Source organism: Mobula hypostoma, chromosome 3, assembly GCF_963921235.1.
Source record: "Mobula hypostoma chromosome 3, sMobHyp1.1, whole genome shotgun sequence".
In the NCBI taxonomy this organism is placed as follows: domain Eukaryota; kingdom Metazoa; phylum Chordata; class Chondrichthyes; order Myliobatiformes; family Myliobatidae; genus Mobula; species Mobula hypostoma.
The window spans coordinates 15,367,662-15,511,840 of record NC_086099.1 but is presented as its reverse complement, the minus strand read 5'-3'; the positions used below and the strand labels follow the sequence as shown (position 1 = coordinate 15,511,840).

Sequence of the window (144,179 nt, the reverse complement as noted above, 5' to 3'; positions counted from 1 at the left end):
TTACAGCACTCCTCAGTGCCCTATCGTTCACTGTGTAAGATCTACCCTGGTCAGTCCAGCCGAAGTACAACACCTTGCACTTGTCTACATTAAATTACATCTGACATCTTTCTGCCCGTTTTTCCAGCTGTAAACTCTGATAGGCTCCCTCACTGTCCACTGCACCCACAATCTTGGTGTCATCTGCATATCTCCTGTTAACCATATTATCATCCAGATCATTGATACAGATGACAAATAATAACGGACCTAGCACTGATCCTTGCTGTACTCCATTAGTCATAGATCTCCCGTCAGAAAGGCAACCCTTTACTACCACTCTCTGGCTTCTCCCACAAAGCCGATGTCTAATCCAATTTGCTACCTCATCTTGAATGCTGAGTCACTGAACCTTTTTGATTAACCTTCCATGCGGGACCTTGTCAAATTCCTTTCTAAAGTCCATATAGGCAACATCCACTGCCTTGCCTTCATCAACTTTCCTAGTCAGTCAGTCAGTCAGTGGGTGCCGTCCCGAATCCAGGGTTGGCGGCTATGCACCTCCATCTTCTTCGATCTTGCGGCAGCACCGAGTACAGCCTCTCCTCCTGTTTGTTCTCGCTGGCCACCTTGGCACTGCCCACCACCACCCCCGCCGAACTCGAGCCCGAGGCCGTGTCGGCCTCCAGCCGCGGCCGCTTCTTCAAGCTCGGCCCTTCCTCGGGCGGTGGCCTTGGGCAGGTCCAGGCACACGGTGCAGCGCCCAAGTTCATCATATCTCTTCTAACTAGGTGCATAGCATATGATTTGTAGATATGTGGTGAGGCTTTAATCTCTTCCACAGAAGATGGCCGCTGGCTCACAAGGAGCTCATCCACCCCTTGTCAGGTCTTGTTATTTTCGGTCCTGCTGGGTGTCCTCATACACTCCTCACCAGACTAAGTCCGGTGAGGGAGCCGGCCCAAGTTGCCGACCACTCAACCACGGCCCCCAGCCGAGTGCCGGGCACCCCCCCCCAACTTTCCTAGTAACTTCCTCAAAAAACTCTGTAAGATTGGTTAGACATGACCAACCTCACATGAAGCCATGTTGTAAATCCCTAATCAGTCCATGTCTATCCAAATGCTCATATATCCGGTTCCTTAGAATGCCTTCCAGTAACTTTCCCACTACTGATGTCAGGCTCACCAGTCTATAATTTCCTGGTTTATTTTTAGAGCCTTTCTTAAACAGCAGAACAACATTAGCTATCCTCCCATCCTCCAGTACTTTGCCTGTTGCTAAGGATGACTTAGATATCTCTGCTAGGGCCTCTGCATTTTCTGTCCTTGTCTCCCAGAGGGTCTGAGGGAACACCTTGTCAGGCCCTGGGGATTTATCCACCCTAATTTGCCTCAGCGCAGCAAATCCCCCCTCCTCTGTAATCTTTAGAGAGTTCATGAAGTCAATGCTGCTTTGCCTCACTCCTATAGACTTTGTCTGTCTCCTGAGCAAAAAAAAATCTATTTCAGAACTCCCCCATCTCTTTTGGCTCTTTGCATGGATTACCATTCTGATCTTCTGCAGCTTCTTTCGATCCTATGCAATAGCGCCCCCACCCCACCCCCATACCGCATGGTGATACAGCCAGTTTGAATGCTCTCTAAGATACATCTGTAAAAAGTTGTGTGTGTCTTTGGTGACATACTAAATAAAGAAGGATTTGAAAAAGCCAAATTATGCCCAGCAAACTTCCATAATCCGTGGTGAAAATTACTAATCAAAACATTGAGAAAAACTACCCTTCACTTCTTCTAGACCATTCCTTCAAATGTGTTATATCGGTCTTCTCCAAGGATGGCCACCTTCTCGTAGTGGAGAGGCTTGTGAGTTCCTGAGGTCCTGGGAGTGATTCCGTCTGGATTTTAGCCATCTAATGCTTAGCTCCTGAGAGGGTCACCCAAGGTGCAAAGGTCAAGAGGTAGGTTCCAGACAAAGAGCGATCCAGCCAGGATATCAACAGTGGAGCTGTTGGAAGATGATGACGCATCAGAACGGCAGTGAAGGTGAAGGAAGGCTGCAGTGGTGAAGGGTCCCCGGTCATCTTCCGCTCCACACCACTGGACCCTGACCCCGATTTCTCAATGACCCTATGGAGGCTGCCCATCAATCTGCCTCCCCACATTAAACAATGTCACTCACAGGCATTCTCCATCGAGGAAATCCATCCTCTTATATGTACACAAGAGGACACATTCAAAGCCTTATTGGAAAGCTTATGTCTCTAAAAATGAAGAACTTCCTTAGTGTTTAGATATCTGCTTATACCTCTGGTTCAATATGATTTCAATCCCCAAACTGTAGGCAACATTTTGTTTTATTTATTGATTTTTTTAAAATGGAAAATGACTTCTCTTGAAATTGCTGTAGCAATGTGGCATAATGTTATTCAATTCCTGAATGGTTTGATCAGACTAAGTAAATTTGAATTATGTGTTCCTTTGGCCTTAAACAGCAATCCCTTCTGTTAAAGCTTTTTGAGAAATTAATCTTTCTAAAAAAGATGCATTAAAATCAGCCTTTTATTTTTTTAGAAGAATCTAGTAGCTGATTTCAGACGGTATTTTGCATTTTGAGGAAATGGTCTGTAATCTGTACTCACTGTGAGAATTATGTTCAGGAACTCAACGTCCAGATTGCAACAGTGAACTCAACGACACAATCACATAGATGTACAGTCACACAGACAAAATGTCTTGGATTCGATTTATGCATAGACAATAAATAATGAGTTCAATAGATTAATAATGAAGATGGCCTCAGAATAAAAATGGAAGGGTTAATGTATGAGGAGTGTTTCATAGCTCTGGGCCAATACTCTGTAGTTTTAAAGAGTAGGGGGGGAGGATCTCATTGTACCCTACTGCATTTTGAAAGCTGAGATCAGGTGTTCTCAACCTGAGTTCCATGGACTCCTTGTGTCACAGATGCCTGTACAGGGCAAGTCATCGGGCATATTTAAAGCAAAAGCTGATGTGTACTTAATTAGTAAGGGCATCAAAGTTACGGGGAAAGGCTGAGAGTGTGGTTAAGAGGGAAAATAAATAAGCCAATGTTGATTAGCAGAGCAGACTCGATGGGCCAAATGGGATGATCTGCTCCTATGCCTCATGGTCTAAATTAATTGGAAATAATCAAAAACAGCAGCTTTTATTGTTGAGTTTTGTTGGTCATTATGAGCTTTGTAACTTATAGTTCATTACATCATATGAATGTATGTTGGATCCTGATGCTTTTGTGATCCAGAGGTTCTCTGGATGTCAAGTGCCTTAAGACCTCTCTTTGTACAGTAACTGAATCCTGGACTTCTTGACAGAAAGGCCACAGTTAGTCCATGTTTACAGAAACATCTCTAGCTCCATCGTCAGACATCCAACCCTGCAAAAACTCATTTCAGGAAGGTAGCACCATCAATTTGCCGGAGACTCCCGGAACTTCCGGGAGAGGTGGGATGTCTGCAATAGAGTAGCTCCTTAGCAGCTGGCCAGCTAGTTTAAATAACGTTAGCTATGCTAATGAACGAATGACACCTGTTAAACTCACCTCAACATGTTTTTTTCAGTCTTAACCCACCATGGGCAATAGAAAAGTCACTGTTGCAAACAGTGCAGTGAGCAACACTGTCATTATTTTGACCCCTCTTAGGCAGGGGTACACTTTAGTGTAGTCTGGGGTGACGTACATTTTATATTTTTTTTTTGGCACGCTCTGCCATGGCACTCTCTCTCTCTCGCTTGCTCTCAAAAAATCGGTTTCAGGGATATTGTATATAATTTGCAGGCATCAGGGTGTCACTATCAATATGCGGGAGACTCCCAGAACTACCGGGAGAGGTGGGATGTCTGTATCACACTGAGCACCGGTGCACCCTAGGGCTGTGTGCTCAGCTTTCTGCTGTCCTCACTGTTGACGTATCACTGTACTACGAGATCCAGTTCAAACCGAATCATCAGGTTTGAATGTGACCCAACAATGGTTGGCCTCATCAACAATGACAACGAGATGGTGTAGAGAGGAGGGAGAGCAGCTGGTAGAATGGTGCAAGAACAACAGCTTGAGTCTTAACATCTACAAGACCGAGGAGGTGATGTTGGACTTTAGGACAGTGCAGACTGACCACTCCTCATTGCACAGAGAGGAGAGAGTTAAGAGCACAGAAGGCAAAGAGTGGTTGTAGATAAGTCATATTCTGCATGGAGGTCGGTGACCAGTGGTGTGCCTCAGGGATCCGTTCTGGGATCCCTACACCTTGTGATTTTTATAAATGACCTGGATGAGTAAGTGGAGGGATGGGTTAGTAAATTTGCTGATGACACAAAGGTTGGAGGTGTTGTGGATTGTGTGGAGGGCTGTCAGAGGTTACAGCGGGACATCGATAGGATGCAAATCTGGGCTCAGAAGTGGCAGATGGAGTTTAACCCAGATAAGTGGGAGGTGATTCATTTTGGTAGGTCAAATATGATGGCAGAATATAACATTAATGGTAAGACTCTTGGCAGTGTGGAGGATCAGAGGGATCTTGGGGTCCCAAGTACATAGGACACTCAAAGCTGCCATGCAGGTCGACTCTGTGGTTAAGAAGGCATACGGTGCATTGGCCTTCATCTATCATGGGATTGAGTTTAAGAGCCTAGAGGTAATGTTGCAGTTATATAGAACTCTGGTCAGACCCCACTTGGAGTACTGTGCTCAATTCTGTTTGCCTCACTACTGGAAGGACATGGAAACCATAGAAAGGGTGCAGAGGAGATTTACAAGGATTTTTCCAGGACTGGGGAGCATGCCTTATGAGAATAGTTTGAGTGAACTTGACCTTTTCTCCTTGGAGCGACGGAGGATGAGAGGTAACCTGATAGAGGTATACAAGATGATGAGAGGCATTGATCGTGTGGAAAGTCGGAGGCTTTTTCCCAGGGCTGAAATGGCTAGCATGAGAGGGCATAGTTTTAAGTAGGTACGGAGGAGATGTCAGGGGTAAGTTTTTTTACGCAGAGAGTGGTGAGTGTGTGGAATAGGATACCGGCGGTGGTGGTGGAGGCGGAAACGATAGGGTCTATTAAGAGGCTCCTGGATGGTTACATGGAGCTTAGAAAAATTGAGGGCTATGGGTAAAGCTTAGGTAGTTCCAAGGTAGGAACATGTTCAACACAGCTTTGTGGGCCGAAGGGCCTGTATTGTGCTGTATGTTTTCTATGTTTTTATGTTTCGAAGTTAGCACTAAGTTCCTAGGAGTGCACATAATGGACAACCTCAACACCACCTCTTTGGCCAAAAAAGCACAGCAGTGTCTGCACTTCCGGAGCAGACTGAAGCGAGTGAGGCTTCTCCCCCGCCCCACCATTTTAACCAATTTTTACAGGAGCCCCATCGAGAGTCCGGACCAGCTGTACCACCATCTGGTACTAGAATTGTGAGGCATCAGGTCACATGTCCCTACAATGGATTACAGGACTGCCGAGAGGATCATTGGGGTCTCTCTTCCACCCATTAGGATAAAGAATGAGATTAACTTTATTTGTCACAAATACATTGTTTGCATCAAATCAAATCAGCAAGGATTGATCTGAGGGCAGCCAGCAAGAATTTCCATGCTTTCAGAGCCAACATAGCTCCTTCAAGTTTTAGATGGAAGGGCTGGATTTCTTTCCAGAAATGCTGCCTGACCCATTGAATGTTTCCAGCACTTTCAGTCTTTATTTCAGATCTCCAGCATCTGTTTTTTTTTGTATTTTCGTATAAACTCTATCTTTTAAGAAATATCAATCAAGCAAGCCCAAGGCATAGCTGTGTGAAAAGGAAATGTGACAGTGGCCAGGAAAGCAATAAAATTACTATTTTATTAGAAACCAGAGGGATCCTGAAATTCAGGTAATCTGCATATTTTCGCAATGATCAGACATGTTGTACACATGCCAAATTCTCATATAGCCAAACAGATCCTTTGTTACCAGTTCACCCACACTCATGGTGGTCAGAGGTATGTATAGAAAGCATATTTCAGGAAAAACCATAAGACCATAAGACATAGGAGCAGCATTAGGCCATTCCACCTATTGTGTCTTCTCCGCTATTTCATCATGGGTGAATTATTATCCCACTCAACCCCATTCTCCTGCCTTCTCTCTGTAACCTTTGATCCCCTTACTAATGAAGAACCTATCGATCTCTGCTTTAAATGTACCCAATGACTTGGCCTCCACAGCTGCCTGTGGCAAAAAATTCCTCCTCATCTCCGTTCTAAAGGGACATCCTTCTCTTCTGAGGCTGTCCCCTCTGATTCTAGACACTCCCACTACTGGAAACATCCTCCTCATATCCACTCTATCTAGGCCTTTCAATATTCAATAAGTTTCAGTGAGATTCCCTTTCATTCTTCTAAGCTACAGTGAGTACAGGCCCAGGGCCATCAAATGCTCATCATACATGAACCTTTTCATTCCTGGTATCATTCTCATGAAGCTCCTCTGGACCCTCTCCACATACAGGCATCACAAGAGGAGAGCCACAAGCCATTAATCAGCCTCAGTGGTGTCGCATTCTCCATCTACCAATAGCCTGGGTTGAAGAGAAAGGCTTTGCCCTTGAAGTTGATAAGGGAGAGCAAGATACCAAAGAGAAAGCTGTCCCTCCTAGCTGGCGGCTGACCAGCAAGGAAAAGTTCATATGTTCTGTGGAAGGCTTTCTGAATGATTGGTATTGGAATTGGAATTGCTTTATTATTGTCACATGTACAAAGATAGAGTGAAGTTTGTCTGGCATACTGTTCATACAGATCAAATCATTGCACAGTACATTGAGCTAGAATAAGGTAAACAATAACAATGCAGATTAAAGCGTAAACGCTACCGAAAGAGTGCAGAGGAGGTAGAGGATGAAGTCCAAGGTCATAATGAGGTAGATTGTGAATGTCCATCTTACCGTATGAGGTCCAATCAAGGGTCTGATAACAATGGGATAGAACCTGTCCTTCAGCCTGAGATGCGTGCTTTTGGCACCCTTCTGCCCGATGGGAGAGGGGAGAAGAGAGAATGGCCAGGGTGGGTGTCCTTAAGTAAAGATACAAGAGTGAACTTGTGGTAAAAATCAACTTTGAATGAAGAAGTCACTTGCAAAAATGATTTTGAATGGTTCTTTTCAAGGACCTTCAGATATCATGACTGATATCTGCACATAATCCTAGCAATATATCATGACAACAATAAAAACACCTTTCTGTGTGCAATTCAAAGTTCTAAGTGCATATATGCTACCATATACAAACCTTTTCTTGTGGGCATACTCACCAGATCTATGGGGATGAGTGAGTCCTGGGCTGGACGTCTTGCCCACTTAAGGAGGGTGAAACATCTCCCATAGACTCTCCTTTCCAGGTGTAGTGATGGCTGCAGGACCTCTGTTTGGCTGGCCATGCAGGTCACTTACATATGGCCCCTCCTACACTTCTGTGCCCATATCAACGCCTTCACATGGTGACCCTGTTCTTACTGAGTTTGCTATGTTATGGCGCGACCAAGTGTCCAGCGATATAACTGGGTGGACAGGCTGGGCTCATCAGCCTCAGCTGGCAGCCAGCCGAGGAGAAGGAAAACTCCGATATTCAACCTACAACCCTGAGGTCACAGCCGCTGTCGCAGCCCACTGTGCCATTGTGGAATATCCCCTGGCCTAGAGAGTGGAATCAGTCCATCTGCACTGACCCTCACTACAAACCTACGCAGCGCAGGTAGGAAGAAAAGTCCTACAGCAATGGAGAAGTGGTGAAATGCCAGGTGTTAGATGGCACTGGAAGTGGCAGTCTCAACTCTGTGTGTATTCGGCTTGGACACATGGGTCATCTGACTGTCGACCTGAGGCAATAACAACATAAGGCAGCCCTCTGAGTGGCCAAGCAGCCCACATCAGGGGTAGCACTGCTTACTCCGGACGGAGGCGGACCTAGAAAAAGTGGTCCAGAGGAAGCTTGCTTCACCACAACCTGGTTGGCTCTCTGTGGCAGACGGGTAACTCACCCAAGTGGTAAGAAAAAAGAAGATAAATTAAAGTAGTGAACACAACTCAAAATGGCATGCTGGAATGTATGCACAACGCAGGACTCCACAGAAGGTATCCGATCCCAAAGGCGCTCAGCGCTCGTGGCACAAGAACTAGTTCGGCTGGACATTGACATTGTTGTTATAAGCAAACTATGATTTGCAGGTCAAGGATCTTTGGTAGACCACGGCGTAGGCTACACTCCCTTCTGGTCAGGTAGAAGCAGCAACGAGAACAAACTCTTGGGGGTGGGCTTCACGATCAAAAACACCATCATCAATAAGCTTCAAAGCCTACCGGTCGGGTGCTCAGATCGACTTATGTCCCTGTGGCTCCCATTGCAAAACAACCAATTTGTCACCCTTGTAAGCACACTGCAGGCAGACCCTGCTGTCAAAGAGGCCTTCTATGGGGAGCTGAAGTCCCTCCTGTTGGAAACAAATAAGGCAGACAAGAACATCGTCCTTGGCGAATTCAATGCCAGAAGGGGTAGAGATGTCAAGGTATGGCCGGGAGTCTTATGTCATCATGGTGTCGGAAACCGCAGCGACAATGGGAGAATGCTCCTGGAGCTCTGCACAGAATTAGGCCAGGTTATAACAAATACACTGTTTCAACAGAAAGCCAGTTCAAGATGACCTGGAGACACCCCCGATCCAAACACTAGCACCTCCTGGTGAACCAAAAAGATGTGTCAGATGTTCAACACACCTGGGTCATGCTGAGCACAGTCTGTTATATGGATCACAGACTGGTCAGGACCACAGTCAGACTGGTTATCAAGCCAGCAATAAGGAAGAGAGATCAGGGTTGAAGAGACGCCGGGTGGATGCACTCTTTGGCCTCCGAGATGTATTCCAGATCAAGCTAAGGGAGAAACTGGACAGGAAAGGCTCCCCAAGTGCAGACTTCGACACCAGAAAGAAATGGGAGCACCTGAAGACGGCCATCCAAGATTCGGCTGTCGAGGTAGTTGGGTACTCCTCAAGAGGAAACAAGGACTGGTTTGATGAAAACAATGTTGAATTCTGCTCCAGAAGAAATGCTCCTCCCATCAAGTGGTGCTGTCTAGACCTGATGACCAAGCAGCCAAGGTAGAATACAGAGCCTTCACGAATCGTTGCACATAGTGCATGGTCCGACTTGTCAGATTCAAGCCCCCCTTCACTCATCCGACGGCTCCAGCCTACCAACAGACAGGAAGCCATCAAGAGGCGATAGGCAGAGAACTACGAGAGCCTTTTCGGGAACAATAATTACGTAAAAGAGGCATCCATTGAAATGATCCCCCAGCATGAGGTCAGGCTTCAGCTTGAGGGCCTGCCAACTCTGGACGAGGTCAAAGCCACTACCTCCAAGCTGAAATGCCATAAAGCCCCAGGCATTGATGGGATCCCAGCAGAAGCCTACTAAATGGTGGAGATATTCTCCAGAGCGAACTCACAAACCTGTTTCCACTCTTTTGGGGGAAAGACTCAGTCCCAAATGACCTAGGGGATGCTGTACTTGTCTCCTTGTACGAGAACAATGGGGAGAAGCTGTATTGCTCAAACTAGAGGCATTACCCTGCTGTCCACTACCAGGAAGATCCTCACCAGAATTCTCTCGGACAGAATTATCCCTACCATTGCCAAAGAGAGTCAGTGAGGATTCAGAGTGAACAGATGCACATCCGACAGGATCTTCGTCCTGTGCCAGATACAGGAGAAATGTCACGAACAGAATGTGGGACTGTATGCAGTATTCATTGACCTAACCAAGGCCTTTGATACGGCCAGTCACAATGGCCTCTGGAAGATTCTGTCGAAGCTCAGCTGTTCCCTGAAAATCCTCATCAACTTGCAGCAGCTCCATGAAGGCCAAAGCGGTCAGGTTAAGCACAACGGTGACCTGTCTGACCCATTCCCTATCAGTATTGGCGTAAAAAAAGGCTGTGTTCTGGCATCAATGCTCTTTGCCATCTTTTTCAGCATGATACTACAGGAAGCGAATGAGGCCACCTTGGAGAGCATCTACATTCAGTTCCGCACTGACAGAAATATCTTCAACCTCCACCACCTTCTCGCCCGAACAAAAACCATGCAAGAGCCCATTCTTGAGCTACTATATGCGAACGTCTGTGCTTCTGTCACACACACAGAGGCTGCAGTCACTTTGTTTGCCAAGGCTGCAAGGGCTTGTCGAGTTAACGATCAGTCTGAAGAAAACAATGATCCTCCACCAGAAGCCCCCTCATGGTGTTCACAAACAAACCTCAGATCACCATTGACGACCTCCCTCTCACCATGTTGAGTAGTTCACCTACCTGGGCAGTGTCATCTCCAATCACACTACGATAGTAAGGGATGTAGACAATCGACTCGTAGAACCAGCAGTGCCTTCGGATGCCTCCAGAAACACATGTGGAAAAACCACTGGCTGCATCTGTCCACAAAAATCTAGGTGTACTGGGCTGTTGTCGTCACAGAACTGCTATAAGGCTTCAAAGCCTGGGTCTTGTACCACAAGCAAATCCTGTTGTTCAAGCACTTCCGTCAGCACTGCCTCCACTCCATCATGGGTATCAGCTGGCAGGATCTTGTCTCCAACGATGAGGTCCTGGAGAAGGCTCAGCTTCCAAGCATTGAAGCCACTTTGCTGCTCCAGCAGCTCTGCTGGTCAGGCCACGTGTCTCGCATGGACATCTCCAGGTTACCGAAAGCCATGCTCTATGAAGAACTCTCTCAGGGCAAGAGGGATCGTGGTGCCCTGCAGAAGAGGTATAAAGACCAACTTAAGCAGCAGCTCTCTCAGGCAAATATCGAGGTCCATGAGTGGCAGCCACTGGCTTGTGACAGAGACTGCTGGAGAACGCTGATCCACAGAGCAGCCAAGGATTTTGAGGAATCCAGAAGAGTGACTGGTGTAGAGAAAAGGAGACACAGGAAGGATCCTACTACCCAGTGCCTGCATCCCAGCTGTTCCCGTGTCCCTACTGCACTAGACATTGCAGATCCAGAATTGGCCTCTACAGTCACCAACGACCGTGCCGTCGCTCCTGAGGACTCCTCTTCCCTCCTGATCTTCGCAAAGAAAGAACAGCCATCTGCACTCAACAAATCTATAGAATAATAAGGCATCCGTTAGTCTTGAGAGACCTTGGATCTGTGCCTGGAAGGTCTTCACTCGCCAGGGCGCAGGCCTGGGCAAGATTGTATGGAAGACCAGCAGTTGCCCATGCAGCAAGTCTCCCCTCTCCATGACACCAATGTTGTCCAAGGGAAGGGCATTAGGACCCATACAGCTTAGCACCAGTGTCATTGCAGAGCACTGTGTGATTAAGTGCCTTGCTCAAGGACACAACACGTTGCCTCGGCTGGGGCTCGAACTCACAACCTTCAGATCGCTAGTCAAACGCCTTAACCACTTGGCCACGTGCCCACACATAGAATAATAACTATAACAGAATCAATGAAAGACTGCCCAACTAGGGTGTTCAATCAGAGTGCAGGAGACAACAAACTGTGCAAATAATAATAAATAAATAAACAATAAATATGGAGAACATGAGATGGAGGATCCTAGAAAATGAGTCCATTGATTGTGGGAACAGTTCAATGATGGGGCAAGTGAAGTTGAGTGAAGTTATCCTCTCTGGATCAAGAGCCTGATAGTTGCGGGGTAATAATTGTTCCTGAACCTAGTGGTGTGAGTCCTGAGGCTTCTGTAGCTTCGCGGGATCGAGAAGCGAACATGTCCTTTTTAGTTTGTTCAGATTCAGAATTGGGTTTAATATCACCATCATATATTGTGAAATTTGTTAACTTTATGGCAGCAGTACAATGAAATACATGCATAAATAAAAATAGAAAAATTGAATTACAGTAAGTATATATATGTCTAATAAATAGTTAAGATAAGTAGTGCAAAAAAAAAGAAATTTTAAAAATGTATTGAGGTAGTGTTCATGGGTTCAATGTCCATTTAGGAATCAGATGGCAGAGGGGAAGAATCACTGAGTTTGTTCCTTTAGGCTTCCGTAACTCCTTCCCAATGTTAACAATGAGAAGAAGGCATGCCCTGGGTGGTGGGGGTCCTTAGTGATGGACACCACCTTCCTAAGACACCAGTTCCTTGGGGATGTCTTGGATGCTATGGAGGCTACTGCCCATGATGGAGCTGACTAATTTTACAAGTTTCTGCAACTTATTTCGATCTTGTACAGTAGCGCGCCACCCTTCCCCCCCCCCCATACCAGATGGTGATGCAACCAGTCAGAGTGGTCTCCAAGGTACATTTGTAGAAGATTGTGAGTGTTTTAGTTGACAAGCCAAATCTCCTCTAACTCCAAATGAAATATAGCCACAGTCTTGCGAGGATCACCTTTTGTTAAAACATACAGTAAAAAAGTCTGGGGCACATGTAAAAAAAATTCATAGAGCGAAATGAAATCAAAAATTTCTAAATATCAAAAAAAATTATAAAGAGCAGTAAACGGTAAAAAACTAAATCGAATCAATATTTGGTGTGACCACATTTTGCCTTTAAAACTGCATCAATTCTCCTTGGTACACTGTCGTGCAGTTTTATAAGAAAATCAGCTGGTAGATTGTTTCAAGCATCTTGGAGAAGTTATCACAATTCTTCTGCAGGCTTTGGCTATCTCGCTTGTTTCTGTCTCTCCAGGTGATCCTAGACAACTTTGATGATGCTGAGATCATAGCTCTGTCAAGGCAATAACATTTGAAACCATATAAAAATCTAGTGTGCCTAAGGCTTTTACAAAGTACTGTACAGTCACAGCAAATATACTGTAGATACAATAGTACAAACGATCACAAAAATATAACATTAGCACAAGTCCCTGAGTGGCATGGCCTGAAGCCTGATGTTGCATGGCATATTGTCCTGGAGCCACTTTTCTGCAAGAACAAGCACACAGCAGTTCCTCATCTCCCACAGCCAGAGGTGAAAGCAACCCAGCTTGTTTTCCAGCAGCAAACACTAGAGGGCAGCACTGATGGGAGGAGCCAGCTCTCAACCCAGTACAGATCCCAACGTGCCTGCCATTCTCTCCCAAACTGCTCCAGCCCCTCAACATGCAGTTTGACAGGATTATGCAGCAACAAGTCTCAAATGGTCTGGTTTTATTTATTTATATAGAGATTCCGTGTGGAACAGACCACTCACTAGCCTAATCACAGGACAATTTACAATGGCCAATTAACCGCTATGCTACTGTGAGGTTCTTACCCCATGACAGAGATTCCATCTTCACTTGGAGATTTTAACAGAAAAAGGCCATAGTCATGTCACGGTTACCGCGACGCTATTACAGCTCAGGGCGTCAGAGTTCAGAGTTCAATCCCAGTATCCTTTGTAAAGAGTTTGTATATCCTCCCCATGGAACATATGGGTTTTCTCTGGGTGCTCCGGTTTCCTCCCACAGTCCAAAGACATACTGGTCAAGTAGGTTAATTGATCAATGTAAATTGTCCAGTGATTGGGCTGGGGTTAAATCGGGAGGCAGGAAGGATTGCTGGGTGATGCAGCTCAAAGGGCCAGAGGAGCCTAATCTGCACTGTATCTCGAAATTAACAAAATATATAAATCTTTGCTGGCCCTCGAGTCGTTTGCAGAACGACCAAATTATAAATGGAAAAGAATATGCTCAGGAAGCAGATTGTTTTGAGGTAAAATAAGTTAACTGTGATTTATTTAAGAAGTGAAAGAAAGCCTGAAGTTATAATGGTAGTGAAATTACAACTTCCAAAGCAGAAAATTGATTAACTGTGGCATTATGAATTGGAGTTAAAATTAGTAGCCAGCAGGATTGCTTGCAGTTTAAATACAGATTCCAATTAATATTTTAGGAAATCAAAGACTGACATGGACTAGGCTAAGCTAAGCAGAAACAAAATAACTTTAAGCAGTTTACAAAAAGGATTAGTGATCTATTAAGGGAAAAGGAAATGGGATTTATAAACTATTTTATCAGGACTCTGCAAAACAAGGTAAATAAAGAGAAAAATGGCAATTGTTTTGACCCAAAACTGCTATAAACAAATCTACTAATTATTTTTTCAGTTTGTCGAATACAAGTTAGTGATACAAGTTGCATACTCTCAGACACAGCGGAATTAACATTCCAAACCTCAATGATATAATATGAGCAACATAACCACATTCCGCCAGGGTTACTATGAAATCTTATCCGCTTTAAGTGGCTCCCCCACTGTTTATTTAGAGAATCCCATAGAAATAGATATTAAGCTCTTCCACCGATTATGCTTTCAGCCTCTTTTCGCTCATAGCTGGAAAAATAAGACATAAGAGATAGACCATAAGACATAGGAGCAGAATTAGGCCATTCGGCCCATTGAGTATGCTCACCATTCTGTCATGGCTGATTGATTATGCCCCTCAACCCCATTCTCATGTCTTCTCCCCATTACCTTTCACACCCTGATTAATCCAGAACCTATCAACCTCTGCTCTAAATGTACCCTATGACTTGGCCTAAGAACCTGTGACAATTAATTCCACAGATTCACCACTCTCTAGCTAAAGAAATTCTTCTCATCTCTCTTCTAAAGGGTGTCCTTCTATTCTGAGGCTATGACCTCTGGTCCCAGATTCTCCCACTACAGGAAGCACCCTCTTCGCACCCACTCATTCTAGATAACAGTAAGGATAAAATCAAAATTCATCAGGTTCCAATGAAGGCTCCTGGTCCAAAGCAATGACTCTTTATTCCTCTCCATAGATATTGCCTGAACTGCTGAGCTCCCCCAGCATTTTGTACATGTTATATTATCTCTGCCTCTCATAGTTTTATATGCTTCTATCAGGCCACCACTCAGCTAATATCTCTAATCTAGGCATCACCTTGCTGAATTCCTCAGCAGCTCTCAAAAGCCTCCACATCTTTCTTGTTATGTAATGACCAGAATGTTATACTCCAAATATGGTCTAGTCAAAGTTTAATATAATTGCAATATAACTTCCCAAATGTTATGCTCAGCACCCTAACCATTGAAAATAAGTATGCCATAACTCTTCATCAATACAATACTTTGGATACTACAAACAACTTGGACTGAACTTACAACTTTTCTAAATGATAATTTTTGGATTATAACTTTTTTTCTGGAAGTATGTTTGCTCAGAAAATCTCTTTACAGTTTTGCTCTGATTGAAAAGACTAGCTTTGTTTATTACACATATATATCGAAACATACAGTGAAATGCATCGTTTCGGTTGAAACAAACCAGTAATGATTGTGTTGGGTGGGCCACCAGTGTTGCCACACTACTTGTGCCCAAAACCTACCAGTTCTAACTGTAAGAATGTAGGAGGAAACAAGAGCACCCAGAGGAGTGCATGCAGTCACAGGGAGAGTGTACGAACTCCTTACTGACAGCTGCAGGAATTGAACACTGATCTTACGGCTGGGACTGTAAAGCATAATGCTAAGCGCTATGCTTTCTTTCTTTTTCAATCTTTTTATTAATTTCATAGAATGAAAACATAACATAGCAATATTACAAATAGTAGGAGATACATTGTTACAGTTAAAATAAATAATTGTAAAACCAAATAGTGTAAATTGACAAAACTCCCAATCGTGTAGAATAGGAATGAATAATACAAAGCAAAAAAAAACTGAAAAAAACATGAAAAAAAAAAGAAAAAAAAAACCCTATCCCAAAAAAGACTAAACAGGATTTGTCAACTAAACAAAAGACTTGGGCAGTACTAACAACTTAAAAATGGGAAAGAAGAAAACCTTAGTGTCGATGACTCCGCTCCTCTCAACCAGCAGTACAGAGAGATAAAACAAGTTTGGAAATGGTCAACTTACATCAAATGAAAATGCTGAATGAATGGCCTCCAAGTTTTTTCAAATTTATTGGAAGGGTCATAAACCGCACTTCTAATTTTTTCCAAATTCAAATGCAGTTGTACAAGGCCTTGGTGAGACCACACCTGGAGTATTGTGTGCAGTTTTGGTCCCCTAATCTGAGGACAGACATTTGTGCCATAGAGGGAGTACAAAGAAGGTTCACCAGATTGATTCCTGGGATGGCAGGACTTTCATATGATGAAAGACTAGATCGACTAGGCTTATACTCATTGGAATTTAGAAGATTGAGGGGGGATCTTATTGAAACGTATAAAATTCTAAAGGGATTGGACAGGCTAGATGCAGGAAGATTGTTCCCGATGTTGGGGAAGTCCAGAACGAGGGGTCACAGTTTAAGGATAGAGGAGAAGCCTTTTAGGACCGAGATGAGGAAAAACTTCTTCACACAGAGAGTGGTGAATCTGTGGAATTCTCCGCCACAGGAAACAGTTGAGGCCAGTTCATTGGCTATATTTAAGAGGGAGTTAGATAAGGCCCTTGTGGCTAAAGGGATCAGGGGGTACGGAGAGAAGGCAGGTACAGGGTTCTAAATTGGATGATCAGCCATGATCATACTGAGTGGCGGTGCAGGCTCGAAGGGCCGAATGGCCTACTCCTGCACCTATTTTCTATGTTCCTATGTTTCTAACCGTCAAACTCCTGAACCAGTGTGGATAACTTCACTCACCTCAGCACTGAACGGACTCCACACCTATCAACTCATTTTCAAGGATTCTACAGCTCACGTTCTCAATATTATTTATTGACTTTTTAAAATGTACTATTTGCATGATTTGCCCTCTTTTGCACGTTTCATGTTTGTCAGTCTCTGTTACGTATGGTTCCTCCTAAATTCCATTGTATTTCTTTTATTCCCGGTCCCCATAGAATCTACTGTATTTCTTTAGCTCCCGGTAAGCGCCTGCAAGAACTCTCAAGGTAGCATATGGTGACATATACATACTTTGATATTAAATTTACTTTGAATTTTGGACAGAAAGAAGTATCTACAAAATTAAAAAATAGTTGAGTCCTTTAAAAGCCATGAGATTATTCCAGAACTAATATATTTATCTGTGTTGCTTCATTTCTTTGGCTTCAGCCTTCAGACATTGAGTCCAGGTAAATTCGCTGTCATTAAGTGACTATTTTGAGCCATGCTCATAACAGATTGGTCCCTTTCATTTATACTCTGTCAAGTGGCACTTTCCTTTGTTGCCAGATGAAAATTGATTCATATTGAGTTCTTAACCAAATGAAATACTGAATTGCTCCTTTGAGCAACAAGAAATAACCTTGAATTTGGAAGCTTTTAGCATTAATGCTGAATTGCAAATGTTCATTTCTATCAATGGAATCATTGCCTCGGACCATTTCTTTCTTTCTTTTTCCAATATTTTTATTAAATTCCATGTGCACAAATACAGAATCAAAAGGATACTTATTATAAATCAAAATAAGGTAGCACAAAATGCACTATATATAAATCACACTGATACAATCACAGTATCCCATGTTCATGATCAATCAAGTAAAATAAATTGAATTTTGAAATACAATAATATGGTTAATTATATTAAAAAATCTACACCCACTACCAAGACAAAGCTGGTTGGTAAAAAAAGAACAAAATAAAAGAAAGAGTACTTTATCATATAGTGTTTTATAATAATAGCGCAGATCTATATTTTAATAACAATAACAATTCAAGGATTTTCAAAATAGTTCAGAAAGGGTCCCCATAACGTTTGAAAATCCTGATTAGAATCAGAAATCGAACAACGAATCTTCTCTAAATTCAAACATGACATAACCATTGAGCATGTGTGTGTGTGGGGGGGCAACCTCCTTCCATTTAAGCAAGATCGCCCTCCGAGCCGTAAGCGAAATAAAAGCCAGTACCTGCAAATGAGAAGGCTCCAAAATTATAGCTCTTTCCTCAACAATACCAAATAAGGCAGTCAAAGTATTGGGCTTAAAATTAACTTTAAAAAATACAGAAAAAGTTTGGAATATATCTTTCCAATATTTTTCAAGGCTCCAACATGACCAAAACATATGAATTAATGAAGCCTCTCCATTATTACATCTGACACAATAAGGAGATATATCTGCAAAAAAATGAGAGAGCTTGTCTTTAGACATATGAGCCCTCTGTACCACTTTAAATTGCAGGAGGGAATGACGAGCACATAATGATGAAGAAATAACCATTTTGAAAATAGCCCTCCAGGTCTCATCAGATAATGAAATCTGTAAATCCTTCTCTCAATCTTTTTAAATTTTGTCTAAAGGAGCCATTCTCAGTCCCAACAACAGACCATAAATATAAGATATTGAGCCATTATCAAAAGGTTTCAAATTAAAAATTACATCTATTATGTTCTTATCCGGGCTGGTAGGAAATATATATAGTTTAGATCTTAAAAAATCTCTAATCTGTAGGTATCGAAAAAAGTGGGTATTTGATAAATTATATTTCACTGACAGCTGCTCAAACAGATCCTGAAATTGTTTAATGCCTAATATATCCCATTCTCTAAAAAACAGATCAGTCATAGATGGTTTAAAAAAAATTTAAAAATAGGACTAGAAAGAGAAAATCTCAATAAACCAAAATTTTTTCCAAACTATAGCCAGATCCTCAAAGTGTGTTTAACCACCAAACTGTCAGTTAATTTATTTAAAGACAAAGGAAGAGAGGATCCGAGAAGAGAAATAATAGAAAATTTCCTAACAGAGTTGGCTTCCAAAAAGACCCATATTGGACAATCCTCACGATTAATATAATATAACCAGAACGTAAGATTTCGTATGTTAATTGCCCAATAATATAACCTAAAATTGGGTAGAGCAAGGCCTCCATTCTTTTTAATTTTTTGAAGGTGGGCTTTATTTAATCAGGGTTTACTGTTCTTCCGTATATAGGAAAAAAGAATCAAATCTAAAGAATCAAAAAAAGACTTAGGAATAAAAACAGGTATCGCTTGAAAAAGGTATATAAATTTAGGTAAAATATTTATTTTAATAGAATTAATTCGACCAATCAATGATAAAGAGAGAGGTCACCAATTGGAAAGTGCCTTTTTCACATTCTTCATTAAGGTTAGAAAATTTTCTTTGACTGGATCTTTATAACTCTTAGTGATTGTTACACCCAAGTATGTAAATTGTTTTCTTACAATTTTAAAAGGAAGGTTAATATCAGTTGGTATTAAATTATTTAAAGGAAACAATTCACGCTTATGTAAATTCAATTTATATCCTGAAAATGGACTAAAATTAGTCAGTAAAAGAAACAGAGGGTAAAGAAGTTGTAACATTAGATATAAAAAGCAATAGGTCATCAGCATAAAGCGAAACTTCATGAATATTACCTTTCCTTAAGATACCGGTGATATCTTTAGACTCTCGAAAGGCAATTGCTAAAGGTTCTAATACCAAGTCAAAAAGCAAAGGGCCCAATGGACAATCTTGTCTGTTTCCATGTTGGAGTTTAATTGGTTTAGAATTCTGAAAATTAGTAAGGACCCGAGCGGAGGGAGATAAGTAAAGTAATTTAATCCAAAGAATAAAATTGGGCCCAAAACTAAGTTTTTTTAAGGTTTTAAATAGGTAATTCCATTCAACTCGGTCAAAAGCCTTCTCTGCATCCAGAGAAATCACACATTCCGATATTTCCTCGGATGGCAAATGCATAACATTTAACAATCGCCTTATATTAAAATGGGAATATCAATTTTTAATAAATCCTGTCTGATCATCAGATATTATAGAAGGTATAATATTCTCGAGTCTATGGGCCAAAAATTTAGATAGGATCTTAGCATCAGCATTGAGTAAAGAGATAGGTCTAAATGAAGAGCATTCAGTGGGATTCTTATTCTTTTTAAGAATAAGCGAAATGGAAGGTTAATAAAAAGGCTGTGGCAAGCTACCCACCTTGAAGGAATCAGTAAGGGTAGAACATAAATAAGGTATAAGCAATGAAGAAAAAGCCTTATAAAATTCTCCAGAGAATCCGTCAGGTCCTGGAGATTTCCCAGAATGCAATGAAAGACTAACCTCAGTGATTTTCTCCTGAGAAATAGGTTGATCCAACTGCTTTCGATTATCAACCGAAAATCCAGGAATATTTAATTGTTCATTGCAGTATTATCTTTAACAAAATCAGAACTATACAGTTTAGAATAAAATTCTCTAAAAGTATCATTTATTTCAAAATGGACAGTTGTCAAAATACCATTTTGTGAATTTCTTTATTTGCCGTTTAGCTATGAAGTTCTTCAATTGATTAGCCAATAGTTTACTAGTTTTTTTCCATGTATATAGAATTGGCTTCTGTCTTTTAAAATTTGGCATTCAATTGGATACGTTATAAAAAGATCATATTTAGTTTTAATTTCAATACGTCTTTTGTATAGTTCAGGGTCTGGTGCCAAAGTATATTTCTGGTCTAATTGTTTTAATTGATTAGCTAAGTCAGTTCTCTCTTTATTAGCTTTTTTCTTAATATGTGCAGTATAGGAGATAATTTGCCCTCTAATATATGCCTTAAAAGTGTCCTAAATGATAAGACTAGAAGTCTCTTCCAATGCATTTTCTTCAAAAAGAAGAGCAATTTGATTCTCCAGAAATTTTAGAAAGTCCTTATCAGATAACAAAGTTAAATTAAAACGCCAGGATCTGTTCATATGAGTGAAACCAAGAAGATTTAAAGATAGAAATACAGGAGAAAGGTCAGATACAGCTATTTCTTTATATTCAATGGATTGAACTAATGGAACCATTTGACTATCAATAAAAAAAATCAATCCTTGTATAGGAATGATGGACATGAGAGAAGAATAAATACACCCTTTCTGTCGGGTGAAAAAAACGCCAGGCATCAACAATATCACATTTCATTAGAAAGGATTTATTAGGTGTGGCTGATTTAGGAGAAGAATGATCTAATACTGGGTCTATACAACAATTAAAATCTCCTCCCATCACTAAAGAATAAAGACTCAAATCTGGCAGGAATGAAAAGAAACGCTCAAAAAATCTTGGGTCATCCACATTACACATTAGCAAATACGATTAATTTATTATCTAGTTTCCCTGACACTATGACAAATTGCCCATAAGGGTCAGGGACAGCTTTATGTTAAACAAAAGAAATTGTATTGTCTTTAAAAATAGAATCCCCTTGTGATTTTGCTCTGAATGAAGAATGAAATTGTAAACCCCTCCACCGATTAAAAAGGCGTGCATCATCACAACTACGTATATGTGTTTCTTGTAGAAAAATAATGGGGGCCCTTAACTTTTTAATATATACAAAAATCTTATTCCGTTTCACAGGATGATTTAACCCTTTCACATTAAAACTATGTAAATTAATATTTCGATCCATTTTAAATTGGTCGGTCATGGCTATCCCTCGAGGGCGAGGATAATGGTCTTCGTTCTCAAGAAGTGGCCCACAGAATGAAGGCACCTGTGCATGGATTTGTTTAACGTGTACTTGATGTTGCACTCCAAGAACCACACGATACTTCACAAATCAATCAACTGACTCCAATGGCATTGAAACGACGACGATTGGAGCTGATGGATTTGTTGCAGCCTTCAGCTGCCTTCACAGCCATTGGATTCGAAGTAACTCTGTCCGCCTGTTCCACCGTTGAGGTCTTGGTTGGGTTGTTCTTTGTCAGGGACCTCACCCTCGACCTTACCGCCATGGGTGACCCTACCAGAAGAATAGCTCCAGACGGCATTTTTCTCAGGATCGCAGGACCACACAAGCTTCTCCACCACGACAAGGTGACAATCCATGAAGAAGAATATTTTAAATACTAATTAACAGAAGAGTTAAAAGATCTGACCATAAATTATTAGAACCAGAGAACGAACCATAAAATAAGGTACTCAAACAGAAAATTTGGAAGATAGCCCAACCCAGCTTCCAGAGAAAAAAAATTCCACTCCTCTCCCCCGCCCAAAGCCAAAAAGCTGGTCAAAGGACAGTCAGCATGCTAACCCCTAAACAAAACCCTCCCAAAGAAATCCTGCTGGCAAAACTCCACATTCAAGGTTATTATGTTCCTACCAAGAGAAAACAGACAAAATAAACTTAGATCAGAAATCCAAAACAGAAAAGGATTCATTTTAACAATTTCAAAAAAAATATATATAGAAAAACCTCAAAAAAAGAGTAAAGCAATAAAAATTATCAAAGAAAATATCAAAAAGCAAGATATATAAACAGTCAAAACGCAAGTTTATTAAAACCTTATCCTTTCCAACATTAAAAAGATAATTGCTCTTGTTAGAGATATAACGCAATTAATCTCCTGTTTTCAAAAACTTCTGTGCGTGTTCAACCGAACCCAACCATTTCTGCACACTATTCTTCTGAACAATTCTAAGATGTGCGGGGAAGCAAAGGGAGGGCTTAAATCCTTTGTTTTAAAGCAGCGACATAACCTCTTTATACTTGGCACGTTCAGCCATAGCTTCCAATGTATAATCTTCCACAAATCTGATCATCTTCCCATTGTAATCGATCATTCCTACTCGACGGGTATGACGGAATAAAAGCTCCTTAGTATGAAATTCATGAAAACATAAAATAACCGACCTAGATCACTCCCCTGACTTTGGTTTCGGGGCCAGTGACTGGTGGGCGTGGTCCAACTTAGGCACAGACGGCAATAAATCAGGGAATAGCTGCTTCAGAAAGCTTGCAAAGAACTCCATGGGGTGGGCACCCTCAATCGATTCTTCAAGACCCAGAATACGTAGATTGTTCCTTCTGCTTCTGCTTTCCAGGTTGGTAATCTTCTTTGTTAATTTTTCATTAGATAATGATAATTTTTTGCAGAGCTTACTCATCTTCTAAGTCCGCTTCCAGTATCGACAAAGTTTCTTTATTCTCCTTAATTCGGTTATCATGTTCAATTAGAGTTTGTTGAATAGTGTCCAACTTGACGTTAAGATGAAATTCCTCAGAAAGTTCTGTTCTTTGCTTTTTAAGGAAATCTCCAATTGATTCCAAAGTGGTTGGAGAATCATCTTCTTTTTTCTTTTCCGGAGGCTTTAGTCTTTTTCAAAGACATAGTAGAGCAATATTGAGATTTATAATAAGGTTTCAAAAAACAGGTAGGAAACAAAAAGGATAGATAAGGTAGAAGCAAGTTCAAAACGATGTGACCCCATTGGCTGGCAGCAGGGCTCTGACTTCATTTCAAAGGAAGGATTGCATTTCATATATTCTTCTCTTGGGGTTTCTGCACATTTTATGGACTGTGTTTCACTGTGCGGCTGCCATTTTTTGGGCTGTTACTCTGCAAGTCTCTCCATTCTTTCTAGTTGGAATGTTTAGTATTTGTGCTGGCAGAGTCTGATTTCAGTTCAGTCCAGTTAAGTTCAAAGAATGTCTTTCATATACATTAAGTGGCTGTGTTACTAGCTTCCTTCTGTACCTAGCGAGGTGGACACTGAGTGTATGCTCCTGATCATCTGCTCTGGTAGCCCATCCACTTCAAGGTTCGATGTGTTTTGCATTCAGTGATGCTCTTCCATACACCACTGTTCTAATACATAGTTATTTGAGCGAGAGGAGAGAGAGCAGTGCACCGGTGAAAAATGATATCGTATCTGTTAAATAGGGGCCGTGGACAATTCTGATTTGATGGAGGATGGACGTGAAAGCACAGAGGAACATCTGGAGAAATTTCTGAAATGCTCGTTCACTGCTGTCGTTACTGCGTGGTCGGGAATCTTTCGGAGGGTAGGCCTCAAAATCCCCGGCCTTGCCTGCTTTTGGCGACCGAGAAGGAGGTCGAATCGTTCAGACAGAGATGGTGCTCAGTACTCGGTGTCGGAGAGCTGATCAGAGCTCAAAGTTTTCGGATGACTCAGGGTCGGACTGTGATCAGCACGGCAGGGAGAGTTTTTCTTCCTTCTCCCGTCTGCGTGAGATGTGGGACATTTGAGAGACTTTGAACTTTTACTGTGCTCATGGACTTCTTCATCAAGTTATGGTATTGTTGCACTGTTGTAACTATATGTTATAATTATGTGGTTTTGTCAGTTTTTTCAGTCTTGGTCTGTCCTGTGTTTTGTGATATCACACCGGAGGAAATATTGTATCATTTCTTAATGCATGCATTACTAAATAACAATAAAAGAGGACTACGTGTCTTCATAATCTAATATTGTTTTCCTGTAGCTTGAATGAATCCAAAACCGGCATATGTTGTGAAATTTGTTAACTTAGCAGCAGCAGTACAATGCAATACATGATAATATAGAAATAAGTAAATGAATTACAAAAGGAGGTGTAAGGCGCTCCTTCTGTCCTATAGCCTACAGGTCACCCTTGGGCAAGGTGTCGTACCTGTTTATGTGAAGCCATGCTTTGCAGGTGGTGGATGGTTTTACAAGCAGATTCTACAATTGGAATTTATGCTTGTAAAACTAAAAATGCTGGGCAGATGAATCTGCTGATCAATGGCCAGGGTTGCCCGTCCAGTATGGACACTGCAGCTGAAGAAGGCTACGGGAAACCACTTCAGTATTCCTCCCTTGTACAATCATGAACTCAAATCAACTACGGTCTCAGCTCAAAGATGTGAATGGAGCCTTCACCGAAGAAGCCTCATCCAGTAGAGGATCTCATCCGCCACAGGCCAACCTCGACCGTTATCCAGCGACTGTCGGCAGATTAAAAGCAAAGAAGATCAGACTAGCAACCTGGAACGTAAGAACCCTTAACCAACCTGGTAAGCTAGACAACATCAAACAGGAAATGGAAAGATTAAAAATCAACATCTTGGAAATGTGCGAGATAAGGTGGAAAGGAGCTGGTAAAACAAGCTCAGAGGGATATACCATCATTTACTCAGGAGGAGAAATACATGAAAAGGTGTTGGAATTATTTTAGATGAAGAACATGAAAAATCAATAAAAGGCTATTGGACACTATCAGATTGAATATTGCTTGTGAAACTACATGCAAAACCTTTTGACATTAACATCGTTCAAGTTTATGCCCCAACAGTAGAGAGCAGAAAGCATTGATCAATTTTATGACGAACTAGAAACAGCATTAAGACAATGTAAAAGCTCAGAAAATACCATTATTCAAGGTGACTTCAACGCAAAAGTAGGCAAGACCAGGGACGAGGACAATATTGGGCATTACGGCATAGGTGAGAGAAATGAGAGAGGTAAACGACTAGCTACATGTGTCACAGAAAAAGATTACATAGTCGGTAATACCGTCTTCAAGCAACATCCGAGAAAACTATGGACATGGAAGAGCCCAAGGGATAACACCTAAGAACAGATTAATTATGTGCTTATAAGGAGAAGGTATAGAAATGCTCTGAAATCAGGCAAAACATATCCATGTGCAGACTGCTACAGTGATCACGTACCAATAATCAGCGTGATGTACCTGAGACTCAGAAAGCTTAAAAGACCAAGAGTAGAACCAAAGCTGAATTTGGGACTTTTGAGAAAAAACAGTGACATCAAAAATGAATTCCAAATAGCAGTGAAGAACAAATTCGAGGCTCTGCAAAACATCACTATTCTAAAACCGCAATGGGAAAACCTTAGAGACAGCATAACACAAGCAGCACAAGAGGAGATTCCCAAACAACAGAAAAAAGCTAAGAAGAAATGGATGACAGAAGAAATTCTGAATCTTATGGAACAAAGAAGAAAATGTAAGGAAAATGAAAAAGCCTACGTATCCTTGCATGCACAGATAACAACCCAGTGCAGGGAAGCAAAAGAAAAGTGGCTTAAGGCCAAATGTGAGTTAATAGAACAATTGCAGAAGACCAACAACAGCAATAGTATGCACGACGAGATCAAAGAGGTCACAAATCGGAAGAAAAGCGGGGCAACAACAGGATGTATAAAAGCAAAAGGATGCTCTACAATTATGGAAAAAGGAAAAATAGTGCAAAGATGGTCAGAATACATCAAAGACCCATACAACGACAAAGGCCAAGGGGACAACTTTGATATTGGCAACAACAACGAGGGCCCAGCAATACTGAAAGAAGAAGTGGGACATGCTATGAAGAAAATGCGAAAGGGGGAACCATCAAGACCAGATAACATTCCGGTTGAACTGTATGAAGCGCTAGAAGATTTTGGTGTAGAGAAATTAACAATCTTATTGAATAGAATATACAACAGTGGCAAAGTACCAGAAGATGTTTTAAAGACAGTATTCATTGCACTGCCAAAGAAACCAGGTGCAACAGAGTGTGGACAACACAGAGCAATTAGTTTAATAAGCCACGTCACAAAAATTCTACTTAGAATCATCATGCTCAGAATAAGAAACAAAATTAAACCAGAGATCAGTGAAGAACAGTGCGGCTTTGTCGAAGGCAAGGGAACATCACACTCCACTTATATTCTCAGGAGTATTATCAAAAGGCCAATAGAAGTACAACAAGACCTATACTTCTGTTTCATTGACTATACAAAAGCCTTTGACACAGTGAAACACCAATTCATCATGAAAATGCTTAAAGATATTAATATCGATGGAAAAGATCTAAGAATAATCAGGAATCTCTACTGGCAACGAAGTGCAGCCATACGGATAGACAACGAGATTGGTGAATATCAGCCAATAAAGCGAGGAGTCAGACAGGGTTGTGTTCTATCACCAGACCTGTTCTCCCTGTACACTGAAAACATCATGAGAATCATACAAGACCTACCTGGAATAAGTATAGGAGGATACAATATCAACAACCCCAGTTATGTGGATGATACAGTACTGATAGCAAAATTTACAGAAACTAGTATCTGCCATCAACACAGAGAGCAAAAGACTTGGCCTAACCTTAAACAAAAAGAAAACTGAAGTAATGGTAATATCAAAGAAACCTGATATCTCAAACTGTAGGATCGTATTGGGAAATGAAATCCTGAAACAAGTTCACAACTTCAAATACCTTGGATCATGGGTAACATCTGATGGCAAATGTGAAACAGACATAAAAGCAAGAATAGCCATGGCAAGAACAGCATTTACAGAAATGAGAAACATCCTAACGAACAAGAGAATAGCAATTGACATCCGCCTTAGAACTCTCGGCTGCTACATTCTTCCTATATTGATGTATGGCTGCGAGTAATGGACCATCACAAATGCAATGGAAAAAAGAATCAATGCAGCAGAGATGTGGCTCCTCAGAAGAATGCCTTGCATATCATATACAGACAGGAGAACCAACAAAGAAGTTCTACAGTGAACGAAAACAAAACGTACATTACTTTAAAAAAAATCAGAAAACAGCAATCAAAATTCTTTGGACACATCATGTGAAGAGAGACATTAGAACATTTAGTTACAACTGGAAAGCTGAAAGGAAAAAGAAGCAGAGGCAGACAGAGAATGAAAACGATCGATGGAATAACATCCTGGTTAGAAACAGGGGAGGCAACAACTACAATTTGGAGGGTCAGGGACCGTGATGGATGGAGAGACATGATCGCCCATGCCGAACGGCAAGGTCCCTGAATGATGACGATATATGTACATCAAATAGTTAAATTAAAAATAGCGCAAAAACAGAAATAATTAATAAAACAAGTGAGGTAGTGTTCATGGGTTCAATGTCCATTTAGGAATCAGATGGCAGAGGACAAGAAGCTGTTTCTGGATTGCTGAGTGTGTGCCTTCAGGCTTCTGTACCTCCTTCCTAGCAGTAACAATGAGAAGAGGGCAAGTCCTGGGTGATGGGGGTCCTTAATAATGGACACTGCCTTTCTGAAGCACCCTGCCTTGAAGATATCTAGGATACTATGGAGTGTCTGTGATGGCCAGTGCTATTATGTTTGCTGTTGTGTGCTGGGGCAGCAGGCTGAGGGCAGCAGACACCAACAGAATCAACAAACTCATTCGTAAGGCCAGGGATGTTGTAGGGATGGAACTGGACTCTCTGACGGTAGTGTCTGAAAAGAGGATGCTGGCCAAGTTGCATGCCATCTTGGACAATGTCTCCCATCCACTACATAATGTACTGGTTGGGCACAGGAGTACATCCAGCCAGAGACTCGTTCCACCGAGATGCAGCACAGAGCGTCATAGGAAGTCATTCCTGCCTGTGGCCATCAAACTTTACAACTCCTCCCTTGGAGGGTCAGACACCCTAAGCCAATAGGCTGGTCATAATTTACTGGCATAATTTACATATTACTATTTAACTATTTATGGTTTTATTACTATTTATTATTTATGGTGCAACTGTAATGAAAACCAGTTTCCCCCGGGATCAATAAAGTATGACTATGACTATGACTATGACTGTGTACAAGATGGAGCTGACTAATTTTACATCTTTCTGTAGCTTCTTTCAACCCTGTGCAGTAGCCTCCTCCCTGCCATACCAGACAGTGATGCAGCCTATCAGAACGCTCTCCACAGTACACCTGTAGATATTTTCAAGTGTTTTAGGTGAGAAACCAAATCTCCTCAAACTCCTAGTGGAATATTGCCGTTCTCCCCTGAAATCTCTCATTAACAAGGTGTTTTTGCCTGCAGAACTGCTGCTCATTGGATGTTTTTTTTTTGTTTTCGCTCCATTCTCTGCAAACTCTAGAGACTATTGTGCATGAAAATGTTCTAGTCTCGAATAATCCAGCACTTGGGCCCAAACCATCCTCACCTATGTCTCTTGTCAGGATATTCAGGAAAGTCCCAGGATATTACTTAGATCACGTTTCTTCCCCATTCTGTTGTTTGGTCTGAACAACAACTGAACCTCTCGACCAGGTCTGCACACTTTTATGTAGACATGGTCAAGAGACCATGAATGTAAACTCAGTATCCGCTTTATTTGGTACAGAGATACTCAATAAAGTGGCCAATGAGTGTATATGTAGGTTTTATTTCCTGAAGACTGATTCTCATTTTAATTAATGCATAATTATGCTATCCATAATTTCATAGCCCTTGAATAATCCCTAACCAATATCTAACCCCATGGCCTGTGACCATGACCCCTGGTACATATTTCATCCCCCCCCCTCCCCAACTAACCAGACAAAACAACCTCCTTGCATTCAGCCTATCAGAATTAGATACATATCAATGACATCTCCTTTCATCAATCTAAACTATTGAATACAACACAAATCACCTGAATGTCTTTTGCTGCTGGTAACTACTTCATGGACACTAGCCTCTGTAGTATCCAAGACACTTTCAAGGAGTGGCGTCATCCATCATTAAGGACTCCCACCACCCAGGACATGCCCTTTTCTTATTGCTACCATCAAGAAGGAGGTACAGAAGCCTGAAGGCACACACTCAGTGATTCAGGAACAGCTTCTTCCCCTTTGCCATACCATTTCAGAATGGACATTGAACCCATGAACATTACCACAATACTTTTAAAATTCTGTTTTTGCACTACTTATTTAATTTAACTATTATATATAACATACTTGCTGTAATTCACAGTTTTTTTCTATATTTTCATGTATTGCAATGTTCTGCTGCCATAAAGATAACAAATTTCATGACATATGCCGATGATATTAAACCTGATACTGATTCTGACCCAGCATTCCTAGAATCAGCCAAGTAAACATTTATTGCCCTTCCCTCTATAACAGTATATCCAGAGGACTCTCTGTTCCCAGGGCCAGACACAGTGATGGACATAAAGTGCTGGCCCATCTTCAACTCAGTGGCAGATCAAAAACACCCTTTGATCTGCCCAAATCTTGTTGATCTGCCAGCACGTTGCGATATCAGTGCAGGAATGTTGCCAGCTGGTGCATTCCAGGCTGCAGAAGGATGCGCTGAAGCGTGGTATAGTCATTGCAAGGTGTTTTGGGGGAAGGATCAGAGTATGGGGTTCTTCAGCTACTGGGCAGGGAGGGGCCAGGTTGGGTGAGGAAGCCCCTCAATTATTGTAGTGCTGTATCGCCCCAGGGGCCACATGAGTGGCGTGCTGTTGTTTTTAATTCTTGTAATAAAACACTACTAATAAATTGACTATGAATGTAAGGATGAAAAGGCATTGTGCGGTTTATTCTTATATTTTTTTATTATTAATATAGTTTACAGGTACTTTGATATGTGTTGGGCACATGGCCAAGTGGTTAGGACGTTCATCTAGTGATCTGAAGGTCGCTAGTTCGAGCCTCAGCTGTGGCAGCGTGATTGTGTCCTTCAGCAAGGCACTTAACCATACATTGCTCTAGTGTCTGTGTGAGGAGTGGCGCCCCACACAGACTTCCAATCTGCACCTTGTAAGGCATGAAAATGCCCGACGCAGGCCTCTCATGGTCTGAGTCGACATTCCCTCCCCTCCCCTTGATATCAAAAAGTACACAGGCCATAACTACACAAGAATACTCCAGGTACAACTCAAACTTCAAAGTTCAAAATACACTTATTATCAAAGTTTGTATAAAATATACAACATTGAGAATTATCTTCTTGCAGGCAAACCAAACTCTAAATAGATGTCAAGGTCTTTGTGGGGTCCTTATCTAAATCACTGCAATATATTTTGAATAACAGTCCCTTGGATAAGGAAATCCGGACAATACATAACCTCAAACTTCTGACCCTCGGAAAAAAGACACTTAGCTCAAGTGCAGGATTAAGCATGCAGCTCCAGCTTTGCTAGCAATGCCCACATCCCCAGAACGAATTAAATTATTTCACAAGTCAATAGCTTTATTTAAAATCTGATGAGGTGAAAAAGGTTTAATAAAGTTCAAAAGGATTGAAAATATGCAAAAGCTTCAGTCAGTTAATTAAGTGAAACCTCAGACTAGCTTGAAATAGAAATTTAAATCTTTGAAACATTACAATCTATTTAGAATGGCAAATTGTAAAGAGTCTAAATAGTTGGTTAGAAAGCACTTATTGGAAATTATGGGTAGGTGATGCACAATGCACCCCATGTGCCAATGGTGTGGCCTCATTATTGGGCTGTGAATCAGACTTTCAGAGAACGTACAACATTACAATACAGTACAGAGCCTTAAGCCTGTGATATTGTGCTAACCTTTTAACCTATGTGAATATCAATCTAAACCTTCCCTCCCACATAACCCTCCATTTTTGCTTATCTAAGAGCCATTTGAATGCCCCTAATGTATCAGCCTTTACTTTCACCCCTTGCAGTGCATCGCAGTCACCCACCATTCCTGCGTAAGAAACCTACCTCTGATATCCCCCTTATACTTCCCACCAATCACCTTAAAATGAAACCCCTTCAATATAGCCATTTCCACCCTGAGATCAAGTCTTTGGCTAGCCGCCCGATTTATGCCTTATGATTTTGTACATAGTCATAGTCATAGTCATACTTTATTGATCCCGGGGGAAGTTGGTTTTCATTACAGTTGCACCATAAATAATAAATAGTAATAAAACCATAAATAGTTAAATAGTGATATGTAAATTATGCCAGGAAATAAGTCCAGGACCAGCCTATTGGCTCAGGGTGTCTGACCCTCCAAGGGAGGAATTGTAAAGTTTGATGGCCACAGGCCATCTTTGTCAAGTCACCTCTCGTCCTCCTTCATTCCAAACAGAAAAGCGCCAGCTCGCTCAATCTATTAACTTTCGATACGACAAAATGGAAATCGGATATTGAGAGCCTAATTTTGTACATAATAAATTTGTAAAAGTAAGTACAATACAAACCCTGGGTCAGACAGATCAGGAATTATTTTTGATTCAGTTTTTGTTTCAATGTGTTTAATGTGTGTATCAATGGCAATTCATTAATATGGCATTAATCACTATATTGATCACCGGAGGAGATTGCTTTCCAGTCCTTTTCACTCAGGTAAATCCACCAAAACTTCTGTGTGTCAACTTTTTCTTTTAACATTTAGACCAGTTGTGTTTAAAGAGCCACATGAGAAAAAACATCTCTGATCCCTGAAGTGAAAATTAAGGACTCTTCGTCCAGTTGTAATTTAATTACATTTAGACATAAATTTAGCCTCTGGGGAAGATCTGGCCCACAATTATTCCTTCCTGTTTCACAATCTAGTTCAAACATTTGCATCCTACAAATGTAAATTTTGCATCTAATCTCTTAAATTTCCTTAAGAAGCACCTGAGTTGCAGAAAATGGTTGAATAGGTTAGGACATTATTCCCTGGAGCATAGGAGAATGAGGAGAAATTTGATAGAGGCATACAAAATTATGAGGGGTATAGATAGTGTAATAGCAAACAGGATTTTTCCACTGAGGTTGAATGGGACTAGAACCAGAGGTCATGGGTTGTTAAGGGTGAAAAGTAAGGTTTTTAAGGGGAACATGAGGGGGATATTATTCACTCAGAGAGTGGTGAGCCCTCCCCACCATTGAACACATCTACAAGGAGCACTGAAAGCAGCATCCTTCATTAGGTACCCACACCATCCGGTCCATGCTCTCTTCTTGCTGTTGCCGTCAGGCAGGAGGTATAGGAGCCTCAGGACCCACGCCACCAGGTTCAGGAACAGTTTTTACCTTACAATCATTAAGCTCCTGTCCAAGACCAGCACAGATAACTTTACTCACCTCAACACTGGCAACCTGCAACTCAAGGACTCTGCAAATCATATTTCACTACTTACTTATTTATTCGTATTTATATAAATTGTCTTCCTTTGTACATTAGTTGTTTGTCAGTCTTCCTTTATGTGTCATTTTTCATCGATTCTATTGCATTTCTTTGTTCCGCTGTGAACGCATCGAAATGTTCCCACAACCTATGGATTCACTTTTCAAGGACTCTTCATCTCATATACTTGATATGTATTGCTTATTTATTTATTACTATTATCATATTATTATATTTTTCTGTTTGCATGTGCACAATTTGTTTTTTTTGCACACTGGTTGAATGCCCCAATTTGGTGCAGTCTTTCATTGGTTATTATTCTATGGATTTACTGAGTATGCCTGCAAGAAAATGAATCTCAGGTTTATATATAGTGACATATATGTACTTTGATACTACATTTACATTGAACTTTGAATGCCCACAAAAAAACTGAACCTCAGGTTTGTATCTGGTGACATCAACGTACTTTAATAGTACATTTACTTTGAGCTTCAAGAATTCAAATTGGGCAATGGGCTGTGAGAGACTAGGGAGGAGAAAAATGGTTTGTGACTATTTACTGAAGCTGAAGACAGTACTCCCTTTTTAGCCTTTGTCTTTATCATGGTTCTTCTGCTGAAAACCTCTATACCCAAAACCTACAAAGAACTAATCATCAAGGTCAGTTCAACACAGTTAGCAGTCAAAGTGTCTGTTAAGACAGTCTTACTTGCCATTGAAAAGATATGTTTGCTCTTGTTTTCAGAATGGAACGGGATGGTATCTTTGCGCAGAAGAAAGCAGAAAGAGCAACTCTCAGAGTCCACTTACGGGAAAAGTACAGGCTTCCAAAGGTGAAAGAGACATTATCAGCTCAGAAAAGCTAAATGATTGTGACAAAGCACTGATGCAATTATATCAAAGAATTGTTTTCTAAATACATTCAGTGGCAACTTTATTAGATACCTCCTGTACCAAATCAAGTGGCCACTGAGTATGTTCATGCTCTTCTGCTGCTATAGCCCATCCATGTCATGATTCAGTGTGTTTTGCATTTAGAGATGCTCTTCTGCAGACCACTGTTGTAGCATGTGGTTATTTGAATTCCTGTTGCCTTCCTGACAGCTTGAACCAGTCTGACCATTCTCCTCTGACGTCTCTCATTAACAAAGTGTTTTCACCCACAGATGTGTCGGTCACTGTATGTTTTACATTTTTCACACCATTCTCTGTAAATTCTAGAGACTGCTGTGCATAAAAATCCCAGGAAATCAACAGTCTCTGAGGTACTCAAACCACCCTATCTGGTACTAACAATCATTCCACAGTCAGTCACTTAGATCACATTTCTTCCCCATTCTGATGTTTGGTCTGAACTACAAATGAACCTCTTGACCATTCTGCAAGCATTGAGTTGCTGCCAAATGACTGGTTGAATACATATTTGCATTAATGAGCAGATGTGCAGGTGTACCTAATAAAGTGTCCACTGAGTGCATGTCAATCATGTAGCAATCTTCTGTGATGTTCCTGTTGTAATTGGCCAAGGTTGATGTCACTGGCCCAGTTTTAATGGGCCTTGCACCAGGCAATCTGACATGGAGTTGAGATCAGTAGAGATCTCACCTTGACCTGGACCTCTCCTTTGGAGGTAATCTGTAAAAATGCCCTTTTTTTAATTTATTAACAGCAGGGCTTCCCCATCTAGGGTCTATGGCCCCCTTGCTTAATGGTATTGGTCCAGGCATGAAAAGGTTGGGAATCCTTGATTTAGTGATGCAACACGGTAACAGGCCAATTACACCCAATGCTTCCAACTAACCTACTAACCTGTAAATCTTTGAAAGGGGTGAGGAAACCAGAGCACCTGGAGGAAACCCACATGGTCACGGGGAGAATGTACAAAAACCTTACAGTCTGCTGCGGGAATTGAACCCAGGTTGCAGGCATTGTAAAGCAATTGCACTAACCACTATGCTACTGCGCCATCCCATTTACGACCCTGTCAGGGGTTTCTGCCAACTTCTTTGCACGAGTCCCTACTGTTAATTATGGGGTCCCATGGCTTAGTGATTAAATTATTGAATTGGTATGCTTAGGTTCAAATATGAGTTTGCATTTATTATGGCAATTTAAATTCGGAAAATGAAAACAAATCTGAAATAAACCCGTAATGATGGCAATGAAATGTTATTTATTTATTGGCATGCAGTGTGGAATAGGCCCTTCTGGCCCTTTGGAGCCGCGCTGCCCAGCAACTCCTGACTTAATCCAAGCCTGATCATGGGACAATTTACCATTACTAACTAACATATAGACCAGTACATCTTTGGAATGCAGGAGGAAACCAGAGCACCCGGAGGAAATCCACACAGTCACGGGGAGAACGTACAAACTCCTTACAGGCTGCGGTGGGAAATGAACCTGGGTCATTGGTACTGTAATGTGTTGCTCTAACCACTATCCCACCGTGCCGTGGGGTCCTTCAGGGAAGTTTAGTCTGGCTTATACATGACTGCCATCCTTGCACTTTATGCTTTGACCAGTACAATCTATAGGAAGAGCCAAGAACACAAGTTCAAGTTGTTTGAAGCCAAAGGGGCGGCTGTGACCATACGCAGCACCATCTCAGAATCTGCAAATGAGCAAACCTGAATTGATAGAAAGAACATGGGTAGGAGGGGATTAGGAATTGTCATTGCACACTGGGAAATGGTACAGTGCCTTAAGAGAGAAACTGTCTCAGTTCTAGAACATTTTTTGAACCCTCCAACGGTAACAAGACGTATAGCTAATTAACTTCTTTAACACAAGTACTTGGAGCTCCACAAGGCTAAAGATCATCCTTAACAATACACAACGTGCTGGAGGACTAAGCAGGTCAGGCAGCATCTATGGAGGGGAATAAATAGTTGACGTTTCAGGCCAAGACCTTTCATTAGAACTGGAGAGGAAGGGGGAAGAAGCCAGAACAAGATGGTGGGGGTAGGAGAAGGAGTACAAACTTGGAGGTGATAGGTGAGAACAGATGAGGGGCAAGGTGACTTGGGTGGAAGAGGCATGATGTTTAACCAATCTTACAGAGTTTCTGAGGAAGTTGCCAGGAAAGCAGATGTTGTTTACATGGACTTTAGCAAGGCATTTGATAAGGTCCGCATGGGAGGTTAGTAAAGAAGTTTCAGTTGCTCAGCATTCAAGGTGAAGTAGTAAATTGGAATAGACATTGGCTTCATGGGAGAAGCTAGAAAGTAGTAGATGGTTGCTTCTCCTACTGGAGGTCTGTGTCTAGTGGAGATTGGTGCTCGGTCTGTTGTTGTTTTTCAACTATATTGATGATCTGGATGATAATATGGTTAACTGGATCAGCAGATTTGCAGATGACACCAAGACTGAGGGTGTACTGGACAGTGAGGAAGGCTTGCAAAGGGATCTGGAGCAGCTGGAAAAATGGCAGATGAAACTTAATGCAGACAAGTGTGAGGGATTGCACTTTGGTAGGATCAACCAAGTGGGTTTTACACAGTGAGCAATAGGGCACGGAGTGCAGCAGGACAAGGGGAGCTGGGAATGCAGCTCCATATTTCATTGAAAGTGGCGTCACAGGTGGATAGGGTTGTAAAGAAAGCTTTTGGCACATTGGCCTTCATAAATCAAAGTACTGAGTACAGGAGATGGGATATTATGTTGAAGTTGTATGAGATGTTGGTGAGGCCTAATTTGGAGCATTGTGTGCAGTTTTCACCTACCTACAGGAAGGATATTAATAAGGTTGAAAGAGTGCAGAGAAGGTTTACAAGGATGTTGCTGGGACTTGAGAAACTCAGTTACAGAGAAAGGTTGAATAGGTTAGGACTTTATTACCTGGAGCGTAGAAGAATGAGGGGAGATTTGATAGAGGTATATAAAATTATGATGGGTATAAGATAGAGTGAATGCAAGCAGGCTTTTTCCACTGAGGCAAGGGGAGAAAAAAAACCAGAGGACATGGATTAAGGGTGAAGGGGGAAAAGTTTAAAGGGAACATTAGGAGGGGGCTTCTACACACAGAGAGTGGTGGGAGTATGGAATGAGCTGCCAGATGAGGTGGTAAATGCGGGTTCTTTATTAACATTTAAGAATTAAATTGCACAGATACATGGATGGGAGGTGTATGGAGGGATATGGTCTGTGTGCAGGTCAGTGGGACTAGGCAGAAAATGGTTTGGCGCAGCCAAGAAGGGCCAAAAGGCCTGTTTCTGTGCTGTAATGTTCTATGGTTCTAATGTAGAAGACTAAGGGGAGATTCGATAGAGGTATTCAAAATGATGAGGGGTACAGACAGGGTAAATGCAAGCAGGCTTTTTTCACTGTGGTTAGGTGGGACTACAACCAGTGGTCATGGGTTAAGGATGAAAGGTGAAAATTTTAAGGACAGCATGAGGGGAAACTTCTTCACTCAGAAAGTGGTAAGAATGTGAAATAAGCTGGCAGTGCAGCTGGTGCATGCAAGCTCAATTTCCACATTTAAGTGAAGTTTTGATGGTAGAGGTATGGAGGGCTATGATCCCAGTGCAGGCTGATGGAAGTAGGCAACTTAAAAGGTTTTGGCATAGACTAGATGGGCCGAAGGGCCTGTTTCTCTGCTGTACTGTTCTCTGATTCTAACCAAGAAGCCATTAGCCTGCTAGTTGCTTATGGGAAACGGTTGACTCCTTGAGCTGTTTTTGGTACAATAACTCAGCAATAGGTATGCTGGTGGTTCCTCTACATTGTCATAGCTGGGGAAGTTCTGGGGATGAGCTCCCACTGGCATGCGTCTCAAATAGCCTCTGCTAACCAAGTCCAGCTCCTGGCTTTCACTTAGCTACGAAGCCCAGTAGAACTGTTTCTACTCACAGGAGATTGGGCAAAGGCAGGTTACTGGCGACTTAAGACCACTCGCTTTGGGCAGATGGAGCTTGTCAGCTATGGTTCGCAGCTCACCTAGAAAAAGAAAAACTTTGAACTCAATCCTCCGCTGCCTTGCGGCTATATCCACTCATGGAGAAGGCTTTGGGAGCAAACCCAAAGGCAGTCCTACCCTGAGTTCAATGCTGACTGGCAACTCCTTCGACACTACTGGTGCCAAACTGTATTGGTCCTCTGGATTCATCAACTGTGTGGAGAGGGGGAGCCTGCTGTATGGGCAACAGCTTGCTCTCCATATCGTACTGCCCTAGTTTGTGTATTAGGTAGACAGCTAGGATGCATCATCTATGGTTGACTCAGACCACTGGAGGGCCTCAGCAACAGGGAAGCTGATAGGGCAGCACAGTGGAACTATGGTCGTTGATACAGATGCCTCCACGTATCCAGGTTCAATCCTGCTCTTGGGTGTTGTCTTTGGAGTGCGACCATATGGGTTTTCATTGGGTGCTTTGGTTTTCTTCTACATCACTTAGACTTTATGATGGGTTGAACGTTTGCTGTAAAATTGCATCTTTTAATAAGTAATTGTCAAAAGAAACAAAGGGCATGTGAGGGAGAATAAGTTGCAATAAGGAGAGAAAAACGTTGTGAAATTTGATGTTTTACAGCAGCAGTACAGAGCAATATGTAAAATATGCTATAAGTTGCAATAAGAAATATATATAAAAGAAAAAATACTCGTACCAAAAGAGAACAAAAATAGTGAGGGCCTATACATGGACTCATTGTCCATTCAGAAATCTGAGCAGAGGGAACTGTCTTTTGAAGATGTCCTTGATGGTGAGGGAAGCTTGTTCCCATGATACAGCTGGCGTGTAAACAGCCCTCTGCAGCCTCTTTTGATCCAGTGCATTGGAGCCTCTGTTACCGGGTGATGATGCAAGCAGTCAGCCTGAAGGCCCTCCTGACTCTTAAGACAATCTGCTCCATCCACCAAAAGTGAAACTTCCCAGTGGCCAAACATTTTAATTCCAATTCCTGTTGTGGTATGTCAGTCCATGGCCTTCTCTTGTGCCAAGATGAGGCCATCCTTAGGGTGGTGGAGCAACATCTTATATTCCGCCTAGGTAGTTTCCAACTTACTGCCATGAATATCAATTTCTCATTCCAGTAAAAAAAATCCCACCCTCTCCCCTCTTCTTCTATTCCCCATTCTGGCCTCTTATCTCTTCTCACCCATCTATCACCTCACACTGGGTCCCCTCCTCCTTCCCTTTCTCCTATGATCCACTCTCCTCTCCTATCAGATTCCCCTTCTCCAGCCCTTGACCTTTCCCACCCACCTGGCTTCACCTTTCACCTTCCAGCTATCCTCCTTCTGCTCACCCCCAGCGTTTTATTCTGACACCTTCCACCTTCCCTTCCAGTCCTGAAGAAGGGCTTCAACCCACAATGTCAACAGTTTATTCATTTTCATAGACGCTGCCTGACCTGCTGAGTTCCTCCAGCATTTTGCTTTCGGTTTCCAGCATCTGAAGAATTCCTCATGTTTATAATTATACTTTGTCCCTTCTTAACTTTGAATCTTCCTTCTGAGAATGTTGCAACAGGAAATCTGGTAGGGCAGCACAGTAGAACTGTGATTGTTAGTGCAGATTCCTCCAGGGATCCAAGTTCAATTTTGCCCTGGGATGTTGTCTTTGGACTGTGACCACATGGGTTTCCACTGGGTGCTTTGCTTTTCTCTTTCATCATTAAGACCTTCTGACAAGTTAACTGTTTACTGTAAAATTACATCCTTTTGTAAGCAATTTGCAAAAGAATCAAAGGGCATATAAGGGAGAATTAATTGTAATAAGGAGAGAGAAAAGGGACTGATGGGATTGCTCAAATGGGTCAAGTGGCCTCGTTCTTTGTTACATTAAGTAAAACTTTTGCATCGCCAGGAGTTCTATGACATAATTACTTAGAACACCCTGCCCCAAAACATAACTTTAGCTGAAGGGAACATTAATTCTGCCCTCTGTGTCTCCAGTTTTTCTCTCACTTTTCTGGGTTATTTTTCAGTCATTATTCACCATGTTGCTTTATAATACTGACCATTTTTATGTCTGAGCCACTTTAAGAAAAAGAAACTGGAAGTCTGACTGAGAAGAATTAGTTGCAAAGATTAAACAGGAAAGGAATCTGACAACCGATTACTGTCAATGGCTTCCTGATCCCATTAGCACCTAGGTAATGATGAACTTGTCCAAGACGCTTGAAGAGCTTTAGATGAAAACCAGGTTCCAAATCCATTTTGCCAAATGACTGAATGAAAGTAAGAATTTGAACCAGAAGCAACTCTTCGTTATAACTACTCCTCAGGGTTGACATTTGGTCCTAAGGAGTTCGAGGAACATTTTCTGTTAAAACAGTTGATTTCTTTACTACATGAAAATATCTGCAAAACGTTGATTGCAGGAGCAAAACCAGATTCCACAATAAATGAGAGATAGACCTGCCCGGTGAAAATACTCAGCACATTTCATGAAGAAGATAAAACTGAATATTCAGAAGTGAATAGGAATAGGAATAAGGGAATGGTCAGATCACATTTGGAGTATTGTGAGCAGCTTTGGACCCCTTATCTAAGAAAGGGGGCGCTTCAAGCACGGCTGATTTATTATCCATCTCAACCCCATTCTCCTGCCTTCTCCCCGTAAGCTTTGACATCATAAGTAATCAAAAACCAATCAACCTCTAATTTAAATATACCCAATGACTTGGCCTCCAAATCTGTCTATAGCAATGAATTCCAGAAATTCTCCACTCTCTGGCTAAAGAAATTCCCCCACATCTCTATTCTATAGGGATATCCTTGTATTCTGAGGCTGTGTCCTCTGGTCCTAGATTCCCCCACTATAGGAAACATCCTTTCCTAATCCACCCTATCTAGGCCTTTCAATAGTCAATAGGTTTCACTGAGATCCCTCCCTCATTCTTTTAAATCCCAGTGAGTACAGACCCAGAGACATCAAACTCTCCAAATACATTAACCCTTTCATTCTCGTGAACCTCCCTGGACTCTTTCCAATGCCAGAACATGCTTTCTCAGAAAAGTGATCCACAATTGCTCACAATACTCCGAATGTGACCTGACCAATGCCTTATTCATGTTCACTTCTGCATATCCAGTTGTCGCTTCTCCATGAAAACTGATGGGTATTTTCACCAGGCAGGTATAGATTTTATGGCATGAACATTGACTTCTCTAACTTCCGTTAATGCCCCACCTCCCCTTCGTACCCCATCCGTTATTTATTTATTTATTCTCTCTCTCTCTCTCTCTCTCTCTCTCTCTCTCTCTCTCTCTCTCTCCTTTTTCTCCCTCTGTCCCTCTCACTATACCCCTTGCCAATCCTCTGGGCTTCCCCCCTCCCCCTTTCTTTCTCCCTGGGCCTCCTGCCCCATGATCCTCTCATATCCCTTTTGCCAATCACCTGTCCAGCTCTTGGCTCCATCCCTCCCCCTCCTGTCTTCTCCTATCATTTTGGATCTCCCCCTCCCCCTCCCACTTTCAAATCTCTTACTAGCTCTTCTTTCAGATAGTCCTGACGAAGGGTCTCGGCCCGAAACGCCGACTGTACCTCTTCCTAGAGATGCTGCCTGGCCTGCTGCGTTCACCAGGAACTTTTATGTGTGTTTCTTATCTGTCTATCTATTTTTTCACACGTTGGGTATTTGATGTTTTCTTGAACATGGTATTTCTTTCTTTTGTGGCTGCCTGTGAGAGGACGATCTTGGAGTTGTTTCCATACTTTGATAATAAATGTATTTTGACTTTTTGACTTTGATTTACTCTTCTAGTTATCCACTTATCCATTTCTAATGTATTTATCTACATAAGTATTTATTTACTTATTTATTTATATGCAATGATCCATGTCCATTTATTTATTAACTTATTTAGTTGTTCATTTAGTTATTAATTTTGAGATACAGCACAGTAACATTCCCTTCTGGCCCAACAAGCTCATGCTACCCATTGACACCCATGTGACCGACTATCCTATCAACCCATGTGACCGACTATCCTATCAACCTGTATGTCTTTGCAATGCTGTTTTTAATAATGATAATTTCACCTGCATCTTGAGTTTAATGTTGTAATATTCTAGATGTTTGCTTGTTAGTGCTAACATGTCAATATTTGGGGAATAAAGACTCAAAGGGCAAGGGATCACATTATTCAATCAAGCAAGTTTTAAAAAATAAAAATTATGGATTATTTCTTTCAAATTTGGTTTGTTCTTGTACAGAGCGAACAGGATGAAAATCAAATACTAATGGCTGGAGATGACATTGAGCTGCCGGAGGAGCTGAAGAAGATGGTGCATGAAGATGAGGAGGAGGAGGAAGACAAGGATTCTTTTATTGGACAAATTCAAAACCTCCAGAATATGGATGTAGACCAAATAAAAGAAAAGGCTCAGGCAACAATCACTGAACTAAAGCAGGCTGCTGAACAGAAATGTTGCTTAATGTGAGCCAGTGTTACTTCCTCAGTTTCCATTTCTGGTGGTAACTGTGATACACCCTTTTAGGCATGCAGCTCACCCCGTGTGTAGCAGTCCAGTGTGTGCATTCTTCACATGAACAGCTTCATGAAGAGTTGCTTGATTTTTCCACACAGCCCTCCACATGAGTTATTAATATAACACCAAGATATGTTTCATCTTCTGTGAACATGCATATATGAATTTAACTAGTAGAGATTAATACAATGTTGGGTTTACATACTCTGTTGGATTGTTGTTCAAGGAAATGATTGGACCACCTCCAATTGATAGTCATTATTTTTCTTTAAAATATTTAGTTAACTTCGAAAATAATAAAGAACTGAAAACACTGAAAATTTGAAACAAAAACAAAATACTAGAAATACTCAACAGATTAATCAGCCTCGGCGAAGAGAGAGACCTTTCAGGACGAAGATGCTTTGATGCGTTGTCATAAGATCTATGAAATCTTGGCCCTGCTTGTCTCTCCATAGTTGCTGAAACTTCATCCATTTATTCCAGATTTCCAGAGTGTGCATTTATTTGCACAAGTGATCTGGGGCCCGTCATCTTGACTGGTTCCAGTACATCGTCGTCCTTTACCTTGACACCTGAAATAAGGAAGAAAAATATCTTTATTGCAACTTTTATTTCATCATGTAGATCCAGGGGTTCACAGCCTGGGGTTCATAGAACCCTTGCTTCATGCATTGGTTTATGGCATAAAAGTGGTTGAGAACCTCTGGTGTAGAGAGACAAAGCATTCTTTTAGAGTTCCTTTTGGAAGTTTTACGTAAACTTGCAATCAACATTTTGGGTAAATCGTGCAAATTGACACATTGTTTTTGGCTTCTTTTCAATCTGATAAAGTCAAGTTACAACAAAATCTAACTAAAAGCTACTCTTTGATTGTCTGAACATGAGGGAGTTAACAGGAGTGTGGGGAGAATAAAAGAGATTAGTACACGTGAATGTTTGATAGTTAGCACAGATTTGGTTGGCTGAAAGCCCTGTTTTCACTTTATATCACTCTGTAGTGCAGGGGTCCACGGTACCCTTGGTTAATGGTAAGGGTCCATGGCATAAAAAAAGAGTTGAGGACCACTGCCATAGAGCTATTAGTTCAGACCATAAGACGTAGGAGTGGAAGTAGGCCATTCAGCCCATCAAGTCTGCTTCACCATTCTTTCATGACAGACTTATTGTCCCTCTCAACCCTTCTCCTGCCTTCTCCCCGTAACCTTGCTAATCAAGAACCTATCAACAAACAAGAGAAAATCTGCAGATGCTGGAAGTCAAAGTAATACACACAAAATGCTGGAGGAACTCAGCAGGCCAGGCAGCATCTGTGGAAAAGAGTAAATGGTCGACGTTTAGGGCCGCTACCTCGGCTTTAAATATACCCACTGATGGCCTCCACAGCCATCTGTGGGATTAAATTCACAAAGCCTCAGGCTAAAGATCTTCCTCCTCATCTCTGTTAAAAAGGAACATCCTTCTATTCTCAAGGCTGTGCCCTCTGGTCCTAAACTCCCTCACTGTTGGAAACATCCTCTCCACATCCACACCGTCAAGGCCTTTCAATATTCAATGTTCTATGTGGGTAAATATGAAACACGTATTTGTTCCAAATATAGCAGCACTGAACTTACTCAAAACCAGTGTGGATTGATCCACGGGATCAAATAAGAACCAATAACAAAGCAACACACCTGACAGATTAAATAAAGAATAACTCGTGAGAGGGGATTATCAGACAACACAACTGCCACGAATAAGTAAAATCCTCTGTGGAGAAACCGCGATAGTTACTTGCTGTCTATGGTCATTCATTCTGAGCCAAAGTTAGTGGAGGTATATATTTGATTTGCAGTAAGATAAACTGGTCACAGGTCATTAAACTTAATGATAGGAGCTACCCAAATATACTATTGTATTTTGTGTTTTATACTTTTAACTATTTTCTGATGGCCTAGAGCAGGGTCCATGGACCCCTTGCTTAATGGTATTGGTCCATGGCTTTAAAAAGGATGGGAACCCCTAGCCTATAGCAAGGCAGTAGTTTCAAACCTAAATGATATTTTCCTGCCAGTTTAAAGCAGATGCATTGTATGCTGTGCCATAGTTCAAACATTGATCAGACCTGAATGAATACAAAACTCTGAACCTGGAAAGTTCTAAACTTTAGATGGTTGTGTGAAGGACCTGGATTTTGTAGATATGATGCGCAACACTGTAAACTTCTAGATTCTGAGCGGCAAAATGTGCAAATTTAGAAAGTGCTCCCTTTTATTCTGCACTTTCCTACAGTGTGTGCTATTTGCAAGGAGTCTCTTTGCAGCCTCCAGAATCAGAACTGCAAATTTTTTTGGCATTTACACTTCTTCCTGAAAATTTGCTGAAAAATGTTCTATTTTGTTTGAGTCTTTAAGCCATAAATAGCACTTGGCTAATGTTCCGGCATTAAAATAATCAATTTTATGTACATTTTAAAATAATTGATTTTAGTGATTGTTCACTTTGTAGTGAGGTGATGATATTTCAGTATGCATCTTAATCTTATGTATGTTTTACAATACACAATAAATCTTTTAATTAGTTAAAAAAAAACTGCTTTTTGTCTCCTGCTTTATTAATCGGGAACTCTTCAATGGCTCGGCAATCAAATCAATGACATCAGAATGCTGAACGTCAGGGACCCTTTGGATTGATGCCTGGCAGGTCCCCATGCAGTAAGTGGGAAGTTTACATGGTTGGACCTTTGTGAGCCGCTTTCTTCGAGATTTGTGTTGAATGCTGGTCCTTTGCAGGCAGCGTGGTTACATAGTGGCACTTTATAGCACCAGCAACTGGGGTTCAATTCCCGCTGCTGTTTATAAGGAGTTTGTACGCTTTCCCTCATGACCATGGGGGTTTCCTGCAGGTGCTCCAGTTTCCTCTCACAGTCCGAAGACATATGGGTTAGGGTTAGTAAGCTGTGCACATGCTATTTTGACACCAGAAGCACAATGACACTTGCCAGCTCCCCCCAGCATATTCTTGGACTGTGTTTTTGCATCAGCAGTACAATGCAATACATTACTATAGCACTGTGCAAGAATCTTAGGTGCATGTATTGCACTGTACTGCTTCCACAAAAAAAAACAAACAAACTTCACGACATATGTGAGTGATGATAAACCTGATTCTGATACGGGTCTCTATTGTGGACTGAGAGTGGGAAGAGGGCTGGGAGAGGGGAATCATGGTTGGGAAAAGGGAGAGGGGAGAGAGCAGGAAGCAGCAGATTGAGATTGTTGAATATTTACAGAAACACCCAATTATGTGAGTGACTTTTCGTGGAGTCCTAACAACAATAGTCTCCCCTCTATATCGCCAGTTTTTCAACTTGAAAATATCTCACAGTTCCATCACCGTTACTGGCTTTCAACACTCCTGAGAGTTTCAGGTAAGTACACAGTTGGCAGCAATTCACGCTGTCCTATCCAGGGAAGATATATCTTGAATACTATCACCTTCTCTGAAGTTAAATCAAGTGACATAGGCAACAGCAGAACTTCACTTCCAGGTGACCTCAATGACTTGTATGCTCACTTTGACCATCAAAATATGGAGGAACCATCACGAACTACTGCAGCCCCCAATGACCCTGCGATTTCGGTCTCTGAGGTCGACATGGGAGCATCCTTCAGGGGAGTGAACGCACAGAAAGCATCTGGCCCAGATGGGGTACCAGGCCAAGTATTAAAGATCTGTGCCGATCAACTGGCAGGAGTGTTCATTGAGAACATTAACCTCTTACTTCAGCAGTCCAAGATACACACCTGCTTCAGTTATACCAGTGCCTAAGAAGAACATAGTAATTTGCCTCAAAGACTATCATCCAATAGCGCTAACATCCACAGTGATGAAGTGTTTTGAGAGGTTGGCGATGAAATATATCTACTCCTGCCTGAGTGGCAATTTAGATCCACTCCAATTTGCCTTCTGGAGCAACAGGTCCACAATGGATGCTATCTCATTGACTCTTCAGTCAACCCTTGAACATCTGGACAGCAAAGATACATGTACTAGGATTCTTTGCATTGTCTACAGCTCAACAGTCAATGCCATCATCTTCTCAAAACCTACCAATAACTCCTCAACCTTGGCCTCAATACCAATTGGATCCTCGATTTCCTCACTTGCAGACCCCAATCAGTTTGGACTGGCAACAACATCTCCTTCACAATCACCATCAGCACAGCCAAACCACTAGGCTGTGTGCTTAGCCCCCTGGTCTACTCACTTGACAGTTATGACTGTGTGGCCAAGCACAGCTCCAATGTTTACTGATGACACCATTGTCACAGGGCAAATCAAAGGTGGTGGTGAATCAGCATTCAGGAGGGAGACCTGAAAATCTGGCTGAGTGGTGCCACAACAAAAACCTCTTACTCCATGTCAGCAAGACCAAGGAGCTGATTATTGAGTTCAGGAGGAGGAAACCAGAGATCCATGGGCCAGTCCTCATTGGAGAAACAGTGGTGGCGAGGGTCACCAGTTTTAAATTCCTCTGAGTTATTCTTCAGAGGACCTGTCCTGTACCCAGCATATTAATGCAATTACAAAGAAAACATGGCAGTGCCTCTACTTTCTTAGAAGTTTCTGAAGATTCAGGATGACATCTAAAATTTGGACAAACTTCTATAGCTGTGTAGTGAAGGGTACATTGACTGGTTGCTTCTCAGCGGCCTGAATCCTATAGCTGTATCAGAGTTCAAAGTTCAAAGTTCAAAGTAAATTTATTTTCAAAGTACATATAAGTCACCATATACAATCCTGAGATTAATTTTCTCATGGGAATACTCAATAAATCTATAGAATAATAATCATAACAGAATCAATGAAAGACTGGACCAAATTGAGTGCTCAGCCAGTGTGCAAAACATGACAAACTGTGCAAATACAAAATGAAATAATAATAATAATAATAATAAATGAATAAGCAATAAATATTGAGAACATGAGATGAATAATCCTTGAGAGTGAGTCCACTGGTTGTGGGAACATTTCAACGATGGGGCGAGAGAAGGTGGGTGATATTATCCCCGTTGGTTCAAGAGCCTGATGGTTGAGGGGTGATAACTGCCTCTGAACCTGGTGGTGTAGGTCCTGAGGCTCCTGTACCTTCTTCCTGATGGCAGCAGTGAGAAGACAGCATGGCCTGGGTTGTGGTGGTCCCTGATTATTGATGCTGCTTTCCTATAACAGCATTTCATGTACAAACGTAGGTGTGCTCAGTGGTGGGGAGGCTTTTATTGGTGATGGACTGGGCTGGAACCACTATTATTGTAGGAACATCCATTTAAGAGCACTGGTGTTTCCATTCCAGACCATGCTGCGGCCTGTCAACGTACTCTCCACCACGCATCTATAGAAGGGGGTGGGAAGAATCTCATTAAGACCTACCAGATACTGAAAGTCCTGGACACAGTGGATGCTGAAGAGGTTGGGATCTGAAGTCACACCCTCAGAATAAGGGGACATGCTTTCTGAACTGAAACATACAGTGACATTTGCATCAAAGACCAACACAGTCTGAGGACTTGCTGAGAGCAGCCCACAAGTGTTGCCATGCTTTTGGCACCAACATAGCATGCCCACAACTTACTATCCCTAACCCATATGTCTTTGCAGGAGGAAACCAGAGGACCCAGAGGAAACCCATGTGGTCATGGGAAGAATGTTCAAACTCATAAGAACATAAGAATATCTGAAATAGGAGCAGGAGTAGGCCATCTGGTCAGCTAAGCCTGCTCCACCATTCAGTAAGATGATGGCTGATCTGGCCATGGACTCATCTCCACAAACCTGCCTTTTCCCCAGAACCCTGAATTCCCCTACTTACGTACCTTGATCCCAGGTCGTAGTGCTGTAAGGTGCCGCTATGTTCATGAACAAAATTGTATGGTAACCACTATCAGCGTCTCCAAGAATTCCTGCGAATCAAATATCACCATCTTGGTTAGGTGATTGTTTCCTCGCCACTTACTAAATTTTGTTCTAGCATTCTCTACCATTGTGAACCACATAACCTCAAGGACCTCAATGGATCACTGAAAGTTTCAGTACAATCTCACCTGGTCCAGGAACACCACTGGGATTGTGAAACAGGCCCAGCAGAGATTGCACTTTCTGAGGAAGCTTAAACAAGCATCACTCCCCACTAACATCTTAACTACATTCTACAGAGGCGTGGTTGAGAGTGTGCTGACCTTTTGCATCACAACCTGGTACTCCAGCTGCAGTGCTGTCGACAAAATAGCCTTGCAGAGGGTGGTTAGGGGAGCAGAGAAGGTTATTGGGGTCTCCCTACCTTCTGTCCAAGACCTCTTTCAGAGCTGATGCATCCAGAAGACATGATACATCATTAAAGACCCCTCACACCCTCTCCATGAATTGTTTGTTCTTCTGCCATCAGGCAAACGTTACAGGAGCATCAAAACTAAAACCACAAGGCTACTAAACAGCTTCCTCCCTCAGGCAGTCAGACTGCTAAATAGCTGCTCCACCTGACTCTGCTCTGGACACTTTTAACTTGCACTGGACACTTATAACTTGATTTTAACTGACATGTGGCTGTTCTGTTTTTACTTTTTATTGTTATGTTTGTTATTTAGTGTTGCGTTTGTTATGTTATGATTGCACTGCTCCTGGGAAACGCTGTCTCATTCTGCCCTGCAGAGCTGATGTACGGTTAGAATGACAATAAAGTTTTTTGAATCTTTGAATCATGCAAATCAAGGACTGATGTGAAATAAATGAGCTTTCCTAAAGTCCTTCTTGAAGTGTTAATCTTCAATACTGGTAGTGTTTTATTCAAATAATAATAACTCCTTTATTACATTTTACAGTTATTTTTCTTGAACTTCTTCGAAACTTGAAGGATGATTACATTAATTCATATTTCAACCTAAGGAGAGATTTGATAGAGGTATACAAAATTGAGGTGTAGTGATAGGGTAAGTGCAAAAAGGCCTTTTCCACAATGGCTGGGTAAGACTAGAAATCAAGGTCATGGGTTAAGGATGAAAAGCGAAATGTTTAAGGGGAAAATGAGGAAGAAACATCTTCACTCAGAATGGTGAGACCGGGAAAAAGAATGAGAATTTAGAACAAGAAGGTGGGTGAGGTGAGGATGAAGTACAAAGCGGCAAGCGATTGGTGAAACTGAGAGAGGGGACAGAGTGAAGCAAAGAACTTGGAAGTTGATCGGTGAAAGAGGTAAAGGGCTGGAGAAGGGGGAATCTGAAAGGAGAGTGTGGAAGACCATGGAAGAAAGGGAAGGGGAGGAGCACCAGAGGGACGTGATGGGCAGGTAAGGAGATAAGGTGAAAGATGGAAATGGGAATGGGAATGGTGAAGGTGGGGGGGACGGAATACAAAATGTTGCTCCTCTAACCTGAATGTGGCCTCATTGCGGCAGTATTGAACTGAATTGACTTTATTTCTTACATCTCTCACATACATGAGGAGTAAAAATCTTTACGTTACATCTCCAAGTAAATGTGCAATTTATAGTCATTTGTAATAAGTAGTATGTACAACAGGACAGTCAATATAATATAGAAATACAATTGTATCAGTGTGAATTAATCAGTCTGATGGCCTGGTGGAAGAAGCTGTCCCAGAACCTGTTGGCCCTGGCTCTTATGCTGCGGCACCATTTCCCGGATGGCAGCAGCTGGAACAGTTTGTAGTTGGGGTGACTCGGGTCCCCAATGATCCTTCGGGACCTTTTTATGCATCTATCTCTGTAAATGTCCTGAATAGTGGTAAGTTCACATCTACAGATGTGCTGGGCTGTCTGCATCACTCTCTGCAGAGTCCTGCGATTGAGGGAAGTACAGTTCCCATACCAGGCAGTGTTGCAGCCAGACAGGATGCTCTCAATTGTGCCCCTGTAGAAAGACCTTTGAATTTGGGGACCCATGCCAAACTCCTTCAGCCATCTGAGGTGAAAGAGGTGCTGTTGTGCCTTTTTCACCACACAACTGGCGTGTACAGACCATATGAGATCCTCAGTATGCCAAAAAACTTAAAGCTGTTCAGCTCCTCAACCTCAGATCCATTGATGTCTATAGGCATTAGCCTGTCTCCATTCATCCTGTAGTCCACATCCAGCTCCTTTGTTTTTGCGACATTGAGGGAGAGATTGTTTTCTTGACACCACTGTGTCAGGGTGATGACTTCTTCTCTGTAGGCTGCCTCATTATTATTTGAGATAAGGCCAATCAATGTCATATCACCTGCAAATTCAATTAGCAGATTGGAGCTGTGGGTGGCAACACAGTCATGGGTATACAGAGAGTAAAGGAGGGGGCTTAGGACACAGCCCTGAGGGGCACCCGTATTGAGGATCGGGGGGGCAGAGGTGAGGAAGCCCACTCTTACCACCTGCAGGCAATCTCCCAGGAAGTCTAGGACCCAGCTACACAAGCAGGGTGAAAGCCGAGGTCTCTGAGCTTCTTGTCGGGCCTGGAGGAAATTATGGTGTTGAATGCTGAATGTAGTCCAATAATAGCGTTTTTACATCCCTCTTCTCTAGATGTGTAAGGACGGTGCGTAGAGCTGTGGCTATTGCGTCATCTGTCGATTGGTTGTGCCAGTAGGTGAATTGTGGGGGGTCCAGTGTGGGTAGTAGCAAGCTGCAGATGTAGTCCTTGACCAGCCTGTCAAAGCATTTGCCTATTATTGAGGTGAGTGCGACAGGACGCCGGTCGTTCAGACATGTTGCCTTGGTCTTTTTAGGTACAGGGACAATGGTGGATAATTTGAAGCAGGAGGGCACTCCATACTGGGGAAGGGAGAGATTTAAAATGTCTGTAAACACACCCCGACGCGCACATCCCGAGTACCCGCCCTGGGATGCCGTCCGGTCCCGCAGCCTTGCGACTGTCCACTCGTTGGAAACACCTGTGTACTTCAGCCTCAGAGATGACCAAGGCGCAGGTCTTTTCGACGGCTCTCCTCGGGGGCTCAGTGTTGGCAACATCGAACCGAGGAGGCCAAGGGCTACCTTCTCGGAATGGGAATGGGAACTATACTGTGTGGCCACCGCGTTCAGCGGAGCGGTCTCCTAACGTACGTCGGTCTCACCTTGTATATCAGTGAGGCCAAACTGGGAGCACCGGATACAGTAGAGGACTGTAGTTGTCCCCTTTTGTTCTAGAGCCTGATGGTTGATGGATAGGGACTGTTCTTGAACCTGGTAGAGTCCCGAGGCTCCCATACCTTCTTCCTGAAAAGAGCATGGCGTGGGTGATGAGAATCTCTTGATGTATGCTGCTTTTCTACGGCAACGTTTCATACAGATGTGCTCAATAGTTGCAAGGGTTTACCGCGGGGCATTGAACTGAACATACCTTTTGTAGCATTTTCCGCTCAAAGGCACCGCGTACTTTGGGTCGTGTGGGTCCCAGCGATGCCTGCATTTTTGTGGAATTTTATTTATTATTGACTTGATTTCTTACATCCTTCACATGCATGAGGAGGAAAAATCTTTACTTACGTATCCATCTAAATGTGCAATTATTGTAATTTATAATAATTTATAATAAATAGAACAGTCAATGTAACATAGAAACACACTCAAATCAGCGAGAGTTAATCAGTCTGATGGCCTGGTGGAAGAAGCTGTCCCGGAGCCTGTTGGTGCTGGCTTTTATGCTGTGGTACCATATCCCGGATGGTAGCAACTAGAATAGATTGTGGTTGGGGTGACTCGGGTCCCCAATGATCCTACGGGCCCTTTTCTCACACCTGTCTTTGTAAGTCTCCTGAATCATGGGAAGTTCACAACTACGGATGCGCTGGGCTGTCCACTCTCTGCAGAATCCTGCGATTAAAGGATGTACAGTTCCCATACCAGGCAGTGATGCAGCCAGTCGAACAGTCTATGTTCCAGGACTACACTGGTATCAGTCCTCAACTTTTCCTACGCTAAAGTTTATCTTTCATAATCCCACTGATTCTCACAGCTACCTGGACCATACCTCTCTCCACCCCACCCCACCACCCATCACATGTAAAAATGCCATCCCCTTCTCTCAGTTCCTCCGTCTCCGCCGCATCTGCTCTGAGGCTGAGGCTTTTCATTCCAGAACTAAGGAGATGTCCTCCTTCTTCAAAGAAAGGGGTTTTCCTTCCTCCACCATCAACGCTGCCCTCCATCACATCTCTTCCAGTTTGGCTCACATCTGCCTCACCCTATCCACCCGCCACTCCACCATGGACAGAGCTCCTCTTGTCCTCACCGATCACTCCACCAGCCTCAGTACATAATTTTCCGTAACTTCAACCATCTCCAAAGGAATCCCACCACCAAACACATCTATCCCTCCCCCAGCCGCCCCACTTTCCGCAAGGATCGCCTAGTCTGTGACTCCCTTGTCCATTCGTCCCTCACCACTGATCTCCCTCCTGTTACTACAAGTACTACATCTGCCCCTACACATCCTCCCTCACTACCAATCAGGGCGGCAAACAGTCCTTCCAGGTGAGGCAATACCTCACCTGTGAGCCTGTGGTGTCATCCACTGTGTCCGGTAGTCCCGGTGTGGCCTCCTGTATATCGGTGAGACCCAACGTAGACTGGGAGACTGCTTCGCCGAGCGCCTACGCTTCGTCCGCCAGAAAAAGGGGTACCTCCCTGTAGCCACCCAGTTCAATTCTGCCTCCCATTCCCATTCCGACATGTCAGTCCATGGCCTCCTCAACTGTCGCAATGAGACCACACTCAAATTGGAGGAGCAACTGTTTATATTCCGTCAGGGTAGCCTTCAACCTGATAGCAAGAATATCAATTTCTCGAAATTCTGGTAACTGACCCCACCCTGTTCAACATTCCTATTCCCGTTTCCTTCTTTCGCTTTATCTTCTTGCCTGCCCATCGTCTCCTTCTGGTGCTCTTCCCCCTCTCTTCCACGGTGTCCTACCCTCTCCTGTCCGATTCCCCCTTCTTCAGCTCTTTACCTCTTTCACCCCTCCCTTCTCTCGGTGTCACTTATCACCTACTACCTTGTACTTCTTCCAGTCCTCCCCTCATCTTCTTGCTCTAACCGCATCCTTTTTTTTCCAGGCCCGATGAAGGGTCTTGGCCCGAAACGGTGACCGTTTACTTTCTTCCATAGATGGTGCCTGGCTTGCTGAGTTCCTCCTGCACTTTGTGTGTTAAAGATTACTGTACTAGATTTGGTAGTGAAAATACAGTTTTCCTTTCCCAAAAATTATAATTTTATTTTAAACAAAGGAATCTCAATAAAATTGCTTAATACCCTCCTTTTCCATCTCCAAATCCGAAACAAAAGAAAACCCAATAAAATCCGTATGACCACCCCGCTTGTGAATGAACTGATTCGGGTTTATCCGAACGATTCATTCAGCTAAAGACACAGAAGCTGACACGCAATTAGTCTGAATTGGCACAGTGTTCACAGAAGAGAATCTCAAAACAATATAGTTCATTCTTCTAGAAATATTTATTCAGATTCAAGTTTACTATCACTGGTATATGTCGTGAAATTTGTTGTTTGGGGCAGCAGAACATTACAATATATAATAATAAACTATAATTTATTTTTTATGTTTCTTATAATTTAAAGTAGTCGAAAATGAGACAGCAAAAAAAACAATAGTGCGGTAGTGTAAATAGATTCATAATCAATTCATAAATATGATGGCAGAGAGGAAGAAACTATTCCTTAAACGCTAAGCGTGTATCTTCAGGCTGATGTACCTTCTCCTTGAAGGTAGCAACGAGAAGAGGGCATGTCTTGGGTGATGGGGGCCCTCAATGAAGGACGCCGCCTTTTTGAGGCATCGCCTTTGGAAGATGTGGGTCACATACAAACATTTCAATACACTACCAAAGTGGGTAGATAGTAACTTATTTTAAAAATTGACCTTTATACTCAAAAATAACCAATCGGCAAGCACATGTCAGATCTGGAAAGAATGATTGAGGTTTGGGACATAGACCTTCCTCTGTTAGCTTCCTTACCTTAGATTCCACAGAAATGCTCCCATGAATCCCGTGTGCTAAATATTAAGCACTATTCCTCGTGGTGAAAATTATGCAGCGAGGAGTCGCTGTCTTTATTAACCGGTTTGGAAATAGGTTAAGGCAAAGTCTATGCACTAATTTAACTCAAGTTACAAGCAGGTCTAAAAGAAAGCTTCGTTACTTTGCGCAGACCATATCGCAGAACAAGGGGATACCAAGCGAAATGTACGTGTTCAGACAATAGGACTCAGCCGAGCGCTGGGAGGGCGCACCTTCAACTTCCCAAACACTATTGACTTACTTTTTTAATTGCTCACAATAGCCATCACTGGACGTTTTATGCCTGACTTCACTCTGTTACCGTGACAACACGTCATTGACTGTCAGTAAATAGTGCGCAAGGAAAACCCGCGCTCTGGAATAATTGTAAATAAAAGATAACACCGCCTGGTCATTAGAAACGCTCAGCCGTTCTAAACTGGCTTAAATTGGAAAAATACTTAAGCCGCTTAGCAGCGTGTGGGCATGGGACTTAAGGCACAGCCACGCTGTTTAGCTCTAATTGCAGTGATCACTTTAACCTTTGTTTGCTTTATTTACAAAGTAGGACGGATACCAATGTACCCCGTAACTTAAATATTAAGACAATTTAAGTGTTGCCATAAATCCTGAGACGTACAAGTTGTGAACAATTAACAAACGATGTAGCAGAAGTGGAAACCGGCTCCTCGACCCTATTTAAGAGAAATAACACATCATTATTCATTTCACTCCCGTTAACTATTCCAACGACGTTCGCTCAAATTTATTGAAGAGCAAAAATCACCTTGTGAAATAGGCCGCTGAAACTCAAAATTCAAGATTGTTTAATGTCATTTCCAGCACACAAGTGTAAAGGAGAACGAAGTAATTGTTACTCCGGATCTGATGCAGCACAAAAAAAAAATTAGATAAAGAACAGAATAATAAAAAAAAACAATAAATAAAAATACACATGATCGCTTATATACATAGATTGACTGCATGTCCGTAAAGTGACACTAGGCACAGGAGTGTCTGTACGCTTCCGTTTCTTCACCAGCATTGATCTCACAAGAAAAATCAGAGAGAGCTGTGATGTCCCTACAGACAGTTAATAAATAATTACTTGCATTCTGAAAATAAACTGACAACATTTTGTAGGGAGGAATATTCATGTCGACAAATCCATTTTCCTATAAAACTACACGTTTATGTACCTAAGATTATTGATGCAGTTTTAAAGGCGGTCACACCAAATATTGATTTGATCTATCCAATGAGAAACCTTTCCCGTCTTGATGAAGGATCTCGGCCCAAAACGTCGACGGCTTATTCTTTTCCATCGATGCTGCCTGACCTGCTGAACTCCTTCAGTATTTTACATGCGTTGCAAAGAAACTTAAAATCCAGGGAAGGGTGTAGATCCGCAAGCTAATTGGAAAATGCAATTTGACGTCAGGTTTTCTTCTTATGGATAAACTAATTAACGATAAATCCCATTAAATCATTAATATATCGACATTTCAATGGACTCAAATAAAGACCTAACAAGCCCTGGTTGGCACACATGTCACACTTGAAAGCAATTATTGGCATCATCTCCTTGAGACTACGTTCCTGGTAATTGTTTGCGTAATAGCTTCTCCTGTTGTTTAATGTTTAATGCAATTTTCAGTACGAAGGAGAACGACATAATTGTTACTCCGGATCCGGTGCAGAACAAAAATACACAATAATAAAAAGCGCAGTAAATATAAATACATAATAGCTTAAATACAGTACTGTGTAAAAGTCTCGAGCTCATGTAAAAAAAATCTGTAAAGCGTAGATGCTTAAAAAGTAATAAAGTTAAAAGTTCCTAAATATCAAAGTATTTACTATAAAGTGCAGAAAGCAGTAAAAAAGTAACCGAACCAACTGCATTAATTAACTGCATTAATTCTCTTAGATACACTGTCCTGCAGTTTTAGAAGAAGAAGATCCACTGATTGGGTTGTTCCAAGCATCTTGGCGAACGTGTCACAGTTCTTGTGCATACTTTGGCTGTCTCGCTTGCTTCTGTCTCTCTACGTAATCCCAGACAGTCTCGATGATGGTGAGATCAGGGCTCGGTGGAAACCATACAGAAAATCAAGCCGCTTAAGATTTTTGCACAGTTGATTGATTGTATGTCCATAAAGTGACGCTAGGCACAGGGGTGTCCGTACATAAAGTGACTGACAGGAAATAATAAAATAGTGGTGTGGGGAGTTTGGAGGGCTGGGTTAGTAGGTTGAGGTGTTGATCAACCCGACTGCTTGGGGAAAATAACAGTTTGAATTCCCCGTAACAGAATTCTCCATTATAACAAGCAACAGGCGCTCTGGTGTATTTGGAGGAATTACTGGACGTCACCATCCCTTTCACTATACTGACTATCACAGAAGCTTTCGGAAAAGGAGGAACAAGCACACATACAAAAGCTAAATAGCTCAACAGTTATGACGCCGATAACTGACAATGAGGAGGACCATTCCATCAGTGAATTTCATTGATAGCTCAGCAAGATGGCCATTCCCGATTCCAGGTGACGTGCATTCGAGGGCTCTGCCCAAGCCGACAGTCTCCCTCCTTTCAGGTGTTCGGTTCGTGCCCGAGTGTCGTAGAGGGAGCATGCAGTCACTATGGACAGAGGAGGAGTCCCGAGAAGAGTGGGCCCCTCAGGAAATTGGCTGTTTCGTAGATAATGGTAACCACGTTTTAATTTGAAATTGTAAATAGTTTTGTAAATCCACGATCATTGTGTGTATTTTGTGAGTGAATAAATTTTTGTAGTTTTGTTAAAAAAAAATTAAATACATTAACATTTTCTGTTGTATTTTATAGGGATACGTAACCCACCAAGGCAATTTTTATTCTTTTGATGAGGACGAATGGGGTGTGCGTGAGAAACGTGTTGTTGTTAATCTGCATATATATTGTAATTTGTTGATCATAATTATAAAGTCACTTTCACTTTGACATTAACACCCTTCAGATGTCTCAGCACGACTTCTCCGCCAGGACAATAGTTCAACGCAAACTTATCAAAGTACATATAGGTCATCATTTACTACCCGAGACTTATTTTCTTGCGGGCATGCACAGCAAGTGGAAAGAAACACGATAGAATCAATGAAAAGCCGCACTCAACAACACAGATAATCATTCAATGTGCACACTGTGCAAATACTACAAGAAAAGAAATAAAAATAATAAGAATTAACCAAGGTATTTTCCAGGGCGACTCTCTATGCCCTCCATGAGTTGTCTCGCTTTAAGCCTGCTCTCTAATTTACTGTTTCGGACGAAAATAGGGGATCAAATCAGACACAACCAGAAGAATTATACCTTGACACACCTTCTATACATGGACGATTTGAAAGTATACACTCCTTCATCAGTAAATCAAACAGTATAACGATTTTCTAAAGCTATAAGCATGAACTTTGGACTGGATAAATGCAGAACATTAAACATAAAGAAAGGTGCAATAGAGCTAGTAGAATATAAAACAGAGAACAGGATGCAATACAATTGATGGGTGGATATAAAACATGAGTATCTGAGATATCAACAAGCAAAGAAAATAGATCATAGTGCGATAAAAGGAAAACTTTCGATAAAGTTTACTTCAAAACTTAAGAAAATCTGCCAAACAAAGCTCACTAGTAAAAATATAATAACAGCAAGGAACACTTTCGCTATACCCATTCTGACACAATCTTTTGGCAGAATATTTTGGTCTGAAACTGATCTGGAGAATTTACAAAGAAAAATAAGAAACACTATGTTCACTCGAACGCACTTAGATTAACATTGCCTAGGACAGAAGGAGGAAGAGGAATAACAATCGTAAAAAAATACGCAACGGTTAGATAAATCTTCTAAAGATATATTTTCATCATCGAAAACAGGATTTAGCACTCCACACGAGCATTGGCAATTCTGATTGAACTACACTGCACTAAACTTAAATGACAGCACAACACAGAAAAATGAAGAAATTATCACTACAGAAGAAAAAGTTAACCAATAGAAAAGCATGACGCTCCATGGGAGGCATCTCCACGATCTGAACAGACTGGATGTGGACAAGGAAGCGTCGACCGCCTGGCTTGGAATTAGAGACCTCTTCTCAGAGACAGACTGGTTCCTTGTGGTAATACAGGACCAAGCAGTTAACATAAACACACACACACACACACACAAATCAAAAATACGTAATAAAGGACCAACAAATTCAAGATGATAAATGCAGAATATGCCAAGAGAAACTGGAAACAATTCGAAACATTACAGGATTATATGGCAGTTTAACTCAATCGGATACCATGCACAGGCACGAACAAGTGCCAAACATCACTCGCCAAAATCTTGCTTTAAGATACAAACTCATTAAAGACACCATTCTTTGCTATAAATACAAGCCTGATTCAGTTTTAGAGTCACAGTCCTACAAATTATATTACAAAATCTTCATTATTACAGATATGTCAATCTATAATAACTGTCCAGATATGTTACAGGATAAACAAGCAAGAACAACTTATTTAATAGATGCAACCATTCCAAGCACACAAGGCATACAGAAATCAATAAGTGAAAAACACCAGAAATATGCTGAATTAAAATAGGAAATTGAAAGACTATGGAACATGAGCAGGGCAGACATTGTCCTAATAGTAATATCTATAACTGCTATCATCCCAAGGTCATAATAACATTAAACAATTAGGCCTTCACAGCAATATTTATGCAAACCTCCAGTAAGCCACAATACTAAACACCACCAGCGTACCGAGGTTTTACCATCTGGACCTGAGAGGAAAATATATATTAGTAAGTAATAAACATCGAGAATACGAATTATGGAGTCCTTAAAGTGAGTCTATAAATGGTGCTGTCAGTTCAGTGTTGTGGATGAGTGAAGTTATTCACGCTGTCTCAAGAGCCTGAACTGTTCCTGGAGTGGTGGTGTGGGACCTTAGGCTCCTGTACATCCTTCATGCGGGCAGCAGCTGGAAGAAAGCTCGGCCTCGGTGGTGGGGGTCCCTGAAGGTGGACCTTGATAACACATTTATTTAGAGTTGCCATGTAGTTATGAAACAGTACAGCTTCTTCCAACGTACAATGAAAAACCACTAAGTTTATTAAAGGATTGAGCTATAATTTATGTTTTAAGTAAACCTCACATCGGTAATCTGTGGGTTTAGGATGGATGTGCAATTGTCCGGTCTTGTTCTGTTTGAACAAACTCTGTTCTAATCCCCAACCGCTCCACCCCCTCATCCTTTCATCCAGCGGCAGCTGGGATACACAAAGATTGCTCCAAGATTTATAAGGAACAGTTTCGCCAGAGGCTCCCCAGAAGTGCAAGAAAGAAGTCCGAACTCGCTACCCGAGCGGTTCGAGGTCTTTACTAAGACGGTCTCCGCCGTTTGGAAATCCGAGCACATCTCGCAGGAAGCTCCTAGCTATTAGAGGGAAAGAAGTGTTGAATGGATGGCAGCGAGTCATTACTTAAACTCCTAAGGCTGTGCGTGCTAGAACGGTGAAAGAGCGGACGGCTCGTCCTGCAAACGTGCACTTTTGTAACTACAGTTCCTACATTTGCGGTATATATCTCCACTACATTTCCTCTGATATTTAGCTACTTACTTTTCCAAAATATACTAATTAGAAGACTCTCTCGGCTAAAGGAGTCAACTAACATCGCGGCAATATTTGCCCTAGCAGAAGAATTGAAACGAGACGGAATATTAAAGAAGAATTAGTGATCATTTGAAGATTAAAAAGACCTAGGGTTTAATTATTGAAGGACTGTTAAAAGTTACCAGTATCAGACAATAATCCATGCGTTTCCTGTGCTCGGGCTGTACCGGGATGGACGAAGGTTTGTCACCATTTGGGAGCTTGGGAAGGAGTACGGGCACCGCGTCTTCCAGGGTGCACAGTATCGACGCGATTTTGGGATTTACCAAAGATGAACCGGCTCCCCGTTCAACCTTCCCTTCCAGCAGGAACTCCAGGATTGTGGAAGAAGGAGTCAAAAGCACCGGCCGGGATTGTTGCAACAGAGCGTCAAACTCAAAGCATGAACAAGAGAACTCAGAACGTTTTGACGGTAATAAAGTGTTTTGCTCCTATCAAATATTTTCTATTCAAATTAAATTAGCTTCACCAATGCCATTGGCCCCAACACGTTTTGTTAATATAAATGCAACAATTAAATTCCCATTTGGGTAAAACTCGTCAAATTGTATGATTACTTGGTAGCAATGAAAGATTTGTTCAGTAGGAAACTCTCAGTTTTATTTCCAACCAATTACAAAACTCACGACATATGTCACTGATAATAAGCCCTGATTCCGGTCCTTCTTAACAAAACTGTTTGTTATTAACGATGAGAAGCAGGAGGCGGTTAACGGTTTCTTTACCTTCAAACCCTACTGCAATTGTACAATGTGTTGTAAATAAATATGTACTTAAACCCACCACCCCCACTGGGGCGTAGGCCGCCAAATGCAGCTCGCTAGAATCCTTACTCTTGGGCCAGTTTTTCATGTTGTCCCCACTTGTAGCCCATCTTCGAAGTTCCTTCCTCTCGCAGGGATGATGACCTTGGAGATTCTGCTGCTCTGGGGTTTTTAATGGGATGGAGTTACTAGCCCCATGCCCAAACCTCTACCGTTTCAAGCCGGGTTTTGCACCGTCCATGGTGGACTAGGTAACCGTGTAATTTGCTTCTTTTTCAAAGATCACTTCTGTACGAACAGCAACGGGGAAGGTCTCCGGACAGACATAGTGAAAACCAAGCAACATGACAACCTATCGGACGAGGAACAACCCAAGAAGAAGCACAGGAGAAACCGGACAACATTCACCACGTACCAGCTTCACGAGCTGGAGAGGGCGTTTGAGAAATCCCATTACCCGGACGTGTACAGCAGAGAGGAGCTGGCCATGAAAGTCAACCTACCTGAGGTTCGGGTGCAGGTGAGGCTCTGTTACCTCCTGTTGCTGTGTTCTGGTCATTATAGGAAATTATAGGCCAGTTACAACGTATGCGGAGCGTTTGATAGCTCTGGGCCTGTACTCACAGGAGTTTAGAAGAATGATTTTATTGAAACCTATCAAATATCCAAAGGCCTAGATACAGCTGACGTGGAAAGGATACTTCCAATAATGGGGAAGTCTAGGACCAAAAGTACTGCTTCAGAATAGAAGGACGGCCATATAGAACAGACACGAGGAAGGATTTCTTTCGGCAGATGGTAGTGAATCTGGGGAATTCATTGCCACAGTTGGCTGTGGAGGTCAACTCATTGGGTATATTTAAAGCGGAGATTGCTAATTTCTTGATTAGTCAGGGAGTCAAAGTTACGGGGAAAAGGCAGGGGAATGGGTTGAGAAGGATAGTAAATCAGCCACGATGGAATGGCGGAGCAGACTCGATGGGCTGAATGGCCTAATTCTGTTCCTATATTTTCGTCCTTGTGATACTCAGCCGTTCACCACACTCCGTTATTAATTTCCCTCATGGACTCTGAGTAATGGTTCAATATAAAATCATAATGTATCGGTAATGACAATATCATGTTTTCGAATCCTCTTCTCTATTTCAAAAGTTAGTGTTAGAATTTTTTACAGATCGTGAGATAAGAGTTCAAATTGATCGCTAAAGCACAAATATATTTATTAATTTCACCAGGATTCTTTTAATTGTACCATTTCAAATGCCAATATTTATTTTCATTCGATTGCCCAAGTTGTCAAACAGTTTCTTACTGTAAACTCGCCAGCTGACCTATGCATTCAAGGGATGAGTTAGGCTCGCTGGGAATGTTTTTCTTGAATAAAGGATGAACTGAACTTTGCCAGCAAGCCAGCGGTTTACTTAGAGATTACCGTTTCTGAACTGGAGGGCCACAACAGGTAGTTCGAAAAGAGCTTCCGCATTGATTGAAAATGCGATTTATCAAAGCAGAAGAATGCATTTTTGTATTCTGTAAAATATGGGTGTTCGATGGCTGGCGCGAGCAATCTATTTCCATGCTGTATAAATTGGCTTGTAATCATAAGGTGTCCAAACCTTAACGATCAGTGAAGGCTGCACAGTGACTTTATATTTTAAGAATGCCAGGGAGGTTGACTAGAGTGTTGGAAGACTTTGTATCCAGTTCTACAGATTTTGCTTTCATATTTTCACTTACTTTTTGGCACAACAGCGTGAAACGAGATATAAATTAATAACCCTCCCGCTTAAGTGGAAGAACGGCACATCAGGAGCAGTTGAAGTACATTCCTTCAACAAAAGTCCTGTTTGATACGTTGAATTGGTAAACGAAAATCTGTATGTACAGCTTGGCAAGTTTCTAATCACGCGTGCCTGAAACATTTGGTGTTCATTATGAAATATTCTCCACCTCAAAGTCAATGATTCTGAAATATCGTGAATAATTATCTAGTCTTATCTTATGGGAGGGGGTCGTTGGTGGAATGCTTTGCTAGTTACAGTCAGTAACATTTTGAAGCAATACACACAAAATGCTGGAGGAATTCAGCAAATCAGGCAGCATCAATCGAAATGAATGAACAGGCAACGTTTAGGCCGAGACCCTTCGGGGATGGAAGACATCAGAATAAAACGTGAAGGAGGGGAAAGGAGGATGGCTAGGAGATGCTAGGTGACGGCAGGTGGGGGGAGGGGGGAGGTAAAGGGCTGGAGTAGAAGGAATCTGACAGGAGAGGAGAGTGGACCTACGTACAGCTCAGAACACCGAAAGTAATTAATGGTTTACATTTTCACGTTGAAAATTCAGTACAGTACCCAGCAAAGAGTCGTACATAGAACTCAACTAATCAGCATTTCCGTAAACAATTTAATAAAATCGTTTTAATTGAAAGTTGATTTGCAGGGCATTTTAAAACTGTTTGCCATTAAACGCGCTTGATGCTATACATTTGAGGAATCGAAATTGAACAAATTTATATAATTCTACTGCTCTGCACTCGGCGGTGAAATTTGGAATGGGGGAAAAGCCTTTGTGACATTTTTGCAAAGGAAACGTTCCTGTTTAATTAAAAGGTCGTGTTCTCTTTCACCTAAAACGCACAACTTAAGTCCCTTGTTCTCTTACAATGTTTTTGTTAGTGCAATTTCAAGGCAAACTAGTAGGTGAAATAAATCATGACAGCAATCGGCAATCTTTCCTCCCTCACCCCCTTCATCAAAAAGCTTGAACTCGAAATCGAAGTCAGATATATTATCCTGATGTATGTTGTGAAATTTGTGGCCGCAGTACTGTGCATAAAATTTGCTATGTTATAAAAAGAAATATATATATAATAAATATATAAAAATAAATAGTATGGGTCTGTGGATTCATGCACTACTCAGAAATCTGATTGTGAAGAGAAAAAGCTGTCCCTAAATTGTTGAGCTTGTCTTCAGGCTCCTGTACCTCCTCACTGAAGGTAGCAATGAGAAGAGGGTGTGTCATGGATGGTGAGGGTCTTTATTGATGGACGCAGACTTCTTGAAGCATCATATTTTGAAGATGTCCCTAGTGATGGGAAGGCTTGTGCCCATGATGGAGCTACCCGATCTATATCTTATCCGAGTTTTATTCGAGAAAAAGCATTTCAACAATTTAATACAAAGGCTTTTCTGCATAAAATATGATTCTAGGCTAAGAGTTTACAAAGTCGACTTTGGCAAGGAGGAGGGAAGAGAACTTGGACTCCAGGGCATGGGAGAAATTTTGCCATCCAGTAAAACTGAAATTATAAAGAACCCTTCTAATCATTTAATCTGAGTCTTTAGCTCAAGTCTCACTTTCTACTTGTGTGTCTGTCATAACCAATTTAAGTTACACAGAACAAACTCAAGTGTTATGATCCAATTGTTTTATCTGCTGGGATCAAAATCAGTAAAAGACCTTTGCCACTATCTGCTGTACATCATTTCATATTTTTAAATGGATTGCATTGTCATTGAGTAAGTTTAATCAGAATCAGGTCTATTATCATTGACCAATGTCATGAAATTCACTGCATTGTGGCAGCAGTACAGAGCAAAGCATAAAAATTACTATAACATTATGTATACAATATACACAGTATATACATACCTACAGTAATGTGCAAAATTCTTAAGCTCCCTAGCTCTCCCTTGGCTCCCAGACCACATCTCCAGTGCCCTCCTCTCCCTTCCTGGCCATTAAATAAAAAAACTATAAAGATTTTTGATTTGTGATGCTCAGTGAAAGAAAAGAGGACCTGCAAATTCTCAAAGAATTGCAAAAACTGGTCAAATCTATTTAAAGCTACAACAAGAATTATTTAATTACAGTAAAAATAATTTCCTTCAACAATTTTAGAGCGAATATTAGTAGTCCAACTATTCACTACTCCATTGCTTTTTCACCTTTCAATGAGATGGATGGGCTTGGTGCAGTGATATCAGTTTCTCAACATGAAGCTGAACGCCCCTCAGGAGGAGTCTCAGATCTCCATGTTCAGTAATTTATAGTCTGTTTCATTGCACTGAAAGAAGTTGGGCACTTGCACTGAAACTGTGCTCTGCTAAGTATGATGTTAGAAAGGCAATAAAGAACATCTTGATCTTTTTCCACAGTGTAGGATAGTGTTCGGTGATTTCTCTCTGTAACCAAAGTCTTAGTATTTTTTTTTGAACCTCGGCTTGAGCTTCAAGTCATTTTGTAGAGAGATCAGTTCTTCCTCCATCCTTCCTGTTAATTTCTCATTACAAATGTTCAGGAATGGATTTATTACCCAATCTGGAATTTGGATTGAGTGAAGATCCTGAAATCTCTTTGCTATGTCTTATTGCAGTTGTCCCAGGTGGGCATAGTATTATAGAAGATCATCATGCACTATACTTTATGCTTTTCCAGGCTCAGAAATTGGAAAAAGTCAAGCTGGACAAATTTGCACTCAAATAGGGTTAACCTAGGCAGAAAAATGGAGACAACTGATATGGCTTTGAAAAACTCACATAATTTCCTTGCAATTGAAGACTGACTTCATTAAATTTTACGAATAATTCTGACACATAAGTAACATCATACCTATGGTATGTGTGTATGTATATATTCATTCATTCATGTGTCATATGATGTAGGTGATCATGGTCTTTCCATGATCATGATTACTCTTGGCAATATTTTCTACAGAAGTGGTTTGCCATTGTCTTCTTCTGGGCAGTGTCTTTACAAGATGGGTGACCCCAGCCTTTGTCAATACTCTTCAGAGGTTGTCTGCCTGGTGTCAGTGGCTGCATAACCAGGACTTGTGATAGGACCAGCTGCCAATGTGACCATCCATCATCTGTTCCCATGGCTTCATGTGACCCTGATCCTGGGGTGGTGGGGGGGGGGGCTAAACAGGTGCTACACCTTGCCCAAGGGTGACCTGCAGGCTAGCGAAGGGAGGGAGTGTCTTACCCTTCTCCTTAGTTAGAGATGTATCTCCACCCCATCACCCAATATAATAAACTTAGTAGTGCAAGAAAAAGCAAAATAGTGAGATGATGGAACTGAAGAAGCTGTTCGTAAAATGTTGAGTGTGTGTACCTTCTCTCTGATGGTAGTAATTAGAAGTGAGCATGTCCTGGGTGATGGGGGTCCTTACTGATGGATGCCACCTTTCTGAGGCATCACCTTTTTGTAGATGTTATTGTTAGTGGGGATGCTAGTGCCCATGATGGAGCCGCCTGAGTCTATAGTCCTCTGCAAGGACCAGCACAGAAATATATGTGGATTAATTGGTCAATCCCTTTAGCACAGCCTTTCTCTAAGATCATGGCTGAACTTCTGCCTGAGGACCTCTCTCCTGCACTAATATTCATTCCATTAAAATTCCAAAATGTTTCTCATTAACTTCACTAGGCATTAGTAATGTGACCACTCGAACAGAATCAGAATCAAGTTTAATATCATCGGCATGTGTCGTGAAATTCATTGCCTTTGCAGCCGCAGTACAGTGCAATACGTAATAGAAAAACCTGTGAATCACAGTAAGTATATATATTATGGTTAAATTAAGTAAGTGCAATAATAGAAATTTAAAACAAAAGTAATGAGATAGTGTTCATGGATTCAATGTCCATTCAGAAGTCAGATGGCACAGGGGAAGAAGCTGTTCCTGAATTTTTGAGTGTGTCTTCAAGCTTCTGTACCTCCTTCCCGATGGCTGCAATGAGAACGAGGCACGACCTGGGTGATGGGGGTCCTTAATGATGGACGCTGACTTTTTGAGGCATCACTCCTTGAAGATATCCTGGATGCCATGGAGGCTAGTGCCTATGATGGGGCTGACTAAGTTAGAGTATGATGTCCTAAGAGGTTATTCTCTTAATGGAGAACACATGCAGTGAGTTTGTTGAATCTAGGAGGCTGATGCATGCACAGCCACCACTGTCCTTGACAGATCAGGGTCCAGGTCTGGTGGCATGGAATGCAAGATGACTGAGGACCTTTCTCTGCTGTAGCCTTCCTCCACCTTCATTGCCATTGTGATGTCATCATCTTTTGGCAGTTTCACCGTTAAGGTCTTAGTTTCTAAGATTATGAGGACACGCAGTCCTCTTTTATTGTCGTTTAGTAATGCATGCATTAAGAAATGATACAATGTTTTTCCAGAATATCACAGAAACACATGACAAACTGACTTAAAAACTGACAAAAACCACATAATTATAACATATAGTTACAACAGTGCAAAGCAATACCGTAATTTGATAAGAACAGACCATGGCACGGTAAAAAGTCTCAAAGTCTCTTGAAAGTCCCATCATCTCACGCAGACGGTAAACCTCCAGCGCCGCCAACTTGCCGATGCAGCATCCTGGAAGCATCCGACCACTATCTGACTCCGAGTCCGTCCGAAAACTCCGAGCCTCTGACCAGCTCTCCGACACCGAGCACTGAGCACCATCTCTGCCGAGCACTTCGACCCTGGCCCCGGCAACAGGCAATAGGCAAAGCCGAGGATTTGGGCCCTTCCCCTCCGGAGATTCTCGATCGCACAGTAGCAGCGGCAGCGAAGCGGGCATTTCAGAAGTTTCTCCAGATGTTCCTCCATGCTTCTCACAGCTGTCTCCATCAAATCAGGATTGTGTACGACCCCTAGTTAACACATACAATATCATTCGGAACGGCCATGCGCGCTGTGTCGCGTCGCCATCTTCTCCTCCCTCCTCTTGGATCGGTCTTTGTCCCATTCCCTCCTTGACCTTACCGTGACCTTTCTAGCACCCAAGTGCTAGACAGCTAAACTCTAGACGTTATCACTGTTGGGATATCGGGTGCTCACAAGCCTCTACCACGCCAAGATGACGATCCTCAGAGGATTACATTACAAACAGATTAAAGGCAGATTGTGTAAATGCAGATTGAAGACTGACAATTATACTGGACATGTTCTCTGCAATTTAAAGAAGGTGTTAAATGGAATAGTTTTAAATGTAGTAAACTTCTGCCCAACAACATGCCTGAAATTTTACTAAAAATCAGTGAGGCTTCATGAATCGAACTTTGCCTAAGTCATCCATATGAGGCAGGTGGGGAGGAAGGTGAGGACTGGAGAATTCACTTTTTTTCCCAACTAAAATCAGAAGAAAGAAATGGGAAGTCAATGTAGGAGGGCTAACACTTGTGAAGTGGCACATAGATGATAGAAAACTGGAGGGCTATGTGGGGTGGGGGAGAAGGGTCAGATTGATTTTAGAGTAGGTTCAAAGGTCAGCACAATATTGTGCCGAAGGGCCTATACTGTCTTGTAATGTTCTATGTTCAAAAGTTTGCCATTCATTTCTTTATTCAAATTGGCACAAGTGTTTTATTTGACCATTTAAAGTCTGTAGAAGTAAGATGGGTCTAAAATAGTAGGACAAAATTAGTTAGGGAAGTGAAAGATGCGTTTAGGGTACAGGACATAATTAATGTGTAAACACTTCTATGAGTTTTGAATTAGAACATAGAGCAGTAGAACTCTTGAACAGGCCTTACAGCCCACGACCTCTGTGCTGAGCTGTGTCCACAGCCCTCTGCAATTTCTTGTGGGCACCTGCAGAGCAGTTTCCATACCAATCCATTATGCATTCAGATAGAATATTTTCTGTTGTGCATGGATAAAAATTAAACAAATCCTTTTTATCAAGATACAAACCCACCCCCTGCACTGATTTCACTGCTGCTGCCTAATCACGGGACAATTTACAATGGCCAGTTAACCTACTAATCGGTGCATCTTTGAACCGTGGGAGGAAACTGGAGCACCCGAAGGAAACGCATGCGGTCACGGGCCACGGTCATACAAACTCCTTACAGGCAGCGGTGGGAATTGAACCTGGGTTTCTGGTACAGATGATCCATTCCCATTAATTACCTGCATATTCATGTGCCCCTCTAAAAGCCTCTTGAATGCTGCTTTTACTACCACGCCAGGCAGTGCGTTCCATGCACCTACCACTTTGTGTAAAAATAAAACTTGCCCTGCATCTCCTCTTTAAGTTTTCTCTCCCTTCATAAATATACAGGTACTATATGCCAGATATCCCAATCCCACCCTGCAAAAACTCAATTCAGGGAGGTAGCACCACCATTTCAGCACCCCCGGCCCCCCCCCCCTCAACCCCATATCACCCCCCCCCGTCGACCTCTAAGGGTGTATGTAATACTTTGTTTAGTGATTTTGTCTAATCTGTAAACCAAATTGGATATATGCAGAAAATGTGATATTATGTACATATTATATTATCATGTTTATTCTATTACAACCTTAAGCAAGTCTACAGGGAGTTTGGCCTCATCACGTAGGACATCAATAGAGTAGCTCCTTAGCAGCTAGCCAGCTAGTTTAAATAATGTTAGCTACGCTAATGAACGAATGACACCTGTTAAACTCACCTCAACATGTCTTTTACATTTTAACCCACCATGGGCAGTAGAAAAGTCACTGTTGCAAACAGTGCAGCGAGTAACACTGTCATTATCTTTGAGGTCAACTGTAAACCCCGCCCACAGAAAAAACTGATAGGTCGACTTAGCACGAAGAGAGACCAATCAGGATGCTCACTCTCCCTCTCCCTCTCAAAAAAGTAGATTTGCGTGATATTGTATATAATTTCTGGGCATCAGGGAGCCGCTGTCAATATGCGGGAGACTCCCGGAACTTCCGGGAGAGGTGGGATGTCTGTATACGCCCTCTAGTATTCAACAGAAAGTGTAATGCCATTTGATCTCACTCATCTGGCAGATAGCCGTCAATCTCTCTAAGCTTCAAACAATCATTACATCACTGCTGTTAAATTATTTAAATTTTCCACAGAAAATTAAAACTTCTGATGTGAATGCCTTCATTGCTTGCCCTTTTTCATCACACTTCTCTCTTCATCTATTCCTTCACTCCCTCTCCATTCCTTGCTCTGCATCTGATCTGGCAATAATTTGAATTGGGTTATTATCCTCACATACAGTGGAAAACGCATCTTGCACAATTTTCTACAGCTCAGATCATTACAGTGTATTGAGGTAGTACAAGGTAAAACAATAACAATGCAGAATAAAGTGTAACATCTACAGAGAAAGTGCAGTGCAGATAGACAATATGGTGCAAGATCGCAACAAGGTAGATTGTGAGTTTGAGAGTAAACATTATCATACTAGGAACTTTTGTATCTCCTGCTCAGAGAAAGAAGGGAGAAGAGAGTATGTCTAGGGAGGGTGGGGTCTTTGATGCAGGTTGTTTTTACAGAGACAGTGAGAAGTATAGACAAATTCCATGGAAAAGGAGGCTGATTTCCGCGATGTGCAGTTTCCTGTGCTCACCTGCAGAGCAGTTCCCATACCAAGCAGGTATGCATCCAGATAGAATATTTTCTATGTACGTCAATAAAAATTGGTAAGGGTCAATGGGGACATGCCATATTTCCTCATCCTCCTAAGACAATGGAAGCATTTGTGAGTTTTCTTGGTTGTGGAGTCTATGTGGTTGTCACCACTTCCTCCTCTGCCATTTCTCTATTTCTTTCTCCACATTTAAAAAAAGATAATGGAAGGCTATGTTGTTCAGTAAAGTCCCAGATCTTTGGTTATCAGTTTCCAATTCCAGCAACATTCCAAACATTAGAAACAGATAATTCCATGAGAAGTCCCATTCCAAAAGATTCTGGACCAGTGGCTTTCATCATGATAATTAGACGATAAGACAATAAGACCATTAGAATCATAGAGTAGGCATTCAGTCCGGAGTCTACTTTGTCATTCAATCCTGTCTGATTTATTTTCCCTCTCAACCGCTTTCACAGTAATAATGTATGTGCCTTATTTGCTACAATTGATAGGCTTACAACCTCGTATCAGTAGTACCTGCACTTCTTTCTACAAAGTCATGTAATGACCTTGTGTTCGTTCTTCCTGTCAAAATTCAGAAGATTAGACATGAAGTCAGTGTCTCTGCATCAGGTCAGAAGTCAGTGTCGTCCTTTCACTCACTTACAACTGATTTAGTTAACTATAAAACTCCGGAAGAAATTGTTCTACACCTGAAATCTTCCCCCTATTTCCTTGACATTTCACCTACAACCTTTTTTAAAAATGTTTTTAATTGCATGGCACTAGACATTCTGCAGCACTTCCATCAGGTTACTTCCCAAAACCCCTGAAAACTAGTTATTAAGCCTCTTTTTAAAAGAAGAACCAAGATGTCTCAGTAATTAATAATTACAGGCTATATCAAACTTACCACATTTCAGTAAAATCATTGAAAAGGTTGTTTATCAGAAACTTAAGAGCTTTTTTGGCACTAAGCAACTGGTTGGATGTTCTCCTGTCCGGATTTCGACAGCACCATAGCACTGAGACTGTTTTGGTCAAGGTTTTAAATGACATCCGCTTAAACCATGATGATGATAACATTTCAGTTTTGGTTTTACTGGATCTGAGTGCTGCTTTTGACACAGTTGACCATGGCATCTTACTGGACAGACTGGAAAACTGGGTGGGACTTTTTGGTACAGTCCTAAAGTGGTTTATATCTCATTTACAAGACGGACTGTTTTGTGTCGATTGGTAGCTGCATATCTGACCAAACAAAATTGACGTGTGGAGTGCTTCAAGGGTCTATACTAGGGCCTCTTCTGTTTAACATATACCTTCTCCCTCTAGCTCAAACCATGGTCAGCAACAAAATATCTGCTTTAATTATGCCGATGACACCCAGATTTGTATAAGTGTCATCAAGTGACTATGGTCCCATACAATCACTAAAGAACTGTATTGAACTAATCACTGATTGGATGAGCCAAAATTTCCTCCAGTTAAACAGAGAAAACTGAAATGAGTGTGTTTGGTGTCAAAAAAGAATGATTAAAAGTCAATGCTCACTTAGAATCCCTGTTGCTACAGACCACAATCCAAGCCAGAAACCTTGGTGTTGTGATGGACTCTGTCTTAAAATTCAACTGCTGCATTAAGACAATTATAAAGTCGGCCTACTACCATCTTAAAAATATAGCAAGAGTTAAAGGACTTATGCCTCAGCAAGATCTAGAAAAACTCATCCATGCATTTATTTTTAGTAGGCTTGACTACTGTAATGGTGTTTTCACAGGTCTCTTAAAAAAAAATCCCTCAGCCAGCTGCAGTTCATTCAGAATCCTGCTGCTAGAGTCCTCACTAAGACTAAGAAAGTAGAACACATCACTCCAGTTCTCAGATCGCTACACTGGCTTCCTGACCATCAGAGGATTGACTTTAAAATATTACCACTGGTGAATGGTCAAGGGCCAAAATACATCTCGATCTCTTGCTGCATTATGAATCTTCCTGAGCTCTCAGGTTGTCTGGAGCTGGTCTGCTTACTGTCCCCAGGTCAAAACTAAACATGATGAAGCAGCTTTTAATTACTATGCTCCACATATCCAGAATAACCTTTCAGAGATCTGAAGTCTGCCCAACTTTAAGCTCTTTTAAACTGCGGCTTAAAACTTCTCTTTTCGCTGTTGCTTTTGATTAGAATCTCCTGCACTGTAACTTCTATTTATCATAGCAGTTTTTGTGTGATTTTATTTTCATATATTGTCTGAAATTTGATTTTTTAATATCTTGTTCTATGTAAAGCACTTTGAGCTGGCTTGCGTTTGAAAAATGCTAAACAAATAAACTTGCTTGTTTCTCCTACTATATTCAAGTTTGATGATGACATCACTGTTGTGGGACATATCAAAGGTTGTGATAAATCAGCATGCAGGAGGGAGATTGAAAAATTTGGCTGAGTGGTGTCATAACAACAAGTTCTCACTCAATGTCAGCAAAACCAAGCAACAGATTGTAGACTTTAGGAGAGGGAAACCAGAGGTCCATGAGCCAGTACTCATCGGAGGATCAGAGATGGAGAGGGTCAGTGACTTTAAATTACTGGGTGTCACTATCTCAGAGGACCTGTCCTGGACCCATCATATAAATACAATTGCAAAGAAGGCACGACAGCACCGTTACTTCCTTAGCAGTCTGCGGAGATTTGGCATGTCATCAAAAACCATGGCAAATTTCTATAAATATGTGGCGGAAAGTGTAGGAACACCAATGCCTTTGTGCAGAAAATTCTCAAAAGTTAGTGGATTCAACCCAGTACATCACAGGTAAAGCATTCCCAAGCATTGAGCACATCTACATGAAACATTATCATAGAAAAGCAGCATCCATCATCAAAGATCCTCACCACCCAGGCCATGCTCTTTTCTTGCTGCTGCCATCAGGTAGAAGGTACAAGAGCCTCAGGACTCACACCACCAGGTTCAGGAACAGTTCCTACTCCTCAACTATCAGGCTCTTGAACGAAAGAGGATAACTACACTCATTTTATTTCTGGTGTTCCCACATCCAATGATCTCACTTCAAGTACTCAATCTTGTTATTTCATGCTCTCATTATTTATCGCTATTTATTTATATTTGCATTTGCACAGTTTGTTGTTCATTGATCCTGTTTACAGTTATAGTTCTAGAGATTTGCTGAATATGCCCACAGGAAAAAGAATCTCAGGGTTGTATGTAATGGCATGTCTGTTCTCTGATAATAAATTTTACTTTGAACTTTCTCTCCACAATCTTTGACATCCTTCCTAATCAAGAATCTATCAACCTCTGCTTTAAGTATACCCAATGACTTGGCGTTCTATGGTAATAAATGCCACAGATTCACCACAGTCTGTCTAAAGAAATTCCTCCTCATCTCTGTTCTGGCATGTCCTTTTATTCTGAAGCTGAGGCCTTTGGTCCTAAATTCTCCCACTAATGGAAATGTCCTCTCCACATCCACACTATTTTGGATTGGATTCAATGAGATCCTTCTCAGTCTTCCAAACTCCAGTGAGAACAGACCCAGATCCATTGAAACACTTCTCATCCATTAACCCATTCGATCCATGGGGTGCCTTTCCTGGGAGAAGATGCTGACGTTTGTCTGTCCATTCCACTAATGAACTACAACCAGTCCACTGGTGCTTTTGAGGGTAATACATGTCACTGGAGCATAGAGGGCAAAGATCTCAATGCTGCATGATAGATCATAAACTAGAATCAAGACAAGTTTAGGACCAAAAAGGATAGAAAGGCTTGCATATATAAAACACACATAAAATGCTGGTTATACCCAATCTAATGGCATAAACAGCAATTTCTTTAACTTTTGGTACTTTCTCACACCTCCCCTTTTCCCTTTTCTATTCCTTATTCTGGCTCCCCTCTTACTCCTCCTCCCCTGCCTGTCATTCCCCACTGGTGCCCCTCCTCCTCCTGTTTCTCCTATGCTCCATGCTTCCCTCCTATCAGAACCCCCCTTCTTCAGCCCTTTACTTATTCAACCTATCCTCTCTGTTTCTTGCTTCACCCCTCCCCCACCCACCAACCTTCCCCTTCACCTGGTTATGTCTATCACTTGCCTGTTTGTATTCCTTTCCATCATCCACCCCCACCTCCTAATTCTGGTTTCTTCCCCCTTCCTTTCCAGTCCTGATGAAGGTTCTTGACCTGAAGCATTGACTGTTTATTGCCCTCCACAGATGCTGCCCGACCTGCTGAGTTCCTCCAGCATTTTGTGTTTGTTGCTCATAAACTTTGTATTGGGTTTGAGGTCTTGACCTTTGACTTCTTTGTTCCTCAGATGGCAAAGATTTTGATGGCACACTGGTTTTAATCGTCAGTGTCTGTCTTCTTTGAGAGGTGCAAAGTGTTCTTGTTTTCCAAGGTTTTATTTTGGGCATTTATTTGCAACAGTGTGGTTTTGTGTAGTGAGGCAAGTTGGTAAAGGATCTTTCAAAATTCAAAGTAAATTTAATAGCAAAGTACGTATATGTCATCATATACTACCCTGGGATTCATTATTTATTCATTGAGATACAGCACAGAATAGGCCCTTCCAGCCCTCCGAGCTGCACTGCCTGCAATCCCTCAACTGAACCATAGTTTATTAACGGACAGTTTACAATAACGGACCATTTAACCTTCAAAACGTCTTTGGACTGAGGGAAGAAACTGGAGCACCTGGAGGAAACCCATACAGTCACGGGGAGAATCTACAAAGTCCTTACAGACAGGAGCAGGAATCTTGCAAGCATTTACAGGAAGATAAATTCAATTGTATTTCTTTACGTAAAGTTATACATAAAGACTGGTAACCAGTGTGCAAAAGACAAACTCTGCAAATAAAAAAAAACATTAAAATTCAAAGCTCGAAGTAAATTTACGTACAGTATATGTCATATACTACCTTGGGATTCATTTTCTTGTGGGCATTTACAGAAAGATAAAGAAATATAATAGAATTATGAAAATATTATATATAAAGACTTAGCCAACGTGCAAAAGAAGACTGACAACGCAAATATAGGTGAGGCTGCCGAATTGGAATCAGAGTTTCCCATGGCTGGGGGTGGAGACTTTAAAGACAAGTTGCCCTTGTTTCTGCAGAGCGAGAGGAAGGAGTGTTCTGGAATGTCGAATGAGTCCTCTAGTGAGGGGTGAGCATTCTGAGTTGGTATTGGCCCTTGCCTCCCTGGTGAACAAATAGCAAAGTGCCCAGGTTGAAAGTCCCAGTTATTGTAGGGCTCAGAACATTCTCGGGGGGAAAACGCTCACGCCCGGCGGGGAAGAGGAGTGTGAGACTTGGGCAGAGCAGAATTCTCAGATGCTGGATGAGTGGCAGTGCTCTGATGACATAAAAAGACAGAGAATGATAGAGAGTCTGAGGGGGCCAGATGCACAGTGGCACAGAACCCCTTTGCTACTTCCGCGGGCTGCATGCGAGTGCCAGAGAATGTTTTTGGCGCAACGGGAAGCCCAATGGAGCTTACAACGGGGTTTTGGAACATGTTTCAGGAGAAGGGGGAGTGTGTTTTTGCGTTGTGTGCCTGACACCAGTGTGAGCTGGGTTATTTGTTTGGCAGAATATGAAGAGAGAAGATGCTGGAGAGAACAGGTCGTAGGATTTGACCTGGTGGGGGACCATGATTCAACAGGGCAAGATGCCGGGGTGTAAGGAGGATCGGTGGATATGGTTAACTTTTGGAAGAATTGAGCTCCAGCTTGTGCACATTTGACTGTTTAACTATAATGGGCTTTTTTTTGCTTTTCCTTTTCTTTATTAACCCTTTAAGTTAAGATTCATAAATATAATTCTTTTACTCGTATGCAGTGTGCTGTCTGCTATTTCTTGGTACTGAGTTGTAACAGGGTAGCAAATTACACAGTAACCACATAAACTGAGGTTTGGGATGGAAGAGACGTCTCAACCTCACGGGTTTGGCAGGACTGGAGTGTGCATTCCCTAGACTTGCGTGGCCAAGGATACCACATGGTTTCACAAATTAAAAATAATACTGAGAACTTAGTTGTAAAGAGTCTTTCAAAGTGATTCTGTCTGTTGTAGAATCATTTCAGGGTTGTGGTGATTGATGTTATCCATATTGGTTCAGGAGCCTGATGGTTGTAGGATAATAACTGTCCCAGAATCGGGTGGTGCAGGACATGAGCTCTGTGCCTCCTGCTCGAATGCACTAGTAAGAAGTGGGCATGGCCTGGATGGTGGGGCTCTTCGGATTCTGCTTTCTTGTGTTAGCACTCCTTGTAGATCTGCTTAATGGTGTGGAGGGCTTTATTAGCTTAGTAATGGTGGAGGTGCAGAGATATCTGTATTTGCTTGACGACTTTTTTTATATAGGCATCCGTTAGTCTCATGAGACCATGGATTTGTGCCTTGGAAGGTTTCCAGGGCGCAAGGTTGTATGGAAGACCAGCAGTTGCCCATGCTGCAAGTCTCCCCTCTCCACAGCACCCATGTTGTCCAAGGGAAGGGCATTGAGAGTATGTGGGCAGTGGGCAAATCAGCCCTCTTGTGCTTTTTGATCTCCTCACTTGAGATTCAATTTCACACAACCCTGCCACTTTGATCTGGCCCATGCCCTCATTAACCAGGTCCAATACTCGCCTTTCTTGGATCTTGCCCCTCCTGACAAAGGTAATCGGGTTTGTGGGGGTGTGGCCAGGGTTAGTCGGGGTGTGCCTTGGGTTTGTAGGGGTGTGTGCCCCCTTGTACGTTAGGATTAAGTGTTGGGCTTGTGGATGTATATGTGTGACTGGGAGAGGTATGGCTGTGGAATTTTGGGTGGTGAGGTATGAGCTGCAACCCATACAGCTTGGCACCGGTGTCGTCGCAGAGCAATGTGGGGGTTAAGTGCCTTGCTCAAGGACACAACACACTGCCTCAGCCAAGGCTCAAACTAGCGACCTTCAAATCGCTAGACGAACGCCTTAACCACTTGGCCACGCGCCAACACTGAAGGTGTTGACGACTGAAGTTGTAATAACCTTAGAGTCATAGAACACTGCAGCATAAAAACAGGCTCTTTGGCCAAAATGTCATTCTGACATTGTTTATGGAATGTTGTCAAGAAATAGTCTCCCACATGCCCCCCATATGAGGGGTATAGACAAGGTTAATGCAAGCAAGCATTTACCACTGATGTTAGGTGAGACTAGAACTGGAGGTCATGGGTTAAGGTTGAAAGATGAAATGTTTCAGGGGAACATGAGGGGTAACATCTTCACTCGGAAGGTGATGTAATTGTGGAATGAGGTAGAACAGTAGAAGTGGTGGATACATGTTTGATTTCAGCACTTAACCAAATTTCTAAGATGGTTGGGGTTTGAGGCCTATGGTCCAGGTGCAAGTCGATGGGAGTAGTCAGTTTAAATGTTTTGGCATGCACTAGATGGACTGAAGGGCCTGTTTCTGTGCTGTCGTGCTCTGCGACTACGTGCTCTTTACCCAAGTAGTACCCTGTTGGAGCTGAAGTGTTCCTCTGAGAGAGATGGTTAATGTGAGCGATAGCTAGCCTTGCTCTGCTCCAGTCTGCACCAGAGCTTCATCTGTGCTGGAACTTGTTTTTTTTTAAGAGGTACAGCACAGATCAGTCCCCTTCCGTCCCAATGTCCCCATCACCCAGGACCTGCCCTCTTCTCATTGCTACCATCAGTTAGGAGGTACTGAAGGCACACACTCAGCGATTCAGGAACAGCTTCCTCCCATCTGCCATCCGATTTCTGAATGAACGTTGAACCCCTCAACACGACCTCACTACTTTTGATTTCTATTTTTGCACTATTTATTAAAATTTAACTTTTAATATATCTACATACTTACTATAACAGTTTTATTATGTATTGCTGCTGTATAACAATAAATTTCACAACATATTCTGCTGATATTAAGGCTGATTCTGATTCACACCACTCAGCAACCCATGCCAGCCTAATCACAGGACAACTTACTATGTCTGATTAACCTACTTTGGATGGTGGGAGGAAACCAGAGCATCTGAAGGAAACCCACACATCCATAGGGAGGGCATACAAACTGCTGACAGACAGCGCCAGAGTTGAACTCCGAACTTAATACCTTGAGACGTGCGTGCATTGTGTTAATGGCTACGCTACCAGGACCTGTTGGTTAACATCAAATTTCATGGCATCCTGAAGCAGATGTGAAATGGAGTCCATTTTCTGAGGAAGCCAAATCTGTGAATGATTCTACATAGTTCCAAGTACATTTATTATCAAGATACTGTATGTATACTGTATACAACCTTGAGATAGCCACAAAACAAATAAACCCTACAGAACTCAGACTGGAGCTATCTCTACACTCTTAGAACCTACATTTAGGTCTCCTTCATGCTCCATCTCTAGTGATTCCTTAATCGTTCTCTTGTAGGCATTCTCTTCCTGGCCAAGGATGTTGGCCTCATCAAACCTCGGTCTACATGAATATGGTAGACATTGTTCAGTGATCCCACTTCGTCCTGCTCTCAAGTTTTTTAAGGCGCTCTTATGTTCTGCTATCGTGATCTTCAATGGCCTTCCAGTCTCACCAATATAGATGGTAGACAATAGGTGCAGGAGTAGGCCATTCAGCCCTTCAAGCCAGCACCACCATTCACTGTGATCATGGCTGATCATCCACAATCAGTACCTTGTTCCTGCCTTCTCCCCATATACCTTGACTCCGCTATCTTTAAGAGCTCTATCTAACTCTTTCTTGAAAGCATCCAGAGAATTGGCCTCCACTGCCTTCTAGGGCAGAGCATTCCACAGATCCACCACTCTCTGGGTGAAAAAGTTTTTCCTCAACTCTGTTCTAAATTGTCTACCCCTTATTCTTAAACTGTGGCCTCTGGTTCTGGACTCACCCAATATCGGGAACATGTTTCCTGCCTCTAGCATGTCCAATCCCTTAATAATCTTATATGTTTCAATCAGATCCCCTCTCATCCTTCTAAATTACAGTGTATACAACCCCAGTCGCTCCAATCTTTCAACATATGACAGTGCCGCCATCCCGGGAATTAACCTCGTGAACCTACACTGCGCTCCCTCAATAGCTAGAATGTCCTTCCTCAAATTTGGAGACCAAAACTGTACACAATACTCCAGGTGTGGTCTCACCAGGGCCCTGTACAACTGCAGAAGGACTTCTTTGCTCCTATACTCAACTCCCCTTGTTATGAAGCCCAACATGCCATTTGCTTTCTTCACTGCCTGCTGTACCTGCATGCTTACTTTCAGTGACGTAATATTATATACACATAATTGAGAAAGGAATGGAGTGCAACACAACGAAGTCAACCTCCAGCTAGAACAGTTATTGTGCCATTCAGTGGCAGCTTAAATGAAAAGCGAAGACAAATTTGCCAAAAATGTGGTGTCCACGTAATAGCAAAAAGTGAGGAGATAATTAGAAAAAGGCAAAGCAAAGTGGCACTGAAAAGACCTAAAGGGAGTTGTGTACTCCAGACCTCTATCACCAGGTCAAAAAGTACCTATTGGTGAGACTGGAAGGCCATTTGACTTCAACTCCATCTTGTAAGATAGTTTGCTGAGTATGTGCATGACTGTATACCTCACGCCACTGGAAGCCATGGGAATGACTGAATTAACTGATCATCGATAGCAATTAAACTAAATATTGTGAGCCTGGAAGTAAAAGTGAAATTGTCAGCTGGGTAGTGAGCACATCAGCAATCAATTGTTCCATGTCAGAAAAACTGGCAAAACAGTTAGTATGAATTTTCAAGTTTATTGTCATTCAACCATACACATGTATACAGCTAAATGAAACATTGTTCCTCTGGGACCAAGCTGCAAGAAGTATATTTATCACATACAGTTCATAAAATAGTATTAACACGATAATATGGACAGATAATATTCTTCAGATGTACAAGTTGACATAGTGCATATATGATATCTAGTTAAATATACAACAGTTTTGCACTGTTACTGGTGCTTTCATAACTAATGTATACTGGGTAGGTAGCAGGGTGTTCAGAAGTCTCACAGCCTGGGGCAAGAAGCTGTTACTCAGCCTAACAGTCCTTGTTCTCGTTCTGATACTGCGGTATTGCCTGACGGTAGGAGGTCAAAAGGTTTGTGGGCCAGATGGGGTAGGGGGGGTGGGGATAGGGGGTTGAGGATGGGTCCTTGATAGTGCTGATGGCTCTGCGAATGTGGCAATTCTGGTATACGTCCTGGATGGGGAGGGGCTTGTGGGTGAGGGAAACCAACGACTCTTTCAGCAGTCCACACAATCGGTTGCAAGGTCCCAAGGTCAGAGACCTTACAATTCCCATATTTTATATAAATGTCAAACTAATATGCTCTTGTTTCAGGTGTGGTTTCAAAACAGAAGAGCCAAGTGGAGGCGGCAAGAGAAGTTGGAAACCAGTGCCATGAAATTGCAGGATTCGCCAATGCTGTCCTTCAACAGATCATCGCAGTCTTCAGCCATAGGCCCTCTGAACAGTAACTTATCAATGGATCCTTGGCTCACTTCACCAATGTCCAGCACAACTGCATTACAGAACCTCCCAGGTTTCATGACCACCACAACACAGGGCTTTCAGGGCAGCTATACCCCTCCGCCTTTTCTAAACTCCCCAGCCTTAGGGCATACCTTGCAACCCATGGGCGGCATCGGTCCCTCCACCTTTCAGTGTGGGACCCCCTATGTGGACAAATTTCCTCTGGAAGATGCAGAACAGAGACACTCCAGCATAGCTTCACTCAGAATGAAGGCCAAAGAACACATCCAGTTCATTGGGAAAAGCTGGCAGACCATCTGAGGCAGATTGCAGAGGTCTTTTAATGATCCTCTACTATTGCTTAAAATGCTGATTAGAATTTTAAAATTTGAATGTATAAAGCTGTTATTAAGTGTCAAAGAAGCATAATCTTTTTGCGTTATTCCTCAGAATTTTAATTAATCTGTTTTTATTTTTGTACATCTGTTGCTAACTATGTGTTTGTTGTAGATGCAATAATTTTGTGTTTCTCATGGTCTGTAGTTTCCTAAGCAAATGTCAGATAAGTTACAAATTAATGGTTTAAACCACTGTTAATATTTTTGTACATTTTATATCGATACCCTGTTAAAATATGCATTTTATTGTAGAAAGATTCACAAATAACAAAGGAAATCTGAGCCAACTTTTTAGCAAATTATCTTTTCTGCAAGTGAATGGAACCTTAATTAAAAATAGAACATTAAAGTTTTAAATTTTGGAAAAAAATATAGATGTACAGTACTTTATGCCTTGAATTTTGTTAGATTTTTGACTTTGACTTTTTGGGTTACTCTAACTACTCTTGCAGTGACTTGCTGAAGCTATGAAATTATTCTTCCAATTGGATGGCATCTGTTAGTCTTGCAAGACCATGGATCTGCGCCTGGAAAGTCTTCACAGGCCTGGGCATGGTTGTATGGAAGACCAGCAGTTGCCCATACTGCAAGTCTCCCCTCTCCACGACACCAATGCTGTCCAAGGGAAGGGCATTAGGACCCATACAGCTTGGCACCAGTGTCGTCGCAGAGCAATGTGTGATTAAGTGCCTTGCTCAAGGACACAACACGCTGCCTCGGCTGGGGCTCGAACTCACGACCTTCAGATCGCTAGTCCAATGCCTTAACCACTTGGCCATGTGCCCAATTAGGTCACTTTAAAAAGAAAACTCCATCAGTAAAAATGCAAAAGGCTCTGCAAATGCTGAGTAAATGCAGAGTAAAACACAAGAAGTGCTGGAGCAACTCAGCAGTTCAGGCAGCATCAATGACAATGAATAAACTGTTTCTATTTTGGGCCAAGACCTTTCATTAGGACTCATGGTGGGTTTTGGCCCAAATTATTGACTGATTATTCCTCTACACGGATATTGCCTGCTCTGCTGAGTTTCTCAAGCATTTTCTGTGCGTTACTTCATCAATAATAATGGATTTGAGGTATTTCTAAATTTTAAGGAGTGCATTATTTTTGTTATGCACACAAAGTCATGGAGGAACTCAGCAGGTCAGGCAGCATCTCTGGAGGGGAATAAACAATTGACATTTTGGGCTGGGACTCATCGTCAGGACTGGAAAGGAAGGTGGCAGAAGCCAGAATCATGTAGCATATTTTTGATACATTGATTACCTTGGGTTCCCTCTTCATTCTGCACTTGAAGAGTTTACTCAAATTTGACTCTACAGATATGAATCCAAGACCAAATAATTATCTAGCTAGCCTCCAAACTGACAGCATGAACATACAAACATTTGTAGATTTCTCTTTCTGGTAATTCTTTTCCCTCCCCCTTCTCTTTTCTTCTATTCCCCACTCTGGCCTCTTATCTCTTCACTTCACCTGCCTCTCACTTCACACTAGTACCCCTCCTTCTTCCTGTCCTTCTATGGTCCAGTCTCCTCTCCTATCAAATTCCCTTTTCATCAACCCTTTACCTTTCCAACCCACCAGGCAACGTACCACCTTCCGTCTAGTCCTCCTTCCCTTCCTCCCACCTTTTTATTCTGGTATCTTCCCCCTTCCTTTTCAGTCCTGATAAAGGGTCTTGGCCTGAAATGCTAGCTGTTTATTTGTTTCTATAAATGTTGCCTGACATGCTGAGTTCCTCCAGCATTTTGTGAGTGTTGCTCCCCAAGTAGGTATCCATTTAGTAGTTGGAGACACAAACAGAGGATCACAATTCAACATATTAACTGCTCTTGTAATCAGCCGTGTATTTTCCAGCACTGATAATCTGATTTGTAAGCTAGGAATTCCAGAACTGCTCCTACAGAATTGTGGTATGTGCCGGTCTCACTATTACTGATGAATAGATCAGGCACAGAGGTGTGAGTTTGGATCAACAGCACTTATGGAGCATAAGTACATACAGAAATTAAACTAGAATGGTTGGGGGGTGGGAATCAAATTAAAGAGGCTAGGCGAGAGGAGGTTAGTTCACAACAGGGGGATGGGAACCAGTGCAGAGAGACAGAGGGGTGTAAAGTGAGGGTAGAAGCAAAAAGTAGTAAGGAGAAAAGTAAAAGTGGCAGGCCGACAAATCCAGGGCAAGCATTAAAAAGGGCCACTTTTCAACATAATTGTATAAGGGCTAAGAAAGTTGTAAAAGTGCGCCTGAAGGCTTTGTGTGTCAATGCAAGGAGCATTCGTAACAAAGTGGATGAATTGAAAGCGCAGATTGTTGTTAATGATTATGATATAGTTGGGATCACAGAGACATGGCTCCAGGGTGACCAAGGATGGGAGCTCAACGTTCAGGGATATTCAATATTCAGGAGGGATAGACATGAAAGAAAAGGAGGTGGGGTGGCGTTACTGGTTAAAGATGAGATTAACGCAATAGAAAGGAAGGACATAAGATGGGAAGATGTGGAATCGATATGGGTAGAGCTGCATAACACTAAGGGGCAGAAAACGCTGGTGGGAGTTGTGTACAGGCCACCTAACAGTAGTAGTGAGGTCGGAGATGGTATTAAACAGGAAATCAGAAATGTGTGCAATAAAGGAACAGCAGTTATAATGGGTGACTTCAATCTACATGTAGATTGGGTGAACCAAATTGGTAAAGGTGCTGAGGAAGAGGATTTCTTGGAATGTATGCGGGATGGTTTTTTGAACCAACATGTCGAGGAACCAACTAGAGAGCAGGTTATTCTAGACTGGGTTTTGAGCAATGAGGAAGGGTTAATTAGCAATCTTGTCATGAGAGGCCCCTTGGGTAAGAGTGACCATAATATGGTGGAATTCTTCATTAAGATGGAGAGTGACATAGTTAATTCAGAAGCAAAGGTTCAGAACTTAAAGAGGGGTAACTTTGAAGGTATGAGACGTGAATTAGCTAAGATAGACTGGCAAATGACACTTAAAGGATTGACGGTGGATATGCAATGGCAAGCATTTAAAGATTGCATGGATGAACTACAACAATTGTTCATCCCAGTTTGGCAAAAGAATAAATCAAGGAAGGTAGTGCACCCGTGGCTGACAAGAGAAATTAGGGATAGTATCAATTCCAAAGAAGAAGCATACAAAATAGCCTGAATTAGCTCCCTAATAGCCTTAGCCAGCCTCCCCACCAGGATATCGGTCCCCCTGGGATTCAAGTGCAACCCGTCCTTTTTGTACAGGTCACACCTGCCCTAGAAGAGGTCCCAATGATCCAGAAATCTGAACCCCTGCCCCCTGCTCCAATCCCTCAGCCACGCATTTATCCTCCACCTCATTCTATTCCTATACTCACTGTCACATCACCTTATACTTTCCTCCAATCATCTTAAAATTATGCCTCTTTGTATTAGCCTTTTCCGCCCGGAAAATAGTCCCTGGCAGTCCACTCTATCTATGCTTTTTATTATTTTGTACACCTCTATCAGGTCATCTTTCATCCTCCTTCACTCCAAAGCGAAAAGTCCTCGCTCACTCAACCTATCCTCAGAAGACATGCTCTGCAATCCAGACAACATCCTGGTAAATCTCTTCTGCAGCCTCTCTAAAGCTTCCACATCCTTCCTATAATGAGGTTACCAGAAAGGAACACAATACTCCATGTGGTCTACACAGAGCTTTGTGGAGCAGCAAAGTGAGCATTCTTTTCAAGCAGACTAGAATATCAAACAAGGATGTAATCTACTTATTTATTTATTGAGATACAATGTGGAATAGACCCTTCCAGTCGTTCAAGCTGTGCCACCCAGCAATCCCTTGACCTAATCCTAGACCAATCATGGGACAATTTACAATGACCAATTAACCTACCAACTGGTACATCTTTGGACAGTGGGAGGAAACTGGAGCACCCGGAGGAAATCCTCGCGAAATGTACAAATTCCTTACTGACAATGGCGGGAATTGAATCTGGGTCCCTGGTACTGTAAAGCGTTGTGCTAACCACTTCGCTACTATGCCATCCCACGGTTGTGTAGGGTAGTAAATTTGATGATCTATAAGACATTAGTCAGACCACATTTGGAGTACTGGGAGCAGTATTGGGCCCCTTATCTAAGGAAGCATGTGATGGCACTGGAGAGGGTCCAGAGTAAGTTTACCTAAGTGGCCCAAGCTGGAAGGGTTAATGAGTGAGGATCTTTTGATTACTCTTGGACCTGTACTCACTAGAGTTTAGAAGAATGAGGGGCAATCTTATTGAAACCTACCGAACATTGAAAGGCTTGGATCGAGTGGACAGGTAGATGATGTTCCCTATAGCGGGAGAATCTAGGACCAGAGGTCACAGAATAAAAGGACAACCCTTTAGATCAGAGATAACAAGGAATTTCTTTAGCCAGAGGGTGATGTATCTGAGGAAATCATTGCCACAGACAGCGACAGAAGCCAAGTCATTGGGTATACTTTACACATAGGTTGGTAGGTTCTTGATTAGTAAGGGTGCCAAAGATTTTGGAGAGGAGACAAGAACATGGAGTTGAAAGAGAAATAAATCAAAAGAAATGAACAGTCAGCATTTCAGGCCAAGACCCCTTCCACTCCTTTCATTTCCATACAGGTTCTCAGCCCGAAACGTTGACTGTTCATTCTCCTCCATAGATGCTGTCTGACCTGCTGAGTTCCTGCAGCATCTTGTGTGGTGTGGTCACCCAATTAGCAAAGGCAGTTGCTGATCCACAGAAACAAGGCTGTTATATACTATGGTATTGCATTGTTGCTTCTAACTAGTAACACATAAGTATTAATCAACAATCTTACTCATTGTGCCAATGTTTATATTTTCCTTTTGGCACTCTGTGGAAGAACTGATTTCATAATCCAGGGCTGCTGCTCAAGTAACAGTGAAGTGTTCATCTGTGAAGTAAAGGCATTTACCCCAAAGCCCTGGTAAAACATCCAAGCCCAGCAAATACCCCATAACTCCACTAACAAGCTTCCACAGATGCACAGTGACTGGTTGCATCATGGCCCGGTATGGAAACACCAATGCCCAAGAATGGAAGTATCAACAGAAAGTGCTGGATACAGCCCTGGCCATCACAGGAACAATCCTCCCCACCACTGAGCACATCCACAAGGAGTGCTGCCACAAGGAAGTAGCATCTGTCATCAGGGATCCTCACCACCCAGACCATGATCTCTTCTCACAGCTGCCCTCGGGAAGGAGGTAGAGGAGCCTCAGAACTCACACCGCCAGGTTCAGAAACAAATATTACCCTTCAACCATCAGGCTCCCGAACGAGCAACACTGAACTGCTTCCACAACCTACTGAGTCACTTTCAAGGACTCTACAACTCATGATCTCAGTATTAATTGTTTATTTGTTTGCTAGTTATTTATTAATTATTTGGCTTTTTTACATTTGCACATTTTTCTTCTTTTGCACATTGGTTGATTGTTTTTTTTTGTGTGTAGTTTTCTATTAATTCTACTGCATTTCTTTGTTTTACTGTGAATGCCTGCCAGAAAATGAATGCATATACATACTTTTGATAATAAATTTACTTTGAACTTTCATCTCTCTAACTAATATAGACCTTCCTCTCTCCACCAATCACCGATCTCTATCCAGTTCCCATAGCAACTTCAGCCCTTCCCCTGCACTGCAGCTATCCAATCATCTTCTGTTGCTCAGTAACAAATTGACCTTGCCCATCAAATGTTTGACTACCATTGAACCCCCAAGAACCTGTAAATTGAAAGCCCTGTGAATCAAATTTTGTCCCCACTGCTCACCCTGACTTGTCCACCTTACCGTCTCTCTCACTTCTCCACTTCAGGTGGCTCTGCCTTTTCAGAAGGTTATCTTTAAAAATAAAAGCAGTATGCAATTCATTTTCTGACTCAGCTACAACTGTGTGTGAATACAACTTGATATAAACACAGAATGAATGTTCATTTACCTGATAACTTTATTATACAGACCATTCCTAATAGAAGTTTAAGATCACACAACATAGAATCCAATAATGTCTGGCTGCTCTGATATTAAATAAGGTCATAACTGCACTCCTCAGCATCGCTTTCTTAAAGCAATTCTCCATTCCATAATTACTTAACATCCAAAAATCTTTTGAAACTTATCTTAAATATAGTCAGTCACTGAGCCACCACAGTCCACTTGGATAATGAATTCCAAAGATTCACAGCCCTCTTGGTGAATAAATTTCACCTCATGGTTCTGAACAACCAACACTTATGAATTTGTAAACCCCGCTGAATTGTCCAGATAGAGTGAATGTGGAGAGGATGTTTCCATTAGTGGGAGAGACTGGGACCAGTGGACATAGTCTGAGAATGGAAATGTCCCTTTAGAACAGAGATGACAAAGTACAAAAGTACGAAGTACATTTATTATCAAACTATATATACTATAACCATCCTGCACCTTGAAAGAATCCAGATCACGTTGCAAAAATGCCAGATCATACATACGGTTCAAAATCTCACCTCCGAAAGAGAAGTTACAGACTATTGATTGCAGTGATCATTTACCAGAAAATGTGCGATTAATAAATGAAGAGGAACATGAAGGATGATAAATCAGCCATGATCAAATTGTGGAGCAAACTCAATGGGCTGAATGGCCTAATTCTGCTCCTATGTCCGATGGTCTTATGGTTCCAGACACCCCAGCCCTGTTAGAAAGCTATGCCTTTCAATTGCTTCGACTCTCAGTTTCCAAAACTAATAAATTAATAAGTCCATTCAGCTTAATTTCTCCTCATAATACAAATTGCTATTCCAGCAGTCAATGTGACACATTCACTCTATCATAAATATATCCTTCCTTAGATATAGAAAGGAGGATTGTGCTCAATATTCCAGATATAGTCCCACTTTGATTTTGGAGTAAGAAATCTCTACTCTTATACTCATATCCTCTAGAAATACAGGTTAAAGTATCATTTACTTTCAAAATTGTTTTCTCAACAACAGCTTCTACCTTGCTGTTATAAGACTATTGTGGTTCCCTGGTATGATAAGGATAGACTCAACCTCACAGTCCACCTCATTAGGACCTTGCACCTTATTGTTTCCCTGCACCGCACTTTATCTGTAGCTATATATCAGTGAAGTAAATTTACAGAAACTAGTATCTACCGTCAACACAGAGAGCGAAAGACTTGACCTAACCTTAAACAAAAAGAAAACAGTAGTAATCGTAATATCAAAGAAACCTGATATCCCAAACTGTAGGATCGTATTGCGGAATGAAATCCTGAAACAAGTTCACAACTTCAAGTACCTTGGATCATGGGTAACATCTGATGGCAAATGTGAAACAGACATAAATGCAAGAATAGCAATGGCAAGAACAGCATTTACAGAAATGAGAAACATCCTAACGAACAAGAGAATAGCAATTGGCATCCGCCTTAGAACTCTCGGCTGCTACATTCTTCCTATATTGATGTATGACTGCGAGTAATGGACCATCACAAATGCAATGGAAAAAAGAATCAATGCAGCAGAGATGTGGTTCCTCAGAAGAATGCCTTGCATATCATATACAGACAGGAGAACCAACAAAGAAGTTCTACAGAGAACGAAAACAAAATGTACATTACTTGAAAAAAATCAGAAAACAGCAATCAAAATTCTTTGGACACATCATGCGAAGAGAGACATTAGAACATTTAGTTACAACTGGAAAGTTGGAAGGGAAAAGAAGCAGAGGCAGACAGAGAATGAAAATGATCGATGGAATAACATCCTGGTTAGAAACAGGGGAGGCAACAACTACAATTCGGAGGGTCAGGGACCGTGATGGATGGAGAGACATGATCGCCCGCACCGAATGGCAAGGCACCTGAATGAATGAATGATTTATTTATCTGTTTATTTATTCAGAGATACAGCATGGAACAGGCCCTTCTGGCTCAACAATCTGCAATGTCCAGCAACCCACCTATTTAACACTAGCCTAATGACAGGACAATATACAATGACTAATTAACCTACTAATCGGAACATCTTCAGACGTAGCACACGATGGTTCCTGTGGAGAATGTACAAACTCCTTATAGGCAGAGCTGGAATTGAACTCCAAACTCTGGAATGTCCCAAGCTGTAATATCGTCATGGTAACCACTCCACTTCCATGGCATCCCTTGTTATAGTTATTCAGTGTTGCTATTGATCTACCTCAATGCACTGTGTAATGATCTGATCTGTATAAAAAGTATGCAAGGCAAACCTTTCACTGTATTTTGGTACATGTGACTTCAATTTCCACTCCTATTCTTGATTTTAACTTTCAGTAAGTTGTGTCCAAGGTGACTTCTCTCGTCTCTCACTTCTCTCTGGACACTAAAGCTATTTATCTCTTAACCATTAGCATACCTTACCTTCCTATTTTTTCCACTAAGTTGTGTGACTTAAATTTTCCCTGTATTATTTTCCCTCGGCCAGGTTCCCAACCATTCATATACTGTAACCTATTCACATGGGTGGTATGGTAGTGCAGTGGATAATGTAAATGTATTGCTTTATAGCACCAGCAATTGAGGTTCAATTCCCGCCATTGTCTGTAAGGAGTCTATACGTTCTCCCTGTGACCATGTGGGTTTCCTCTCGATGCTCCAGTTTCCTCCTCACATTCCAAAGGCATACAATTTAGGGTTTCTGTAACACTACACTGGGTCTGAAAGTATAGTAACCCTTTTGGCTTGACCCCCCCCCCACCCCCACAGCTTCGGACTGTGTTGGTTGTTGATGCATGTGACACATTTCGTTATATATTTCGATGTTTTGATGCACATGTGACAAATACAGCTGAACTCCTTATGTACAATCCCTGACAATGTTGATCAATTCTCTCCACAGCCCACACTGCCACCTAGCTTCGTGAAGCGGAACGCCAGTGCAAAGAGCCGTCTCTGTAAGAAGCTCTGTGAATGAAAATCTGCTGGACTCTCACAATTTCTATTCCTCTGCATTTTCCAACCTCATAGCAGATGCCAGGCCTTTCATCTATACCATTCCATTAGTAACAGTCCCTTCCTTGTACAGCATTCAGCCTTCAGATTAAAATACACGCCTCTCTCTCACTTTCAATTTGTATAACTAGACAGAGGTGTCCAAGATGATAAGAAAGATAAATTGAGAGGACAACCAGAGACATTTGCCTATGACAGAAATGGCTAAAACCAGGTAGCATAATTTTAGGAAGATTGGTGGAAAGTGTAGAGTGAATGTCAGAAATAAGTTTTTACAGAGAGTGATGAGTTTGTGAAATGGTAGGGTTAGAGGTGGATACAGTAGGGCACTTAAGAGACTCTAAGTTAAGTACATGGATGATCGATAAATGGAGTGCTACGTAGGAGGAAGGGGTTAGATTGATCGTGGATTAGGTTAAATGTTAAAATTGTGGGCTGAAGGGCCAGTATTTTGCTGTAATATTCTATGTTCTAGGCAATTGACATAGTTGTATATGTTATACAATTTACATTATTATTAAACATTACACTATTTATTTTAGTATATTATTGTAAATTATTACATTATCATTTATTGTAACCTTGAATGTCTTGCACTGTACTGTAGCTGCTAAACAACAAATTTCACAACATATAGCAGTGATAATAAACCTGATTCTGAATCTGAAGCATTGACAGGAGAAGGTGACATGGTGTTACAATGATACCTACTCTGCAATAGTGATTAGTGTAGAAATGAAAACATCCAGTACTGTTCGCAGTGTACAGAAGGAGATGGTAATTTCATAAGTGTAATGTCACAGACTCTACAGCCTCCAAAAGAAAGTAATGGAGGAAATCTGGAGAGCGATAAAAAGTTACAAGGACAGCGTGATTTGTAGTGACTCTTTCAAGGTAATCCATAGGCGTAAATAAAAAACAATTAGATATAAACTAGAAAAAGGCAAATCATAAACACAAGATACAGGAAAACCAGATGAAGGATCTCAGCCTGAAACACCGACTGCTTATTCCCCATCTTAGATTGTGCCTGGCGTCTGGCATTTTGTGTCTATTGCTCCAGAAAAAAGGCAAATTTAAAACCAAACAACAGGAATTCTGCAGATGCCGGAAAGTCAAGCAACACACATCAAAGTTGCTGGTGAACGCAGCAGGCCAGGCAGCATCTGTAGGAAGAGGTGCAGTCGATGTTTCAGGCCGAGACCCTTCGTCAGGAGGGTCCTGACGAAGGGTCTCGGCCTGAAACGTCGACTGCACCTCTTCCTATAAATTTAAAACCAATTAGGATAGAAAGTTTTGTGTTTATATATATTGCATCCTTTTATAACTTCCTAGTTTTCATAGTTTTATTGCTCGGACATCCTTTAGTGTAACGGTTACCATGATGCTGTTGCAGCTCAGGGCACCGGAGTTCGAAGTTCAATTCAAGCATCTTCTGTAAGGAGTTTGTACGTTCTTCCTGTGACTGCATGGGTTTCCTCCAGGTGCTCCAGTTTCTCCCCACAGTCCAAAAACATACCAGTTAGTAGGTTAATTGTTCATTGTAAATGGTCCTTGATTAGGTTACGGTCAAATAGGTAGGTTGCTGGGCATTCCTGTGATTGAATTCATTTCTGCTAGGGATGTAATATGAAATATAATTGCTAATCATTGAATTACCATGTTGATTCTAATCAATTAAGTCAGAATGTTTTGGGCATATAATGAGCTAATATATCCTAATAGGCTTTAAGGACTAGTCGATGGATTATATCAGTATCTTCATTAGGAATCAATATTATATACTTTTTAAAATTTGTGTACATTTTATTTCAGAACAGCCTAATCCCGTTGTAGCTCTAAGTAAAATAAATTTACTGTCCGAACATACAGTACACCTGAGAGAAGTCCATTCAGTTCTGGTACAGTAAAAAGAGAGCTTGCACCCATGATACCATATTCCAGCAAAATTAAGGGAAAATATGTTTGCAAATTAAAAAAATATATACTGTTGAGACTGGTCCCTAAGACCTATTAGGTTATATTAGCTCATTATATGCCCAAACCATTCTGACTTAATTCATTAGGATCAACATGGTAATTCAACGATTAGCAGGTAATTATTTCATATTAAGTTCCCGGCAGAAATGAATTCAATCACGAGAATCCTTGAAGCAGAAGGGGATGAAAAGCTTAGCTGTTTGTGCCAACGATTGATGTTTGATTTCATAAAGTATTCCTTGTTGCAAATGAGACAGGCTATTCAGCAAATGGCATTGAGTGCATGTTGCTTTGAATTCACTCTGTATTATCCATGTTTTGCTGTAAGAGTCCCAGGTTTTAAATGAGGAAATCATTTAGGCATTCAGGTAGCCCTCATGAAACCATTATACACGATTTTGAATGTGGCTGTTTTGCCTTTAAATTTGCACTCTTTTATATTAGACTCTTATTCATAAGGTGAAAGAAACATCTTTGTCCTCAACATACTGTTTGTTTTGAAAATAGAATGAGGGGTAGCGTAGCTGTCAATCAATGTGACAGGCAACAAAAGGTGGTAAAACTCTAAAGAAACCATAGAAACCATAGAAACTACAGCACAGAAACAGGCCTTTTGGCCCTTCTTGGCTGTGCCGAACCATTTTTCTGCCTAGTCCCACTGACCTGCACACGGACCATATCCCTCCATACACCTCCCATCCATGTATCTGTCCAATTTATTCTTAAATGTTAAAAAAGAACCCGCATTTACCACCTCGTCTGGCAGCTCATTCCATACTCCCACCACTCTCTGTGTGAAGAAGTCCCCCCTAATGTTCCCTTTAAACTTTTCCCCCCTCACCCTTAACCCATGTCCTATGGTTTTTTTCTCCCCTTGCCTCAGTGGAAAAAGCCTGCTTGCATTCACTCTATCTATACCCATCATAATTTTATATATCTCTATCAAATCTCCCCTCATTCTTCTACGCTCCAGGGAATAAAGTCCTAACCTATTCAACCTTTCTCTGTAACTGAGTTTCTCAAGTCCCAGCAGCATCCTTGTAAACCTTCTCTGCACTCTTTCAACGTTATTTATATCCTTCCTGTAATTTGGTGACCAAAACTGAACACAATACTCCAGATTCGGCCTCACCAATGCCTTATACAACCTCATCATAACATTCCAGCTCTTATACTCAATACTTTGATTAATAAAGGCCAATGTACCAAAAGCTCTCTTTGTGACCCTATCTAGCTGTGATGCCACTTCTAGGGAATTTTGTATCTGTATTCCCAGATCCCTCTGTTCCACTGCACTCCTCAGTGCCTTACCATTAACCCTGTATGTTCTACGTTGGTTTGTCCTTCCAACGTGCAATACCTCACACTTGTCAGTAGTAAACTCCATCTGCCATTTTTCAGCCCATTTTTCCAGCTGGTCCAAGTCCCTCTGCAGGCTCTGAAAACCTTCCTCACTGTCTACTACACCTCCAATCTTTGTATCATCAACAAACTTGCTGATCCAATTTACCACATTATCATCCAGATCATTGATATAAATGACAAATAACAATGGACCCAGCACTGATCCCTGACAGTTAAGTGCTGAAGAGAACATTTATATTAGAGTTCTCTAGTGCTGAATTGTGCAGGCTGAGGAGTCTTAGTTTTGGTCCCTGATTCAGACTATCACAGAGTGCACATAGAGAAACCTTGTCAAATAGATGGGCCCTGAGTTTTCTGATGTTGGATTTTAGCAGGAATGAGGTACCAGTGTCGACTATGCATTAGCTATACAATCGCTTAGGCACTTTCCTGTCACCATTTGACAAAAGGTAAGACAAGGGGCAAAGCAATAATTAAGTCAAAGTACATTTATTATCAAAATATGAATACTATTGGGTGGTGGGGTGGAGTTAAATCTCTACCAAAGGAGGTGCAACGTGCTCCTTTCCTCCACTAGACTGCGGGTCACCCTGGGGCAAGGTGTAGCACTTGCTTAGCAACCCCCCCACAATCGGGGTCATGTGAAGCCATGGGAGCAGGTGGTGGATGGTCGTGTGAGCAGCCGGTGCAGATCACAAGTCCTGGTTATGAGACCATAAGACACAGGAGCAGAATTAGGCCATTTGGCGTGTCCAGTCTGCTCCGCCATTCAATCATAGTTGATCCTTTTCTCCCCTCCTCGACCCCACTCCCCAACCTTCTCCCTGTAACATTTGATGCCATGTCCAAACAAGAACCTTAAATACACCCAATGACCTGGCCTCCGCAGCTGTATGTGGGAACAATTCCACCCCCCGGCTAAAGAAATTTCTCCGCATCTCTGTTTTAAATGGACACCCTGCTATCCTGAGGCTATGCCCTCTTGTCCTAGACTCCCCCACCATGGGAAACATCCTTTCCACATCTACTCTGTCTAGACTTTTCAACATTCGAAACTTTTCAATGAGTTCCCCCCTCATCCTTCTAAATTCCAGCGAGTACGGGTGGGGGGGGGAGTGTGGAATCAAACATTCCTTGTATGATAACCTTTCCATTCCTGGAATTATCCTTGTGAACCTCCTCCAAACCCTCTCCAATGACAGCACATCTTTTTTTAGATGTGGAGATCAAAACTCTTCAGAGATTGTCTGCCTGGCGTCAGTATCAGAGGGATAGAAAAGTAGTCAGAGGGGGCGGCGTGGCTCTGCTGGCAAAGATTGACATCGAATCAGTAGAAAGATGTCATAGGATCTTGTGTCAAAACTGTTCACAAATCTCAAGGTGAGGCCGCACCAGTGCCTTACAAAGCCTCAGCATCACATCCTTGCTCTTGTATTGTTGAAATTAATACTAACATTGCATTTGTCTTCCTTACACCTGCAAGTTAATCATTAGGTTCTTCTTTAAGGCAGAGGTGGACAGGATCTTGATTAGTCGGGGCATGACGGGATATGGGGAGAAGACTAAGAGGAAATGGTTTAGCCATGATGAAATGGTGGAGCAGACTCAATAGGTCAAATGGCCTAATTCTGCTCCTATATCTTATGGTCTTCTGGTATATCAAAGGGCTCATATTGTAATGTTCCATGTCCTATGCATGCTGCATTCAAAATCAGACAAGTGGGTTGGTGGCAGAATAGTCATAAAAAGGAACAATCTAATTGTCTTCATCGCAAAATTGTTATAAATAGCTAAGTTCAGGAACTAAACTTTCCAAGAGTTAACTTAGAGAACAGAGAGGCCAATTGATAAAAAAAGGAAGTAATAAACATAGAAACATAGAAAATAGGTGCAGGAGTAGGCCATTCGGCCCTTCGAGCCTGCAACGCCATTTATTATGATCATGGCTGATCATCCAACTCAGAACCCCGCCCCAGCCTTCCCTCCATACCCCCGACCCCTGTAGCCACAAGGGCCATATCTAACACCCTCTTAAATATAGCCAATGAACTGGCCTCAACTGTTTCCTGTGGCAGAGAATTCCACAGATTCACCACTCTCTGTGTGAAGAAGTTTTTCCTAATCTCGGTCCTAAAAGGCTTCCCCTCTATCCTCAAACTGTGACCCCTCGTTCTGGACTTCCCCAACATCGGGAACAATCTTCCTGCATCTAGCCTGTCCAATCCCTTTAGGATCTTATACGTTTCAATCAGATCCCCCCTCAATCTTCTAAATTCCAACGAGTACAAGCCCAGTTCATCCAGTCTTTCTTCATATGAAAGTCCTGCCATCCCAGGAATCAATCTGGTGAACCTTCTTTGTACTCCCTCTATGGCAAAGATGTCTTTCCTCAGATTAGGGGACCAAAACTGCACACAATACTCCAGGTGTGGTCTCACCAAGGCCTTGTACAACTGCAGTAGCACCTCCCTGCTCCTGTACTCGAATCCTCTCGCTATAAATGCCAGCGTACCATTCGCCTTTTTCACCGCCTGCTGTACCTGCATGCCCACTTTCAATGACTGGTGTATAATGACACCCAGGTCTCGTTGCACCTCCCCTTTTCCTAATCGGCCACCATTCAGATAATAATCTGTTTTCCTATTTTTGCCACCAAAGTGGATAACTTCACATTTATCCACATTAAATTGCATCTGCCATGAGTTTGCCCACTCACCCAACCTATCCAAGTCACCCTGCATCCTCTTAGCATCCTCCTCACTGCTAACACTGCCACCCAGCTTTGTGTCATCCGCAAACTTGGAGATGCTGCATTTAATTCCCTCATCCAAGTCATTAATATATATTGTAAACAACTGGGGTCCCAGCACTGAGCCTTGCGGTACCCCACTAGTCACCGCCTGCCATTCTCAAAAGGTCCCGTTTATTCCCACTCTTTGCTTCCTGTCTGCTAACCAATTCTCCACCCACACCAATACCTTACCCCCAATACCGTGTATTTTAAGTTTCCACACTAATCTCCTGTGTGGGATCTTGTCAAAAGCCTTTTGAAAATCCAAATATACCACATCCACTGGTTCTCCCCTATCCACTCTACTAGTTACATCCTCAAAAAATTCTATGAGATTCGTCAGACATGATTTTCCTTTCACAAATCCATGCTGACTTTGTCCGATCATTTCACCGCTTTCCAAATGTGCTGTTATCACATCCTTGATAACTGACTCCAGCAGTTTCCCCACCACCGACGTTAGGCTAACCGGTCTATAATTCCCCGGTTTCTCTCTCCCTCCTTTTTTAAAAAGTGGGGTTACATTAGCCACCCTCCAATCCTCAGGAACTAGTCCAGAATCTAACGAGTTTTGAAAAATTAACACTAATGCATCCACTATTTCTTGGGCTACTTCCTTAAGCACTCTAAGATGCAGACCATCTGGCCCTGGGGATTTATCTGCCTTCAATCCCTTCAATTTACCTAACACCACTTCCCTACTAACATGTATTTCACTCAGTTCCTCCATCTCACTGGACCCTCTGTCCCTTACTATTTCTGGAAGATTATTTATGTCCTCCTTAGTGAAGACAGAACCAAAGTAATTATTCAATTGGTCTGCCATGTCCTTGCTCCCCATAATCAATTCACCTGTTTCTGTCTGCAGGGGACCTACATTTGTCTTTACCAGTCTTTTCCTTTTTACATATCTATAAAAGCTTTTACAGTCCGTTTTTATGTTCCCCGCCAGTTTTCTCTCATAATCTTTTTTCCCCTTCCTAATTAAGCCCTTTGTCCTCCTCTGCTGAACTCTGAATTTCTCCCAGTCCTCAGGTGAGCCACTTTCTCTGGCTAATTTGTATGCTACTTCTTTGGAATTGATACTATCCCTAATTTCTCTTGTCAGCCACGGGTGCACTACCTTCCTTGATTTATTCTTTTGCCAAACTGGGATGAACAATTGTTGTAGTTCATCCATGCAACCTTTAAATGCATATTGTATATCCACCGTCAATCCTTTAAGTGTCATTTGCCAGTCTATCTTAGCTAATTCACGTCTCATATCTTCAAAGTTACCCCTCTTTAAGTTCAGAACCTTTGTTTCTGAATTAACTATGTCACTCTCAAGTGACATAAAGTGATAATAAAGGGGCTAATTTTAAGGTGATTTGAGGGAAGTGTAGGGGGATGTCAGAATTAAGTTATTTTTACATAGAGAGTTGTGAGTGTGTGGAATTTGCTGCCAGGGATGGTGGTAGAAGCAGATACCTTAGTTGCATTTAAGAAACTCTTAGATAGGCACAAGCATGATAGAAAAATTGAGGGCTACGTAGGAGGGAAAGATTAGACTAATCTTCGAGTAGGTTAAAAGTCAACGGTATCATGGACAGGTATGAGATTCTCTCCTACCCTCTCTTTTTCCGTTCTCTATTCTGACTCCCCTCTCACCCCTTCTCCTCTCTTCAGCTGCCAATCACCTCCCTTTCGTGTCCCTCCTTCCTTTCTTCCATTGTCCACTGTTCACTCCAATCAGATTCCTCTTCTTCAGCCTTTAACTTCTTCCACCTATCACCACCCCACTTCTTATTTCATCCCTTCCCTCCCGACCCACCTACATTCCCCCTCACCTGGCTTCACCTATCACCTGTCACTTGTGCAACTTCCCCTCCCCCCCCCCAACTTCTTATTCTGTCCTGTCCTGATGAAGGGTCTTGGCCTGAAACATTGACAGTTTATTCCTCTCCAGAGATGCTGCCTGATCATCTGAGTTCCTCCAGTGTTTTGTGTGTGTGTTGCTGAAGATTTCCATTAGCTGCAGAATCTCTTGTGGTTAGATTCTGAATGCTGGTTGATCAGTCAATTTTGTTAATTCATTTGGGAAGTATGGAGGCCACTGTTCAGGCTGGCACAGGAGAAAGGGAAAAGGAATAGTCTGTTTGACATCTTGTATCAGCTTAATCATTCAATTAGATCATTTAAATCTTTTATTTCAAAACCAGATTATTGCACTAACCCCATATCCCAAATTCATTTAGTACCAACTCATTAGATTCTGCCGAAAGAGCTTCCACAGAAGAGATTCCCAAAGATTTACCAGCATCAACGTGAGGAAATTTCTATGCATTCTCGTCGAATAGATGGCTCTTTATTTTGAGATGGTCGCTGTTCTAGACGTTCCATGCAATGCTCTCCCCAACATGAAGAAGAAGAAGAAAGCCCTTAGCTCCGAGTGGAGTCATCGGGACGCCGTCACGATGGCGTCTTTTTTAGCAGGCTTTCTTATTTTTACGAGGCCGAGTTGCTAGCTCGACGCTCAACCCAGCACGGGTGGAAAGCGTGCAAGGGAGCCGGCTGGATTCGAACTCGGGAGCCTTCGGTCCGAAGTCCGGCGCTGATGCCACTACGCCACCAGCCGGCGCTCTCTCCAACATATTAACAATGATCTCCCAGTTCCACTCAATCCCATACACCTACCTTCTCACCATAACCTGACCAATCAGGAAACTACCAAATTTTGTATTAAATATACTCACAGTCTGCCTCCACAGCTGTCTGTGGTAGATTATTCCACAGATTCACTTAACAGGCTGAAAGGATTCCTCCTTATCTCTGTTCTAAAGGGTTGCCCCTCTATTTTGAGGCTGTGCCCTCTAGTTCTGGATACCCCCACCATAAGAAACATCCTCTCTACATTCACCTTATCTCGTCCTTTCAACATTTGGTGCAGATCAATGAGGTCCTCACGCATTCTTCTAAATACCAGTGAGTACAGGCCTAAAGCTGCCAATCGCTTCTCATCTGTTAACCCTTTCGTTCTCTGAATCATCCTCATGAACCTCCTCTGGACTCTGTCCAATGGCAACAAATCTGGGGCCCAAATCTGTTGACAATACTCCAGATGTGGCCTAACTAGTATCTTATAAAGCCTCAGCATTATCTCCTTGTTCTATTCTATTCCCCTTGAAATAAATGCCAACATTGCATTTGCCTTCTCTACCACAGACTCAACCTGGAAATTAACCTTCTGGGAGTCTTGCACAAGGACTCTTAAGTCCTTTTGCACCTCTGATGTTTGAATTTTCTCCCCAGTTAGATAGTAGTTGGCACTTTTGTTCCTTTTACCAAAATGCATTATCATACATTTCTCAACATTGTATTACATCTGCTACTTTTTTGCCCATTCTTTCAATTTGTCCAAGTTCTTCTGCAACCACATTGCTTCCTCAACATTAGTTGCCCCTCCACCTATCTTTATATCATCTGCAAACTTTGCCACAAAGCCATCAATGTGGCAAACAATGTGAAAAGTAGCGGTCCCAATACTGACCCCTGAGGAACACCACTAGTAACTGGCAGCCAAAATAGATCTCCTTTATTTTCACTTGCTGCTTCCTGCCAGTCAGCCATTTCTCTATCTATGCCAGTATCTTTCCTGTAATACCATGGGATTTTATCTTGCCTAAGCAGCATCATGTGTGGAACCTTATCAAATACTTCCTGAAAATCCAAATAAATGACATCAACTGCCTCTCTTTTGTCTACCCTGCTTGTTACTTCCTCAAAGAATTCCAACAGATTTCCCTTCCCAGAAACCATGCTGACTTTGACTTATTTTATCATTAGTCTCCAAGAACCCCCAAACTTCATCCTTAATAATGGACTCCAACACTTTCCTAACCACTGAAGTCAGGTTAATTGGCCAACAATTTCCTTTCTTTTGCCCTCCTCCCTTCTTAAAGAGTGAAGTGACATTTGTAATTTTCCATTCCTCCGAACCATGCCAGAATCAAGTGATGGTTAAAAGATCATAACCAATGCATCTGCTACCTCTTTAGCAGCCTCTTTCAGAACTCTGGGATGAAGTCCATCTGGTCCAGGTGAGTTATCCACCTTAAGACCTTTCAGTTTGCCTTAGCACTTTTTCCTTTGTAATAGCAATGGCACTCACTCCTGCTCCCTGACACTCATGGGCCTCTGGCACACTGCTCGTGTCCCTTCCACTGTGAATACTGATTTAAGATACTTAGTAAGTTCATCCACCATTTCTTTGTATCCTGCTTTATATTATTGGCTAGTTTGCTCTCATGTTTCATCCTTTCCATTCCAAAGGCTTTTTTAGTTCCCTTTTGTTGGATGTTAAAAACTTCCCAATCATCCAACTTCCCACTCACTTTTGCTACTACATTGTATGTTCCTTCCTTAGCTTTCATGCGGTCCTTAACTTCCCTTGTCAGCCAAGTTTGCCTACCTCTGCCATTTGGGAACTTCTTCTTCTGTGGGACCTATCTATCCTGCACTTTGTGAACTATTCCCAGAAACTTCAGCCACCTCTCCTTTGCTGTCATTTCCTCTAGTATACCCCTCTGATCCACCTGGCAAGTTCTTCTCTCATGCCTCTGTAATTCCCATTATTCCATTGCAATACTGATACATCTGACTTGTGCTTCTCTCTCTCTCTCAAAGTGCAGTATGAATTCAATCATATTATGATCACTGCCTCCTAAAGGTTTCTTTACCTTAAGCTTCCTAATAAATCTGGATTATTACACAACACCCAATCTGAGATAGTCTCTCTGTGGGTAGGCTCAAACACAAGCTGCTCTAAAAAGCACTCGGCGAATTCCCTCTCTTGCAAACTGACTCCAACCTGATTTTCCCAATCCCCTTGCATATTGAAGTTTCTTAATACCCTTATTACAAACCCTTTCCAGCTCCCTTTGCAATCCCAACCCCACATCTTGGCTACTATTTGGAGGCCTATATAGGTGATCCAGAATGGGAGGTCCCCTAGTGGGCTCAGCTACAAGCTGCTCTTAAAAACCCGTCTTACAGGCATTCTAGAAATTCACCCTTGTGGAACTCAACACCAACCTAATTTTCCCAATCTACCTGCATATTGACTATAGTAACACTGTCCTTTTGGCATGCATTTTCTACCTCCTGTTGTAATTTGGAGACCTCATCCTTATTCCTATTCAGGGGTGTGTATACAAGTCCCATCAGAGTCTTTTTACCCTTGCAGTTCCTTAGCTCTATCCACAATTATTCAACACCTTCCAACCCTCTGTCACCTCTTTTTAATGATTTGATTTCATTTTATTACCAACAGAGCAATGCTGCCCCCTCTGCCTTCCTGCCTATCCTTTCAATACAATGTGTATCCTTGGACATTAAGGTCCCAGTTATAATCTTCTTTCTGCCATGATCCCGAAATGCCTACACCATCATACTTGCCAATCTGTCACTGTGCTACAAGTTCATCGACCTTACTCTGTATATTGCACACGTTCAAATATAACACCGTCAGTCCTGTATTCATCCTTTTTGATTTTGTCTGCTTTTTATGTTGCAATTCATACTGTTGGCTGCAATTTTGCCCTATCAACAGCCTCTCCTCACTACACATTGCCTCTGTTTGTAAACTGGCCACCTCATCTTCAGCCCTATCACTCCAGTTCCCACCCCACTTCCAAATTAGTTTAAGTCCACCCCTTGTAACTCACCTCTTTTGTACAGATCATACCTTCCCCAGTAAAGATCTTAATGATCCATAAATGTGAATCCCTGCCGCCCGCACCAGTTCCTCAGCCGTGCATTCACCTGCCAAGTCATCCTATTCCTATCCTCAATAGCACATGGAAAAGGCAGAAATCCAGAGATTACTACCCTGGAGGTCCTGTTTCTCAGCTTTCTATCTAGCTCCCTAAAATCCCTCTTCAGAACCTCCTCACCTTGTCTACTTATGTCATTTGTGCCAATATGTAGCTAGACTTTCGGCTGCTCACTTCCGCTCACCTAATCTGAAACATAGAAACATCGAAACATAGAAAATAGGTGCAGGAGTAGGCCATTCGGCCCTTTGAGCCTGCACCGCCATTTATTATGATCATGGCTGATCATCCAACTCAGAACCCCGCTCCAGCCTTCCCTCCATACCCCCTGATCCTCATAGCCACAAGGGCCATATCTAACTCCCTCTTAAATATAGCCAATGAACTGGCCTCAACTGTTTCCTGTGGCAGAGAATTCCACAGATTCACCACTCTCTGTGTGAAGAAGTTTTTCCTAATCTCGGTCCTAAAAGGCTTCCCCTTTATCCTCAAACTGTGACCCCTTGTTCTGGACTTCCCCAACATCGGGAACAATCTCCCTGCATCTAGCCTGTCCAATCCCTTTAGGATTTTATACGTTTCAATCAGATCCCCCCTCAATCTTCTAAATTCCAACGAGTACAAGCCCAGTTCATCCAGTCTTTCTTCATATGAAAGTCCTGCCATCCCAGGAATCAATCTGGTGAACCTTCTTTGTACTCCCTCGATGGTAAGAATGTCTTTCCTCAGATTAGGGGACCAAAACTGCACACAATACTCCAGGTGTGGTCTCACCAAGGCCTTGTACAACTGCAGTAGTACCTCCCTGCTCCTGTACTCGAATCCTCTCGCTATAAATGCCAGCATACCATTCGCCTTTTTCACCACCTGCTGTACCTGCATGCCCACTTTCAATGACTGGTGTATAATGACACCCAGGTCTCATTGCACCTCCCCTTTTCCTAATCGGCCACCATTCAGGTAATAATCTGTTTTCCTATTTTTGCCACCAAAGTGGATAACTTCACATTTATCCACATTAAATTGCATCTGCCATGAATTTGCCCACTCACCCAACCTATCCAAGTCACTCTGCATCCTCTTAGCATCCTCCTCACAGCTAACACTGCCACCCAGCTTCGTGTCATCCGCCAACTTGGAGATGCTGCATTTAATTCCCTCATCCAAGTCATTAATATATATTGTAAACAACTGGGGTCCCAGCACTGAGCCTTGCGGTACCCCACTAGTCACCGCCTGCCATTCTGAAAAGGTCCCGTTTATTCCCACTCTTTGCTTCCTGTCTGCTAACCAATTCTCCATCCACATCAATACCTTACCCCCAATACCGTGTGCTTTAAGTTTGCACACTAATCTCCTGTGTGGGACCTTGTCAAAAGCCTTTTGAAAATCCAAATATACCACATCCACTGGTTCTCCCCTATCCACTCTACTAGTTACATCCTCAAAAAATTCTATGAGATTTGTCAGACATGATTTTCCTTTCACAAATCCATGCTGACTTTGTCCGATGATTTCACCGCTTTCAAAATGTGCTGTTATCACATCTTTGATAACTGACTCCAGCAGTTTCCCCACCACCGACGTTAGGCTAACCGGTCTATAATTCCCCGGTTTCTCTCTCCCTCCTTTTTTAAAAAGTGGGGTTACATTAGCCACCCTCCAATCCTCAGGAACTAGTCCAGAATCTAACGAGTTTTGAAAAATTATCACTAATGCATCTCTGACTCTGGCACCGGGGAAGCAACATGCCATCTCGATGTCTCTATTGTGGCCACAGAATCTCATCTCTGCTCCTCTGACTAATGAATCTCCTATCAACACTACAGTCCTCTTCACCTCTCTGTTCTTCTGAGCCACAGCTCCAGATTCAGTCCCAGAGACCCGGTCACTGTAGCTCCCCATTGGTAAGTCATCCCTCTCAATAGTATCTCAAGTTGTAGACTTATTATTAAAGTGAACGGTCTCAGTGGGCCTCAGTTGTACTCTGCACTGGCTGTACATTTTCCTTCCTAAGGGTGACTACCTCCCTGTAGCTCCTGTCTATCACCTCCTCAGTCTTGAGCTGCAGCTCCAGTTCCTTAATATGTTTTCTCAGGAGCTGCAACTCAGTGCATCCGGTGAAGGTGTCTTTTTCCGGGAGACTGGAGGTCTCCCAGACTTCCCATATCTCACACAGAGTACAAAGCACTGCCCCGGAGCCATTCTCACTCAACTACTGTGCCCTAACAGATGAGGAATGAACAAATAAGAACAGAAAGAGATACTTTCAAGATACTTAACCTCACCCAAGCCTGTACTCACCGAAGCATGGTGACCCAAAGCCCAGACACTGGCTCACCCACAAGAATGGCTGCTCCTCTTGCACCCTTGCCATTTTTATTGGCCCTTTCTAATGAATTCCTCCTGCTGATTGGTCGCTCAACTCCGAGAAACTGCTGCGAAGCTCTGCCTTTAAAATCTCAGTCACCGTCCTGATCGAAAGCTAGCTCTTTTTACTCACTCCCTCACATCTATCGTCCAACTCAGAGAAAAGTACATGAAACCCAGCTTACTAAATCTTGAAAGTGAGCCTGACTGAAAGGTAGCTCTTTTTATGCACTCCCTGACATTGATTATCCATCTGTGCTCTATCAAGCCCTGGTTAGCCCACACTTGCAATATTGTATTCAGTTCTGGTCACCCCATTATGGGAAGAATGTGGAAGCCTTAGAGATGGTGCAGCGGAGATTTACTTGGATGCTGCCTGGATTGGAGAGCACGTCATGCAGATAGCTTGAACAAGCTAAGGCTTTTCTCAGTGGAGGATGAGGGGTCACTTGATAGAGATGTAAAAGATGAGAAGAGGCATACATAGAGTGGACAGACAGAGGCTTTTCCCCAGGACAGAAATGGTTAATACGAGGAGGCATAATTTCAAGATGATTGTTGGAAAGTATAGGGGAATATTAGAGGTAAGTTTTATTTTAACACAGATAGTGCTAGGTGTGTGGAACATGCTGCCAAGGATGGTGGAGAGGCAGATACATTAAGGACATTTAAGAGACTCTCAGGTGGGCACATGGGTGATAGAGAAATTGAGGGCTCTGTGGGAGGAATCAGAATCAGGTTTAATATCACCAGCATATGTCATGAAAATTGTTGTCTTTGCAGCAGCAGTACAATGCAATACATAATAATAGAGAAAAAGATGTGAATTACAGTAGGTATATATAATAGTTAAATTAAACAAGTAGTTTAATAGAAATAAAAAATAGTAAGGTAGTGTTCATGGGTTCAATGTACATTCAGAAAACGGATGGCAGAGGGGAGGAATCGTTGAGTGTGTGCCTTCCGGCTCCTGTACCTCCTTCCTGATGTAGCAATGAGAACAAGCCATGATGTGGGTAATGGCCGTCCTTAATGATGGATGCCATCTTTCTGAGGCATTGCTCTTTGAAAATGTCCTGGATACTACAGAGTCTAGTGCCCATGATGGAGCTGACTAAGCTTACAACTCTCTGCAGATTGATCTTTGAGTAGGTTCAAAGGTTAGCACAATGTCGTGGGCTGTTCTGTGCTATGCAGTGATGTTCCAAAGCGAACATTCAGTATAACTAATAACAGACTCTTAAGTTAAAGCCATTTTAAAATGGGCTTTAATTACTGTGACTTTACCAACTAATATGACATGAATTATGATTTTATTCTTTAATTCATAATGCAGTTGCAAACGAAAAGGTGAATGATGATAAAACACGGCTATAGTAACATCAGGATCTTTCTATTGGAAGACTGGCCCTTACAATACTTATTTACATTAAAAACATCAAAACATAATCTGCTGTGTGAAAATCATTTAGTTCAAGTTCAGACGTACAAGAACATTCAGTAATTTTAAAACAAAAGCGATTTAATCTGGTATTTGGTGGTGCTAAACACTTGGAGGACAAAAACATAATAGTCTCTTTAGAATATTTCTGGTTGAACTCTTGTTGTGTATTCAGCTTGGGGTTTCATCCTTCACGTTCATAAACTGTAGAAGATAGTCCACCATCTGTCAAAGAAGAAATACATCATTAGCAAAAGAGTGGTAATTTTAATCATTTAAGGTTGTTTGGAACATAGAACAGTACAGCACAGGAACAGGTCCTCTGGCCCACAATGTTGTGCCGAACCAATTAAATTAGTAATCAAATAGCCAACTACACTAAACTTTTCTGCCTATGAAATGTCCACATCTTCTCATTTTCCTCACCTTCATGTGCCTGTCTAAATGTCTCTTAACAGTCTCTAATGTATCTACCCCTATCACCACCCCAGGCAGCACATTTCGGGCACCCACCACTCTGTGTAAAAAATTTTCCCCTCCCATCTCCTTTGAAATGACCTCTTCACACCTTAAATACATGCCTTCTGGTTTTAGACATTTCAAAGAGTAATAGTATTTGTATTTTTATATTTTATTTCCCTCATCCTTATTAGCTCTCTTTTCCTCTTGATTACTGATCTCACAAAAAGAAGGTAAATAGAACAAAGGGCATTTGACTTGTTTTCAGACTTCCATACTTCCTTGCTGATTTCTGGTAAAATACAGATATGGTGAGGCTTAGATTTGTTTCAGACATGGTGAAGCTCCCCCTTTTGGCCCAACTGAAGACTTACTTAGAGATACAGCAAGTAACGGGCCCATCACCATTATCATTGTGTGCCCTGCCACGATTGTTCTTGGCAAATTTTTCTACAGAAGTGGTTTGCCATTGCATCCTTCTGGCCAGTGTCTTTACAAGATGATTGACCCCAGTCATTATCAATGCTTTTCAGAGATTGTCTCACTGTCATCAATGATCCCATAACGAGGACTTGTGATGTGCACCAGCTGCTCATGTGACTATCCCCGCCACCTGCTCCCATGGCTTCACGTGACCCTGATCGGGGGGGCTGAGCAGGTGCTACACCTTGCCCAATGGTGACCTGCAGGCTAGCAGAGGTACGAAGCACCTTGCAACTCATTTGACAGAGATGTATCTCCAGCTCATCTTGCAGTAAAAGGCCCATCCGGCCCCATAAGCCCAATTAACCTAGCAAACTACACACCTTTGGAACGTAGGAAGAAACAGGAGCAGCCAGAGGAATCCTACAGTTATGGACAGAACATGCAAACTCCTCAGACAGCGTTGGAATTTAACCCCAGTTCCTGGTGCTGTAAGAGTTTTATGCTAACTGCTATGGTACTGCTGCCCCCAAAACAGCAAGTGGATACACAAAATCTGTAGACACAGTACAATTGAGTTAAGTATTTTCCATTTTTTTTGGTACCATTTTAGCTGCTTTTCCTTGCTATTAAGAGATGTTTAAGATGGCATGAAGCTTTTCGTTTTTATATCCCTATAGCATTAAAACAAAAAAAAAAATCGCACCATCTTAAAAGTTACTTCCCCAGGCACTTAATCTGATCAATCATTCTGGTTAGACACCCCAGCCCCTTCTATCTATTACCTCAGTCATGCACTGCATTGTAAACACTTTAAACCATTTTTTATAATGCTGTTTATATTGTAGTCTCTGGTATTTATGTACTCATACAAATTTTATTCTATATCCGTACTTTAACCTAAGTTTTTTTTTTAAATCTAATTCTTTACTCTTATAACTGTTGAATGTTGTTTTTGTTGTATGTCACACCAATACATCACAGCAAATTCATACGTAAATGAATATGGCAATTGAAGTTGATTGTTGATATTTAAGCAAATCGCCTTTGTAACATAGCATCAGAGCCAAATCTAGAAAATTTACAAAGTTTACCCAAAAGTAGAATTTTGCAATAGGAATCCCCCTTTCTGTGAGAAAGCAGGTGTGTGGGGTTGAGTGGGATCCGGGATCAGCCATGATGGAATGGCGGAGCACCCTCGATGGGCTGAATGGCCTGATTCTGCTCCTATGTCTTATGTTCTTATGGTCTCTAAAATCTGTGATGGAGCCTTCAGCTTCAAATATTAACTTTTGATTCTCATTCAACAGATGCTGCCTGGTGGCACGGTGCCACAGCTAACGGGATTGTTGTCTCACAGCTCTAGGGACTTGGATTCAACCCTGACCTCTGATGATGCTCGCGAGGTGTTGGCACGTTCCCACGTGGGATTTCTCTGTGTGCTCTGGTTTCCTCCCTCATCCCAGAGACATGCAGGTTGGCAAGTTAACTTGCCACTGTAAATAGAATAGAATTATTCTTGTTTCAAAAACAAGAGAAAATCTGCAGATGCTGGAAATCCAAGCAACACACACAAAATGCTACAGGAACTCAGTAGCACAGGCAGCACCTATGGGAAAAAAGTACAGTTGACGTTTTGGGCCGAAACCCTTTGGCAGGACTGAAGAAAAAAAGATGAGGAGTAGAGTTAAAAGATGGGGGAGGGGAGGGAGAAACACAAGGTGATAGGTGAAACTGGGAGGGGTAAGGGTGAAGTAAAGAGCTGGGAAGTTGATTGGTGGAAGAGATACAGGGCTGGAGAAGGGGGAATCTGATAGGAGAGGACAGAAGTCCATGGAAGAAAGAAAAGGGGAGGAGTACCAGAGGAAGACGATGGGCAGGCAAGGAGATAAGGTAAGAGAGGGAAAAGGGGATGGGAAATGGTGAGGGGGGGGCGGGGTTATTACCGGAAGTTAGATAAGTCGATGTTCATGCCATCAGGTTGGAGGCTACCCAGACAGAATATAAGGTGTTGTTCCTCCAACCTGAGTGTGGCCTCATGTGTCAGTAGAGGAGGCATGGATTGACATATCGGAATGGGAATGGGAACTGAGAATAAAATGGGTAATCACTGTGAGATCCTGCTTTTTCTGGCGAAGCGGTCTCACAATCTATGTCAGGTCTCATCGATATACAGGGGATCACACTCGGAGCACGAGACACAGTATATGACCCCAACAGGCTCACAGGTGAAGTGTCACCTCACCTGGGAGGACTGTTTGGGGCCCTGAATGGTAGTGAGGGAGAAGGTGTAGCACTTGTTCCTCTTGCAATGATAAGTGCCAGGAGGGAGATCAGTGGGGAGGGAAGAATGGACAAGGGAGACATGTAGGGAGTGATCCCTGCGGAAAGCAGAAATTGCGGGGGGGGGGAGGGAACGATGTGCTGGGTGGTGGGATCCCGTTGGAGATGGTGGAAGTTATGGAGAATTATGTGCTGGACGTGGAGGCAGGTGGGGTGGTAGGTGAGGACAAGAGGAACCCCTATCCCTAGTAGGGTGGCAGGAGGATGAGGTGAGAGCAAACTGCGTGAAATGGGAGAGATACGGTTGAGGGCAGCATTGATGGTGGAGAAAGGGAAGTTTGTTGAAGTAGCTAAATTGTTTCATTTTCACTTCCAGCAGTTTCTGGCATCTCTCATTTTTAAATCTTTTTTATTGATTATTATTGAGGTCAACAAAAAAAATACATTAATCAAGTCAACATGTCAATACGTACAATGAGGAATTAAATTACCAAATATCTCATTAACAAAGCTAAACAATATATCAATAATAAGAAGAAAAAATAAAGTGCTAAGAATATATTTTTGGAAAAAAGAACCCCTAACTAACTAAAACAAAAAAAAACCCCTGCTAAGAAAAAAAGAGAAAAAAAAACCCATTGGGAGCACAACCCCGGAGCTATACGCCATACAAGCTTCCATAAAAGAAAAACATCAATCCGCCAACTCAAATCCACTTAAACAAGAGTCAGAAGGAAACCATCTTAATTAACTCAAATCAGATGATAGTAGCAGGCAAAAGAACCCCACCTTTTCTTAAAGTCAAATCGAGGATCAAAAGTTCGACTCCTGATTTTCTCCAAACTAAGACATAACATCACCTGAGAGAACCATTGTATCAAAGTGGGAGCAGAGGCATCTTTCCATTTCAATAAAATAGCCCTTCTGGCCAATAATGTAACAAATGCAATTACGTGTTGGCCTGATATAGAAATACCATGAATATATTGAGGGATTATACTAAACAAAACTGTCAATTTATTAGGTTGTAAATTAATTTTTAAAGCTTTAGAAATTGTAGAGAAAATAGATTTCCAAAACTGTTTCAATACAGAACATGTCCAAAACTTATGTGTCAATATTGCTGTCTCAGTTTTACATCTATCACACTGACTATCAACATTAGGAAACATTTTAGACAGTCTCTCCTTTGTCAAATAGTAACGATGTACAATGTTAAATTGAATTAAAGAGTGACTGGCACAAATCGAAGAAGAGTTAACAAAGTTCAAAATTCGCAACTAATCCTCTGTTATCAAGGTCATGTTAAGCTCTCTTTCCCAATCTTGCTTAATCTTAAGTAAAGGTAATCGTACTGTTGTAGCAGTAAATTATAAATTTTCCCAGTAAAACCTTTCACTAAAGGATTCATTTTTAAAATAATGTCTAACAGGTCAGAATCCTGTATATATGGAAAATTTACTTAAATATTCCTGTAAGAAAAGTCTGGCCTGAAGATATAGTTTCTGGCATCTCTAAGCCTGAATGCTTGAAACCACAGTGAACAAAACAATACTGAATTGTCTTACTGCTTATTTCTCACCAATTATCAGTGATAAAAATTGTTGATTTTTGAACACAAAATATGAGCTACTGATACTATTTTAAAACTATTTGCTCAAAGCACAGGGTAGAGCCTAATGGCTGCACAAGTGCACACGAATGACACTAGTTAGAAACTGTTCTGCAACAGTCTCCTGTCCAACTTAAGCAGCACAGTGTTCCTAAGAAATAAGGGGAAACTTGGCTATTTTATCAATTACACCTGTGCCTAAGATATTTGTGGTAACCTGCCTTGATGACTATCGTCCAGTAGCACCACATCCATAATGAAGAAGTGTTTTGAGAGGTTGGTGATGAAACACATTAACCCCTGCCTGAGAAGGGACTTGAATCCACTCCATTTGCTTACTGTCACAAGGGGACAACAGTAAAATGCCATCTTATTGGCTCCTGACTCAAGCCTGGAACATCTAGCCAGTGAAAGTGCACACATCAGGAAACTCTTTATTCACTACAGCTCAGTACTCATTATTATCATCCCCTCAAAACTAATCAATAAGTTCCAAGACCTAGGTCTCTATACTTCCTCATGCAGTTGGATCCTCGATTTCCTCACTTGCAAACACCAGCCTGTTCGGATTGGCAATAACATCTACTCCACAACTTCCATCAACACAGGTACACCACAAAGCTGCGTGCTTAACTCCCTATCTACTCAGTTTATACTTATGACTGTGAGGCTAACCGCAGCTCCAGAGCCATATCTGAGTTTGCCGATGGCACCACTATCACTGGCCGAACAATGACGGTGACAAATCAGCATATAGGAGGGAGATTTTAAACCTGGCTGAGTGGTATCACAACAACACCCTCTCACTCAGCATCTGCAAGACCAAGGAGAAGATTATTGAGTTGAGTTGAATTGAATTGACTTTATTTCTTACATCCTTCACTTACATGAGGAGTAAAAATCTTTACATTATGTCTCCATCTAAATATACAATGTGCACTCATAGTGATTTATAATAAATAGAACAGTCAATGTAACATAGAAACACACTCAAATCAGCATTAGTTAATCAGTCTGATGGCCTGGTGGAAGAAGCTGTCCTGGAGCCTGTTGGTCCTGGCTTTTATGCTGCGGTACAGTTTCCCGGATGGTAGCAGCTAGAATAGACTATATTAGGGGTGACTTGGGTCCTCAATGATCCTTCAGGCCCTTTTTACACACCTGTCTTTGTAAATGTCCTGAATCATGGGAAGTTCACAACTACAGATGCGCTGGGCTGTCCGCACCACTCTCTGCAGAGTCCTGTGATCGAGGGAAGTACAGTTCCCATACCAGGCAGTGATGCAGCCTGTTAGGATGCTCTCAATTGTGCCCCTGTCGAAAGTTCTTAGGATTTGGGGGCCCATACCAAACTTCCTCAACCATCTGAGGTGAAAGAGGGACTGTTATGCCTTTTTCACCACACAGCTGGTGTGTACGGACCACGTGAGATCCTCGGTGATGTGGATGCCGATGAACTTAAAGCTGTTTACCCTCTCAACTTGAGGAGGAGAAAATAAGGATCCATGATTCAGTCCTTATCATGGGGGGATCAGAGATGGAAAGGGTCAGCAACTTTAAATTCCTTGGTGTTATCACCTGGGTCCAGCACGTAAGTGCTATCATAAAGAAAATATGGCAGTGCCTCTACTTGCTTGAAAATTTGTGAAGATTGTTGTCATCTAAAACTTTGACAAACTTCTACAGATGTCTTTGGAAATGTATTGACTGGTTGCATCACAGCCTGGGATGGAAACACCAATGCCCTTGTACAGAAAAGCCTACACAGAAAGATCTGGATATGGCCAAGTTATCATGGGAAAAACCCTCCCCACCACTGAGCACATCTACATGGACCACTGTAGCAGGAAAGCATTATCGATCATCAAGGACCCCCATCATCCAGGGCATGTTCTTTTCTCACTGCTGTCATTGGGAAGAAAGTACAGGAGCCTCAGGACAGGCACATCTAGGTTTAGGAACTTTTATTACCCCTCAACCATCAGGCTCCTGAACCAGAGGGAATAACTTCACTCAACCAACTTGCACGTCACTGAACTTCTCCCACTGAACTGGACTCGTGTTTTGGACTCTTCATCGCATGTTCTTGATATTTATTGCTTATTTATTTATTATTATTATAATCTTTTTTCTCTTTCTTTTTGTACTTGCACAGTTGTTTTTATTTTTGCACAACATTATGGATAACTAAACTCATGTCAATCTAGGCTTTTTGAGTGATCCCAGTAAGATGCTTTCATGACGTAGTTTAGTCCGGATGTTTCATGCTTTCATAGGTCGGATGTTGCAATACACAACAATGCTTTACCAGCGTCAGATTCGAGAGGCCAAAGGAACAAAAATACAACTAATACTCTAGCATTTGGTTAACACCAGTGACCAAAATGAATTTATATTCTACTTCTACCGCAGACCAAATCGAAAGTGCCAGAGTGCCAGAGGTGATGTGGCAATGCATCCATGCTAGAGACAGTGAGTTTGCTTGGCAGAAGACAAGCTGTATTGTGTTCGACTGCAGACTGCTGCAACATTCATGGACTCAGGGACTTGGACCATATTTCTTTTTGTGTGACTGTAGTTTATTCCAACCTTAATTGTCTTTGCTATTTTAAATGTGTTATATATGCCTTGTGCTAAGTATGACTGTTGGTTCTGTGTGTTGCACCTTGGCCCCAGAGGAACACTGCTTTATTTGGCTGTATTTTTTGGGTATTCATGTGTGGTTGAATGACAATTAAACTTGAACATAAATTACATGGATAACTTATTATATTCAGGGAATGTAAAACTTAGAGCAGCACACACAAAATGCTGGAAAACTCAACAGGTCAGGCAGCATCTAGGGAAAGGAATAACCCATATATAACCATATAACAATTACAGCACGGAAACCGGCCATCTCGGCCCTTCCAGTCCGTGCCGAACTCTTACTCTCACCTAGTCCCACCGACCTGCACTCAGCCCATAACCCTCCAATACTTTCATGTCCATATAGCTATCCAATTTAACTTTAAATGACAATATCGAACCAGCCTCAACCACTTCTGTTGGAAGCTCGTTCCACACAGCTACCACTCTCTGAGTAAAGAAGTTCCCCCTCATGTTACTCCTAAACTTTTGCCCTTTAACTCTCAACTCATGTCCTCTTGCCTATCCACGTCAACTCTATCAATCCCCCTCATAATTTTAAATACCTCTATCAAGTCATATGTTATAATTATGTGGTTTTGTTAGTTTTTTCAGTCTTGGTCTGTCCTGTGTTTTGTGATATCACACCAGAGGAATATTGTATCATTTCTTAATGCATACATTACTAAGTGACAATAAAAGAGGACTGCGTGTCCTCATAATCTAATCTAATCTAATCTAAGTCCCCCCTCAACCCTCTACGCTCCAAAGAATAAAGACCCAACTTGTTCAACCTTTTTCTGTAATTTAGGAGATGAAACCCAGGTAACATTCTAGTAAATCTTCTCTGTACTCTGTCAATTTTGTAGACATCTTTCCTATAATTCGGTGACCAGAACTGACCAGAATCGACATTTTAGGCTGAGCTCCTTCATCAAGGCTGGATACATTGTAAAGCATATCTGAGCACCTATGTTAATTAGAAATTTAAAAAACACAGAGCTGCCGTGGAAAGGACAAAGGAAATAAAACCAGAACAAACTGGTTACTTCTAAACTGACAATAGGCATCAACGAAGATCAGCTATTTTTGTGTAAAACTGCTCTTTGAGGTTTTTTGGTAAGAAACAATTGCCACTGTCACCAACAACTAGACCAGAACCTGAAAAGTCAATAACTGATCAGTTTTTCAGACAATAATTTTCTATTTAAATCACAACTTTGGTACAACAGTTTATTCCCATCAATTCATAGGAACATTATCAAATAAAATCAACATGAACACATGCTCCATTTAAGGAGATTAATAATAAATAACAAAAAAAATTAGTTTGAGTATCTTAAAGAAATTATAGTGAAAACTACTTACTCACCCTTTTATATAAAATGACCTTTCAACTTTACCATATTTTATGTAATTGACAAAAAATGGGCATGGCCTTTCCGAAACCATTGTAATGATACTAATTGCTTTCCTTGGTTTCAAGGTTTTCAATTCCAGTGTCAGGATTTACCAACCTGAAGTTTTCTGCCAAAGATGCCTCGAAAGAACAAATGCCTTGACTAAGCTTCTGATCACTTATCTTGGTATCTGCTTTCTACTGGGCATGTGTTTGTGTTGTCACTGTTATACATTGTATAACTATAAATTAGATAAAGTTATCACATTCATAGAAAACACTATCTGAAAATAGAACATAGAACACAGAATAGTAGAGCGCATGGACCCTTTGGTCCATGATGTTGTGCTGACATTTAGCCTACCTCAAGATCAACCTAACCCTTCCCTCCCATTTTTCTTTCATCCTACAAGGTGAATAACTGATGCTTTTTTTTAGACAATATTTTTCTATTTAAATCACAACTTTGGTACAACAGTTTATTTCCATCAATTCACAGCACCAGTATCAAATAAAATCAACACTAACATTAAGAGTCTCAAAAATGCCCCTAATGTATCTGTTTCTACCACCACCCCTGGCAGTATGTTCAATGCACTTACTACTCTCTGCATTGGAAAAAAACCTTCCTCTGACACTCCCCATATACTTTCCTCCAATCATATTAAAATTATGCTGCCCTGGGAAAAGGCACTGAGTGTCTCTTCCATCAATGCCTCTTATCGTCTTATACACCTCTATCGAGACATCTCTCATCCTTATTCACCCTAAATAGAAACACCTTAGCTTGCTTGGCCTTTCCTCATTAGATGTGCTCTCTAATTGAGTTAGCATCCTGGTAAATCTCGTCAGCACCCTCTCCAAAATTTCTATATCCTTCCTATAATGAGGTGACCAGAACTGACCATAAACACCGGAGTTTTACAGAGCTGCAATATTACCTCACGACTGTCAAACTCAATAGCTAGGTCAAATTTTGTTTCTTCTTTCAACATTCTTCATTTCCTTCCTGACTGAAATCCGTTATTCTTTAGACAAGAAGTGATCTCTTCTGCTTTACAAAAGTAGTTCTCCTTCATGAATATTGGTTGCTGGCCTGCTTCTCCAATACATCGTAAGCAAATACATCATGAGGGATTCACTATAAAAGGATGATTACCTGAACCCTCATTCCAAAATGCATTATACAATTATTAAATCCAACTATCATACAACGTGCTGTTTCCCCAAATTAAACCTGGAATACTCTGTTTTGAGAACATAGAACATATCTCAGAGATAGGGAGGAATTTCTATAGCCAGAGGGTGGTGAATCTATGGAATTCATTGACACAGACCGCTGTGGAAGCCAAGTCATTTAGGGTGTCAAAGGTTACTGGGAGAAGACAGGAGAATGGGCTTGAGAGGGATAATAAAATCAGCCATGATGGAATGGTGGAGAAGGCTCGACAGGCCAAATGGCCCAATTCTGTGCCAATATCTTGTACAGCACAGAACAGGCCCTTTGGCCCACGGTGTTGTGCCGACCCTTTAACCTTCTCCAAAATCAATCTAGCTCTTCACTCCCACATAGCTCTCCATTTTTCTTTCATCTCTGTGCCTATCTAAGAGTCTCTTAAATACCCCTAATGTATCTGCCCCTTCCATCATTCTCAGCAGTGTGTTTCACTTTCTGTGTAAAAAAAAAATGCCTCTAACATCCCCCCTATACTTTCTTCCCAACACCTTAAATTTACATCCCCTTGTATAAGCCATAACAAGGGGCGAACAATTTAACAAAATGTATTTTGTTTTAAACACACTTGCCTCTTTGAAGTTGTAGTCAGCTGTCTGCTGTGTTTTCTTGTTAAGTACTGGAATGTCTTCTCTTGATTTCTGAATGTCTGTTGACAAGGTTTGTTCCAACAAACTTAAGAAATTCTTGTCCACCTCGGTCGACTGCAAGCTGTCATCTGGCTGCTTAGCAACTCCTGACAGAACGGGATATAACATGCTGTCTCCATTGGCATAGCCATAAAGAGTATCATCTATACTCTTTTTCCCCATCAAGTGTCCTTTTGAAAAAATGAAACAAAGAAATCTTTACTCTGTAAGCATGAAAAGGCGGGATTTCGCAAATAATATTTTTCCTCGAAGACAGAACCTTCACCAGAAATGAAAGGAGTCATTTACGATATCTTGATTGATAAAGGTTCAATATTAAAATTACATGCAAATTATACACTTACAGGTTGTCCCCCAGCACATCTCCAGACTGTGTTGGTCATTAGCACTGAAGACTCATTTGTTTTGATGATTCAATCTGTCCGTGACAATTAAAGCTATTTTTATTTAATCTTTACACAATGTATTTTCAAACAAGCAACACTTAATACCAGAAATCAAAAGCTGTCAGAAATTTGAAGTGAATACAACTTGCTGGAAATGCAAAGACCCCTCCAAGAGGACCACAACTTTGTCGGAGGTTTTGAAGGCTTGCGTACCTCAACGACCCAGGGGGCTATGTTGGCTGGGTCAGAGCTTTGTGCTTTGGCTTTTGGTAGGGTTGCCTATGCCTAACAGGTCAAAGGATAGAGGCCAGACTAAGAGTGGTCCACTGGAAACAGCAATGAAGAATCCTTCTACATCTGAGTGAGGTGGTATTCCTGAGTTTCCACCCAGAACTTGCATGACTGATAGCAGTGAAAACTGAGCTACCGACATGATGAAGGAAGCTCTGAACACCGCCAAAGATGGAGGACCTTCATTGCTGCCATAAAAGCCAGCGGTGTAATGAGCAGTAGAGCAGAGATCCCCAAAGACTGAAGTCACTGATGTTGCAGGTCAACGACATCTCATCTGTGAAGGGTTAATCAACCTGAAAGGTTAACTTAGTTTCTCTTGTGACCAATGCAGCCAGAGCTGCTGAGTATTTCAAACAATGCATGTAAAATGCTGTAGGAACTCAGCAGGTCAGGCAGCATCTATGAAGGGAAATAAACAGTTGATATTTCAGGCCAAGGCCCTTTATCAAGGCAGAATATACTTGTGTTTCTGAGTATTTGGAGTCATAGAGCACTAGAGCATAGAAAAAGGCACTTTGGCCCATCTAGTTCATGCCAAACTATTTATCTTCCTAGTCTCATCAACCCACACCTGGAGCATAGCCCTCCATACCCTTCCCATTCTTGTACCTATCCAAATTTCTCTTAAATGCTGTAACCAAACCCCACCCGCCCCCCACCTACCACTTCCGCTGGCAGCGAGCCATACTCTCATCAACATTTAAGTATAAACTTAAAACTTTTTAACATTTTCCCTGTTAATATTCTTCAGGTATTCTGGTTGAAAAATTCAAAGTTCAAAGTAAGTTTATTATCAAAGTATATATTATCAAAGAACTTGGGCCTCTGTACCTCCCTCTGCAATTGGATCCTCGACTTCCTAACTGGAAGACCACAATCTGTGTGGATTGGTGATAATACCTCCTCCTCACTGACGATCAACACGAGCGTGTCTCAGGGTGTGTGCTTAGCCCACTGCTCTACTCTCTCTACACCCATGACTGTGTGGCTAGGTGTAGCTCAAATACCATCTATAAATTTGCTGAAGATACAACCATTGTTGGTAGAACCTCAGATGGAGACAAGTGGGCGTGCAGGAGTGAGATATACCAGCTGGTTGAGTAGTATCACAGCATTAGGATTGAGTAGTGTCACCACAACAACCTTGGCGTAAGACCAAAGAACTGATTGTGGACTTCAGGATGAGTAAAATGAGGGAACACAAACCAATCCTCATAGAGAGATCAGAAGTGGAGAAAGTGAGCAATTTCAAGTTCCAGGCTGTCAAGATCTCTGAGGATTTAACCTGGTCCCGGTATATTGATGCAGCTGTAAGGAAGGCAAAACAGTGGCTATATTTCATTAGGAGTTTGAAGTGATTTGGTTTGTCACCTAAAACACTTGAAAACTTCTATAGATGTACCGTGGAGAGCATTCTGACAGGCTGCATCACTGTCTGGTATGGGGCCTACTGCACTGGACCAAAAGAAGCTACAGAGAATTGTAAAATTTGTCAGCTCCATCTAGGGTACCATCCTCCATAGTATCAAAGACATCTTCAAGAAGCAGTATCTCAGAAAGGCGGTGTCCATTATTAAGGACCCCTACCACCCAGGCCATGCCCTCTTCTCACTGTTACCATCAGGAATGAGGCACAGAAACCTGAAGGCACACTCTCAGCAATTCAGGAACAGTTTCTTCTCCTTTGCCATCTGATTCTTAAATGGACATTGAACACTACCTCACTTTATTTAATATTATTTCTTGTTTTTGCATTATATTTAATCTAACTATTAAATATACATACTGTAATTTATTTATTTTCTTTCTATATTATTATATATTACATTGTACTGCTGCTGCTAAGTTAACAAATTTCACGACACATGCCAGTGATAATAAACCTGATTCTTATATATGTTACCCTATACAACCCTGAGATTCACTCTGTCACCTGGAGACCATTTATAATGTATAGCAATCATTCACAAGAATATCCCTGCCGTTTCACCATTCCTTCAGCCACTACTATTACTCTACACTTCCACTGGTAATGCAAGTCTGAACAGTATTAACTGTTCTTTCAGGATACAGCCCCTTACCAAAAGCTCAGTCTCCACACACTTGGAAAGGATCCAAAATTCACGGTTTATTTTTCACTTTTAACAAAAACATAATCATAATTAGCTACCACCATGTTAGCAACTACTAATGCTTGTCAGCACATTTCAATTCACAATTTACAGATCTTATTTATACATCTCTTAGTAAATTGCCAATGAAAATATGGCTTTTGAGAGTATCTGGAACACTTTATGTGGGTAATTCTCTAACTGATATTAGCTTCCATAAAATTATATAGAACTGCACGTGTTGCCACCGTGCTTGCTTTTACCTCTCAGAATGCAAACAGTACTACATAATTTTCATTAAATTAGCCCCTTGCCTTTTTTTATTAAATCTTCAAGAATGTCCAATTCATCTTCTGACTCTGATAAAAGCTTCTTTTCCTGGTTAGAAGCAACCAGCTAGAAACACTGAGGTTTTCACAATAGAAGGGGGTTTTCTTCATTACTGATTGCAGCAGATTCATTACAAACAATCCTTCGCTGTGAGATGTCTATAATTTTTGTAGGCCTGATGCAAATCTTGGAATTCCGGAGCAATTTCAACAATTCATTGCTGTCACTCACATGCATAATCTCGTATTGTTCCAAGTTCAAAGTAAATTTATTGTCAAATACATAGGTATACAATCAGTGGTCACTCTATTTGGTACAGGAGTGGAACCTGATCTTCTGCTGCTGTATCCCATTGACTTCAAGGTTCAAAGTGTTGTGCGTTCAGAGAGACCATAAGACCACAAGACATAGAATTAGGCCATTTGGCCTGTCGAGTCTGCTCCGCCATTCAATCATGGCTGATCATTTTATTCCCCACCTCAGCCACACTCCCCGGCCTTCTCCCTGAATGCCGTGATCAGTCAGGAACCTATCAATCTCCACCCTAAATACACGCAACAACCTGGCCCCCACAGCTGCCTGTGGTAACAAATTCCACAAATTCACTACCTTCAGGCTAAAGAAATTTCTCTACATCTCAGTTTTAAATGGACACCCCTCTATCCTGAGGCTGTGCCCTCTTGCCCTAGATGCCCCTTTTCCACATCTACTCTGTCTAGGCCTTTCAACATTCGAAAGGTTTCAATGAAATCCCCCCTCAACCTTCGAAATTCCAACAAGTACAGGCCCAGAGCTATCAAACTTTTCTTGTATTATCCCGTTCATTTCTGGAATCATTCTTGTGAACCTCCTCTGAACCGTCTCCAAAGCCAACACATCTTTTCTTAGATAAGGTGCCCAAATCTGGTCACAATACTCAAGAAGTGGCCTCACCAGTGCCTTATAAAGCCTCTGTATCACATCCTAGACCTCTTGAAATGAATGCTAACATGACATTTGCCTTCCTCACCACCAACTCAACCAGCAAGTTAACCTTCAGGGTGTTCTGCACAAAGACTCCCAAGTCCCTTTGCATCTCAGATTTTTGGAATTTCCTCCCATTTAGAAAATAGTCTGCGCATTTAATTCTTTTACCAAAGTGCATGACCATGCATTTTCTAACATTGTATTTCATTTGCCACTCTCTTGCCTATTCCCCTAATCTGCCTAAGCCTTTATGCAGCCTTCCTGTTTCCTTAACACTACCTCCCTCTCCACCAATCTTCGTATCATCTGCAAACGTGACAACAAAGCCAACTATTCCATCGTCTAAATCATAAATATACAGCATAAAAAGAAATGGTCCCAACTCTGAACCCTGCGGAACACCACTAGTCACTGGCAGCCAACCAGAAAAGGATCCTTTTATTCCCACTTGCTGCCAATGCCCTAACCATGTTAGTAACTTTCCTGCAATACCATGGGCTCTTAACTTGGTAAGCAGCCTCATGTGAGGCACCTTGTCAAAAGCCTTCTGAAAATCCATATATATAACATCCACTGCATCCCCTTTATCTATCCTACTTGTAATCTCCTCAAAGAATTCCAATAGGTTTGTCACGCAAGATCTTCCCTTAAGGAAACTATGCTGGCTTTGTCCTATCTTGAACTGTGTCACCAAGTACTCCATAACCTTATCCTTAACAATTGACCCCAACATCTTCCCAACCACTGAGCTCAGCCTAACTGGTCTATAATTTCATTTCTGCTGCTTTCCTGCTTTCTTAAAGATTGGAGTGACATTTGCAATTTTCCAGTTCTCTAGAACCATGCCAGAGTCCAATGATTCTTGAAAGATAGAGGAGTGGAATCCAGTGCAGTCTTCTCCTACTGTAACCAGTCCGCTTCAAGGCTTGATGTGTTATGCATTCAGAGATGTTCACTGTTATAACACATGGTTATTTAGGTTACTGTCACCTTTCTGCCAGATTGAACCAGTCTGGCCATTCTCCTCTGACCTCTCTCATTAACAAGGTGTTTTTGCCCACAGAACTGCTACTTATTAGATGTTTTTTTTTGCACAATTCTCTGTGAACTCTAGAGACTGTTGTCTATGAAAATCCCAGGTGATCGGCAGTTTCTGAGATACTTAGACCGTCCAGTCATTCCACGGCCAGAGTCACTTAGATCACATTTTTTGCCCATTCTGATGTCTGGTCTGAACAACAACTGAACCTCTTGACCATGTCTGCACGCGTTCATTCATTGAGTTGCTGCTATATGATTGGCTGATTAGATAATTATATTAACGAGCAGGTGTACCGGTGTACCTAATAAAGTGGCCACTGAGTGTATTACGCTGCAATTCATTTACTTGCAGGCATTTACAGGAAAAGAAAGAAATACAACAGATTTTTATGAAAAACTATATACAGACAGAAACACACTGACAAATAACCAATATACAAAATAAAACAAAGTTGAATCCTTGAAAGTAAATCTCTAGAAACATAGAACGTAGAAACATAGAAAACCTACAGCACAATACAGGCCCTTTGGCCCACAAACCTGTGCCGAACATGTCCTTACCTTAGAACTACCTAGGCTTTACCCATAGTCCTCTATTTTTCTATGCTCCATGTAGCCATCCAGGAGTCTCTTAAAACACCGTATCGTTTCCCCCTCCACCGCAGCCGCTGGCAGCCCATTCCACACACTCACCACTCTCTGCATAAAAAAACGTACCCCTGACATCTCCTCTGTACCTACTTCCAAGCACCTTAAAACTATGCCCTCTCGTGCTAGCCTTTTCAGCCCTGGGGAAAAGCCTCTGACTATGCATGGGATCAATGCCTCAATATTTGGAATCAGTTCAGAGTTGAGGTGAGTGAAGTTATCCAGTCCAGTTCGGAAGCCTGATGTTTGTAGGGTAAAAACTATTCTTGAACCTAATGGTGTAGGCTTTTGTACCTCTTGCCTGATGGTTGATTCCAGAGATGAGGGGGTTAGACTATGAGGCAAGATTGAGTTGCCTGGGACATAGCCTCAAGATCTGGGGGAGTAGATTTAGGATGGAGATCAGGAGGAACTGCTTTTCCTAGAGGGTGATGAATCTGTGGAAATTTCTGCCCAATGAAGCAGTGAAGGTTACCTCAGTAAATACATTTAAGAGAAGGTTAGATAGCTTTTTGCATAGCAGGGGAATTAAGGGCTATGAGGAAAAGGCAGGTAGGTGGAGATGAGTCCATGGCCAGATCAGCCATGATCTTATTGAATGGCAGAGCAGGCTCGACGGGCCAGTTGGCCTACTCCTGCTCCTTTTTCTTATGTGACAGGAGGACATTACCTGGATGGTGGAGGTCTTTGTATATTACTTACTCTGGAGCAGAATTACTTTAATTCAGTAGTCCTACTTTACAGAGTCATGCAAAGCTGATCAAATAGTTATCACAATGAGTCTATTTATATGTCAATCAATGATTATATTCAGAAGGATTGCTTATGGCAGTACCTAATGGTTCTTTCAAGTCTGATTTGACTGCCTGTGGAAATCTAGAATAGGTCCCACCCCACCACAGCTGGTTCAAAAAAAAACATGCATTTATAAAACAGTGGACACATTTTCAAGATGCAAGAGATTCTGCAGATGCTTGAGGTCTTGAGCAACACATAGAAAAAATTCTGGAGAAGATCAGCTGGTCAGGCAGCATCTATGGGAAGCATTAAACAGTTGACATTTTAGGAGGAGACCCTCCATCAGGATCGGGAAGGAAGGAAGCAGAAGGCAGAATAATAACTCAAGAGAAGCTGCTTATGCTGGAAATCTTGAGCAACGTACTCAAGTGCTGAAGGAGATGAGCAATATCTATGGGGAGGAATAAACAGTTGACATTTTAGGTTGAGTACTGGAAAGGAGGGGGCAAAAGCCAGAATAAGAAAGTGGGAGGAGGGAAAGGACTATAAACTGGCAGATGATAGGTGAAACCAAGTGAGGGAGAAAGTGATGGGTGGGGGAACGGAAGGGGTACAAGTTGATACATTTTTAAGAATTCTCGGAGTATTTTGCATATATTGAATATTTCTTGAAAAGTATTCACAGTTGTAACATTGGGATTTTTTTGCAACAAGATAAATAACCACCTGATTTATTTTGGAGATAATGATTACAGATTAATACTACAGGTCACACTGTCTATGGTTGAATGACAATAAACTGGAATTTGAACTGTGACTACCATGTACGAAAACCACTTGTCAAGCCAAAAAAAAAAATCGTGAGGTCTTAATCCAGCTCACACTAGAACAGCTGCAACAACAAAACAATTTTAGCTCGGAATAACTGACTGAGTGATTGACAGAACCCCACGAGTTGGTCTGTACGACGGAAAAGAAAGACAGAAAATGGTTCAGGAAATGTATCCATTAGATGGCGAAACTGTTCACTGACTCTGACTGCAGCCCATTTCGACGGCTGTGATTCGGGCTGCCAACCTGTTAATAACTCAGCCTGCCGTTACAAACATTAACAAAAGGTGGCGCAAACCACCGCAAACTAGAGATCCTGCCGCTCACACGAAAGTCGCACAATATCTACAGAGATACTTAAGAGCCAATAAAGCAAACTTCTACCATATTGCATGTTTAATAAACTGATCCTAACTATTCTGTTGTCGGCTTTTGTAATAAGAGAAATTTGTCCGGGCACAGCAAATCTATTACCTCAATCACTCCACCGCACTGTAAATACGTTAAACCCCTTTTTATTATGCTCTCTATAATAAATGCATCATGCTTTTTATGCACATTTCATTTCATACCGCATTTTAACCTCTAAGAGTATTTTATGTAATTCTTTATTCCTATAAGTGTTGAATATTGTTTTTTGTATCACGTCGCGCCGACACGCCACAGCAAATTCCTAAGTGCATATGGCGAATGAAGTTGATCTTTTTTTTAAAACTGGCGAAATAACGCACACACAACTTACTGGAGGAACTCAGCAGGTCAGGCAGCTCCTACGGAGGGCAGAGGCTCTTCACCCGAAATAACGCGGTTGCAATGAATTGGCATTCGACCGCCTGTGGGATTCATAGTCACAAACAGCTGTGAAGGCCAAGCCGCTGGGTATATTTAAAGTTCTTGATTAGTCGGGTCGTCAAAGGTTACGGAGAAAAGGCAGGAGAGTGGGTACGACGGAATGGCAGGGTGGACTCGATGGGCCGAACGGTCTAACTCTCCTCTTAGGTCTTAAAATTAGCTGATAAATTACCCGGGCGATTTGGATGCGTCTCTCTCACAGGTGAATACTGTGTTACAGAAGTCTGTTCCCTTTAGACTGTAAATACAGTATGTCAAGGAGTTTTGGTCAATTAATAGGTCTGGAGCGGTCTCCTGTTCTAGCCTCCATCGAAATCGCCACTGTATAGATTTACCTTGGAAGTTCGTGAAATGACGGCGTTGGAGATTGTGAAAATCTTGTCTGCAATCGAATTTCCGAGCTCCAGAGAGGGAGATAGAATTATAAATGGAGACGAGGCTTCTTGCCTGAAGTGCTTTCATCTTAACTGGGGACGCTGCTTCCATTGTTGATGCGCTTTTTGCCCTTCAGGGGTGAACAAATACTTCCGTCCTACAGCAAATTAGAGAAAACTGCAGCAGGAGGATCCAGGTTAACACCATGTGACAGAGACATCGCCGAACTGTTAAATACTAAGTACAGGGTCTTCAGAACGCACAAGATGGAACAGTAGTGTACACCCCACTCCAATATTCAATCTAATCCTTTCTTCCCACACAGCCCTCCAGTTTCCTGTCGTCCTTGTGCCTATCTTACAGGCTCTGAAACATCTTTAATGCATCTGTCTCTAGCACCTCCTCTGCGCTCCAGCACCTGCCAGCTTCTGTGTGAAAGCGTCCTGATCCGACATTTCCACAGACGCTGCCTGACCTGCTGAGTTCCTCCAGCATTTTGTGTGTGTTGCTACTGTGTGAAAGAAACCTGGCTCTGGTGTCCCCCCCCCCCCCAATTTTATGATGGTTGTCCATCGTGTTCGACGATAACAGGAAAGCTGTGTGGGAGAGTTCTTACAGTGGGGCAGTTCCACTTCCTCGATCCCAGAAGTTCAGGTCCAGTGGTACGAACAAGCGTCACAAACTGGGTCTTCCCTGGTTGCAGTGGATGACCATGAAGTCTTCTGTGCCGTGTCATGCCCTTCACTCTCCACGCAGCGTTGCCCTCCTGGCCGTTGGATCTCTCTGTAAATTTCATCCGCCCAGTCCGCCAGACTCTCACCGCACCCCCCCCCATAGTTTCCTCCAAATACTATGCCCTTCCGTATTAGCCACTCCCGCCCTGGGGGAAAGTGTCTGGATATCCACTCTATCTATGCCTCTTATCAACTTGTATATCTCCATCAAGTAACTTCCTATTCTCCTCCACTCCAAGGAGAAAAACACTATCTCAGGTTGCATTTTGATCCGATTAAACCTTTCATTAGCATAAATGAGTTTCATTACGCTGCTAAATTATTTATTTATTAATCTATAGAGCCTTTCCGGTCCTTTGAGCCGCGCCACCCAACAACCCACTTATTTAATCCTAGCCTAATCACGGGACAATTTGTCTTTAGTAGAACTTCGCAACTGTGTTCAGGCAGCGCTCATGTGGATGGAAAGTTCTGGGCGAACGCGTTATATAACGCTTTGCGAAATGAATTTATCGAAAGCGTCGCAGCTGCTTAAGAAGATGCAAAGTGAGGCAACACTTGTGGGCTGCCCCCAGCACATCATTTACCGTGTTAGCTGTTAGCGCAAACGGCGCATTTCACAGCAGGTTTCGATGGGCGGGTGATAAACAGTTCCGAATCTGAATAAAACGTGCAAAGTTGTTCTACGGTGGAAAGAGTGCTGAAACTCAGGAGTAGAGGTGGAACAAGTGCGCAGAAGTTCTGCTTAAATTTAAAACAAATACACATTCAAAATATATTCAGTAAAATTCCGATATTTGACATTTGAAGAGAAATCACATTTGGTCATAAGACATAGGAGCAGAATGAGGCCATTCAACCCATCGTGTCTGCTGCACCATTCAATCATTACCCCTCTGAACCCCGAATCTCCTCCTGCCTTCTTCCCGTAACGTTTGACGCCCTCACTAACTCCGTTTGAAATATACTCAAGGATTTGGTCGGCTCAGCCGTTCGTGTCAATGAATTCCACAGATTCGTCAACCTCTGGCTAAATAAAGTTCTCCTCACCCCCTGTTCTAAAGGGACGTCTTTCTATTCCGATGCTGCGTCCTCCGGTCCTAGACCCTCAGGCAGGGATTACCAACTTTTTTTTGTGCCATGGACGAGTGGTCCGTGAACCCCAGTTTGGGAACCTGCACTGTAGGAAACATCTTCTCCATATCCACTCTCTAGGCTTTTCAATATTCGATAGGTTTCAATCAGATCCCTCCTCAATCTTTAAATCCTCGAATTCAGAAGGTTGAACACAAGACATCATTGGCAAAATCGCAACCAGCCTAACATTAATCAGGCCGATAAAATGTCCACTTGTGCCCCCTTGCCGGGTTTGAATCAGGTTTCAAACAAGCAGCAATAAAATTGTATACTCACCCACCGCCCAGTGACTGCCTCTGGGAAATATCTTAGACAAACCGCCTTGATTTTGAACTGGAGCAGCAAGTCCATAGTGGACTTTAGAACTAGTAATGCTGAAAACTATCAGAGATAGGAGCAAACGATGTTTCCAAAAAATCAGTTCCGACCCCATCTCCCGGTAGTTGCTCACCAATCTCCCTCCCTTCCCCTTCTCCTCTCTCTTTCTTTCCCTCTAGACTGGGAAAACGCCGTCCCGGAGCGTTTCAGAAGGATCTTCCGATCTTCAGTCACAAAAATGATCTCTGTCTCTCTTCGGCTGTGAGCGGAATTTATAAGAAACCGTGACGAAATCGCGGGACAAAATTAAAGCGGCTGACGATGGCATGCGTGATGTGTTGGTGTGGTATAAATCAGGGGTTACGTTATCATCCATCTCTCTTTCGGATCGATTGTGTCTCCCGGCGCCGGATATGGTGCCTTAATGAATCCACGAGGGTTCCCTTTGTTAATTTTGGAAAAGTTATCAAGATTTTCCATTGTGTAAAAAGTTATGTTTTTTTTGCTTCAGTGACCTTTTTTAACCCACGAGTACACACCCTTCTCCGCTTGTCATCTCATCTCAGTGACAGACAGGTGCCAGCGGAAGAGGAGCCGTGTTGTTCAGCATGCGTCTAGTGAACGCTTTCAAAAAGCTGGAGCGATAACCCAGTCTCCACTCGCCTAATAAAGGCGGCGGCAATGAGAGATGTTGGCGACCTGATGATCTGCTCTCCGATAACCGAGCCAAACGAAGCTGAAAACCTCACCGTCCATTAGTCACTCAAGGGAGGACCTCATCTAAAGACTATCCGACTTGCATCGCTCTCTCACTGCCCCCTTTACATTAAAGTCACCTTTGTTATTGTCCTATTGTTCTTGCTTTAACTTCTGATCTATATACCATGTTTTCCATTTTTTTTGGTGTTAGCTTTTCCCTTTGTGTTTGTAAGGTTTTCAGAACTCGGCACGCTTCACTCATCCTACCGCCTGCTTCCTTTCATCGCTTGTCCAGTCATCGCTGCTACAACTTTCATCGCCTTTTGAGCTGTTTTGTGCTGATGTTTAAACTCTCGTACAGTCAGCGCAGAAAATATCCATTGAAGGTAAACGAACGATATGCCTTGCTGATGAAGAATTAGAAAGGATAAACATTGGATTCTTTATTTTTATTTAGTTATTATGGAAATTTAGGTATCTGAATGACCAACGTCCTCACCCAGATCAACAAATTCAAACCATGCTTTAATCTTTTGAGTGCCTTTTTTTTTGCGTCCGATATTCTGGTGCTTAAACATAAGTTTGATCTGCAGATGTTGGAAATCCAGAGCAACACAAACACACACACACACACACACACACACACACACACACACACACACACACACACAAAATTCTGGAGGAATCCAGCAGGTCAAGCAGAATAGCGTCGATGGTTTATGCCTCTCCATAGATGCTGTCTGATCTGCTGAGTTCCTGACGCACTTTGTGTTATATTGGGGCTTATCCCCGACACCCACTTTGCCTTCCGTCTTTGGAGTGAAATTAAAAATCGGGCGGTTCTCCACCAGCCCCGTCTGGGTAATGTTGCACGTTTACTCTGAAACGAGGCACTAATTTCATACCTTTCCCTACAGCTAGACCAGTGATTAGTGGACATTCAGAAGAGGCCAACAGATCAAAATTAACTTGAAGCAACACACGCACACACACACACACACAATGCTGGAGGGTCAGGCAGGGAGGGGAGTCCCATATTGAAAGGCCTAGGTAGAGTGGATGTAGTGAGGATGTTTCCTGTAGTTGGGGGGGGGCGTAGTCTAAGGCAAGAGGCCGCTTTAGACGAGAAGGTGGCGATTCTGTGGAATTAATCGCCACGGGCAGCTGTGGGGGGCCAGGTCATTGGGGATATTTAAAGCGGAGGTTGATAGGTTTATGATTAGTCAGGGGTGAAGGCGGAAAAATGGGGATGAGAGTGGTAATTAGTCAGCCATGATGGAATGGAGGAAAAACTCGATGGGCCGAATGGCTTAATTCTGCTCCTACTGTATAGCACTGCAAAAGTCTTATGAAGCCTTGCTATATATATCTGTGTGTGATTCGGATGCTGACTGATTTGTTTTCAGTACTGTCAAGATACCTGCAGCGCAAAACGTTCTTCTACTAATTCTTCGGCAGGCACGACTCTAAAACCGTGGGTTAACCGATCAAACACCACTTGGTGGGATAGTTTAAAAACCTCTACGGTTTATATCCTGACTTGGACTTGCTTTCCCGGAGAGGTTGTATGCGGCGGTAACTAAGGAACCGATTCGAGGTTTCCTACTGGAAACTGAAGGATTAAGCATCAACTTTATTTGCCATTTATCCACATGGTTTAGGATCGCTGTGGTATGTTGGCGCTACATTCAACTGTTATACAGAATAAAGAATGTATAAGATCATAAGAGCAGAATTAGGCCATTCGACCCATCGGGTCTGCTCCATCATTCCATCAGAGGTGATTTATTATCCCTTTCAACCCCACTCTCCTGCTTTCTCCCCGTAACCTTTGACACCCTGACTAATCAAGAACTGATCAACCCCTGTTGTAAATATACCCAACGACTTGTCCCGCACAGCTGTCTGTGGCAATGAATTCCACAGATTCACCATCCTCTGGCTAAAGACATTCCCCATTTCCGTTCCAGAGGGACATCCTTGTATTCTGAGACTGTGCCTTCTAGTCTTAGATTCCCGCACAGCAGGAAATACAGTGAGATGAAATACCTAAAAAATAAAGTTGCAAGTACAAATATGGGAAAAAAAGTGCATAAATACAGGTATGTATTTACAATATAAACGGCATTATAAAATGTAGTTTAAAGTGGTTACAGTGTAGTGTAGTACCGAGGGTGAGGGTGGGTGTTTGACGAGGTCGTGACGAGTTCAGTACATACCCCCCCCCCCCCGGTATTTTGAACTTCTCCGGCTCTCTTTCAACCTTTGCTTATAAAACTCGATCAGAATTGCAGCGCGTTGTTTGGAGCGATGGTGCACACCAGGCGGGAAGTCAGTAGATTTACGCCCGGGAATTTGACGCACTGCAACCAATGGGCGAATTAAATGGAGGCCATGCAGCCCGCCGTCTTTTTGAATTACTCTTGCATGTTATTCACTGTTGTAGACCAAATTATGAGGGTATAGATAGGGTAAATGCAAACAGCCATATTCCACTGAGGTTGGGTGAGACTAGAATTAGAGGTCATGGGTTAAGGGTGAAAGGTGAAATGTTTATGTGGCATTTAAGGGGGAACTTCTTCACTCAGAGAGCTGCCAGCGGAAGTAGTGGAGGCGGGGTCGATTGCAACACTTAAGATAAATTTGGATAGGTACATTGATGGGAAGGGTGTGGAGGGCTATGGTCCAGGTGCAGGTTGATGGAACTAGGCAGAGTAACAGTTCGACCCAGACTAGGTGGACGGAGTGGCCGGTTCCTGTGCTGTGGCGCTCTATAACCCTAATTTACACGGCTATAAAAGCACCAGGGTGAGTCCAATTGCAACAGCGGGGCGGTGACTCATAGGGGGCATGTTTGGGGGTGGGGGGGTTAATCTCTAGGTCACGTCATTGCCAAAAAATCCCTCTATGAGTTTGAAAGTGTGTTGTATGTAAAGACTGCGGTGAATCGTATCCTGGGTCGCCCATTCTGTATCCCGATAGATCTGAACAGATAAATGCCAAGAGTTTCTCGTGTCTGTGAACCACCTCTGAAAGGCCGACCTTTCCGAGGGGGATGGACCTTCCAGCGTAATTCTTCGATTTATTGTCTCCTTTAGAATCAGAATCAATTTATTATCACTGGCTTACAAAACGCGAAATTTGTTGCATCGCGGCCGCAGTACAGTGCAAAGAGAACTACGAAAAATAAAAGAAGAACAAATAGGCTCGCGGACTGATCAGAAATCTGATGGCTGAGGGGAAGAAGCTGTTTCTGAATCATTGAGTGAGGGTCTTCAGGCTCATGTACCTCCTCTCCAATGATAGTAACAGGAAGAGGGCATATCCCATATAGTGAGGGGTTTTAGTAGGACTTTCCTAAGGCAGCATTTCTTAAAGATGGCCTAGATGGGAGATGGTTGTGTCTTGATGGAACTGCCTGAGTCTTCTGCAGCCTTTTGTGATTGAGTACGTTGGGACTTCCATATCAGATTGTGATGCAACCAGTCAGAATACTCAGCACCCTAAATCTATCAGAAAATTTAAGTGTCTTTGGTGATATCCCAAATCGCCTCAAAATCCAAATGGTATGCCTTCTTCTAGACTACATTTGTGAGTCAGCAAGAGAAAATGGTGGGGGTCAAATTCCACAGAGTTTCTTTCATTGGACAACCAGTGAACCAAATGGTCATTTGGTGATTCTATTGTTTGGAAGCATTGTTTGCCAGAACATTCTCCAGAACAGCTCTTCCAGCAGCTGCCTCCCATTTCACTCTCCCATTGTTCCATCTGGTGTTTCTTTTTTACTCTCTAATCTCTCTCTCTCGCTCTGTCTGCTTTCATCAATCATTCACCTGCCATAGTCTTCCAACTCTGCCTGATCACCTCCCTTATCTGCTGCCATCTGCCTGTCATCTTATACTCCTCCTCTGCCACCAATTGCCTTGGAGTTCTTTCTCAGCGTTCCCCGTTTCCTCGCAATGCTGCCCATCTCGCAAACCCAAGCTTCAGCCTTCGGGCCTCAACTTGTGGACTACTGATCGACCTTTAGACTTCAGTCTTCACTATTGATCCTAGGGCTTGCCGATCTTTCCATTCTCATCAGGAGTTTGGCCAAAGCATCCACAAATTCTTCCCCCACCCCCCCTCCCCCACACCAAAGCTGCTTGATCTCCTACTGAGTTCCTTCAGCTGCTTGTGTGTTGTTCCAGATTTCCGCACACACAGTCTCTTTATGATCATCAACACACAAAGTCCCAAATCTGAAGATCCACAAGACCTCCCTAGTGTAATGTGTGATTTCCATTGTCACAAGAGCCCTTTTGACTGATTTGCCACCAGTGCTCCTGTCATGTTCCTGAACTCTTCAGTAGTAAAATGTTATTAATTTTATGGAACATTCCAGGATCAGTCTCAGGGTAAAAGTTAGTGTTTGTGAAATATTCTGAAGTCTTTGAGTGGTGCCGCATCAACAACCTTGGACTCAACATCAGTAAGACGGAATTGATTGTGGACTTCAGGAAGGGAAGCTGAGAGAACACACACCAGACCCCATAGAGGAATCAGCAGTGGAAAGGGTGAGTAGTTTCAAATACCTGGATGGCAACATCTCTGAAGATCTATTCTGGGCCCAACATATTGATGCAATCACAAAGAAGGCACGTCAGCGGTTATATTTAGGAACTTGGAGGAGATTTGTTATGTCACCAAAGCCTCTAGCAAATTTCAACAGATGTAAATTTAAACAGATGGAGAGCATTCCAACTGGTTGCATCACCGTCTGGTATGGAGCGGCCACTGCAGAGGATCGGAAAAAGCTGCAGAAAGCTGTAAACTCAGCCAGCTCCATCATGGACAGCAGCTTACGCAGCGATGCATCGAGGCGATGCTTCAAAAATGCGGTATCCATCATAAGGACCTCCATCACCCAGAACATGCTACAATTAGGGAGAAGGTACAGGAGTCTGAAGGCACACAGAAAGCATTTCACAAACAGCTTCTCCCTCTCCGCCATCAGATTTCTAAACAGACAATGAGCCCACGTACCCTACCTCACTATTTTTGCTCTCCATTTTGTATTACTTATTTAAATTAATTTTTAAATATATATTTCTTATTGTAATTTGTAGCTTTTTATGTATTGCATTCTACTGCTGCTGCAAAATAACAAAATTCATGCCATATGTCAGTGATATTAAACCTGATTCTGATTCTGAAAGTCAGCTCGCAAAATAAATGTATTTAATATTCTATAGAATACAGCGGGGGCTAATTATTGCACAACATTGCAGAGAGACATGGGCACATAAATTTAATTCAGCAATAGTAATCCATGGTCAGCAGATCAGTGAGGACAAAGGCAGGTTGTCCCCCAAGGTCTTTGGGTGGTTTCATGTGGGTAGGAGCAACCGAGATCAGAGTTTGAGGCCTATGGTTTGGGTCCTGTCATGAGCGAATCCAGAGTTCAAGGCCTGGAATTCAGGGTTTTCAACTAGGGCTCTCATTCATTGTCATTGGTGAACCAATACTGAAAATCGAATCCCAATGCAGTCCAGAAGTTCACAAAAAGATAAGACATTGGAACAGAATTAGGCATTTCATCCTATCAAGTCTGCTCCAACGTGGTTGATTTATTATCTCTCTCAACCCCTATCTCATGTCTTCTCCCACTAACCTTTAACCCTTGATTAATCAAGAACCTATCAATTGCCGCCTTAAATATACCCAATGACTTGGCTTCCACAGCCATCTATGGCAATGAATTCTATGGATTCACCACCATGTCTAAAGAAATTTTCCTCATCTCTATTCTAAGTGGATGTCTCTATTCTGAAGCAGTGTCCCCTAGCCCTGGATGCCCCCTCTGTAGGAAACATCCTCTCCACATCCATTCTATCTAGATCTTTCAATATTCGATAGGTTTCAATGAGATTCCCTCTTCATTCTTCTAAACTTTAGTGAGTACAGGCCCAGATGGTTGAAGCTTTGGTCTGTGAGTCCTCCAGGGAAGCCCATGGCCCAATGTCTGAGAGGACAAGTCCACTGGAGGTTGAGCACCAAGAGACGCTTGTCCTGGGGTTTGGAAGTGTGTGTGTGCACACGCAGTAAGAGGTTTGTTTTACTGTTGTTGCTGTTCTGTGGTTGTTGATTGTGTATTCTGCAAACATGGTGGGCATGCTATGTTGGTGCCAGAATGTGTGGCAACATTTGTGGCTGCCCCCCCAGCACATCTTTGGGTTGTGCTGGTTGTTAATGCAAATGATGCATTTCGACGTGCATGATAAATAAATGTATTTGATCAGAGTGGCTGATGTGTACATCCACTGTTATAATGCGTGGTCTAACCAGGCAATGTGTACATTGTACATGTAATCTTTGACAAAATGCATGGACATATTCATCAGTCATTGGGTGTGATAAGTGATTTCAGTCCTGCCCTAACAGGTTGTATGCAAAATCATATGTTCCGGTGAGAATTGGGCACTAGAATATAATATTTGCCATTTTTGTTCTACAAAGCTTAATTTCTCAATTGATTTTGATTCTCAATTGACTTCAATTTTTGATTCTGAAATCTGAAGGCCACAATATGAAGTATAGTATGACTTGGATGTTTTTTGTGATAAGGTAGAAACAGCCAGGAAATTTTTGCCCATCACCTTGAGCCCAGTATAACAACCATTTACTTCTCAATTTTGTAACTCATTGGGTATGAAGCAGGGTTGCCAGCGAGGGAAAGTTCACCATGTCAGTGCAGGAAGACACAAGAGACTAGAATCTAGATCCTGAATCATCAGTGCTGATGCAGGGTTTCAAACTGAAGTGTTGACAGTTCATTTCCTCCCACAGATGCTGCTCACCCCACTGAGTTCTTCCAGGTCATTAATGCAAATATCTAATCAGCCAATCATGTGGCAGCAACTCAATGCATAGAAGTATGCAGTCATGGTCAAGAGGTTCAGCTGCTGTTCGAACCAAACATCAAATGAGGAAGAAGTGTGATCTAAGTGACCTTGACAGTGCTCAGTTGTGGGGAGGGCTTTACCCGTGATAGACTGGGCCATATCCATTACTTTTTGTAGGATTTTCCATTCAAAGGCATTGGTGTTCCTCCATCTACACTCAGTGGCCACATTACTCTGTACCTCATATACCTAAAGTGGCCACTAAGTGTATGTTCGTGGTCGTCAGCTGCTGTAGCCCATCCACTTCAAAGATTGGTGGCAGAGGGGAAGAAGCTATTCCTGAATCGTTGAATGTCTGCCTTCAGGCTCCTGTACCTCCTTCCTGATGGTAGCAGAAGAGGGCATGTCACGGGTAATGGATGCCGCCTTTTGGAGGCGTCGTTCCTTGAGGATGTCCTGGATGCTACGGAGGCTAGTGCCCGTGATGGAGATCACAGAGTTCGCAACTCATAAAAAGAGGACCTCATTTTAAGAGCTGAAGTGTTAAGTGGTTGAATAGGGCTGTAAAATCTCTGAAATGATTAGGGCTGAATTGAAAATAAAAAGGGAGCACTGAACTTTTCCATGACGATTGTGGAGTTACATAGCAAGATCTTCCAGTGCTAGTCTCATTTCAGAACGAACCAATCAAGGGTGCAGTTGGTGACTGAGCAGTTTGCCTCACATACGGAGCGAATTTGAAATGTTTCAACCAATCACAGAGTTATGCAGCACTACAACACAGAAACGGACTCTTTGGCCCATCTAGTTCATGCCAAACTGTTATTTTGCTGAGTCCCATTGACCTGTACCTGGACCATAGCTCTCCAAATCCCTGCCATCCGCGTACTTACCCAAACTTCCCTTAAGTATTGTAATAGAACCCACATCCGCCACTTCCACTGGCAGTTTGTTCCAATTCACACCACAGTGATTCCTGGAATCTTCCCATTCTCGAATAACTTACCATTGATGGGCCGAGTCATTCTAGTTGGTCATGTCCACAGAAGCTAAAGATTAAAGAAGACATATCTGCTTTAATTGTCATATGGTCATTGAAACATACAGCGAAGTGTGTCATTTGTCCAATGTTGTGCTGCTTGTATAGAACATAGAACCACAGAACAGGCCTTTTGGCCCTTCTTGGCTGTGCCGAACCATTTTTCTGCCTAGTCCCACTGACCTGCACCTGGACCATATCCCTCAGTACACCTCTCATCCATGTACCTGTCCAAGTTTTTCTTAAATGTTATAAGTGAGCCCACATTTACCACTTCATCTGGCAGCTCATTCCACACTCCCACCACCCTCTGTGTGAAGACGCCCCCCCCCCGATGTTCCCTTTAAACTTTTCCTCCTTCACCCTTAACCCATGTCCTTTGATTTTTTTCTCCCCTAGCCTCAGTGGAAAAAGCCTGCTTGTATCTAACAAGTATCCAGCTGGCAAGTATCACCATGCTTCTGACGCCAACTTAGCATGCCCACAACTTAATAATCCTAAACACGTACATCCTCAGAGTGCGGAGGAAAGCAGAGCACCTGGAGAAAGGCCACACAATCACACAATCATGAGGATAACCTCAGCCATATTTATTTTTAACAGAGGTGTTATACACTTGGAGTACCCTTGCATCCCATAAAACCATAAGACATAGGAGCAGGATTAGGCCATTTGACCCATCAAATCTGTGGCAATGATTCACCACTCTCTGGATAAAAAATTCCACCTCATCTCTGTTCTAAGGAGACTGGTCCTAGACTGCATCACTATGGGAAACAACCTGTCCACTTCCACTCGATCCAGGCCTTTCACTATTCAATAGATTTCAAGGAGATCTCCCCTCATTCTCCTAAACTACAGAGAGTACATGTCCAGAGCTATCAAATGCTTCTCAATCCTTTCAATCCTAGGATCATTCTTATGAACATCCTTTGGATTTTCTCCAGCACCTGGAACCCTCCAGGTGAGCTGGAATCTACACGTTTCTCAACTTGGGTAGGTAGGACACACCTATAGGGAGATAACATTTCATGGCGGCAGTGAATATGTGGCGTTTCCCAGTTTCAGTGCCTGCTCTGTCGGGATCTATGGGGTTTTTCAGGATAAACGTGCAGTAACTGAGCAGCTGGAACTGCCCTGTCCAGGGGATCTGTGACCTGTAAGAGCAGGACCTGTGACTGTTTGAATTATATTCCAATTCAGATTCGGATTCACTTGTCACATGTACATTGAAATATTAGAGCGTTACCTTTACATGGTGGAGAGGTTGCCAGTTCCTGAGATCCCGAGAGTGATGCCGTCTGGTGCTTAGCTCCTGGTAGGGTCTCCCGTGGTGATGAGGTCAAGGGGGAGGTTCCAGAAAAAGAGCAATCCAACCAAGACCTTAAAGGTGGAGCTGGTGGAAGATGATGACACATCACAAAGACAGTGAAGGCAGAGGAAAGCTGCAGCAGTGAAGAGTCCCCAGTCGTCTTGCACCCCAGGCCACTGGACCCTGACCCTGATTTGTCAAGGACCGTGTGATAGCTGTCTATGCAACAGCCTCCCCATGTTGAATGAAGTCACGTGCAGGCGTTCTCCATTAAGGGAATCCCAGATGACAAACACTGGGAGAACATCATGCGTCGAACTACATCAAAACATACAGTAAAATGTATTATACACACAAAATGTTGGAGCAACTCAGCAGGCCAGGCAGCATCTATGGAAAAGGGTAAACAGTGGACGTTTCGGGCCAAGACCCTTCAACAGGACTGGAAAAGGAGAGGTGAGAAGTCAGAATAAGAAGGTGGGGAGGAAGGAAGAAGAACAAGGTAATAGGTGATAGGTGAAACCAAGAGAGGGGTGAAGTAAAGAGCTGGAAGTTGATTGGTGAAAAGAGGTACGGGGCTGGAGAAGGGGGAATCTGGTTAGAGAGGACAGAAGGTCACGGAAGAAAGGGAAGGGGGAGGAGCACCAGAGGGAGGTGATGGGCAGGTAAGTAGATAAGATAAGAGAGGGAAATGGGAATGGGGAATGGTGGTGGGGGGGGAGCAATTAGCAGGTTTGAGAAATGGATGTTCATGCCATCAGGTTGGAGGCTATCGTGAGTGTGGCCTCTTTGCAGCAGTAGAGGAGGTCATGGACTGACCAGTTGGAATGGGAAGTCGAATTGCTTTTCTCTCTCTTACCTGGCCATCCCCTCCCTCCTTTGCTCTTCACCCTTCCCTTTCTTCCATGGCCTCTGTCTCTTATCCATAGATGCTGCCCGGCCTGCTGCGTTCCTCCAGCATTTTGCATGTATTGCTTTGACTTCCAGCGTCTGTAGATTTTCTCCTGTTAGTAAAATTTGGTGTTTTGCATTAACAACCGACACACCCAAGAATGTGGCAGGAGCGGCCCACAGGTTTTCCCACACATTCCAGCGCCAACAGAACATGGACACAATGCTGAGCAGAAGAACAAAATCAACAACAACAAAACAAAACAACAATAGCAAAACAGCCCCATTTTCCAACCTCTCACCAACACGTATCCAACTCAAGGACAGTCTGCCTCTGGGCCCCCAGTACTTGGCCCTAGACTCTAAGACTCAGAGACATTAGAACTCCCACTTTAGATTTGCCCTAGGACCCGCCGACATGGACAGTGTTTACATCACTCTAGCAGTGGAAAGTCTGAGTGAGTGGTCTCAATGTAAAGAGACCCATGCTTAACAACCCTAGAAAAGACAACAGTTAACATATAGAGGTGCACAGGCCAGTAGGGCCCATGATATTATCTTCAAGCAGTATGCACTATGGACCTTAAATACTATGAAATGATATATGCAAAATCAAAATGACTGTTTCGACACACTGCACAATAAGATATCAATACCCAGAACCATTCATGAGGACCTCACATATGTAATTAGTTATCTTTTCATATTGATTCTTGAATTTGTTGAGCTGCATTTATTTACCATGCTTTTCTTAAGATCCTCCACCTCATAGATTACAGAACAAGTTTTTCCATCCTCTCTAATAGAGGATACTATAAACCATAGGTGAGGCCTCACTTGGACTACTTTGAGCAGTTTTTTGGCCCCTTATCTTAGAAAGCTTGCGCTGAAACTGGAGCAGGTTCAAAGGAGGTTCACGAAAATGACTCCAGGATTGAATGACTTGCCATATGAAGAGTGTTTGAGGGCTCTGGGATGGTATTCACTGGAATGCAGAAGAATGAGGGGTGATCTAATTGAAAGCTACCAAATCTTGAAATGCCTAGATAGTGTGGATGTGAAGAGGGTGTTCCTATGGTGGGAAAATCTAAGGCCTCAGAACAGAAAGGTGCCCTTTTAGAATGGAGATGAGGAGGGATTTCTTTAGCCAGAGAGTGGTGGATCTGTGGAATTCTTTGCCACAAGCCAAGGCGAAGGCCAAGTCTTTATGTATATTTAAAGCAGAGGTTGATAGGTTCTTGATTAGTCAGGGCTTGAAGGGACAGGGGGAAAAGGCAGGGAATTGGGGCTGAGAGGGAAACTGGATCAGCCGAAGCAGTCTCGATGAGCTAAATGACCTAATTCTGCTCCCATATCTTGTGGTCTTATGAGTCAATTCATGTCATGTATTTTCCTTGTGAATCATGGCTAGATGTTATCCAGGGCTAGAATAGCTTTCTCAAGCTGCAAGCAGTAATTCCAAAATTGTGTTTAGCCTGCCTTTTGTGTAAAGTGGAGGAAACCCACATGTCCACAGTGAAAACGGACAAACTCCTTACTGGCAATGATGGGAATTGAACCCTAATTGCTGGCTCAGAAAGCATAATGCTAGCCACTACGATACTGTGCCACCATTATGTATTTTCCTTGTGAATTACAGTTAGATGTATTTCAAGATCAGAACATCTTTCTCGGAGTTCCCTGAGCTGTAGCAATTATTCTAAAATTACACTCAGGAGCCACTTTATTATGTCCAATGTGTTGTGTGTTCAGAGATGCTCTTCTGCACACCACCATTATAACACGTGGTTATTTGAGTTACTGTCACCGTTCTGTCAGCTGGAACCTCTCTGCCTATTCTCCTCTGACCTCTCCCATTGACGAGGCATTTTTGCCCAAAGAACTGCTGCTTACCGGATTTTTTTTGTTTTCTACATCATATCTGTAAGCTCTAGAGCAGGGGCTCCCAACATTTTTTATACTGTGGACTAATGCCATTAAGCAAGGGGTCTGTGAGCCCCAGGTTGAGAACTCCTGCTCCAGAGATAGTTGTGCATGAAAATCCCAGGAGATCAGCAGTTTCTGAGATAGTCAAACCATCCCCATCTGACACCAACAGGTATCTCACAGTCAAATTCACTTAGATCATATTTTTCCCCATTCTGATGTTTGGTCTGAACAGCAACTGAACCTCTTGACCATGTCTACATGCTTTAATGCATTGGGCTGCTGCCACATGACTGGCTGATGAGATACTGGTATTAATGAGCAGGCGTACCCAATAAAGTGGCCACTGACCAGCCACTGTTTAACCAGCCTTCTGTGTGAGGCATTGCAAGTTCCTCGTGTATAAAATCCTATGGGCTGGTTCCTACTGTCAGTGGCGAAGCTGCTCACAAGGATCCACTAGTCTTTGTGGTGTAGGATTCAGTTTCTCTCTCATCAGTCACTGTCAGATGTCAACTTTGAATCATCACTGTCATCAGCAATACTGATATCATCACTGAATTACCATTCACGTTGTACAGACTTCAGACCGGCATAGATAAAACATTATATATTTTCAACATTTTAAACATTTTTATAGAGAGCAGAATTTTTAAAAAATGATGCGTTCATATGGAATTAAGATGATCGATTAGCTTTATTTGTCACTTGTGCATCGAAAAATTCAGTGAAATGTGTCTTTGCATCAATGCTTTATTGTACAGATGACTTGGGTTTCAATTCCCAGCACTGTCTGTAAGGAGTTTGTGACCGTGTGGGTTTCCTTCAGGTGCTGTGATTTCCTCCCACAGTCCAAAGACATACTGGTTGGTAGATTAAATAGTGATTATAAATTGTTCTGTGATTAGGCTATGGTTCAGTCGTGCGATTGCTGGCGGGGGGGGGGGTGGGAGGTGTACTGCTCAAAGGGTCGGAATTGCCTATTCCGTCCTGTAGCTCAATAAATTCATTATCAGTGATTCTTCACCTTTCCTGCCTATCCCCTCCCTGCTTCCCCTCCCCCACCCCTTGATCTTTCCCCTTACTGGTTTTTCACCCAGCACCTACCAGCCTTCTCCTGCCCACCCTCCCCCCACCTTCTTTATAGGGCCTCTGCCCCTTCCCTCTTCAGTCCTGACGAAGAGTTTGGCCCGAAACATTGACTAATCATTTCCACGGATGCTGCCCGACCTGCTGAGTTCTTCCAGCGTGTTGTGAGTGTTGCGATTCTTTACTTGGAGGCACCTGCAGGAAAACAAAGAAATAAATAGAATCTATGAAAACCCAAAGACCGATATACATCCAATGTGCAAAGAGGACAGATTGTACAAATAATATAACAAGTAAATAAGTCTTTGTTTATTAGTCTGAACGTGTGCTGGGGCAGCCCGTAGTTGTCACCACGCCTCTGGTGCCAACATTGCATGGACACATCTTCCTAACCCTTCCTAATCCTTGTGTCTTTGCAATGTGGGTGGAAGCACACTCAGTCACAGGGAAAGCAGACAAACTCCTTAATGACAGTTGCAGGAATTGAACCCCAGTATGCTTGTGCTGGAAAGTGTTTATGCCAGCCACTACACTACTGTGCTGCCCTGAGATGGGAAAACTATCATTAGTTGAGGTTTTAAGAATAAGCTAAGTTTTTTTTATTACTTAAAGAAAATTATGTGATTTTAGATAATTATCTATGGAATAACTGCAAACATATATATTTAAAAAATTTAGGGCGGTAGCATTTGCTAAATTGAAATTGTAGCTTTGTAGACACTAAAAGCTCATTTACGCCTTGTGTCAAAGCTGAGAAAACTGTTCCTAAATACTTCAATTAATATACACAGATTATGCAGGTAAAACAACAAGATACACATTCAATCAGCAACACTGATAACAATTTCTAGATTGCTATGCCTAACAGCATACATTTCCCAAATTTCACCATTAGATGGCTTCCTCTCTCACCATTCTCTCTCCCGTTAATGTCAGCCTATACCTTCTGTGGCTTGCCGATCATGTCACATCCCTGATGTAACTCCCCTACCCACACAGCTTTCCGCTCGCCTGATCTCACCTATCACCTGCCAGTTCATATTCCTTGCCCTCCCTTCTACCTTCTTATTCTGGCTTCTTCTCCCTTCCATTCCAATCCTGATGAAGTGTCTTGGCCTGAAACGTCAACTGTTTATTCCTGTCCATAGATACAACCTGTCCTGTTGAATTCCTCCAGCATTTTGTGCGTGTTGCCTGGAAATGCCACGGTGTACTTCTAATGCCGAAAATGTTCTCTTTTACAACTTGTGGCGATGCATTGGAACATTCTCCCTTTTAATCTACCTTAGTGCCTTGCCGAATTCTTTGCTTTCTTAGTAGATGGTCACAAATCTACTCAGGCATTCCATTGGATAAGTATCTCACTTTCTTTATCGTTGGTGTTGAAAAGTAAGCAGCAATAGTCAGTTTATTTTTATAACCGTCTTAACTGTCTTCAAGGAATTAAGACTCCACCACAAACTGTTTGTTGGTTTGTTGGCTGGGTTGGAGAGTGTTGGCAAGCTCCTTTTCCTGACAAATACTTCTGGTTTTAGATAGATTGACACTTTATTGATCCCAAGGGCAATTACAGTATCACAGTAGCATTTCAAGTGCACAGATACACAAATATTAGAAGAGAAGTAAGAATGAAAAACAAGTTACCTTAAGGTGTACAAGATTTACAAGTCAAAGATTACAAGATCACTTCCCTGCCTATGGGTTGACTCATTATAGAGCCTGATGGCCGAAGGTAAGAACGACCTCATAAGGCACTTTTTAACAACAATTTGGCAGCTACCTTCATCGTTCCTTTCTATGGCAGTCCACAAATCACCAAGGTAGTTTTTATCTGGTGGGACTCCGAGGGAACTGGAACTCACAGGAAGACAATTGGTTTTTAACCATTGAACAAGACAGGCAATATCAAATCAGCAGACAATTAAGTATCCCTCACAAACTTCTCATCCATAGAAATTCTATCTTTTCAAATCTTTAAAAAAAAATTTTATTCAGAGATACAGGGCAGTAACAAGCCCTTCCACCCAATAGGTCTGCGCCGCCCAGTTACACTAATGTGATCAAGTAACCTACTAACCCATAGAACCATAGAACCATAGAAACTACAGCACAGAAACAGGCCCTTTGGCCCTTCTTGGCTGTGCCGAACCATTTTCTGCCTAGTCCCACTGACCTGCACACGGACCATATCCCTCCGTAGACCTCCCATTCATGTATCTGTCCAATTTATTCTTAAATGTTAAAAAAGAACCTGCATTTACCACCTCATCCGGCAGCTCATTCCATACTCCCACCACTCTCTGTGTGAAGAAGCCTCCCCTAATGTTCCCTTTAAACTTTTCCCCCCTCACCCTTAACCCATGTCCTCTGGTTTTTTTCTCCCCTTGCCTCAGTGGAAAAAGCCTGTTTGCATTCACTCTATATATACCCATCATAATTTTATATACCTCTATCAAATCTCCCCTCATTCTTCTACGCTCCAGGGAATAAAGTCCTAACCTATTCAACCTTTCTCTGTAACTGAGTTTCTCAAGTCCCGGCAACATCCTTGTAAACCTCCTCTGCACTCTTTCAACCTTATTTATATCCTTCCTGTAATTTGGTGACCAAAACTGAACACAATACTCCAGATTCGGCCTCACCAATACCTTATACAACCTCATCATAACATTCCAGCTCTTATACTCAATACTTCGATTAATAAAGGCCAATGTACCAAAAGCTCTCTTTACGACGCTATCTACCTGTGACGACACTTTTAGGGAATTTTGTATCTGTATTCCCAGATCCCTCTGTTCCACTGCACTCCTCAGTGCCTTACCATTAACCCTGTATGTTCTATGTTGGTTTGTCCTTCCAACGTGCAATATCTCACACTTGTCAGTATTAAAATCCATCTGCCATTTTTCAGCCCATTTTTCCAGCCGGTCCAAGTCCCTCTGCAGGCTCTGAAAACCTTCCTCACTGTCTACTACACCTCCAATCTTTGTATCATCAGCAAACTTGCTGATCCAATTTACCACATTATCATCCAGATCATTGATATAGATGACAAATAACACTGGACCCAACACTGATCCCTGTGGCACACCACTAGTCACAGGCCTCCACTCAGAGAAGCAATTCTCTACCACCACTCTCTGGCTTCTTCCGTCGAGCCAATGTCTAATCCAATTTACCACCTCTCCATGTATACCTAGCGACTGAATTTTCCGAACTAACCTCCCATGTGGGACCTTGTCAAAGGCCTTACTGAAGTCCATGTAGACCATATCCACTGC

The 144,179-nt window shown here is 42.2% G+C and overlaps 3 protein-coding genes across 4 annotated transcripts in view; 2 read left to right on the top strand and 1 right to left on the bottom strand.

Annotated features, from left to right (window-relative positions):
- Positions 1-44,480, top strand: part of cplx4a (complexin 4a) — a 50,414-nt gene extending 5,934 nt beyond the window's left edge. Inside the window, exons 1-3 of one of the 2 annotated variants that reach the window (XM_063042050.1) lie at positions 22,639-22,751; positions 33,295-33,382; positions 41,717-44,480. In XM_063042050.1, the coding sequence (XP_062898120.1) occupies positions 22,678-22,751; positions 33,295-33,382; positions 41,717-41,944 (390 nt within the window). In that variant the 5' untranslated portion in view covers positions 22,639-22,677 and the 3' untranslated portion in view covers positions 41,945-44,480. Of the gene's footprint in view, positions 1-22,638; positions 22,752-33,294; positions 33,383-41,716 lie in introns of those variants that run through there. The other variant, XM_063042049.1, reaches the window with a different exon arrangement.
- Positions 44,481-59,927: 15,447 nt separating this feature from the next.
- Positions 59,928-80,747, top strand: rx3 (retinal homeobox gene 3). The gene is made up of 3 exons (XM_063042017.1): positions 59,928-60,168; positions 60,802-61,040; positions 80,295-80,747. The coding sequence occupies exons 1-3, from the start codon at positions 59,928-59,930 to the stop codon at positions 80,745-80,747; spliced, it is 933 nt and encodes a 310-aa protein (XP_062898087.1).
- A 24,183-nt stretch (positions 80,748-104,930) lies between these two features.
- grp (gastrin-releasing peptide) lies at positions 104,931-127,283 on the bottom strand. Its single transcript, XM_063042048.1, has 3 exons — positions 127,017-127,283; positions 116,220-116,467; positions 104,931-105,834 (listed from the first exon to the last, which is right to left on the bottom strand). Exons 1-3 carry the CDS (start codon positions 127,171-127,173, stop codon positions 105,781-105,783), a joined length of 459 nt encoding a protein of 152 aa, XP_062898118.1. The 5' UTR covers positions 127,174-127,283; the 3' UTR covers positions 104,931-105,780.
- Positions 127,284-144,179: the final 16,896 nt, after the last annotated feature.

What these genes read in the sequence shown, in the direction of transcription:
- rx3 (XM_063042017.1), top strand. Translation starts at nt 59,928, where the DNA reads ATGGACGAAGGTTTGTCACCATTTGGGAGCTTGGGAAGGAGTACGGGC. An exon ending in GAACTCAGAACGTTTTGACG is followed by an intron (nt 60,169 to 60,801) that starts GTAATAAAGTGT and finishes TCTTTTTCAAAG; the next exon opens with ATCACTTCTGTACGAACAGC. An exon ending in TACCTGAGGTTCGGGTGCAG is followed by an intron (nt 61,041 to 80,294) that starts GTGAGGCTCTGT and finishes CTCTTGTTTCAG; the next exon opens with GTGTGGTTTCAAAACAGAAG.
- grp (XM_063042048.1), bottom strand. Translation starts at nt 127,173, where the DNA reads ATGGGGTCGGAACTGATTTTTTGGAAACATCGTTTGCTCCTATCTCTG. An exon ending in AGGCAGTCACTGGGCGGTGG is followed by an intron (nt 116,468 to 127,016) that starts GTGAGTATACAA and finishes TTTTTTCAAAAG; the next exon opens with GACACTTGATGGGGAAAAAG. An exon ending in CTGACTACAACTTCAAAGAG is followed by an intron (nt 105,835 to 116,219) that starts GCAAGTGTGTTT and finishes CTTCTTTGACAG; the next exon opens with ATGGTGGACTATCTTCTACA.